General features: G+C 42.5%; 6 protein-coding genes and 1 long non-coding RNA gene across 11 annotated transcripts in view; 5 read left to right on the forward strand and 2 right to left on the reverse strand.

Annotated features, from left to right (window-relative positions):
- The window catches only part of LOC310682445 (DGAT1/2-independent enzyme synthesizing storage lipids-like), a 14,080-nt gene extending 4,426 nt beyond the window's left edge, over positions 1-9,654 (forward strand). The window contains exons 2-8 of the mRNA XM_083451336.1: positions 2,275-2,427; positions 5,095-5,469; positions 6,565-6,729; positions 7,118-7,308; positions 7,727-7,787; positions 8,249-8,388; positions 9,471-9,654. Of these exons, the coding sequence (XP_083307462.1) occupies positions 5,190-5,469; positions 6,565-6,729; positions 7,118-7,308; positions 7,727-7,787; positions 8,249-8,388; positions 9,471-9,575 (942 nt within the window). The 5' untranslated portion in view covers positions 2,275-2,427; positions 5,095-5,189 and the 3' untranslated portion in view covers positions 9,576-9,654. The remainder of the gene's footprint in view (positions 1-2,274; positions 2,428-5,094; positions 5,470-6,564; positions 6,730-7,117; positions 7,309-7,726; positions 7,788-8,248; positions 8,389-9,470) is intronic.
- An 11,643-nt stretch (positions 9,655-21,297) lies between these two features.
- On the reverse strand, positions 21,298-72,308 carry LOC310682544. The gene is made up of 2 exons (XR_014513971.1): positions 72,197-72,308; positions 21,298-21,569 (listed from the first exon to the last, which is right to left on the reverse strand). It is a non-coding gene; the product is annotated as an uncharacterized lncRNA (long non-coding RNA).
- LOC310682452 (DGAT1/2-independent enzyme synthesizing storage lipids-like) lies at positions 21,731-33,092 on the forward strand. The gene is made up of 7 exons (XM_083451347.1): positions 21,731-21,883; positions 23,921-24,270; positions 25,457-25,621; positions 28,606-28,796; positions 29,188-29,248; positions 30,152-30,291; positions 32,898-33,092. Exons 2-7 carry the CDS (start codon positions 24,015-24,017, stop codon positions 33,000-33,002), a joined length of 918 nt encoding a protein of 305 aa, XP_083307473.1. The 5' UTR covers positions 21,731-21,883; positions 23,921-24,014; the 3' UTR covers positions 33,003-33,092.
- Positions 43,407-59,862, forward strand: LOC310682442 (DGAT1/2-independent enzyme synthesizing storage lipids-like). Of its 2 annotated transcripts, XM_083451330.1 has the most exons (6): positions 43,407-43,810; positions 45,348-45,512; positions 49,096-49,286; positions 49,750-49,810; positions 54,950-55,089; positions 59,674-59,862. In XM_083451330.1, exons 1-6 carry the CDS (start codon positions 43,531-43,533, stop codon positions 59,776-59,778), a joined length of 942 nt encoding a protein of 313 aa, XP_083307456.1. In that variant the 5' UTR covers positions 43,407-43,530; the 3' UTR covers positions 59,779-59,862. The 2 variants fall into 2 exon arrangements, with proteins under 2 accessions (XP_083307456.1, XP_083307457.1); XM_083451331.1 differs by lacking the exon at positions 45,348-45,512.
- Positions 72,209-93,312, forward strand: LOC310682444 (DGAT1/2-independent enzyme synthesizing storage lipids-like). 3 transcript variants are annotated; one of them, XM_083451333.1, is made up of 7 exons: positions 72,209-72,342; positions 77,906-78,309; positions 80,047-80,211; positions 85,793-85,983; positions 86,438-86,498; positions 89,460-89,599; positions 93,109-93,312. In XM_083451333.1, exons 2-7 carry the CDS (start codon positions 78,030-78,032, stop codon positions 93,211-93,213), a joined length of 942 nt encoding a protein of 313 aa, XP_083307459.1. In that variant the 5' UTR covers positions 72,209-72,342; positions 77,906-78,029; the 3' UTR covers positions 93,214-93,312. The 3 variants fall into 3 exon arrangements, with proteins under 3 accessions (XP_083307459.1, XP_083307461.1, XP_083307460.1); XM_083451334.1 differs by lacking the exon at positions 72,209-72,342 and adding an exon at positions 77,000-77,673; XM_083451335.1 differs by lacking the exon at positions 80,047-80,211.
- A 7,668-nt stretch (positions 93,313-100,980) lies between these two features.
- LOC310682446 (DGAT1/2-independent enzyme synthesizing storage lipids-like) lies at positions 100,981-132,090 on the reverse strand. Of its 2 annotated transcripts, XM_083451337.1 has the most exons (7): positions 131,828-132,016; positions 129,994-130,368; positions 127,997-128,161; positions 127,443-127,633; positions 126,977-127,037; positions 126,355-126,494; positions 125,277-125,761 (listed from the first exon to the last, which is right to left on the reverse strand). In XM_083451337.1, the coding sequence occupies exons 2-7, from the start codon at positions 130,271-130,273 to the stop codon at positions 125,657-125,659; spliced, it is 942 nt and encodes a 313-aa protein (XP_083307463.1). In that variant the 5' UTR covers positions 130,274-130,368; positions 131,828-132,016; the 3' UTR covers positions 125,277-125,656. The 2 variants fall into 2 exon arrangements, 1 of the variants encoding a protein (XP_083307463.1); XR_014513903.1 differs by lacking the exons at positions 125,277-125,761; positions 126,355-126,494; positions 126,977-127,037; ... (1 more) ...; positions 127,997-128,161; positions 129,994-130,368 and adding an exon at positions 100,981-101,183 and having other exon boundaries at positions 131,828-132,090.
- Positions 132,091-138,686: 6,596 nt separating this feature from the next.
- LOC310682447 (DGAT1/2-independent enzyme synthesizing storage lipids-like) overlaps positions 138,687-143,829 on the forward strand; it is a 44,178-nt gene continuing 39,035 nt past the window's right edge. Inside the window, exon 1 of the mRNA XM_083451339.1 lies at positions 138,687-138,851. The gene's annotated coding sequence lies outside the window, so the exon portion shown is untranslated. The remainder of the gene's footprint in view (positions 138,852-143,829) is intronic.

Genomic DNA, 143,829 nt, shown 5'->3' on the forward strand with positions numbered 1-143,829 from the left:
TTTCATAACAGTCCTGAATGGCCTTCTGGTCAGAGAAATTATAGTTCCAGCAGTTTCTCTGACATGCATTGTCCTTAATTCTAGCACTCAAACACTGTGCTGGCATTTGCTACATGCAATAACAGAGTTGCTCAAAAACAGCATAATTTGGGCACGAGCCCTTTCATCCAGCCATTTTTTCTCAGTAGAGTCCCGTCTCAAAACCTCCGTTTCAACACAGTCCCACAGTCCATCTCTCCTTAACAACTGCTGCATTTTTATCAACCAACTCAGCCAGTTGCTCTCTGAGACAAGTTCAAAAGGGATGCCTCCCCCAATATTTACAACTTGGGAAGACTGGAAATCTGCCATCTCTGCTGGTGCTTGGTGAGCCCCTTCTGTGGGGCCTCCAGCAATCTCTTCTGACTCTCTCTTTAAAGTCTGACTAGACGGTCCTGGCTGGCACTCACTGGCTTCAAGCTGCTGCCTCTGTTGACCCTCAGGTCCCGCCTGCCTCTGCAACTGGTGTAGCCGCTCTGTGAGTCACCTACTGTGGTCCTCTAGCAGTTCAAACTGTTCCAGTAGCCGACACTGAGTGCTTTCCTCATCCTCAGATTCTAGCCCCTCCAGCATCGCTGCAGACAGTTACAGCTTGCCACCAACTCCTCCAACACACAGCCACTGGCTCCATACACCACCAGGACTCACCAGCTCCCTGCTCAGATGCTGTCAGTTGTTTTGCACTCTGCACATGCTCAGAAACACTGGGCCCATAACCTGTCAGTGTTTGAAAAAGAAAAGGTTCTGGCCTCCTTTTTACTCCTTTGCCTAGTCCTCAGACCTTAGTTGGCACAAAAGAGTCTTTGAGAAAGAGTATTCTTTCAGAGTATTGCTGCTTTTATTCTTAAAAAGTCTTCTTCTCCAACCACGACTGACAGCTTTTACACACACCAAATGCAACCAGCTTCCAACCAACCCACACCCAACCCTAACATCGACCACTCTATATATACAGGTACAATTTGGTGAAAGGTTGCATGAGTCATTGTAGACCGCTGACTCATGCTGACTTAGTTCTTTTAGCATTAAAGAAACAGCAGCCACTTTTTAGCCATGACAAGCAATAGAAGAAATTCCCCTGAACATATGGGAAAATAATATCTGAGATACAGTGATGTCTTAACATCTCACCAGACAGGAGGGCAATTAAAGGCATAACAAATAGAGACACTTTCCAAGAAATGTGGAGCTCTTTCTTTAACTCTGTTAATGACAAAAATCAAGGCCTGATTATACCAGCTGCTCAATCTTCTCAGAGGAGAGGTTTGAACACTGAATGTGTGAGCTTATGTCTAAAGTCAATGGAAAGAACAAACATTATTAGATGTACTGCTGGATAAGGGTTTAATGGTAATTGTTAATGTATTCGTATTTGTTTAAAAACCAACAAAAATTGTTTGTTTTTTTGTTTTTTAAATTACACAAATTGAGGCGGATGAAGAAATAATTGGTTGGGTCATATTCAACTTATCTTCCCCTCCCTTTCCAAATATCCTGACTGAAATACACTATGGTTGAATGCCCAGCAAGGGAGATTGGAAGACGATGATACAAGGATAACATTGCTAAAACGTCTCTTTTTCCTACACGTTTCATTTGAGGATTCTGGGATAGCTCATTTTCAGTGTGCAAAGCAAGAAGCACTGCCTGTTTACCTTGAGGCTGGGTCAACTGGAAAAGGTATATGCTGCAAACAGAGTAGGGATGGCTGAATCTGTCAATTTTTGGTTTCTCTCTGTTTCTAACCCCACATATTAGGTTCCCTGGACTGCTGTGAGCCATGCTGTAAGATCTAGACTTCCTCCATGCAGGCTGAATTTGTAAATAGGTGAATAAACCAAATTTATTAAAGTACGAGAATCTCCACTGTCTATTCTCCAAAGGGACACAGACCCTGTGTGCATGCCTGGGAATCAATGGGCTCTTGCCAGTCCTCAGCAGACAGAGGGGCAGGCACCCGACATTTGTATCAATGTTGTATTTTTCTTGACGGTGGTTGGTGTAAGTAGCTTGTTCCTTGACTTGTTCATTCTGTTCAAGGCAGAAGGGAGCTATAAGCAAAGGGAGACAACATAGTTGTCAGAATTCCTACCTTTTATCCTTTGCCAAGAACAGGATTTATGTGATTCACCATGCTACTATGCAATGCTTGCTATTACCTCGCGCAGCATGTTTAACTGCATATGGGAATAAAACCTAGTTGTATCGTTTCCAAAAAGCTTGTTTTCTTCATAGGGTGTCACGCCCATCAGAGTCTCTTAAAACATCACAAAGGGATGCATCACATTAGGAGTGAAACAGCCTATGAAAGAAACCACGAGAGAACTTCTGCTGGTCCCATGGAGAGGTAACTGATGTAAAGGGAATTTAGGCTTATCAGGAACGTAAGTAAAAAGTTTGTGTTTCATAGACTTGTAGCGTTGGAAGAAACCCCAAGGAATCAGTACACGGACCCCCGTCAAACTGGAAACCATACCAGACCCTGCTAAGCATTGCAAATGTGCTAGCAGTTGTGTTATTTGTCTGTCCGTGAACAGGGGTCAGCAGAATGTTTGTGTGTGTGTGTGTATAAAAACCAGTTGTATGAAAACTATAGCCTGTTTACAAACTGTCAACTTAAAACACAGCTAGGGTGTTCTTTTTTCAATCAGGGTTTATCTGAAATTGGTTTAAGGGAAAACTAACCAATATACAGTATTTCATAAGAAATAACATGACATTAGCCACATATAGATGGTGGCTAATGTCATGAGTAAACAGATCTCCAAACCAGCAATAGGAGAGCACTGGATGCAGAGCAAACCCAGACTTAAATATATGCAATATAAAACACTTTGTTTTAGTCACAACTGGAATTTATCATTCTTCTAATACCAGTAGAATCATAGAAGGTAAATGGCCCCTGGATGGTTAAGTCCAGTCAAATGTGGTTATGGGGTGCGGCACTCATCTTGCTTCAGGCCGAGGGAGCCGGTGTTTGTTCATAGACAGCTTTCTGGATCATATGGCCAAGCATGACTAAACTGTTTCTGGTGCGATGGAATACTGTGAAGGAAGTCAGAGAACATGGAAACACTGTTTACCTTCCTGCCACAGTGGTAACTATTTATCTACTTGCACTGGTATGCTTTTGAACTGCTACTGTAGGTTGGCAGAAGCTGGGACAGAGCAACAGGAGCTCACCCCATTGCGCGGATTCAAACTGCTGACCTTCCGATCAGCAAACCCAAGAGGCTCAGTGGTTTAGACCACAGCACCACCCATGTCTCTTAGAATCAGAGTTGGAAGGGACCCTGAGGATCATCTGGTATAACCCCCTGCACACTTCTTTCCTTAAGGTCCACAAATTGGGGGGGGGGGGCGCTACATAGGGGAAGCTGTTTGTACACAGATCTGCAGAAGAAATATACAACTCTGCAGTAATATAATGCCACATATTTTTACTCAACTAGCTATTTAGACATAGGGTAATCTGGTCATCAATATATTTGAACCTTAATTGGGCATTCCATTTGAACAGCAAGACTCTAGTGTGAAGGGAGCTGTTTTACTAATGTGCAGGGTTTCCGACACAGAGATAGGAATCCTGATAAATTCAGTGGTGCTCACTTCTGAGTAGATGGGGTTTGTTTTGCAGCCATTAACTTTATCTCTAAGGTGTCACAACACTCATTTTTTTATTTTTGCTGCCAAAATCTAACAGGGCTACCTCCAGACATCTGTGATCACACATAGAAGGCAATTGGTTTTAAATCTTATAATAATGACAAAAAGAGGACAATACATATGTATAAAGCCTCCATAGAAAATAGCAGGACAGAGAGCAATGTACCGGGGAAAAATGGAACAGCAGTTGAATGAAACCAGCTTGCTTTGTGACTAGTGCTCTTTCCCAAAAAAGAACCCAACCATGAAGTTGTTACAGTAAGTCACTGGGCGACTCAGGGCAACCCTGAACAGATGCCAGTTCTCCATGGTTCTTGTTAAGTTGTGGGCGAACATATCAGACGACACAGCGATTCTTCAAACAGCTCTTGTTTATTCAAAGGCCAGAACAGAACTGAACTGAGGAGCTCAGTCAGCCTGCTTATATAGAGCTCCAGAACAACGTAACTGTTGCAACTTTCTAAAACTATCCAATCACTGAACGTCACTTTCGATCCTTCATTTGCATGCAAACTATCCAATCACTGAACGTCACTTTCGATCCTTCATTTGCATAACTATCTACAGTATCCCACTGCTGGCCCAGGGTGAGAACTTCAGTACATAACAGTTCTGGTGCGCCCTCTCCTCCCCTCGTTTTCTTAGATTCAGGCGGATGACGAGAGCAGCTCAGAAGGGCCTTGCATAAACGCACATGAGTGCAATGGTAGAGGCTTCACTGGAATGCTTAAAGCCCACCACCAGTACACGTGAAAAGGATATACGAATTGGCCCCTCCATGTAGCTTGACAAATTGTGGCTAGGAACGGCTAGGAGTGGAGTCATAGATTTAAAAAAGGGGTAGACTTGCACACGCTGGCCAGCTTCTGTTTTGACTCGAATTGTTCGTTTGGGGCTTCTCGGAATTACATAAAGACAAGAAGCAGGTGGAAGGAGCATCAGCTCACAATGGCGCCCACCTGAGAGGTGCCAGAACTACATTCTGACTGAAATGTGATGAATCATACATTACTAATACAGTGGTACCTCCGGTTGCAGATGGGATCCGTTCCGGAGCTCCAGTTAGATCCCAAGGTTTCTGCAACCGGAGATGCGTGCTCTATGCATGCGTGCGGTGCGACAGAGCACTTTTGCGCATGCGTGTGCGGCGAGACCCGGAAATATACTTCTGGGTTTGCTGGGTGCATATCCCGAAGGATACGTAACAAGAGGGGCACGTAAGTAGAGGTACCACTGTATTGTACATCCCAGCAATGAATGTTGAAAAAACAATATGTCTACTTGGCAAGTTATAATGGGAAAACTAGAAAAATAGTAAATAGCATGAGATTTCATGAATGTCTCTGGGGTGGCAATTCAAACTAATGTACTGCATTTTCTGTTTTCCAGGTAAATGGTGGGGGGGAAACCATTACGACTGTGGAAAATTCCACTTGATTTCTTTCTTTCATTGGCATACACTTGATGCTTCAGATCAGGAAACAATGAGCTGCTTTACTCAAATGCTGGAAAACTGGATTAGTTTTCCTTATTTAGAAGACTACCTGACCTCGGTGGTTCACCCTCTGTGGTTTTTTGTGCTTCTGATGTTGTTTTATTCAGAAATATTGGTTTTCTGGTTTTTTTCCTCTTGTGCCTCACTATTGTTATATATTTACAAGAAGATGAATAACCACCAAGAAAATGATTTTTATAGCAAATTTTGGGACAAGCCAAAGCAAGTTATAGCTAACGTTGTAGATACATATGGAAAGATATGGCATGGTGAGTAAAGGTTTCTTTCATACCAATTATTCCATCTTATGAGCCACTATACTTTCATAGTACTGAGCATCAGAATTTCAGGCTTCAAGCACTGGAACAATAGTTGCCACAGTGCATCAGGAGCGTAGCTCTGAACCCACCTTGGGGTCACAATAGCTACAAGTTTGATTTGGCTTCATAAGGCTCAAAACAAAGCCATCAATATTTATTTATGTAATAAGCAATCATAAAGAAATACAAAACTTTTTATGAGGTATGAAATTAAGACATATCACAGAAGAAAGGGTCAATTGGTGACTGCATAAACACCATACATTTAATCACATTTAAAGCATGTCTCGTCTCCAAAAGAAACTTGGGAGAATGTTGCTTACAGCCAGTGCTTTTTTTCTGTCGGTACGCATCATCGGTACGTTGTACTGCCACCTCTTTTTCCCCTGCCACCATCTTGCTGCCACTTGCCCATCCCCCACTCACTCCCCCTGCACCTTTGACGCTTTCTCCTCCAAAATCTCTGCTGCTTCCCTCGGCTGCAGTCATGCCAGAGCCGAGGCACTTTGGCCATTGTAAGAGCCATGCCAAAGCACCTCCAGGAGGATTCCCCTGCAACCATGGGAAGCAGCAGTGATGGAGGAGGAGGAAGAAGCAGCAAAATAGTACCTCGGGTTAAGAACTTTGCTTCAGGATGAGAACAGAAATTGCACGGTGGCAGCGGGAGGCCCCATTAGCTAAAGTGGTACCTCAGGTTAATAACGGTTTCAGGTTAAGAACAGACCTCCGGAACGAATTAAGTTATTAACCTGAGGTACCACTGTAGCTGTCTCAAAGGCTGGGCAAAAAATGATTCCACCTATGCCCAAACGTAAGCAAGGAAAGAACATTTCAGGAGAGTAGGTGTCCCCCTTCTTTAATTCTGCGACCACCAGAGTAAGCTCTGTTTCCTGTGGATGATAGCCTAGCACCCACAATGCTTGAGCTTTTTACCTGACCTTTAGTTTTTCTGAACCACACTGTTTTCCTCCACTAAAAGATGGTGATATCGTATTTAGTTTCATTAAAGCAATATTTATTTGTTAAACTTTGTATTATTTTCAGGTTATGAAGTTATGGACATGGACCGTCTCCCTAAAGGTCCAGGGATTATTATTCTCTACCATCCACCTTTTCCTATCAACTATATATTATTTCTGACTAAACTTTATAAAAAGAGAGGGTTACATTGCCATTCAGTAATTGATCACATGTTGTATTGGACGCCAGGTAAATGATTTAAATTCAAATCATGCCTTTTTAGATAAAAATGTATAAACTATGACATAAAACAAAGTGATTAAATATAAAACAGTGCATCAGGCAAGCAGGTAAAAAGCAACAGAAAATAAAATACCACCGATAGGTGAAATTGCACTCAGTCTCACTCTATTGCTTACCAGAAAAAGATTACTCCAAGAACATGTGAGCAAAAGAGGAACTAGCATAAAGGTCACCTTTCATGAAATCATGGTTGAAGAAGATTTGCAGAGAGCTGTACTTGTGATCCATAATAGTGCAATATCATTTGAATAATGACACTTGTATAGTATTCACACTATTTCCTAAATAAGAGTTATATAAAGTGCATTTTTCTGTTTGGGGTTTATTTTTTTAGGGATGAAGATGATGTCTGATGTTGTCTTCTTGAGAGATTTCACGAATGCTGAATGTGTGGAAATTCTGAAGAAAGGCTATTTATTGGGCATTATACCTGGTGGAGCTAGAGAAGCATACTTTAGTAATGATTACAGCTTAATGTGGGGTAACCGCAGAGGTTTCGCTCGGATAGCTTTGGAGGCGAAAGTGGTGAGTGACCTTTGGGCAATTTACATTGACCTCAAGATATCCTGGAAATGGCGTATGACATAATGTGTTAAAATCCTTGATCTAGCATCCTAAATAGCCAAGAATGGCAGACATCCTGTTTTGGTGTCAAATGATTATCTGGAGAGCCAGAAATCAATGGCATTTAGAAAGAAAAACAGCTTTTCTTTCTTTTTTCTCTTCAATTCCTGAAAATCTGGGGGACAGCTTGTGAAGTTTCTTCATCTGAGATATTTGAACTGAAGCCAATTAAATAATTTATGAGTTGCCTGTCATTATAATACCAAATGTGAAGCATTCTTCCTAGTCTTTAAGAAAAATAAAGGCAGGACGGTTGGGGGGAAGTAGTTTTCCAGTTCTCGCCTTTCTTTTCATTGTTATTCCATCTTTTATCTTTTAGCCCATCATCCCTATATTTACCCAAAACATGTGTGAAGCATACAGGACCATTGGAAAGACAAGTGAGCTAAATTTCCTATGTTCCTTGGTTGACCAAGAGCTCTGATATCAGGGAATAAACATTTTAGTATTTCTTAAAAAAAGAATATCTATTTATTACCTACTAGTAGAGTTTATTCCATGTACACTTATCTGCAAAAAGCTGTGCTGCCTGCCTCAGAACTGAGTCCTTGCTTAGTTTCCCATTAAATTTAAAACAAAGCTACAATAGATAAATGTGGTAGCAACCCTAACATGGAGGGGAACTGAGCAGGAAACAAACCATATTCTGCAGTCTATTGCACAACCTATGACCCTGATTGCAAAGTATGAGAAGAGCTGACTGAATATCTTGCATCTCTTTCCCCAAGCACTTATATTATTTAACTCTTCCACGCTGTGATGTATGGATTGTAACGGCTAAACACTCAGAATGCCAACTAATTTGAAATTCTTTCCTAATCTTCTTCCATTTCATACACAGGTCTGACAAAATGGCTGTATGAGAAAACTCGATGCGTATTCCTTCCCACCCTTGGAGGGTTCCCAGTGAAATTGAGGACATATGTTGGAGAACCCATCCCATATGATCCAAATATAACTGCCACAGAGCTGGCTGAAAAAGTAAGTGAACCCTACACTTGGAAGTAAAGAAGCAGAATATTTTTTACCCTGTTTGTTTCTCTCTCTTTCAGTTCTAAATTGTATTCTGCGTACAGTGGTACCTCAGGTTACAGACGCTTCAGGTTACGTATTTTCCGGTTGTGTACCACACCGAACCTGGAAGTTCGCGCTTTGCACATGCGCAGAAATGCCGAATCGCGACCTGTGCGTGCACAGATGCGGCGCTGCAGATTGCAAATGTTGCGGGTTGTGAATGTGCCTCCCGCACGGATCACGTTCGCAACCCGAGGTTCCACTGTATTCACTTCCTCATTCTATACGACCAGAGATAGGGTTCATTATATACACTTTTGTGCATTATTTTCCTCGCTCAGTTTTTCCTCTTCTTAACTTGTTCAGACTAATTGAATGGGAGAAACTATGCATTTTATCTAGTGCAGCACAGAGAGATCTGCTCACACAATGGAACTTTTTCTCCCCCACTATGGGCCCCAGAACTGGGCTCCAGAGGGTCCCTCTAAGTCACCCCAGTGCCAGTTTTTGAGGGTGGTGAGAGGGCTGAAGAGGAAGACAATTCATTGTACACATGGATGTGTGTTGCATGAGCCAAACTGCACTGTTGGATACAGTTCTCTTTAACAGCCATGATTCCAATCCAATGAGCTACCTACCCTGAATCTCCAACACATTTTTCGTTAGGGCTGTCTAAAAGAATGTCAACAATTTTGGGGCCTTCCTAAATGAGAAAACCAGGGTAAACATGAATACAATGGGCTGGATTCACAGAGATATCAGCGGTTGTAATGTAGAGTTTGCTGGCCCTGGCTCCTCTTGCTCAACCCTCCATGCCTAAAAAGCCGCTCTTGAGTGTTGATACACAAGGCCTCTCACGCAACACATCTCTGAATACAAATGACTGGATTTACATTTGCAGCATCGTCCCTCAAAATAAATTCAGTTGCTTACATTTACATTTTTGCTGGAAAGAAGGAGATTCTGGATGCCAAAGATTCTGATGCCTTTTGCTTTTTCCTCACTGATATTAATAACTGTGAATATCTATTTTGTTTTTCTTTCAACAGGCAAAGACTGCACTTGAAAATCTTCGGGACAGGCACCAAAAAAGGCCAGGAAATATATTAAGAGCACTTTTAGAACGATTTGATAAGCATGACAAAGCCAACTAGTCCATATAAAACAAACCATATGTTTGTAATAGGAAAAATTAATAATTATGTAATTAAAGCTAAGTTAACATGCATAGAATTGTGCTGGATTGTATATGAATTATTTGGAAGGGTCCCCAGCTCAGTAGCTCAGCACCTGCTGTGTGTGCAGAAGGTCCTAGGTTTGGAAGTTACAGGTGCTTTCCTGCCCTATCCTGCAATAAAATATTGTCCTGCTCCGTCTCCACTTTGTGTGTGTGTGTGTGTGAGAGAGAGAGAGAGAGAGTGTGTGTGTGTGTGTGAGAGAGAGAGAGAGTATGCTATGGCAGGCAGAAAGCGGGATTGCCTTCCCTCGCCCAGACATGAGTTTTTCGCTTTTGTGCCACAAAAGGGAGAAATGCTGTAAACTGAGGGGGAAGATTCAAACTGGCTGCCTTATGGGAGAGGTTGGATGGCCACCTATCACAGCTGCTTGAGTTGAGGCTCCTTCTGCAATATACAAAATACTACTTCACAACCCCGCAATCTCACTTGACACAATGAAAAAACAATGGGAACATGACATAGGTTACAAAATAAACTCTACCCCATGGATTACAATTTGGTCCAAACCTCCCCAGCCAAAAGAAGAGAACTCACTTTGAAACTTATCAATAGATGGCATCTGACCCTGAGGAAATTGGTGTTAATACATCCAGGAACCTTATCAAAATGCTGAAGAGGCTGTACCTCTACAGGCACATACCTTCACATGTGGTGGGAATGTTCCCGAATCCAACCCTTTCGGACAGCAGTCCTACAAAAAATATGTAACATAACTAAGGAGGTATTGGAACCCACTCCAGAATTGGCCCTATTTTCCAAAACAATAATGTTTACTTACACCACAAAGAGCTTATAACCCACCTCCTCTCAGCAGCCAGAAACATCTTAGTTACGACACTGAAAAATTAACCGACAAACTAAAACTGACATGAAGACAAAAGAAAGAGGACACCTTCACTCTGGTATGGCTCCCTTTTGTTACACACACAGCTCAAACTGACAACAGTGATAGCAGGGATATACCAACAGCATTCAGCTCAATATGGCTAACTTGACCTAATATTTCACACACACCCTTCTGCAACTTCAAACAAATCTCACTACAGTTCATCAGAGGCAATAAAAGGCAAATAAACACGGCCTGCCCCCAATCTTCTCTCATCATCAATGTAAACCAGTAAATATACAGAAAGAGAACCTACTCAACTGACACTGGCATAAAACTCCATAACTACCATCTATGGACCAGCAGCTTTTACAGCCTCAGAGGTTCCAGAATTATTAAAACAGCAGATCAACTCACATATAACAAACAAAAAACAAACAAACCACTATAACCTTATACAAGTGTTTATTATAAGTATACCAGTTTGATAGGCAAATATTAAGAGAGGAGCAGAATAATGAATTAGGGATGTCAATCTTGGCCAAGCAATGAGAACCTGTGCTAAGTTCTACAACATGGGGGTCTCTGGACCTTAGACTAAGAGTCATACAACAAAAAATATTATTTAGAATTTACTGTACTTGACTACGTTTGTTTAGGAAAGGGCTGTCTATGGCATCTAGCTGCTGGAGATTTAATAGGGGCAATGCTTCAAATTTCTTGACGAGCTGTCTGTAGTAAAATCAGCACAGCATAATTTAATTCCAACTATCAAACGGATGGTATTGGAGATCTCAGATAATGCCTGGAGCACACGTCCATTCACCCCTTTTGGTGTGGCAGCATTGCAGGACGGTAGAGGATCCACTGGGCCCCAAAGAGGGAACCATGCATTCGGTGCCCTTTCTCATAGGTGGTGGGGGCTTATCAGGAGCTGGATCCTGGCATGCACCCTGCTTTGGTGAATGAGGATGCAGGCTGGGACTTGGGCTGTGCCAGGGGGCAGTGCCGATGGAGCAGAAAGGCTTCCTTCAGGTCCACCCCCTGGCCATTTAAGCAGCCCACAGCTGCAAGAATTTATGCTCTTAGTCTTGGCAAGAATTGAGTCCCAAGGGCCCCTGGATGCTTTGCTCATTCTTTTGGGGGAAATGATTTCCAACACATTTTTCGTTAGCTATTGCTTGTGCATCATCAATCTCCTAAATGGGATGCTGTTTCACAGAAGACAATTTTAAACACAGGTGCCATCTTTATGGTAAACTCTGGTATTACATTATAGTGCGACAATAAATCATTTTTAAAGAGTGCTGCTGGTTAGGACTGTCTAAAAGAAGCTCAACAATTTTGGGGCCTTCCTAAATGAGAAAACCAGGGTAAACATGAATAAAATGGGCTGGATTCACAGAGATATCAGCGGTTGTAATGTAGAGTTTGCTGGCCCTGGCTCCTCTTGCTCAACCCTCCATGCCTAAAAAGCCGCTCTTGAGTGTTGATACACAAGGCCTCTCACGCAACACATCTCTGAATACAAATGACTGGATTTACATTTGCAGCATCGTCCCTCAAAATAAATTCAGTTGCTTACATTTACATCTTTGCTGGAAAGAAGGAGATTCTGGATGCCACAGATTCTGATGCCTTTTGCTTTTTCCTCACTGATATTAATAACTGTGAATATCTATTTTGCAACAACATAATGTAGTCCTTTGTTTTTCTTTCAACAGGCAAAGACTGCACTTGAAAATCTCCGGGACAGACACCAAAAAAGGCCAGGAAATATATTAAGAGCACTTTTAGAACGATTTGATAAGCATGACAAAGCCAACTAGTCCATATAAAATAAACCATATGTTTGTAATAGGAAAAATTAATAATTATGTAATTAAAGCTAAGTTAACATGCATAGAATTGTGCTGGATTGTATATGAATTATTTGGAAGGGTCCCCAGCTCAGTAGCTCAGCAGCTGCTGTGTGTGCAGAAGGTCCTAGGTTTGGAAGAGGTCCTGCCCTATCCTGCAATACTCCCAGAATCCCCTTTTTGGGGGAACTTGCATTAGTAGAGGCAGAATCAAAGAGTATAACGGGAAGGCGAGTGTTTAACTGAAACATGAAATAATATTACATGTGAAAGAGTAATGTCTATAAATCACCTGTATTAAAACAGTGGCACTTCTTTCATGTTTATAAAAGGGTGCTCCATGATCTGGCCCTATAAAGCAAGTCTTCATAAACAAATAGCAAGAAAAGTAGAGAACATAAAAATATAGCCAGGCTTGGTGAAAAAAGTGACGGATCTAACAAAAACAGCCAACTCAGCTTTGAATCTGAGTCTCGGCAATCCACGTGCAGTTAAACAGCTAAAGAAAACTGTCCCAGACTTACATCTTAAACCTGAGGATTACTGAAATTGGGATCAGAATCTGAGATGGAGTGGGGTGCTAGAGAAAGAGCAGGGGGCAGACATGGCTGAACAGTTTGTATGTGGGGTAGGTAGGGTTGCGCAATATATCAATAAATCTTTAGAAACCAGTTTGAAGAGCATATCCCGATGACCATTTTGAGCTTGTGACATATCACCAGAAGGAGCCTGAGAAGGTACTCGCCTGCCTGCCTGCAGCTTCCTTCCTTCACAAATGGGCTGCCTCCTCCCTTCCTCCTGATCACTCCTCCTGCCCACACCCTCCCCTCCACAGTCCAGCCACTGCAAGGGGCTAGAGGCAATTGCTGAGGAGGACCTGCTGCCTGTGATTTTAAAGCACATGCTGCTCGCTCCTCTACACAGCCCCCCTGCCTCCTGCAGCCACAGCCGTAAAAAGAATCAACAGTTATTTACTTAAAAGTAGGAAATAAAATATTGTCCTGCTCCGTCTCCACTTTTGTGTGTATGTGTGTGTGTGTGTGTGTGAGAGAGAGAGCGTGCTATGGCAGGCAGAAAGCAGGATTCTGCCTTGCCTTCCCTCTCCCAGATATGAGTCTCTCGCTTTTGTGCCACAAAAGGGAGAAATGGGGTAAACTGAGGGGGGAAGATTCAAACTGGCTGCCTTATGGGAGAGGTTGGATGGCCACCTATCACAGCTGCTTGAGTTGAAGGGGGATTCACACTATCCATGCTTAACCCCATCCCCACTAATCCCCTTGTCTCACTATCCATTATCAGTCATGCAGCCCAAACCTTTCACATAGAAACATGGCAAACCAAAGGCCTATACTGTCTTGCAGACTTCTACAAAAGCAATAAACCCATATCAACACAGGAATTACAGGATAAAATAGGAGGCATTTAAGTATCCTGGCTAACGCACCATCAACTGCACACATTCCTAAACAACAACAAAGCCTTCTTTTGTCAGCAGAGGGACATGGTAGGGGGGTGGTATGTGCAATATACAAAATACTACTTCACAACCCCGCAATTTCACTTGACACAATTAAAAAACAATGGGAACATGACATAGGTTACAAAATAAACTCTACCCAATGGACTACAATTTGGTCCAAACCTCCCTTTAAATCCATCTCAGCCAAAAGAAGAGAACTCACTTTGAAACTTATCAATAGATGGCATCTGACCCTGAGGAAATTGGTGTTAATACATCCAGGAACCTTATCAAAATGCTGAAGAGGCTGTACCTCTACAGGCACGTACCTTCACATGTGGTGGAAATGTTCCCGAATCCAACCCTTTCGGACAGCAGTCCTACAAAAAATATGTAACATAACTAAGGAGGTATTGGAACCCACCCCAGAATTGGCCCTATTTTCCAAAACAATAATGTTTACTTACACCACAAAGAGCTTATAACCCACCTCCTCTCAGCAGCCAGAAACATCATAGTTACGACACTGAAAAATTAACCGACAAACTAAAACTGACATGAAGACCAAAAAAAGAGGACACCTTCACTCTGGTATGGCTCCCTTTTGTTACACACACAGCTCAAACTGACGACAGTGATAGCAGGGATATACCAACAGCATTCAGCTCAATATGGCTAACTTGACCTAATATTTCACACACACCCTTCCGCAACTTCAAACAAATCTCACTACAGTTCATCAGAGACAATAAAAGGCAAATAAACACGGCCTGCCCCCAATCTTCTCTCATCATTAATGTAAACCAGTAAATATACAGAAAGAGAACCTACTCAACTGACACTGGCATAAAACTCCATAGCTACCATCTATGGACCAGCAGCTTTTACAGCCTCAGAGGTTCCAGAATTATTAAAACAGCTGATCAACTCACATATAACAAACAAAAAACAAACAAACAAACCACTATAACCTTATACAAGTGTTTATTATAAGCATACCAGTTTGATAGGCAAATATTAAGAGAGGAGCAGAATAATGAATTAGGGATGTCAATCTTGGCCAAGCAATGAGAACCTGTGCTAAGTTCTACAACATGGGGCTCTCTGGACCTTAGACTAAGAGTCATACAACAAAAAATATTATTTAGAATTTACTGTACTCGACTACGTTTGTTTAGGAAAGGGCTGTCTATGGCATCTAGCTGCTGGAGATTTAATAGGGGCAATGCTTCAAATTTCTTGACGAGCTGTCTGTAGTAAAATCAGCACAGCATAATTTAATTCCAACTATCAAACGGATGGTATTGGAGATCTCAGATAATGCCTGGAGCACACGTCCATTCACCCCTTTTGGTGTGGCAGCATTGCAGGACGGTAGAGGATCCACTGGGGCCCCAAAGAGGGAACCATGCATTCAGTGCCCTTTCTGATAGGTGGTGGGGGCTTATCAGGAGCCGGATCCTGGCATGCACCCTGCTTTGGTGAATGAGGATGCAGGCTGGGACTTGGGCTGTGCCAGGGGGCAGTGCCGATGGAGCAGAAAGGCTTCCTTCAGGTCCACCCCCTGGCCATTTAAGCAGCCCACACCTGCAAGAATTTATGCTCTTGGTCTTGGCAAGAATTGAGTCCCAAGGGCCCCTGGATGCTTTGCTCATTCATTTGGGGGAAATGATTTGAGCCAACAGAAGGTATTGATCTAACATGGGTTATAATCGAGGACTTGCAGACATTGCATAACCTGTACCACCCCAAGATCACATTCTCAGATGAGACCCTGTTTAGGCTGGATGGCACGCATCTTTCCTTATCAGGAAACAATATTTGGTTGCCAGATATAATTGAAGGTATTAGGGCGTGGATGTAGATGTAAGTGTTTTTCGGCAAGCTGTCTGCTCGGTTGGGCATTGGGGCAATCCGTTGTCTTCGCCTGCCCCTCCAAAGACTGGTGTATCCCATTAATGGGATCTGGGAAGCTATCACATTATTTCTCCCCTGTTGACAAATCACACTTAATGCAGGAAAGTACTACTTCTCTGTTACAAGGAATATCTCTCCTCTCGAAAAGAGAGTAAAACAGACCATCATATGTGTATTCAAACATTGCTCTGACAACTGACAAATGCATGCTGGATGTGCTGGTCCTGGGGGGGGGGTTACCGTGAGGCGTGGTCAGAGTACGGTCCTGGGCCGAGGGTCTGGAGACTGTCCACCATGGGCGAAGCGGGGTCCAAAGCAAGAAGCCGGGCGAGGTCGGGAACTCTGGAAAAACAGGTCTGGGTGCTGGCAGAAACAGGTTTCCAACGTCGTTGCTCCCGCAACCTGGGACTGGGCTGACTGGCCTTTATCTTCTCTGAGGCCAGGGGCGGTCCCGGCCCACAGGTGACCCGCCTCTCCTGGGCATTGGGGCAATCCGTTGTCTTCGCCTGCCCCTCCAAACACTGGTGTATCCCATTAATAAGGTCTGGGGGGAGTGGTTATATCTGCGTCCCCAGGCGGGGCCAGGACTGAAGGCACTCCCCCAGACAGCAGTCCCTGTGGGGCTCACCCTATTTGATGTAACTCTTAGGAACCCCCATCTGGATTGACCTATGCGTCACTTCTGGTGGGTGGGCTGGAAATATTTCGATTGCCCCATGCCCAAGCCAAATCTCTTTCATCTGTATTCAATAAAGTTGTGACCTGTTTTGATCCAAACCAATTTTACTGGTCTCTTATTTATCTGGGTTGGGGACTAGGGAGCACAACCCCTGGTCCAGCAAGTGGTTGGTCAAGTTTATTGGAGCAGGATAAGTAGGAAAAGGAGAAAGCTGCTTTTCAAAAGAATGTGTTATAGTTCTAAGCTTTCAGTTTATTGGAGTAGGATAGATTACTGAGGATGATTACTTGAGATTCAGTATTCAAACACAGAAGGTGTTGATCAAATCCACATATGCAGGCTGCTGTAGAATTAAAGAGACAAGTGCCAATGGAAGAGCTTTTACTTAGGCACTAGGATTCAATATTGTAAATCCGGCACTGCTTGTACCTTACTTGAAGGGGGAGAACCTACCAGGAAAGGGAGGTGACACACTTGTCACAAATCCTACCTTTAAAAAAAAAACATTGGAATTTTATTTACAACATAACATAAACCCCCCACCCCACAATACACAATCCACCCTCACTAAATGTGAACATAACATACAGTAAGCATAACATACAACAATATAAACAACGAAACAAAAGACTTCCTTTATCCTGTATCTGGCCTCCTTATTTACTTCTTATAAACTGTTTCCTTTATGAATAATTATTAAGATTTTTCTAATTATAACTTAAATATCCACAAAGTCTCCTGCAGACTTTAATCGAAACAAGTCCAGGTATGTATTTTAGGGCACTGTTTTGTGAAGTATTCTCTGCATTTCCCCCATGCTTTTTGAAACTCTTTTCTAGTGTGATCTTTAATTGCCTCTGTTAATCTAGCCCGTTCAATATACTCTAACAGTTTGTCTTGCCATTCTTTTTTGTGTATTTTTTTCCAGTTTTTAGCAATTAGGATCCTTGCTGCTCCTGTGGAATAGAGGAATAGTTTCTGATCTTTTCTTGCTATACCTGTGTCCATTATCCCTAGTAGAAAGCTTCTGTATTTTTCATAAAGTTATACTTAAACATTTTTTTAAGCTCGTCATATATTGTGTTCCAGAAGCTTTTGATTTTTTCACAGGTCCACTAAACATGTATGTGTCCCCTCTGATTTACCACACCTCCAGCACAGTTTTGTTTTTGTCTTATACATTTTAGCTATTTTGGTAGGTGTTAAAGTACCATCTATAAAACATCTTGATTAGGTTTCCCCTCAATACTTCACAGGCTGTAAATTTCCAATTCTTTCTCCATAGTTTTCCCCATGCTGTTAAGTTAATGGTTTTCCCAATATCTAAAGCACACTTGATCATTACCTGTTCATCTTTGACCTCCAACTTCAATAATGTATCATACATTTTTGATATTACCTTGGTTTTGTTTTATAATAACACTTTTTCTAATAATGAAGATTCGTTTGAGAAACCATTTTTCTTATCTGTCCTGAACACTTCATGCAATTGATGGTATTGGATCCAACCCGTAAGGTATTGGTTAATTTCCTCATAATCTTTAATTACCAATTTATTGTCTTTTTCATAATCAGATTTTTATATGTGGCCCATTCTAATTCCTTATCTTTCTTTTTAATTGTAATTGCTTCTCCCTTTAATTCTTAGACAATAACTGGAGTTATGTTACACAATATGTTATTCTGAAATATGAATGCTAATACAGGTGTGACTCCATACATTATGTCACTAAGCACTCTGTCTTTTTCACAATGCTTGGTTTCTTCATACAGATGAAGAAACCATAAAACCTGTAGGTCCTGGGTCAGCTCAGACTTCATGGCCTCTGTGGCAACCATGAGACCATCTCAGTAAATTAAAGGCCCAATATGAGATGGAACATACCCTAGTTCAGGTCTCTCCAAGGGAGTGGGAAGATAGAGATTCTTTTTTTTAAAGAATAATTTTTTATTAACCGACCAATCACATCAAATCAAACCAAATTACATAAATTCTAAATTACACAGCCAAATTTTAAATTTTTGTTGGGGGTACCCATATTTCAAATTCCGAAGGAGATCCAATCAACTTCTTGCTTCTTACTGCTGTTTTAATGTCCACAAATCTAACCTTATGATGTTCACAGTACTATCCAGTACTGGCCGGGCTCAAGGTAAAGAGGGAGAAGTGCCAGATCACTGTTCCACAGGTAGAGTTCCTGGGCTATCTTATCGACGCCTCCGGCCTTCACCCGACCACATCCGAGATCCGCGCTATCCAGCAGGCCCCATCCCAAAGAACAAGACGGAGTTGCAGGCGTTCCTGGGGCTGCTGAACTTTTATAACATGTTCCTGCTCCGCAAAGCCACAGTGGCTGAGCCTCTTCACCGACTCCTCAGCACAAAGACGCCTTGGTCCTGGGGTCATCAGGAGACGGCGGCCTTCAATGCGGTCAAGGCTCTCCTTTCATAGGACAGTGTGCTGGTACAGTACAGTGAATCCAGGCCGCTGGTCCTTGCCTGCGACGCCTCAGCTTTTGGCATCGGCGCTGTCCTTAGTCACCATTTTCCAGACGGAAGAGAAGTACCGCTCACCTACTTTTCCAGGACGCTATCTCCGACGGAACGGAATTACAGCCAGCTCGACAAGGAGGCACTGGCACTTGTGGCTGGAGTGAAGAGGTTCCATGAATACCTCTATGGCAGGACCTTTGACCTCATCACTGACCACAAGCCGCTCCTGGGCCTCCTCGCCAGTGATCGACCAACTCCACCGGTCCTCTCACCGCGCATGCTGCGACGGACTGTTTTCCTGGCTGCCTACCACTACCGGCTCGTCCATCGCCCGGGGAAATCGATGGGCCATGCCAACGCCCTCAGCCGTTGCCCTCTTCCAGTGTTTGTGGAAGACCTGGCTCCTGCTTCATCGCTCCTCCTGATTGAGGATCTTCCGGCAGCGCCTGTATCGGCTGCCACTGTGGCCTCCGCATCTGCCCAGGATCGCAGCATCAGCCGTGTGCTCAACTGGGTGTGGAGGGGGTGGCCACAAGGGCCTTTTGCATCGGAGTTCCAGCCCTTCGCAACCAGACAACATGAACTCTCGGCTCATCACGGCTGTCTGCTGTGGGGAGACCGCGTCGTGATTCCCCAAAGACTCCGTCAACGTGTCCTGGAGGCTCTACACGTTGGCCACCCGGGAATTGTCAAAATGAAGGTGTTGGCTCGGTGTTACGTCTGGTGGCCTAACATGGACGATGCCATCACTGCCTGGGTGCCCGCCTGTCAAGGGTGCCAAGAATCGAGGCCTGCGCCACCGGCAGCTAAGGGACACACCAGGGAGACGCCAAAGACACCTTGGTCGAGGGTGCACATCGATCTGGCCGGCCCCTTTCACGGCCAGACCTTTATGGTAGTGGTGGACGTCTATTCCAAAGGGCTGGAGGTGGCCCTGATGCCCTCCACCACTACTGAGGCCGTCATCCAGGTGCTGCGAGGCCTCTTTGCGGCGCAAGGGTGTCCTGATGTCCTTGTATCCGACAACGGACCGCAGTTCACGTCAGGCACTTTTGAGCGGTATCTTTTGGGACTGGGCATCAGCCATGCCCTAACGGCACCGTTTCATCCATCCAGCAACGGGCAAGCGGAGAGAATGGTGCGCTCGGCAAAAGAGGCACAGCAGCGGATCCAGGGGATTTGGTTTCAACGCCACCTAGGGTCGCGCCACAGCCTCAGCAAGAATTGTGTGGCCCCCCGGACTTGGCTACCAGTCCCCGGCGGTCTGGCAGAGTTTCCAAGCGCCCAACTTATTTAAAGGACTATATTGTTGGACATGTATCACGCCTTATCTCGATGGGGAGGGGTGTTATGTACTGAAGTTCTTACCCTGGGTCAGGAGGGGGATACTGTAGATAGTTATGCAAATGAAGAATCGAAAAGTGATGTTCAGTGATTGGATAGTTTTGTATGCAAATGAAGGATTGAAAAGTGACGTTCAGTGATTGGATAGTTTTAGAAAATGGCAAAAGTTACATTGTTCTGGAGCTCTATATAAGCAGGCTGACTGAGCTCCTCAGCTTAGTTCTGTTCCAGCTTACAAAATAAAGAGCTGCTTTGGAGAAATGGCTGTGCTGTCTGCTATGTCAACCCACAACTTAACAATTTCTCTCTGGAAAGCCTGTGGTTTTTATCTGCCTTTTAGTAGGTTTTAAGTGATTTTAATGAGTTTTAATTGGTTTTAACTCTTCTTCAAGGGATTCATGAAGTGACTAGGGAAGATTGTTCCAGTTCTATTTGCCTTTTACATCCCATGGATATTTGTTTTTAATGTGTTCGTGACTGAATCGCAGACAAAGTACTGCATGACACAGCATTTTTTGCAGATAAGGAAGATGAGATGCTTTATTATTGCTCAGAAATCTTGAAAAGCTGGTGATAAAGGATTGTAAGGGGGGGGAGTGAATAATAATAATAATCATTAGAAGATTGCAAAAGAGAAAGTTAGAATAAACTAATCATGTCAAACAAATTAAACAAGGCAAGCTATCACATTATTTCTCCCCTGTTGACAAATCACACTTAATGCAGGAAAATACTCCTTCTCTGTTTCAAGGAATACCTCTCTTCTGTAAAAAGAGAGTAAAACAGACCATCATGTGTGTATGCAAACATTGCTGACAATTGACAAATGCATGCTGGACTTCCTTCGCCTCCACCTGACAATACTGAACATGTACCGAATACCAGAGACCCTTTGATGTCAAAGCATGTCAGCCTGGAACTTTTTTGCTCCTGATCAAGCAATGCTTTACTGCAGGGGCAACTCCTGAAGAAGCTTTTCAACCAGCTGCCTGCAGTAAAATCAGCATGGCAGGATTTAATTTCAGTGATCAAACAGATGGTATTGGAGAAAATGCCTGGAGCACAAGTGACTGGTCAAGTTTATTGGAGTAGACTTGATTTCTGAGGGTGATTACTTGAGATTTGGTATTCAAACCCAGTAGTGTTAACGAAATCCTCATTTGCTGTAGAATTAAAGAGTCACATGCCAATGAAAGAGCTTTCACTTATGCACTAGGATTCAATATTGCAACAGAACATGTTGTTCAGGTTGTGTATTACACAACATACATATTGTACCTGACTGGAAGGGAGAGACTACCATGAAAGGGAGAGAACACACTTGTCACAATTCCTTCCTTTACTCTGTGACACAGTATGTTATTGTGCCATATGAATGCTATTGTAGGTGTGACTCCCTATTTCATGTTTGATTACAAATGGCCACAACCTCCAAGCAGCCAGCCCCCTAAGCCTTGCCTCATTTTCACAATGCTTCATCTCTTCATACAAATGGCACCACCCATCACAGTCTCTTCAAGCCACAACAGAAACGGACGTGCCTCATTACGCCTGGAAATTAGCTTATGAAAAAGTGCACCTGACAGGACTTCTGGTGCTTCTACAGAATGGTGACTGAAGCCAAGGCAATTTAGACTTACCAGGAATGTAAGTAAAAAAAAAAAAAAAAAAAAAAGTTCATAGATTCATAGAAATGTAGAGTTGGAAGGGGCTCCAAGAAGAATCTAGTCAATGCCCTGCAATGCAGGAATCTCAACCAACCAGTCTCTTCTTACCTTAGCAAATGTGCTATTAGTTGTGTTAATTCTCAGTTCCTGTAAGGTGAAATTTGGTTTTTCATAGCTGCTCAAAGAGAGGAGCTTGAGCTCTTATGGTTTTTGAATTTTATAACACTGAGAAGCAGAAATTTACGTAATAATGCAGAGTCTTCTTCAGTAAAAGAATAAAAGCTTTACTGAGTTAAAATAAACTTATTTGCAAATAACAGCATAATGAACAGAAGATTAAACTAGCTTCAGAGCATACACAGAGTTTCCATTGAGCACAGGCTTGGCAGAGCACAGGATCCACCACACACACTGACACACACACTGACACACACACTGACACACACACACACACACACACATACACACACACAAACACACACACAGACAGACAGACACACTGAGTCTGCCTGCAAGCAGATACAATATTTATGCAGAGAATGAGTCATCCTCAAGATAAGTCACAGTGATTCAGCATGCTAAATGATTCTGCAGCTTTCCAGCATTTCACAACATTTCTAGACTCCTTATCTTCTTCCTTTACGGCTTCTGCTCTCAAATACCTTTGTCACATGACACAGCCTCCCCCCTTTGCCAATTTTATCATACTATTTAGTTGTAAGATGAAGTGAAAATAGGGGGGAATCAGAAATATGCAATTCAGCTACAGTGGTACCTCTGGATGCGAACGGGATCCGTTCCGGAGCCCCGTTCGCATCCTGAGCAGAACGCAACCCGCGTCTCCACAGGCTGTGATTTGCCGCTTCTGCGCGTGCGTGTGACGTCATTTCGAGCGTCTGCGCATGCGCGAGCGGCGAAACCCGGAAGTAACCCGTTCCGTTACTTCCAGGTCACCGCGGAACACAACCTGAAAACGCTCAACTTGAAGCGACTTTAACACAAGTTATGACTGTATGTGACACTAACAGGTTTTCAGGTGATTTATTAATATACGGTGAATGAGTATTGTGGCATGGTCCCCCATTACCCATGTGGAAAGAAGTTGTAGAGGCAGTGTTATTAGGTAGGGTTTGGTTTCAAGAGGTAGAATCCAACAGCATTGGCTCTCACCTGGCAATCCCACATCACATCCCCAGAAAGAGGCACTTTGTACTGTATCCCAAAATGCTTCCAAACTTCAGCTCCCCATTCTCCCCACCCTCCTTGTTGGGTGTTGTGTTTGCGCTGCAGAAGTTCAGTCAAGTGGTTAGGCTCAGTATAGGAAACAACTGTGTAGCAGAGAGAGCTCTTACTTCGGGGGCAAAAAGACACACACTATATATACACACATTCTTTGCAGTTGTTACAAGAAGTTTTCACTCTCTGAAGACAAGAGAGCGTTTTGGCTTATAAAGTACAGTGGTACCTCAGGTTAAGAACTTAATTTGTTCTGGAGGTCCGTTCTTAACCTGAAACTGTTCTTAACCTGAAGCAGCACTTTAGCTAATGGGGCCTCCTGCTGCCGCCACGCCGCCGTTGTGCGATTTTTGTTCTCATCCTGAAGCAAAGTTCTTAACCCGAGGTACTATTTCTGGGTTAGCAGAGTGTAACCTGAAGCGTCTGTAACCTGAAGTGTCTGTAACCTGAAGTGCCACTTTTACTTGCTGAGGCAAACTCCACACAGCAAGTGCAAATTCCAGTGGCTAACAAAGTCCTGCAAGTGCCAGAGCTCTCAGTCTAGAAGACCTTAACACTTCAGCTGTGAAATGAAACCAGCCTGCTTTAGAAACAAATAAATGATGATCATACATTACTAATTTTGTGCACCCCCACGATGAATGTTGGAAAAACAATATGTCTACTTGGCTAGTTACTGTGGGGAAAACTAAGAAAATATTAAATAGCATGTGATTTCATGTAACTATGAATGCTCTGGGGTGACAGTTCAAACTGATGTACTGCATTTTCTGTTTTCCAGGTAAACAGTGGGGGGAAAGCATCAAAACTGAGGAAAAACTCACTTGATTCATTTGTTTCATTGGCATACGCTTCGTGCTTCAGATCAGGAAACCATGAGCTGGATTAGTTTTACTTCTTTGGAAGAATACCTGAGCTTTGTGGTTCACCCTCTGTGGTTATTCCTGCTTCCGATTTTGATTTATTCATATTGGTTATATTTTTATTTTGTTGGCTGTGTTATCTCATTTTTGTTCAATGCTTACAAGAAGATGAATAACCACCCAGGAAATGATATGTATAGCAAATTTTGGGACAAGCCAAGGCATGCTTTGGCTCGATTTGTAGAGCTAGTTGGAAAGATATGGCATGGTGAGTACATGTTCCTTTCATTCCAATTTATGAGCCAGTATAATTTCATATGACTGAGCATCAGAATTTCAGGTTTGAAGCACTGGAACAATAGTTGCCATAAGGATCAAAACACAGGCATGGGTATTTATATATGTAATAAACAATGATAAAGGAAAAAAAACTTTTTATGAGGTATGAAATCAAGACATATTACAGAAGGGTCAGTTGGTGGCTGCATAAACACCATACATTTAATCACATTTAAAGCATGCCTCCTCTCCAAAAGAAACCTGGAAAATGTTGTTTACACCTCACAGAGACACAATTAGCAAAGCCCTTTAAAAATAGTTTCATGGATTGTGGAAAGGGAGAGGGATTGGCTTTAAGTGTGCAGTGGGTACACAGCCAATGTGATTAATATAACATTGTATAGTGGGACTTTATGGGTGCGATTTTCCTGAGCATGATAAACCACAAGGTAGCTCTGAAACATAAACGTTGGAATTTGCCAGCACAGGATGTGGTGATGTGGTGATGGCTACTCTTTAGAGGGACACTGCCTTTGGCCTGATCAGCAGGACTCTTCCTTTATTCTGAATGCTTCCTAGAAGACTTTTATTTCTTTAGGAGTTGATGTACAAATCCAGAATACACTACTAAAACCAAGTCTGGGCCATAAGCTTGAGACCCTGTAACTACTTATGGCATGATTAGGGGTGCATCTGTCATGGAAGCAGCTTGGTAAGTGATTCAGAAAATGGTCTGAAGATGCCTGAAGTTGGAGAGGGGATAAATGTACTCCAGGCCTTGGATAGCTCTTTCCCAAAGCAATCCTGTGCAGAAGGGTAATACTGCCCTTAAAATAAAATTTAAAAATCTCCAAAACATTTATCATAATAATGCATAAAGATAAAAGTAGATTAAAACAGAAAACAGCTCAATCAAAGACTGCGCCTGGAAGAAAGCATGGAAGGAACATTCCATGAGAGGAGAAATTCCCCTTCCCGCCATTAATTCTGGGATGACCACAGAGAAAGTCCTGTTACGTGTGGATGACAGCCTAGTATCTAGAAAGCTGAAGGATAGCAGAGCTTTTTACCTAAATTTCAGTTTTTTGAACCACATTGATTTTCTCCAGTAATTTTTTTTGATATTTTATTTACTTTTCAACAAAGTAATATTATTTGTTTCATTTTATTTTCAGGTTATGAAATTTATGGCCTGGAACATCTCCCTAAAGGACCAGGGATTGTTATTTTTCATCACTCAATTGTTCTTGTCGGCTATACCTTATTTGTGACAAAAGTTTTTACAGAGAAAGGGAGACTGTGCCATTCAGTAATTGATCATGCCCTGTATGGGATCCCAGGTAATTTATTTATATTTAAATTATGTATTTTTACATTAAACACGTGTTAAATCTGACATAAAACAATGCTCTAGTATATAAAACAGTGTATCAGGCAAGCCGGAAAAAACCACAGATAAATAAAATAGCAGCAGCAGGTGAAAAAGTAAGTTAGTGGAGGGGAAGGTTATTTCTCACCAAGCCCCTGAAATTAAACAGATTGAATGAAGGATGAATAGTTATTTCCAATTCATTTCTTTCTTCAGGGAATTTTTTTAACAGAAAACACACCATAAGGAAGACTCAGGGCACAGTATTATGAAGAAAATGTCATATTTATTAAGTATAACGTTCTAAAGGATCTTTAAATCAAATTAAACTAGCCAAATCAAAATTCTGTTAGGCAGGAGAAAACAGATCACTCCCCTTTCCTGGCCATGTTTACAGGCAACATTGCCTCAGAGTAAAGGACTGGAAGGAATATGTCCTCCTTGTTCCTAGAATCGTGGGCACGTGACTTGACGAGCACAAACCTATGTGAATGTCAAGCCAAATGACCCAATGCAAATGACCCGGTAGTACCTCGGGTTAAGAACTTTGCTTCAGGATGAGAACAGAAATCATGCAGTGGCGGCACAGGGGCAGCAGGAGGCCCCATTAGCTAAAGTGGTGCTTCAGATTAAGAACAGTTTCAGGTTAAGAACAGACCTCCAGAACGAATTAAGTTCTTAACCTGAGGTACCACTTTACCTTGGTGCGCCAAGCTCCAACTGACGCCCGGCAACGGACCCATCACGATGCCCATGGCACGGGCAAGACCTCCTGCCCACCCGTCGGCCTCTCTGTCCACGGCTGCACCGGGTTTACCTCAGCTGCGGGTGGCAAGGCTTCAAATTGGCTGCAGGAACTTCCAGCAGCCAATCCAAAGCCGTACCAGCATCGCCACCCGCCCAGAAGCCATGACAGCACCATGGAAGCCAGCCCCCATGCGGCGAGGCATTCGTAGTGTGCGGGGACTGACCAAGCAGGTGGCAGGGTCCGTGGGCCGGATTTACGAGCCTGGGGGCCGCATCTGGGCACCGGGCCTTAGTTTGCCAATCCCTGCAGTAAGGCATGTAGATCCTGGTCTTTTAGCCCTTGATCACAGATTGCAGGTGAACTTTTTAATTTTTTAAAAATAAATCTTTATTAATATCCCACATATACATATATACATAGATAACAATCATACAAAGCAAAAGCAATACAAGTAAAGAAAAGAGTAAAAAAAGGAAAAAAGAAAGAAATGAAAAATACAATATATTACAATTAAATAACAAATTAAAATGTAAAACTACCAATCATTCTCATTATATTGCTTATATTGTCTATATTTTCTTGCCCAGATTTATATTATGTTATTATGTTATTAGAAGCCTAACTCTTTGTTGGTGGTATATTGCTTCAATTCCATTTCTAAATTTTACTCAAAGTCCCTTTATTTCTGTCTGTTTTTTCATAAAATACCAGGAAACATTGTCAAAGGCCTTCTCCGCATCAAGTAATAACAAGGCTGCCTTTTTATCACTTTTAGTTTCTAGATATTCCAAAATATCGACAATGTTTCTGGTATTTCCCGAAATTTGTCTTCCTGGGAGAAACCCTGTCTGGTTTGGATGAATGATTTCTCTGATGGCTTCTTTAAGCCTGCTTGCCAATATATTGGCAAAGAGTTTGTAATCACAGTTTAATAGTGATATTGGCCTAAACTGTGATTGCAGGTGAACATTAACTGACCTCAAAACGTCTACAAGAATGCCATTTTTTACTCCAGTAATCTCAAGGCTACCATAAAGAAATTTCATGCTTTCTTGTACAATTGTCTACATTCTTCCTCAGGGATGAAAAAATGGGGGGAATCTGCATAATGTGTCATTAGATTTCTCCACTACGTCTACAGGTTCTCATATAATAATTGCTGCTGCCTTTAATGCCAGAATAGAACAAGGTGTAAAAAACCCTGGGTCCCCAACTTGATGATCCCCTCAATCAATCACTAATAAATATGGATGTCTTACTGGGAAGAACAATGCAAAGAATGGAATCCTGTTTGGGAGCCTGTTCACTAGTAAACCACCTGCGAAAAAGTTCGCTGTATTCATACACCACTTGGGATGGGGTGGGAGCTACAGCTAAGGAAAAGAGCAGAAGCCCACATACATGCCCATGGCTCTCATAGCAACCCCAACCCCTTAAAAAATGGTCAATCAAGCTCTCCCACGCACAGCTTTTATGCCCCCATGTGACACTGCAAGCAAACACATGTGGCATCCTTGCTACACAGTGTTCATGGTCCTCCACTGCCCCCCCCCCAATCATCAAACAGCAGCCACCCCAGGAAACATAGGTCAATTTTAAAAATAAAGCAAAAGAAGTGAGGTCAGAGCCCAAACAGGCCCAGTAGCACAGAAAGCTCTGTTGGGGGGCATTCCACTGGGTAAATTAATGGAGCATCTAACCCCCTGTCTGGGTGACAAGATGGGCTTCTGCTGGTGGAGGCAGGTTTCCACCAGCAGCTTCGTCTCTGTTCTCTCTCTCTCTCTCTCTCTCTCTCTCTCTCTCTCTCTCTGTCTCTGTGTGAATGTCCACTGTATCCAAAACCCATGCAGCCTATAGGGATTGAAGACTTGTATTATCCAGCAAGGCACTATGGGCTGTATTTTTATCATGATGCAAACTAGAATATCAATCTGTTGTACTACAGACTTAACTTGAGGAACACTTGCCCAAAATGTGCTCACCTCAGCACGCAGCCTCACTCTGTGTGCTTTCCAAAAAAAAAAAAGGCTATTGCCAGAACACGTGAAGATAAGGAAAACTAGCATAAAGTCCCCCTTCCATGAAATCCTAGCTGATCCATAATAGAGCGATATCTTTGGAATAACGACACATGTATAGTATCCACACTATTTCCTCAATAAGAGTTATGTAAAATGCATTTTTCTGTTTGGGGCTTACTTTTTTAGGGCTGAAGACGTTTTATGATGTTATCTTATTGAGAGATTTCACAAATGCTGAATGTTTGGAAATTCTGAAGAAAGGCCATTTACTGGGCATTGCACCTGGTGGAGCTAGAGAAGCAAGCTTTAGTACTGACTACAACTTAATGTGGGGTAACCGCACAGGTTTCGCTCGGCTAGCTTTGGAGGCAAAAGTGGTGAGTGATCTTTGGGCAATTTGCATTGTCCTCACAATTATCCTGGATATGACGTACTGTGTTGACAGCCTTGATCTAGCATCCTCCATAGCTGCTTTTTAAAAAAGCTACTGAAATCAATAACGTATAATAAGAAAAATGGCCTTTGCCCCCTTTTTTTCTCTTCAGTTCCTGAAAATCTGGGCAACAACTTGTGAAGTTTCTTCATCTGAGATATTTGAATAGATATTTTGAAGCCTATTGCATAATTTATGACTTTCTTCTCCTAATAATCCCAGATGTGAAGCATTCTTCTTTGTCCTTAACAAAAATAAAGGTGGGGTGGTCAGGACGAAGTAATTATCCAGTTCTCACCTTTCTTTCATTTTTGTTTCATCTTTCATTCTTCTAGCCCATCATCCCAATATTTACACAAAACAGTTGTGAAGCATACAGGAGCTTCGGAAAGACAAGTGAGTTAAATATCTTACGTTTCTTGGTTGAGCAAGAGATCCAGTTTCAGGCAATATACGTTTTAATAATAGACTATGCTTTTTTGAAAAACCAATTATCTGTTTCCTACTTACTAGCAGAGTTTATTCCATGGACACTTATCTGTGCTGCCTGCCTCAGTATTGAGTAAATATGCCTTTGTTTAGTTTTCTATTAGATTTAAAACAAAGCTATAATCTATAAGAGAGGTAGGAAGCCCAACATAGACAGGAACAGATCAGGAAACAAACCATATTGTAGTGGTTCTAGGGGTTGCTCGTGTGTTAGCCGGTGCAAACACCTGGCTGGATTGCCTGAGTGAACCTTTTCTGTCCGGACAGCCACTCACCTGTGGCTGTCTCAATCGCTGGCAGAATCCGTCAGTGGGCGTTTCCCAAACCTCTTCCAGCAAAGAAACTCCTTGACGCCCAGTCTTCTCCTACTCTCTCTGCGCAAAAGCCCTCTGCGCAAGGAGGGCGTAGGCACTGGAGGACCCCTACTCTCCCCGCTGGTCCCTGGCAAGGAGTCATGGGACCGCCACGCCGCTTCCCCCATCTGCCCCCCTTCTCCACTGGTGCTACGCTGATTCTCTTCCCCAGAAGATGGGCTGCCTCCCCCAATTCCGGGACGCTCTCTGGAATCCCTCTGGATTTTGCTCTCTCCCTCCGGCACCGATGGCAGTTCCCTGACACATATTTTGCAGTCTATTGTACAACTTATGATCCCAATTGCCAAGAGTTGAGAAGAGCTGATTGAATATGTTGCATATCTTTCCCCAAGTACTCATATTATTTAACTTTTCCTCCTTGGGATGGATTGATTGCAATTGCTTAACAGAATGCTAACTAAGGTCCGATTTGATATGCGGTCACTTTCTTTTACAGGGCTGACAAAATGGCTGTATGACAAAACTCGACGTGTACTCCTTCCCACTTATGGAGGACTTCCAGTGAAACTGAGGACATATGTTGGAGAACCCATCCCATATGATCCAAATATAACTGCCACAGAGCTGGCTGAAAAAGTAAGTGAACTCTATACTTGGAAATACAAAAACATAAGAAAATTTTCCTAATGTTTTTCTCCTCTTACAGTTCTAAATTGTATCCTGCACACTGACTTCCTCAATCTATACAGCCAGAGCTAGGCTTCATTATATATACTTTTGTGCATTATGTTCATCACTCAGCATTCCCTTTCCTTAACTTATTGATTCTTAAACTTGTTGAGGCCGAGTTTCAATATGTGTGCAACCATGCATTGCACCAAACCCAGAAATGACCCCAAAATGTCACATTTTTGGAGTGGGTGCGGAAGGGGGAGTGTGGCAATCGTACAGAGCCCCCGGTCATTTCACGGACTATTGACCTGTACATCACTGCTTTATTCTTCCGCTGCCACCAACCAGGTATTTCTGGTGAAATACTGAGTCTCAGTCAGGTTGTAAAGTCAACAACAAAGATTAAAATTTATTGAAGAACAAACAAGTTTTAAATATATTCAGAACTGTTTCTCAAATGCGCACCCTTAACTAGATGTGGCACCATCTCACACTGTCACACTCTTCTCTCTCACTTCTATCCGTGTCTTTCACTCCGTCCAACCACTGTGTTCTACTTTTTCTGCCTCTGTCTGACCCTCACTCCTTTATCTCCCCATGGTAAACCCCTGGCCTGAGCCTCAAAACTGGGTAGGCTCCGCCTCTGAGCTTTCACATTAGTCAGTCTACATTAGCCATTTCCATCCCTCCTGTACAAACATAATCACAAGGAATGGGCAAATGCCACAGGGAGTTTGCAGGCTCTTTTAGTGGTGTTTCGATTATACAGTGGTACCTCTACCTATGTGCCCCTCTTATTACGTATCCTTCGGGATACACACATGGCAAACCCGGAAGGATATTTCCTGGTTTTCGCACCATGCGCATGCACAGAAACACTCTATCACGTGTGCGCAGAACAGGCACCTCCGGTTGTGGAAACCCAAGCAGAGCTCCGGAACTGATCCCATCTGCAAACGGAGGTACCACTGTACATGATTTCACTTAAATGTGTGGTTCCTCAGAATGCAACCCCCATGTAAATGGGGAGTAGCCTGCACTATATCTCTCCTTTTTAAATATTTGTTAATCTGCTCTAAGAAGGCATCATCCAAGTCTTCAGTCTGTCTTGGTGGCCTATAGCAGACACCCACAGTAAGGGTTACTGTAGTTCTGTCTCCTTCAATTTTTACCCATACACTCTCAATCTGCTTTCCATGCTACAGATCATGGATTTTTGCAAAAGTTTACACATCCATTCAATATAAGCCCTTCCTGTTTAGTTCATTCCTTTTGAATAGGTGCATCTATATAGTTACTGCTTGTGCACCATCAACCTCTTAAATGAGATGCAGTTTTACAGAAAACATTTCAAACACAGATGCCATTTCTAGGGTACTCTAGGGTATTATATTGTGTGACAATATCTTAGGTGTTCCTGCAGGGGTGTCACACTTCCCCCCTTTCTCAAGGAAGTCTTGGGAAGTGGACTTCCAAAGGAAGGGGGTTAAGGGTAGGAGCATGTGGGGGTCTGATGGCTAAAGGGAAGGAGTTTTGGAACATGGTATTTTATGCCTGGTTCTCCCCAAGCGCTTTATGCTTTCCTTCTTGCTGAACCCCCTCCCTCCCCACATCTAGTTTCAGCTTTTGGTTGCCTGTTTGAAGGAGCAGTAGTTTACTTTGGTGGGTGTGCAGGGGTCAGTGGCGTAGCGTGGGGGGTGCAGGGGGGCCGGCCGCACCGGGCGCAACATCGGGGGGGGGGTGCACTCGCACTCGCAGCTCTCTGCCCCTACTTGGCTCACTCACTCTCTCTCACTGCAGTGCTGGCTGTGCGAATCCGATCCGAGCCGCCGGGTCGCCGCCCACTGTGGAGGGGAGGGTGCCAGGCGTGCGGTGCGGTGCGGAGAGAGAGCGAGGGACTATCTGGGGGAGGGACAGTGCAGCGGGGGGGGGGGGGGCAAATTACTTGCCTTGCCCCGGGTGCTGACAACCCATGCTACGCCACTGGCAGGGGTTGACCCTTTGGTTATCCTGTGGTTCCCTTCTTTATTTCACATTGCTAAGATGCATTACATTGTCATTGGACAGTGGTGTGGTTTGTTTGCTCCTACCACATTGAGTCTGTACAGGTGAGAAAGTTGTGGAGAGAAAAATTAGCTTTACTGAGGCATTATTGTGTTAAGGGTGCCCTTTAGGGACCTGCCAAGACAGTATGCCTGGTAGGACTTGCATAGGTCCTCTTAGGCCTGGTACATGCATTTTGGCTGAACACTGCAGAGCAGGGTCTGGGTGAGCATTCTGGGTTTCATACTCAAGGTTCAATTTGCAAGGAGACAGTAATTTTCTCCCTATCCTTTGCTGGGGAGCCAGTTGCATATGCCTTAGGATCTGGAGATATGGTTTCCTACCACAATTAGCTAAAAATCCTTATCTGCCCTTACTTCTGATCCCAGAAAGAAATTCCATATTGTGCTTCTTTAGCTGGAAAAAATGGGATTTTTAAAAAATTCTACTGGTTCTGACTCCTTTAGCTTTTTCCTGTTCCTTTAGCTATAACATAATGTATTCCTTTGTTTTTGTTTTTTCAACAGACCAAGACTGCATTTGAAAATCTTCGGGATAGACACCAAAAAATTCCAGGAAGTATGTTAAGAGCTCTTTCAGAACGATTTGATAAGCATGACAAAGCTAACTAGTACATATAAAACAGTTGTAGCATTTTGACTATGTGTCCACAATAGAAAACTAATAATTATGCAATTAAAGCTAAGGTAATGTACATACAATTGTGCTGGATTGTGTATGAATTATTCGGAAGGGTGGCTAGTTCAGCACCTGCTTTGCATGCAGAAGGTCCTAGTTTTGAAAGACATACAAGTGCTGTCTTGACCTATCCTGCAAGACTCCCAGAATGCCACTTTTTGGGAATTACACTGGTAAAGCCAGAATCAAAGAGTATAATGGGAGGATGGGTGTTTAATTGAAACCCAAAATAATGTTACACCTGAAAGAGTAATGCCTAAAAATCTGCTGTATTAAAACAGTGACATTTATTTTATGTTTGCAAAAGGCATGTTCTGCTTCTTATCTGTTCTTATTTCCAAGCATGACTTTATACTAGGTTATTTAGTCCCATGGGGGAGTGAATCCAGCAATGGAGTCTGGATTTCTGTCACCCTATAATTTCCCTGTGGCTGAGTGCAGTTCTCATGTTTCTCCAGGGGAGAGGCACTTCTCAAAATCACTATTCTGTCAGCAGCTTCTGGGGAAAAAAATAGTCCTGTAGGTGAAAACATTGTATTAAGGAAAATCACGTATATGAAGTGACTCCAAAACTCTGCAACTCCTGTAAAGTAAATTCATTAGAGGAAAGGAGAAAAAACAGTCTGCAAATAAGTGATGAAGAGTAAGTCTCACTGTCTGAAGTAGAATCAGACCTGTATGCTATGTCTTAATTTTATAAACTACCATAGGGTACTGGAACTGAAAAGTAGCAAGTTCTGCTGTCAGTAGATTCAAACCAGCACTGCCCTTAGCGGCATGGCGCAGATCTGTCACAGGAGACTGTGTGTTAAAAGCAACTGTGTTAGAAGAGATAGCTATTGCTTCTAATTTAGCTTCAGTAAAATCCTGACAATCAGCTGGCACAACAGTCTTTATTCTCCCATTTAGACTCAGGCTGGAAGGCCACCTGTCCTGGCATTGCTTGTCTTTAGCAGGATGCATTGAAGGAGACAAAGCTGCTGCTAAGAGGGCAGATTTGTGAATCTCAGTGTCAATATTCTGGCAAGGCTTACTCATTTGAGCAATCTCTATTTCTGGTATATCGCTTTAAGAGCAGTCTTGCAATCAGCATTTTCATAAGCCGATTGTTTCATTGAAACTTCAGAGGCTTCAAGGTTTGGGATCAAAGTACTGGCTGCTCTTAGCCAATCAGGAATACCATGCAAGCCATTTTCTGTCACACTTCGCTTCAATTGTTTAACAACTGTGAAGGGCAATGATTCATGGGCTCTCTGTTCCTGTGCATTCTGAACAACAGGACAGACTGCTACTAATGGTAAGGTGTCAGCTGTTTTTTCTTCACTGCTTCCTTCTGCCATATTTGGAATAGTCAATTTTTGCACTGTGGTCTGAGCCCCTTGCGGGCTTTGGTCCACCGAGGGTGGCATGGTATATCGCTTTAAGAGCAGTCTTGCAATCAGCATTTTCATAAGCCGATTGTTTCATTGAAACTTCAGAGGCTTCAAGGTTTGGGATCAAAGTACTGGCTGCTCTTAGCCAATCTCAGTGTCAATATTCTGGCAAGGCTTACTCATTTGAGCAATCTCTATTTCTGTCTTCTGGTATATCGCTTTAAGAGCAGTCTTGCAATCAGCATTTTCATAAGCCGATTGTTTCATTGAAACTTCAGAGGCTTCAAGGTTTGGGATCAAAGTACTGGCTGCTCTTAGCCAATCAGGAATACCATGCAAGCCATTTTCTGTCACACTTCGCTTCAATTGTTTAACAACTGTGAAGGGCAATGATTCATGGGCTCTCTGTTCCTGTGCATTCTGAACAACAGGACAGACTGCTACTAATGGTAAGGTGTCAGCTGTTTTTTCTTCACTGCTTCCTTCTGCCATATTTGGAATAGTCAATTTTTGCACTGTGGTCTGAGCCCCTTGCGGGCTTTGGACCACCGAGGGTGGCATGGAATTTACATTCGACCCAGGCAAAACTTTGGCAAAGGAAGGTGCCAATGGAATTACTTTTGGCATTACCTCAGAGTCCTCAGAGAGAGGCTGGAAATCTAGAGGCTGAGATGGAGGAAACAATATTATGGCATTTTTAAAATCAGCTAGGGGTTGCAACAGTATGGGAACATTCATAGAGACAGCTGGTGGTTGGAGCAAAGGGTTAGAAAGCTTTCCAACTGCGTCTCTACACAAATGCCAGGTGTGCAAAACTTGTAGAGATGCCTCAGGATGTCTATGGAGTGCATCTCCCAGCTCATTCCATTTCTTAATGTCATAAGTACCCCCCTCTGGAAACCAGGGGCACAGTCTAGAAATCTCTAACAACAATTTTTCTACTAAGGGTGCTAGATGCTTATCATGCCCTGCCTGAGCTAGCAGAAATAACAAATTATTCCTATGCTTTTCCTGCACTTGTGAAAGCTTGCTTCCCATGATCTTACCTGAAGGGGTATAGATGCACGTCTTTGGGTCTCGTTCCGAGCGAATGAGATCCTAAGTCAGGGAATCGTTTTGCAGGAGATGATCCACCGCGACCGAGGGATAGCAGGTTGCTAGCTCCGAGGGGAGTTCAATCCTGGGGGTTTCCTTTTGCTGAGGTTTCCTTTTGCTTTGCCTCAAACGCTGAGGTTTTTTACAAGCCTCAAACAGTTCTTTTTAGCTTAGCCTCACATGGGGCACCACTATGTTGCGTTTGCAAAGTAAAGGAAGGATTGGACCCTGATTAAAAATCAAGACACGAGGCTTTGACCAGCAAGGCTCTCAGAGAAAAGTGCATAAACCACACCCCTCACCAGGCCATTTTATTAGCAAAAGAATATTTTACACAGTGCTCGTAAGAACCAATCATATTTCCTCTGAGCATTTCATCAAACCCCACGTGGGGAAAAAGTTACACTACAACACTAATTAGCATGCATATATTTGGGGGTAAATATGTTGAGAACTACAAAGGGGTAGTAAATAAGTTGAGAACTACAAAGGAGTGGTAAATAAGTTGAGAACTACAAAGGGGTGCATCTGGCAACCCCAGAGGTGAGAAATAAACATGGTAAGAAGGATGGCCAGAAAGACCAGATCACTAACCACCTTCATGTGAGATCTGTTTCCTGGCTCCAAGATTAACATTTTAAGATTATATATAAGAAAACTATATCAAAGTAACTTGCCTACTATCTTTATGGCCCAGGAAGCCTGCCTGGTGAAGCAACTGCTGTGTACGCTTTGTTTACTTGAAGTGAGGAGAGAGAAATGGGCAGTAGGGTCAAAAGGGCCAGAGATGCAGAGGTGTAGATTGATGAAAAATCATATCAAAATAGTTTAAACCCAGTCAACGCAATGATTTCATTGCTGACACAGATGGCTTACTCTATATTTGTTATAATTCCTCATAGCAATCCCACCTGATCACTACATCTCTGGATATTTGCACTCCTACAGTTTGCACCACTGGGAAGACCCAGTTTTCTGAGTGCATGTTCTGGAAGTTGGGCAATAGGGGCAGTACAGGATTCCTGTTGATGTATTGACCTCCCCACTGCACCAAGGATTCCCTGCCCGAGCTGCTTCAGGTTGTGGTGGATATGCTCCTGGAGACACTTAGTTTGGTTGTCCTGGGGGATTTTAACATCCATGCCGACACGACCTTACAAAGGGCTGCTTGAGACTTCGTGGAAAGCATGGCCTCTATGGGGCTGTCCCTGAATAAGTTTGGCCCAACTCATAGCCGCGGACACGTCTTAGACTTGGTGTTTACCTTTACGTATGTTGGTGATCTGACACTAACTAAAAGCAAAACAAAAGAAGTGCCATGGTCAGATCACTTCCTGGTGCAACTGGACTTCTCAGCGACCCCCTCTGCAGGGAGGTGGGACCGATTTGGATGGTCCGTCCCTGCTACTTAATGGATCCAATTGGCTTCCAGAGAGTGGTAGGGGATGTTTTATCCCAAGTTGATGGCCTTTCAGCCTGGTGGCCTGCTGGAATGCGGAGTTAACCAGGGCTGTTGACTGTCTGGCTCCGAAGCGTCCTCTCCGATTGCATGGAGCCCAGACAGCCCCGTGGTTTTCCCCGGAGCTGAGGGCAATGAAACAATAGTTGAGATGGCTAGAGCGCCGGTGGCGGATAACTCATTCTGAATCAGACCGGACATGGGCTAGAGCTCAACGTCGAGCCTACCAAGTGGCAATGGCGACGGCGAAGAGGGCCTTCGTTGGCGCCTCTATTACATCTGCAGAAAACAGCAGCAGGAGACTTTTTCAGGTGGTTCACAATCTATCGGAACCACCTGCACCACTGGGGCCTGGTAGGGACCCCAAGATCTCCTGCAATGATTGTTCAAAGTTTTTGCAGATAAAGTCGCTCAGATTCAGAGGGACGTAGACTTCACCATGGGAGCAGGGCCAGGGCGGGAGAGTGCTAGAGTTTGGTCTAGTCTTGTTACATGGGATCAATTCCAATCTGTTACCTTTAAGGATGTGGACAGGCTGCTTGGACAAGTGAAACTGACCACCTGTCTCCTTGATCCTTGTCCATCCTGGCTAATAAAAGCGAGCCAGGAGGGACTGGGCGATGGGCTCTGTGGGGTGGTGAATGCTTCCCTCTGTGAGGGAGCCTGCCCAGACACGCTGAAAGGGGCGGTTATTAAACCGCTTCTTAAAAAACATTAGACCCAGCCAACATGGCCAACTATCGCCCAGTCTCAAATATACCATTCTTAGGCAAGGTGATTGAGCGGGTAGTTGCTGAACAACTCCAAGCACGCCTGGAGAATGCGGACCATTTGGATCCCTTCCAATCAGGATTCAGGCCTCATCATGGGACTGAAACTGCCTTGGTCGCGCTGGTTGATGATCTCCGGTGGGCTAGGGACAAAGGTGAGAGCTGTTTCCTAGTTCTGCTGGATCTCTCAGTGGCTTTTGACACCATCGACCATAACATCCTTCTGGACCGTCTAGAGGGGCTGGGAGCTGGGGGCACTGTTATACGGTGGTTCCGCTCCTTTCTCCTGGGCTGTGTCCAGAAAGTGGTGTTGGGGGATGAGTATTCAGACCCCAGGGCTCTCACTTGTGGGGTGCTTCAGGGTTCCGCCCTCTCCCCCATGCTTTTTAATATCTATATGAAGCTACTGGGAGAGATCATCAGTGGGTTTGGGCTGGGTGTTCATCAGTATGCAGATGACACCGAGCTCTACCTCTCCCTTAAATCAGAACCAGTGAAGGCGGTGAAGGTCCTGTATGAGTGCCTGGAGGCGGTTGGAGGATGGATGGCGGATAACAGATTGAGGTTGAATCCTGACAAGTCAGAAGTACTGTTTTAGGGGGACAGGAGGCGGGCGGGTGTGGGGGATTCCCTGGTCCTGCATGGGGTAACTGTGCCCCTGAAGGATCAGGTGTGCAGCCTGGGAGTCATTTTGGACTCACAGCTGTCCATGGAGGCGCAGGTTAATTCTGTGTTCAGGGCGGCTGTCTACCAGCTCCACCTTGTACGCAGACTAAGACCCTACCTGTCCGCAGACTGTCTCACCAGAGTGGTGCATGCTCTCGCTATCTCCCGCTTGGGCTACTGCAATGCACTCTACGTGGGACTACCTTTGAAGGTGACCTTTGAAAAACTGAAGAAGGCGTTCGCCTCGGAAGAGCAGCTCCTGCACATGGATCCGGAGAAGCCCATGAGACTGGAGACGGACGCGTCCGACTGCGCGATCGGAGCGGTCCTTTTGCAGCCCGGGGCCAAGCAGAACTAGATGCCGTGTGCCTTTTTCTCTAGGAAGCTGAGCAAGTCGGAGCAAAACTACACGGTGTATGACCGTGAACTGCTTGCGATCTATACGGCATTTCGGCAATGGAGACATCTATTGATAGGGGCGCGGCACAAGATCCAGGTCCAAACTGACCACAAGAACTTGGAATACTGGCGGACCGCGCGAGTGCTCAAACAGAGACAGATCAGATGGTCTCAGGAGTTCGCCAAGTTTTCCTTCGCGATCAGATACGTGCCGGGAGAGGAAAACGTAAGGGCAGATGCTCTCTCCCAGAAACCGGAGTACATTGAAGGAGAGGGGCCACCAGAGACCAGGCACGTGTTCCCCGAGGACCAGTGTGTGCGTGTGGGAGCGTTGGTTGGGAAACGAGAACTGGCAGGGCTCACTAGAGACAATGAGTCTGCTCAGACAAAAATCAGGGAACTCAGGGACGGAAAGGAAGTCAATGGAGGGTTTGAGGAAAAGGAAGGACTACTGTACTATACTGTACTACTGGCACTGTATGTACCAGGGGAGACTTTGAGGGGGAAGGTACTTAGACAACTCCATGACAACCCAACAGCTGGGCACTTTGGACAGCACAAGACCATGCTACTTGTCACCAGGCAGTTCTGGTGGCCAAAGGTGAGGGAAGACGTGAGAGAATATGTACGAGGGTGCGACTGATGCCAGAGGGCAAAGGGGGAAAGGGCTGCCCCCGCGGGGCTACTGGAACCCTTACCTACACCGGAAAGGCCCTGGGAGGTGGTGTCCATTGATTTTATGACAGATCTGCCCAAGTCAAGGGGAAAAACAGCGGTCATGGTAGTGGTCGATCTAATGACTAAAATGTGCCATTTCGTAGCTTGCTCACATGCAGCAACGGCAGAGGAGACAGCCAAGCTGTTTGTGGGTTACATTTTTAGACTGCATGGGGATCCATTCAGGGTAATCTCAGATCGTGGGAAACAATTTACTTCCCGGTTCTGGCGGAGACTCATGAGCTTGCTACAGGTCGAGGTGAGCTTCTCGACGGCGAGGCATCCAGAAACCAATGGACAAGCCGAAAGAGCGAATGGCATACTCCAGCAGTATCTATGCTGCTATGTCAGTGAGAGGCAGAACGATTGGGTAGAGAAATTAGCTTTGGCTGAATTTGCGTACAATAACGCGGAACACGTGTCCACAGGAATGAGCCCGTTCATGGCCAATTACGGGTGTCACCCTAGGGCCGTCCCGGGGAGGGGGAGGAAGGATGGAGTGTACCTGCGGCTGAGCAATTTGTGGAGGAAATGGAGGCCTTACACCAGCAACTCAGGCTGAACTTGGAGCGGGCCAAGGAAGTCTACAAGAGGAAGGCAGACAGGCACCGTCGGGAGGGGGAGGCCATACGGGTGAGGGACAGGGTGTGGTTGTCGTCCCAAGGGTTGCCCCTAAAGGGAGGGTGCAAGAGATTGCAGCCTAGGCGGCTGGGGCCGTTTGAGGTAATACAGCAGGTTAACCCCGTGGCATCTAAACTCAAGTTGCCTGACAGCATGAAGATACATCCGGTGTTCCATAGGTCCCTACTTTATCCTTACAGGGAGGGGCAGGAATTCCCGGGACGGGAGGGAGGGGTTGCCACCCACCCGCGGGTAGAGGAGAGGGAACACTGTAATGAAGCCACGGAAATACTTGATTCAAGGTGGCGAGGTCGCCAGGTAGAGTACTTGGTAGCCTGGGAGGGTGAACCTAGGTCTGAAAACACTTGGGTCCTGGCTGAATCAATCACTGACGGGTATCTGGTGGAAGAATTCCACGGTTTGTTCCTGGAAAAGCCCAAACCATTAGCTAGATTCTGGGAGGAAGAATTTGGACCCACAGACGATGAAGGGGACTTTGTGGGTTTCCCTGCCTCCGAAGAGGAGGGAGGGGAGGTGTCCGAGGGAAAAGGATCAGACTGGGAGGTTCAACCAGTGGGGAGAAGTCCGAGCAGATGGGAGGCTGGTTTTGAATCCTCAGAAGATGATGACAGTTCCTTCAGGGGATTCCCCACATCGTCGACCGAGGAGAGAGAGGAGGTTGTACCGGAAAATCATGCCAGGGGTGGGGGTGGGGTCCTGAGGAGGAGGTGGATGTCAGGGAACTGCCATCAGTGCCGGAGGGAGAGAGCAAAATCCAGAGGGATTCTGGAGAGCGTCCTGGGATTGGGAGAGGCAGCCTATCTTCTGGGGAAGAGTTGTTGAAATGCATGGGGGAGAGGACAGAACCCTGAGGCACCCCACAAGTGAGAGCCCAGGGGTCTGAACACTCATCCCCCAACATCATTCACTGAACACGGCCCAGGAGGAAGGAGCGAAACCACTGTATAACAGTGCCCCCCAGCTCCCAGCCCCTCTAGACGGTCCAGAAGGATGTGATGGTTGATGGTGTCAAAAGCCGCTGAGAGATCCAGTAGAACTAGGAAACAGCTCTCACCTTTGTCCCTAGCCTGCCAGAAATCAGCGACCAGTGCAACCAAGGCAGTTTCAGTCCCATGATGAGGCCTGAATCCCGACTGGAAGGGATCCAAATGGTCCACTTCTTCCAGGCGTGCCTGGAGTTGTTCAGCAACCACTCGCTCAATAACCTTGCCCAAGAATGGAAGATTTGAGACTGGGCGATAGTTGGCCATATTGGCAGCATCTAAAGATTTTTTTTTTATGAAGCGGTTTGATACCCGCCCCTTTCAGCGGGTCTGGGAAGGCTCCCTCAGAGAGAGAAGCATTCACCACCCCGCGAAGCCCATCGCCCAGCCCTTCCCAACTAGCTTTTATAAGCCAGGATGGGCAATGTCAGGGAACTGCCATCAGTGCCGGAGGGAGAGAGCAAAATCCAGAGGGATTCCGGAGAGCGTCCTGGGATTGGGAGAGGCAGCCAATCTTCTGGGGAAGGGAATCAGCGTAGCACCAGTGGAGAAGGGGGGCAGATGGGGGAAGCGGCGAGGCGGTCCCATGACTCCTTGCTGGGGACCAGCGGGGAGAGTAGAGGTCCTCCGCTGCCTACGCCCTCCTTGCGCAGAAGGCTTTCGCGCAGAGAGAGTAGGAGAAGACTAGGCGTCAAAGAGCTTCTTTGCTAGAAGAAGTTTAAGAAACGCCCACTGACGGATTCTGCCAGTGATTGAGACAGCCACGGGTGAGTGGCTGTCCGGACACAGAAGGTTCATTCAGGCAATCCAGCCAGGTGTTTGCACCGGCTTACGCACGAGCAACCCCTAGAACCACTACAGGCAAGGATCAAGGAGACAGGTGGTTGGTTTCACTCTTCCAAGCAGCCTGTCCACATCCTCGGAGGTAACAGATTGGAATTGATCCCACGTAACTTGACTAGACAGGACTCTAGCACTCTCCCGCCCCAGCCCTGCTCCCATGGTGGAGTCTACCTCTTCCCGAATCTGAGTGACTTTATCTGCAAAAAACTTTGCAAAATCATTGCAGGAGATCATGTGGCCTGTACTGGGCCCCGATGTAGCAGGTGGTTCCGCTAAATTGCGAACCACCTGAAAAAGTCTCCTGCTGCTGTTTTCTGCAGATGCAATAGAGGCAGTGAAGAAAGTCTTCTTCGCCGTCGCTACCACCACTTGGTAGGCTCGACATTGAGCTCTAGCCCGTGTCCGGTCAGCATCAGAATGAGTTATCCGCCACTGGTGCTCTAGCCGTCTCAATGGAAAACCACGGGCCTGTCTGGGCTCCATGCAATCGGAGAGGGCACTTCAGAGCCAAACAGTCAATAGCCCTGGTTAACTCTGCATTCCAGCGGGCCACCAGGGAATCAGCTGAAAGGCCATCAACATGGGATAAAGCATTCCCTACCACTCTCTGGAAACCACCTGAATCCATTAAGTCTTGTTAGTTCAATTATTGGGCAATAAAGCTCCCGAGTTAATACCTAATCCGCTCTATCAGCACAGCATTGCCCAAGGATGACTTTGGAAAACACAACCACACGCAAAATATCTTCCCATATGGAGAACAGAACAGGACACAGGAAACCGATTATCCAGTCCTTCTGGCCACACTCACAAGTCTGGTTTGTGATTAAAATCTTATTTCCTTTGGCACCCAAGTTTTTGAAAGCGCCTATTTGATAGTACGAGGTTGCTATTTCTTTCTTTCTGTCTTGTTTAATCGGTTTTAATTTGTATACTTGGCAGTACATTTAGATCCACTGTGTATCAGAGAGAGCTTTTACTTCAGGGGCAAAAAGCACACACTATACATACACGTTCTTTGCAATTGTTAGAAGAAGTCTTCACTCTCTGAAGACAAGAGGGCATTTCAGATTATAAAGTAAGTGCTCCACACAGCAAGTGCAAAGTCTAGTGGCTAACGAAGTCCTGCAACTGCCATTTCTGCTGACTCATGGAAAAGTAACTCCTTTTCCACTTTCCTTAACACTTCAGCCGTGAAATGAAACCAGCTTGCTTTACAACAAAGAACATGATGATCGTACATTACTAATTTGTAGATCTCCACAATGAATGCTGGGGGGGGGGGGAATGACTGCTTGGCTAGTTACAGTGAGGAAAACTAGATTTCATGTAATCATGAATGCTCTGGGTTGACAGTTCAAACTGATGTACTGCATTTTCTGTTTTACAGGTAAACAGTGGGGGGAAACATACCATCACAACTGAGGCAAATTTCACTTGATATATTTATTTCATTGGCATACACTTCAGCTCTTCTCATCTCTTGGCATACACTTGCTTTAGATCAGGAAACAATGAGCTGGATTACTCAAATGCCAGAAAACTGGATTAGTGTTACTTATTTGGAAGAATACCTGAACTCTGTGGTTCACCCTCTGTGGTTATTTATGATTCCCATTTTGCTTTATTCTTTCTGGTTATTTTTATATATATTTTGCTGTGCTGTCTCATTTCTGTTATATATCTACAAGAAGATGAATAACCAGCAAGAAAATGATATTTATAGCAAATTTTGGGACAAGGCAAAGCACATTATGTATCGCTGTTTCGATATGTATGGAAAGATATGGCATGGTGAGTAAAGGTTTCTTTCATACCAATAATTCAGTCTTATCAGCTCCTATACATTCATAGGACTGAGCATCAGAATTTCAGACTTGAAACACTGGAACAATAGTTGCCACAGTGCATCAGGAGAGTAGCTCTGAACCCACCTCAGTGTCATAAGAGCTACAAGTTTTGGTTGGCTTTGTCAGGATCAAAACAAAGGCATGGATATTTATATATGTAATAAGCCATCCTAAGGAAAAACAAAATATTTTATGAGGTACGTATAAAATCAAGACGTATTACAGAAGAAAGGGTGAGTTGAGAAGAAAGGGTGAGTTGGTGGCTGCATAAACACCATACATTTTAATCATATTTAACCCCCCCCCCCCGAAACCTGGAGAATGTTGCTTACACTTCACTGAGCTACAATTAGCAAAGCCCTTTACAAATAGCTTCATGGATTGTCGCAAGAGAAATGTGTTGTGGGTACACAGCCAATGTGATTAATATAACATTGTATAGTGAGACCTTGAGCGTGCAATTTTCCTGAGCATGATAAACCACAAGGTAGCTCTGAAACATAAACTATGGTATTTGCCAGCACAGGTTGTGTTAATGGCTACTTTAGATAGACACTGCGGGAAACAGGACAGTGGGCTATAGAGGCCTTTGGCCTCATCAACAGGATTCTTCTTATATCCTCCCAGAAGACTGCTAAAAACCCTCCAAGTATTCCTGTTCTCCAGGGAGAGTCCCGGATTTACAGACGCCATCCTGGCAGGGTTTCTGATATGATCCTGGGATGCCCTGCTTTTCCTCAGGATGTTTCTATTTTCATCAGAGAAATGTCAGAGGATAGGGAGTTAGGCAGCCAAGTATACAAAAGTTTTTTAAGGTTTAATATTTTTATATATGTTGTAAGCCACCCAGAGTGGCTGAGGCAACCCAGTCTGATGGGTGGGGTATAAAGAATACAATTATTATTGTTATATTATTATTATTATTATTAATTGATGTGCTTATTTTCATTTGAGAAATGTTGGAGGGTATTTTGATGTTGCTTCAGGAGTTGAAGCATAAATCAGAAATACACTACTAAAACTAAGCCTGGGCCTAGCTCTTCCCCAAAGTAGCGCTCTGTACAGAAGGATAATACTGCCCTTCAAATAAATAAATAAAAGTCTCCAAAACATTTAGTTTGATATCATGTTAAACCATCTCAAAGGGTCAAACACACATAAGTAGATTAAAAATGCAAAATAACTCAAAGACTGGGCAAAAATGTTTCCATCTGCGTCCAAAAGGAAGCAAGGAATGAATATTCCAGGAAGTCCCCTCCTGCCCCCTTTAGTTCTGCGACCACCACAGAGAAAGTCCTGTTCCTCTTGGATGCTCTCCTGGTATCCAGAATGCTGGAATACACAGCAGAGCTTTGTACCTGATCTTAAATTTCATTTCCCCCCTTCCAAAACACACTGTTTTCTTCCAATAAAATATTGTGATATTTTATTTACCTTTCAACAACATAATATTTATTTGTTGCCATTTCTATTCTTTTCAGGTTATGAAGTTATTGGCTTGGAACATCTCCCTCAAGGACCAGGGATTGTTATTTTTCATCACTCAATTTCCCTTCTCGGCTATTCTTTCTTTGTGGGCAAAGCTTATAAAGAGAAAGGAAGACTGTGCCATACAGTAGTTCATCACTTCTTGTATAATATTCCAGGTAAATTATTTAAATTAAAATTGTGCTTTTTTGCTTAAAACATGTGCCAAATATGACATGAAACAATGCTATTAAATATAAAACAATGCTGTAGAATACAAAAACAGTGTATCTGACAAAAAACCACAGGTAAATAAAATAGCAGCAACAGGTGAAACAGTAAAATAGTGGATAGGTTCTTTCTCACCAAGTCCCTGCAAGTAAGACAGAATGTAGGATGAATAATTATTTCCAATTCATTTCTTTCTTTCTTAAATTTGTATACTGTCCTTCATTCAAAGATCCCAGGGTGTTTCCCAACACAAACTACACCTTAAGGAAGACTCAGGGCATAGTATTGAAATGAAAATGAAATGAAATATTGTGGACAAAAGGTTATATTTTTAAAAATATAGCAGCCTAAAGGATCTGTAAATTAAATTAAACTAGCCAAATCAATATACATAGTCAGGAGGAAACAGGTCACTCCACTTTTATGGTCATGTTTACAGACAACATTCCCTCAGAGTAAAGGACTGGAAGAAATATTTCCTCCTTGTTCCTAGAATCGTGGGCACATGACTTGACGAGCACAAACCAGTACGTTAGATATAGCACTTTGCTTAAAAGTGAATATAAAGTTTGAATGCATCAGATTGCCATCTTCCAATGTCCCAGATCTGGTGGGATGCCCATGAGAGCCGCAGCTGTGGCTGTACCTATGCAAAAGGAATGCAAACCAAACTGAACTGGATCACAAGCTATGGCTAATTGGCAGAGAACTGTCCAAACTTCAAATTGATCCTGGGAGAGGAAAAGGTGACCCACACACAGGCCGAGTGGCCAGATAGGCTGCAAGTACTGTCACAGGGCATAAGGGTACATCATGGCAACTCTTGTTCATGACCTTGGAGCCAAAGCCTTCTGGCCCATCTTGGACTGCCTTAGGAGAATGCGTATGAGCCCATCTGCGAACTGGACATTCTGGAACAACAAGGCCTGCCCTAGACATAGAAAATAACTCGTAGGCCCAAAGCCCCAAGAAAGGAAACCAATGAAAAAGCAGGAAACAGCAGTTCTTCCAAAGTGAAAGAACACAGGGACAGCAGCAACAATAGAGCATCTGGTATTATGGGGTTACATTTATCTGGTCTGTTCTGCTCTTGGTCCTAAAGTGGATGGGCCATAGAAGTGGTCCTGATGTCCCTGAACTCCTGGCTGCCTGGTACAGGGGGCCAGAGTGGAAGAAATGTCCAGTTGAGGTATCAATTGCCAAGGTTTGCTCAGCATCCTCATCAGGTTGTGCACAACACCCAGTGCCAGCTTGCGTGGCGATTCCCGCCCCCCACCAGTTGGAATAAAATAAAGACACAGGACACCAGAATTTAAGGTTAATGGGCAACAAATGGCCACAACTTTATTGGTTACAGGTAAGAGCCATTACCTGGTAAGAGCTTTAGCCATTGGACCTATCAGGCTATCCGGGATAAAACCGGAAGGGACTGAACACCAACAGGATGCACATCCCTAGGCACTCCCCGAGGGGTCACCGCTCGGCAACGCGCTTTAGGCCCTAGCCTCCATAGGTTTCGGACGAGGCAACGCCCCCCCCCCGGAATCCTTTAACGAACTACCCTTCATCATTTGGGGGAGGTGATGACGCTCCCCCCCCCAACTCATCAACATAATAATACCCCTACCAAGTACAATGCTTTGCATACAATTTGACCCTGGATATCACTCCCAAACCACTGCCATCCTCAGCATCATATTCAACTCGAGTTCGGTTCCAACAGCAACTCCTGATGCCAGAATTCGAAGAAAGTGGGACAAGGGGCATGTGACCTTGTTCTTTTTTCGTGATCTCTTGTAGGCATTTGATGCCATTGATTATGGCATTGTCCTGGACTGTCTCTAAGGAATGGGAATTGGGGGCACTGTATTACCGTGGTTCCAATCCTATCTTTAGGCCCAATTCCAGGGAGGAGCACTATGCTATCGGATGCTACAGGGAGTAGGCAATAGAAGTTTTGGGGAGAGGTACCATCAGTATGCTGATGACACTCAGCTCTCTTTCTCCATCACATCTGAATCAGGAGAGCCTGTGCATTCCGTGGGCCATTGCCTGGATGCAGTGGTGAAATGGATGCGGAAAAACAAGTTGAGCTTGGATCTTGCAATGTCCGACAAATTGGTCAGTTGCTTGTTCTGGATAGGTTTGCACTCCCCTTGAAGGAGTGGGTTTGCCGTTTGAGGAGCTTCTGGATCCAACTTTGTTCTGGAAGGCTTAGTTGAGGACCCTCTGTCTTTTCTAGGCCTAAGTACCATAATTTCAGGGTAATCAGGAGACGAAAAGACAGCTACAGGAAACAACAAGAAATTTACACTGATCAGTGCCCAGAGCTCCAGCAGTAGATCAGCTAGGTCATGGGCTGTTAGGGCAGACCCAGTCTGGTCCTGTTGGGCCCAAAAATCAGTCATTAATAAAGATGGATGTGTCTTACTGGGAAGAACAATGGAAAGTATGGGAAATTACATGAGAGTATATTCACTAGCAAGCTTCCTGTGAACAATTCACTGTATTCAAACACACTTCGTGGCAACTGGGATGGGGTAGGGGCTACAGCGAAGGAAAAGGTCAGAAGCACACATACATGCCCATGGCTTTCATAGCAACTCCAACCTATTAAGCAATGTGCAGTGATCCCAGGAATCATGGATCCCCCAAACACATGGTCAATCAAGCACTCTCACACACCGTTTTTATGCCGCCATGTGACACTGCAAGCAAACACTTGTGGCATCCTTGCTACACAGTGTTCATGGAACCTCCACTGCCAAACCCCCCACATCATCTTCGCCTGCATGCAAGCAGCAGCCACACTAGGAAACTATGACACCACACATAGGTCAATTTTAAAAATAAAGCAAAAGAAGTGAGGTGAGAGCCCAAACAGGCCCAGTAGCACAGAGAGTTATGTTGGGGGGCATTCCACTGGGTAAATTAATGGAGCATCTAACCCCCTGTCTGGGTGAAAAGATGGGCTTCTGCTGGTGGAGGCAGGTTTCCACCAGCCTGGGTTCCTCCCTGTTCTCTCTCTCTCTCTCTCTCTCTCTCTCTCCCTCTCTGTCTATGTGTGAATGCCCACTGTATCCAAATCCCAAGCAGCAAATAGGGATTGAAGATTGTCCGGCAAGGCACTATGGGGTGTATCAGGCACCCCCAAACTCGGCCCTCCAGCTGTTTTGGGACTACAACGCCCATCATCCCTGACCACTGGGAGTTGTAGTCCCAAAACCGCTGGAGGGCCGAGTTTGGTGATGCCTGGGCTGTATTTTTATCATGATGCAAACTTGAATATCAATCTATTGTACTAGAGACTTGACTTGAGGAACACTTCTCCAAAAGGTGGTCACCTCAGCACTCAGCCTCACTCTATGAGCCAGAACATGTGAGAAAAAGGGGAACTAGCATAAAGTCCCCCTTCCATGAAATCCTAGTTGATCAGTAATCTTTGGAATGAAGACACTTGTATAGTATTCACACTATTTCCTTAATGAGAACTATATAAAATGCATTTTTCTATTTGGGGCTTTCTTTTAGGGATAAAGATCCTTTGTGATGTGCTCTTATTGAGAGATTTCAAGAAAGCTGAATGTTTGGAAATTCTGAAGAAAGGCCATTTACTGGGCATTGCACCTGGTGGAACTAGAGAAGCAAATTTTAGTACTGACTACGGCTTAATATGGGGTAACCACACAGGTTTCGCTCGGCTAGCTTTGGAGGCAAAAGTGGTGAGTGATCTTTGGGCAATTTGCATTGTCCTCACAGTTATCCTGTATATGACATACTGTGTTGACATCCTTGATCTAGCATCCTCCATAGCTGAGGATGGCAAATATTGTGGAAAGCCATTGATATCTGGAAAATGATATCTGGAAAGCCATTGATTCCCCACCCCTGCTTTTTAAAAAAGCTACTGAAATCAATAACGTTTAATAAGAAAAACAACTTTTTTCTTCTTACTCTCTTCAATTCCTCAAAATCTGGGGGACAGCTTGTGAATTTTCTTCATCTGAGATATTTGAATAGATCTGTCAGGAATTCTGAAGCCAATCACGTCTGGCTTGTCATTAATGCCAGGTGTGAATCATTCCTTCTAGTCTTTAACAAAAATTAAGGTGGAATGGTTGGGGTGAAGTAATTAACTAGTTCTCACCTTTCTGTTATTGTTTTTTTCCTATTTTATTCTTTTAGCCCATCATCCCTATATTTGCACAAAATGATTCTGAAGCATTCAGGACCTTTGGAAAGATAAGTGAGTTAAATTTATTATGTTCCTTGGTTGATCAAGATATCTAATTTCAGGCAAAATACATTTTAATAATATACAATGGTGTTTTTTTAAAAAAATGAATATCTATTTCCTACTTACTCTCAAAATGCCAACTAATTTCAAATTTGATATGGGGTCGCATTCTTTCGGAATATTTTTATAGAAATTCCCCCTCCAAAAAAAAACCAAAAAAAAAAACAACCACATTTATAAATACATAGTTAACAAATAAATGAAAAATAAAAAAATTCCTTCCAGTAGCACCTTAGAGACCACCTAAGTTAATTATTGGTATGAGCTTTCGTGTGCATGCACACTTCTTCAGACAGCTGTTTCGACTACAGCAGATCAACACGGCTACCTACCTGTAACTATAGTTAACAAATAAATACTTTAATAACCTGTCTGGAAAAAAAAAGAAAAAAGAAAAGGGAAAAAGGAGAAAGCATACATATCAACGTACATAGAATAGAAAAGGATATATAAAAAAAGGAAAAATAAACGAACAAAAATTAAGCAAGTTTAACTCTGTCGAAATAATAAATTAGACTGCCTTAAGACCTCTTTCCTAAAAAAATTCTATTTGATGTGATTCAACCCTATAATAGTATTTCTTATATATAGTGATCTTCAGTATGGGTTGAATCTCTTTACTTATTTGTAACTGATGTTGGCTTCCTTCTGCCTCATTATGATTTCAATTCGAATTAGCTTACTTCCCCCCTTGTATTTAATATTTTATCCTCATCTTGGTATGAGGAAACAGTATGTCACTATTGGCGGAGTTATTCAAGACACAACCAAGTCTCAGTAGTATAACCTTGTTTCATTAAATAATTGTTGAAACATTCCCATTCTTTTTTGACTTTGTCTGCTGATTTGTTTCTTATTGATTCTGTAATTTTTGTGAGTTCCAAGTACTCGCAGAGTTTTAACTGCCATTCCTCTCTCAATGGGATAAATTCACTCTTCCAATACTTAGCTACTAGCAGTCTAGATGCAGTCACTGTGTAGAGGAATTTTCTCTTGCTTTCTTTTGGAATGTTATTTGTTAAGATCCCTGGTAAGATTGCTTCCGGGGGTTTTTGTAATATAAATTTTAATATTCTTGTTAATTCCTCGTAGGTCGTGTCCCAGATTTTTTGATTCCTGGACACATATGGAAAAAGGTTCCCTCATATAATTTGCATCTTCAACATTTATTATCATAATTTTTAGTCATATTGGCTAATTTTGAAGGGGTTAAATACCATCTAAATTGCATTTTCATAAACTTTTCTTTAATTAAGTAACACACTGTGAATCTTAGATTCTTTCCCCACAGCTCTTCCCATTTTTGTAATTCTATAGGATAACCCAGATCTTGCACCCACTTTAGTATCACTTCTTTTACTTCTGGAACTGCAAATCCACCTCTGTCTCTAATCTCTGTTAGTAATTTTATTCCAGGTTTTTTACCCTGCCAAATGAATTTTGCCAGATCTTTTTACCAATCTTTAAAACATTTAACCCCACTGATTATTGGTAATGTTTGGAATAGGAATAACATCTTTGGTAGCACTGTCATTTTAATTATTGACATCCGGCCCCACAGTGACAGATTTAACCTCCCCCAAATCTCCAAATCTTTTTTTATTTCTTTCCATTTTTTTACAAAATTGTAATTGAAAAGGTTTATATTTTTTGTTGTGATCCAGATGCCTAGGTATTTCACCTTATTTGTTATTTTTAATCCTGTTTTAGTTTGCAATCCTCTTTTCACGAATAATTTTGTTTTGTCTTTGTTTAGTTTAAAGCTGAGACTTTCCTGAATTCATCCATTTTTGTCAGTGTTTCTAATATGCTCTCTATTGGGTTCTTGGTGGTTATGATGATGTAATCTGCAAAGTCTTTGAGTTTATAATATCTGTTGCCCAAATAAATACCTTTTATTTTTGGTTCTTTCCTTATAGCTGTTACTAATGTTTCTAATATGGTGATAAATAAAAGTGGCGAGAATGGACAGCCTTGTCTTTTTTTTTTTTATAAAAAAAATATTTATTAAAAGTTTAAAGATTACAAAAAGAAGTGAGAAAAAGAAAAAAGGATAAAGAATATAAATCAATGCATTACAATACATAGAAAAAAAGAAAAACAAAAGGCACAATACATCAAAACAAAAGCAAAAACAATTAAAAACACGTCCAATATTTATCATTATCTTTCATTAACTTATTTCCTCGACCTCCTCACACCTCTCTTTTTTGTATTCTAGTTATTAATTATTTCAGCAAATCCTTTCCACCTTTCACTGTTTTCTTTCATTTAATTATCTTAATTTATTTTAACCTTATCTTACCATTAAAACCCTAAAACTTATTTGTACTTAACTCCTTATAATGTTTCTACTAAAGCCATGTAATTTCATTCCAACATTTTCCTAACATTCATTAATTTTACAATAGTTCTCTAAATAAATTTTTAAAACTTTTTTGCAATCTTCTTCCACTGTCTCTTCTCCCTGGTCCCGGATTCTGTCAGTCCTTTCTATCAGTTCCATATAGTCCATCAACCTGGTGATCTTCTGTCCGAGGCTGTTAACTCTTTTCCATGTCCCTTCTGCAGATCTTCTTCAAATTTATGCATACACTTTACTTTATCTTCTGCTGAACTTGTTCTTAATTTCCTTCCTTTAACGCTGAGGAGTAGATCTCGGGGAAATTCCAACTTAACAATGCCTTTGTTCCTTCTCGACAGGTCAGCCCATTCTCCATAGTCAAAACTAAAGTCCAAAAGATATTTCAGAGCATGTTTCAAAGTCCCTTGGAGGCTAAAGGCCTCCACAACTGCAATCTCCCCCTGGCCCAAATCCAAATCCCACAGGCCAGAACATCCCTGCATAAGGGGATATGTCCAACTTTCCTTCTCCAATCCAAGCGGGACTCCATTCCTCCAAATCTGACTTTCACTAAATTCATTCATAAAAGGCACCGACTTATATTCATCAAATTGCCTCTGTGACGAGGCTCTCTCCACTTCTATTACTTGAGGTTCAACAACAGCTTTTGCCTCGTCTTCTCTGCAGCTTGCCATGTCAAAGTAGATTCCTGAATCAAATCCTGAATAGTTTCTGTATAAATATTCACTTTTTGTCCAAAATCAGTCGTTTTTTGTCCCAAATTATCAATTTTAATAATCATCACATCCGTCTTCTCATGAAGCTGTTCCAATAAAGCACTTATCTTGCAAAATGCATTCACTAAGGCTTCTTCTGTTGACATTCTTGTCCAAGGTCAATCTCAAATTCTCACGGTCTTTAATCTCTGCAGCTGGAAAAATCCCCAGCTCCACTCCTGCAACAGTTTCAAAAGCTCCCTCTAGAGGAAACAATTTCTATTTGTATCCGTCCTTTTAAACGCAGATCCAGCAACAAAGTTAATTTTCAATTTTCAGCTACTTTTCCTTTTAAGTGCAGAGGAAAACAATGGAAACAATATATTTCTCTTATTTAACTATCTGTCAACATACGTTTTATTCACAGTCAATGAACTTTCCCAAAACGTCAATCTTACTGGCAGCCCGTTCCCAGGTTCAAAACGGTGGTAATTTATTTCTCTTCACTCTCCCTCCTGCAGGCTTAAACGATCCAAAATTTCCCCCCTCTTCTCCTGATTCCAAGGGGGGTTTAGTAATTTTAACTGATGAAGATTTAATCCTTTACAAAAGGCTTTTCCAAGACTTTAGCTTGCAGCGTCTTTGCTTTAATATATTTACAAAAGAGGAAGGCGGACTTCCTGTTTGAACCTTCCCGTTTTGGTTCCAAATTAAGATATTTAAAGATCCAATTTTCCGTTCTACTCATGAGTAGTTGTTTAAAGTCCAATTGTCCACAGGAAAAAGTCAGCGCTCTCCGGCAACAGGAATGCGGCTTCACTCCGTGAAATAAGCAGTCAATTCTAAGCACCGCGCCGCTCACCCCACTTCGCTCCGGATCCCAAAACCGGTTTTCTCCACCAGTAGGGGAGGCACAAAAGGTGCCAGCCGAATCCCACGTCCACAGGCTTCTCCCGCCTGTGGTTTTTAATGGGTCTTCGCCGTGGCGACCAGACCCTGATTTCCACGGAGCGGATTCCTCCCGATCAGAGGAAATCCGCCATTGCCGGAGGCGCTAACCCGGAAGTGAGAATGGACAGCCTTGTCTAGTCCCTTATTCAATGTTAAATGTTTTCGTTAGTTCATTATTTATGATTAATTTTGCTTTCTGGTTATTATATATTGCCTTGATTCTGCGATATATTTTATTTCCTAATTTCATTGCATCAATGGTGTTCAACAAGAAATCCAATGATACATGATCAAATGCATTTTCAGTGTCCACTAACATCATTGCTGATCTTTTATTCCCACCTACCCCCAAATATTCTAATAAATTGATAATTGTTCTTGTATTGTTATATATTTGTCTTACCAGGAGGAAGCCAGCCCGGTCTTCATTAATTATTTTATTTAATATATTTTTTAATCTGTTTGCAAGTATTCCTGTAAAAATTTTGTAATCCAAATTTAGTAATGAAATTGGTCTATAGTTTTTGGTATTCATCAGATCTGCTCCTTGTTTTGGGATCAAAGTTATTAAGGCTTCTTTCCATGACTCCGGTGTCTTCCCATTCTCTAATATAGTGCTCATAATCTTTTTCAGGGTTGGAAGTATGGCCTCTTCAAGTTTTTTTTATAGTAACCAATTGAAATTCCATCTGGGCCCGGAGATTCCCCAACTTTTGTTTGTTTTTCATTACTTGTAGTATTTCTTCTATTTTGATAGTTGAATTTAAATATCTATGTTCCTCTTCTAATATTACCAGTAATTTGTTTCGTTGTAGATAATCATTTATTTTATTCTCATTTTTATCTTCTGATTTGTACAGTTTTTTATAATAATTTACAAAGCACTGTTTTGTTTTTTCTGGGTCTACTATCTCTTCCCTTTGAGCTATTATTTTACCTATAATTTTATCTTTTTGCCTTTTCTTTATTAACCAGGTTAACAGCCTGCCAAGTTTGTTGGCCAATTCAAAGCTTCTTTGTCTCATCCATTTGATATGGGGTCGCATTCTTTCAGAATCTTTTCCCTTTCATACACAGGGTTGGCAAGATGGGTATATGAGAAAACTCGATGTTTAGTCCTTCCTGTATATGGAGGGTTTCCAGTGAAATTGAGGACATATATTGGAGAACCCATCCCATATGATCCAATTATAACTGCCACAGAGCTGGCTGAAAAAGTAAGTACCAGGAAATATAAAACAGAATAATCTTTCCTATTGTTTTTTCACTTTCTCAATTCTAAATTGTATTCTGCATACTGGCTTCTCATTCTGTATGACCCAGAGCTAGGCTTTATTATATATATTTTTGTGCATTATATTGATCACTCAGCTTTTCCTCTGCTTAACTTGCTGAGACTAATTAAATGCCCTCTGAGCTATCAACTTTGAACTTTGAACCCCCAACACATTTTTAGATATAGAATCATAGAATCTTAGAGTTGAAAGGGACCCAAGGGTCATCTAGTCTACTCCTCTGCAATGAAGGAATATCAGCTAAAGCATCCATGACAGATGGCCATCCAGCCTCTGCTTAACCTCGTACAGACGGGACCGCCTCTCTTGAGAGAGCCAGTGTGGTGTAGTGGTTAAGAGCGGTAGTCTCGTAATCTGGGGAACCGGGTTTGCGTCTCTGCTCCTCCATATGCAGCTGCTGGGTGACCTTGGGCTAGTCACACTTCTTTGAAGTCTCTCAGCCCCACTCACCTCACAGAGTGTTTGTTTTTGGGGAGGAAGGGAAAGGAGAATGTTAGCCGCTTTGAGACTCCTTAAAGGGAGTGAAAGGCGGGATATCAAATCCAAACTCTTCTTCTTCTTCTTGGTATGCCCCACGGAGGACCTTGCGGTCTGCAAATAACAACATCCTAAAGATCCTGGGCGCCAGGGAGATCAGACTGGCCTCGACCAGAGCCAGGGCGTTTTTGGCTGTGGCTCCAGCCTGGTGGAAAGCTCTCTCACAAGTGAGTAGGGCCCTGCGGGATTTGACATCTTTCCGCAGGGACTGCAAGACAGAGCTGTTCTGCCAGGCCTTTGGTCAGGGTTCCGTCTGACTCATTTTCTCCTTGTATAAGAACAAGCATGAAAAATAAAGAAAAAGAGATAAAGGGAATTACATTAGGCAAGGATATTTTCAAAATTAGAGCTTTTGCGGATGATATTATATTAACAACTGAGGAGTCAGAAAGCATTTTAATGAAAGCATTGAGGATAATGAATGAGTTCGGGGAAGTAGCAGGCTTCAAAATAAATATGTCAAAAACAAAACTTACGGAAAAACATACAGGAATTAGAAAAGAACAAATTACAGAAGAAATTAGGTTTGGAAATTGTTACAAAGCAAAAGCAAAACATTTAGGTATAGAATTGACGATGAAAAATATTAATCTATTTGGAAACAATTATGAAAAAGCCTGGAAGGAAATTAGAAGAGATCTAGAAACCTGGAGTAGATTAAAGCTGACATTAATGGGGAGTATATCTATAATTAAGATGAATGATTTACCCAAAATGATATATATGTTCCAAACAATACCAATAATAATTAAAGAAAATTGTTTTGATGAATGGAGAAAATATCTAACAAAATTCATATGGCAAACCGAAATACCACGCATAAAGTATAAACTATTAACAGATAAAAGGGAGAGAGGAGGACTGGCATTACCGAATTTAAAATTATACTATGAAGCAGAATGTCTGGCATGGCTAAAAGAATGGATTATATTGGAAAACACTAGTATTTTAAATCTAGAAGGTTTTGACAATAGGTATGGATGGCACGCCTACCTAGCGTACAAGAAGGTTAAGGTACATAATGGCTTCAAAAATCATATACTCAGAAATTTATTGTTGAAAGTTTGGAATAAATATAATCAGCTATTAGAGCCACACGTCCCTTTATGGATCTCTCCATTAGAAGCCCATGCAGTTAAAAAACTCAATATGAATCCGAACTGGGCAACATATAGGCAAATACTGGAAGAAGACCAAGGAAAGTTAAAATTAAAAACATATGAAGAATTAAAACAATATGGGATGGATAATTGGCAATACAGTGGTGCCTCGCAAGACAAAATTAATTCGTTCCGTGAGTCTCTTCGTCTAGCGTTTTTTTCGTCTTGCGAAGCAACCCTATTAGCGGCTTAGCGGATTAGTGCTATTAGCGGTTTAGCGGCTATTAGCGGCTATTAAAGGCTTAAGGGGTTAGCGGATTAGCTGCTAAAAGGCTATTAGCGGTTTAGCGGCTTAGAAAAAGGGGTTGGGGAGCGGAAAAAAAAATCTCAAGACTCGCAAGACATTTTCGTCTTGTGAAGCAAGCCCATAGGGAAATTCGTCCTGTGAAGCGCATTGCAAAATGGAAAACCCTTTCGTCTAGCGGGTTTTCCGTCTTGCGAGGCATTCGTCTTGCGGGGCACTACTGTATATACAATTAAAAAGTGTGTTTAAGGCAGATCAAAGAAAAGGTTTCGCCAAAGAACAATAAATTGCTATTTAGCACCATTATATTACAAAACAATAGGAAATTATTATTGAAAATTTACACTCTATTATTGGACTATGATTTGATGGATGAAGAGGTAAAAGAAACAATGGCCAAATGGGCAAAAGATATCGGCCACACTATATATTTAGAACAATGGGAGAAACTCTGGTGCGAGAATATCCGCTTTACCACCTGCTATACGATAAAGGAAAATTTTGTTTAAATGTTTTACAGGTGGTATTTAATTTATAATTAAAATCCAACCTTTGTTGGAAATGTAACAAAGAACCTGGAACGATAATTCATATGTGGTGAGGTTGCAAGAAAATAAAGAAGTTTTGGGGAATAATACATGAGGAACTTTAGAAAATGCTTAAAAAACCCTTGATAAAAAAATCCTGAAGCTTATCTGTTAGGGTTGGTGGGCAAAGACATACCACATATGAAAAAATAAAAAATTCTATGCAGCAACAGCTGCCAGGCTAGTGATTGCCACTAAAAGGAAATCTCAGGACACACCAACAAAGGAAGAGTGCATTTATAAATTAAGTGAGTATATGGAATTGGCAAAATTAACTTCAATTATAAGATATCATTCAAATCAAAAGTTAAGAATGGAGTGGAAGTATTTTGAAGATTATATGTCAAAATATTGTTCTAAAAATGACATGCTAATAGGCTTAGAATAAAAAATGTAAGCAATAACAAAACCAATAAAGAAAGAAGGAAAAATCAGAATTTAACAAAAATAATTTATTATACAATGCAAGGGGGAAGAAGGTAGAAACAAATATAAAGAAGTGGAATTGCTGTGGAGGGAAGTAGAGGGTGGGTGGTGGGTTTTTATAATTAATTGTATAATTATGCAGCTGTTGTAATTTAGATATTATATTTTATGTGAGGGAATCATTGGGAATTTTGGTTATTATGTGTATATGTTAAGTTTCAATAAAGATCTTTGGGGGAAAAAGCATGAAGGAGGTTCCCAGCCCACTCAAAGGTGCTTATAATATCACTGGAAGCAGTTGGTAACCGCTTTCAAGATTTCCACTTGTCCAGTTTTAATTTAAATTTGTTTGAATTAAATGTGGGATGTATCTTAATTTATTGATCGCTTGGTTTTATGCATATTGTTTTATATGATGTGAGCTGCTCTGAGCCCAGCTTTGGCCAGGGATGGCAGGATACAAATAAATTATTATTATTATTATTATTATTATTATTATTATTATTATTATTAAACAGCTTCACAACCTCTCAGGGGAGACTGTTGAACTGTCAAAACAGCTCTCACTGTCAGAAAGCTCTTCCTGATGTTGAGTAGGAATTTCCTTACTTGCAACTTGAAGAGTGGCTATGGAAACCCTGTCAGATTGGTGGAGTATAAATATAAAAAATGATGATGATAATGATGATTATAAGGCATTCGTTTGCGTCCTACCCTGCAGAGCAGGAAAAAATAAGCTTACTCCATCTTCCATGTGACAACCCTTAAGATATTTGAAATGGCTGTCATAACTCTTCTCAGTCCCTTCTTTTTCAGGCTGAAAATACCCAGCTTCTTTCACTGTGGCTCATAAGGTTTCCTTTCCAGACCCTTAATATTCTTGGTTGCTCTCGTCTCCCCCAAGAACTTTCTGCTTTCATTCTTGCTTCACTCTCTCCCTCCCCACATTTAGTTCCGGCTTTTGGTTGCTTGTTTGAAGGGGCGGAGAAGTAATTTATTTTTGCAGGTGTGTGTGGGGGGGGGGGGGGGGTTGATTCCTTGGTTGTCCTGTGGTTCCTTCCTTTTATTTTACATTGTTGGGATGCAGTCATTGTCAATTGACAGTGGTGTGGTTTGTTTGCTCCTACCGCGTTAAATCTGTACAGATGAGAAAGTTGTGGAGAGAAAGATTAGCTTTACTGAGGCATTATTGTGTTAAGGGTGCCCTTTAGGGACCTGCCAAGGCAGTATGCCTAGTAGGACTTGCATAGTTCCTCTTAGGCCTGGTACATGCATTTTGGCTGAACACTGCAGAGCGGGGTCTGGGTGAGCATTCTGGGTTCCTGCTCAAGGTTCAATTTGCAAGGAGACAGTAATTTTCTCCCTATCCTTTGCTGGGGAGCCAGTTGCATATGCCTTCGGATCTGGAGAGGTGGTTTCCTACTACAATTAGCTAAAAATCCTTATCTGCCTTTACTTCTGATCCCAGAAAGAAATTCCATATTGTGCTTCTTTAGCTGGAAAAAGTGGGATTTTTTAAATGCTACTTCCTTTGTTTTTGTTTTTCCAACAGACCAAGACTGCACTTGAAAATCTTCGGGATAGACACCAAAAAATGCCAGGAAATATATTAAGAGCTCTTTCAGAACGATTTGATAAGGGTGACAAAGCTAACTAGTCCATATAAAACAAACCATAGTTCTGTAATTGGAAAATTTAATAATTATGTAATTAAAACCAAATAAACAGACAGAGAATTGTACTGGATTGTATATGACTTATTTGGAAAGATTGCTAGCTCAGTAGCTCAGCACCTCCTGTCTATGCAGAAGTTTTCGAAGAGGTGCAAGTCCTTTCTTGCCCTATCCTGCAAGACTCCCAGAATGCCCCTTTTTGAGGACTTACACTGCTAGAGTCAGAATCAAAGTGTGTAATGGGAGGGTGGGTGTTTAACTGAAACATGAAATAATGTTACACTTGAAAGAGTAATCCCTATAAATCAGCTGCATTAAAACAGCTGACAATTCTTTTATATTTGGAAAAGGCATTTTCTGCTAGTTATCCATTTTTATTTCCAAAAAGGACTTTTTGCCAGGTTGCTAATTCCATGAGTGAGTGAATTCAGCAATGGAGTCTGGATTCCAACCATCCCCCAAGTTTCCCCATGGCCATATACTCTCAATTTTATACTGTTTTCTCCTTCAGTTTTTTTACTAGAGAGAGAGAGAACAAACTGACACCCGCCCCCCCCCCCCCACTAGGGCAAGATTAGAAACCCAGATATAAAAACTCAGAGCTAAATGGGACCTTAAACATGTGGTTGTGTTAACAGAAAAATCCAAGGGCTCCCTTGGACAAAAACAAAGACACCAACCAGGATAACTTGGAGCAAAACAGCAGCCTGTAGGCTTGGCTTTTATTGAACTGTTGCAACAGGGTGCTCCCCTCACTTGCAGGAGAGAGGAAGGACCCAGAAAAATGGTGTGCAAGGTCTTATAAAGACTTTTGAAATTGCCACCCTGTAGATCAAGACCACCCCCAGAAATATCATACATACATCACAGAAAGGAGGGGTTGAGGGAGGGGTTGTGGTGGTAACCTGAGTGTCCTGTCACCTGGCTGGTTCCCCCTTTCCCCCTCCCCATGAGTACTTTCCAGGTGACAGAGGGGAGTTTGCAGTTTCCTGCCCCCAGAGGGAAGAGCTGATTATTGTCCTTTGTTCCAGTCTGTGCTGAATCCACTCCCATATGCAAGTTCTTTGTGATCTTGATGGTCTTCTGTCTAGGACCACCAGGGTTGGCATAGCAACTGGGCAGGGCTCCTGTGTATGTGCTGGTATGCTCAAGGGATTATGGTGGCCTGTATCAAACCTTCCCCATTTTGTAGTCCTTCCTTCATGGAGTAAAATAAAAGTGGAACAGTGCAAATCCGATGTATGGTTGCTTTTCTATGAATTTATAACAGAAGCATAGCGTATGTAGTGTGTGAGTGTGTGTGTGTGTGTGGAGTTTGTACAAACTGAATGATTGAGGGGGGGGGAGGGTGTTCCTGCAACAGTTGCCACTACACTATGTCTCTTAGTTTTTCTGGGACATCTTCAAGTCACACAAGGGTGCCATGGCCTTACACATTCACAGTGCTGACTTCTGCTATTTACTCACATGTAGGCCTAGGCAATGTACCAATACATCGCCCGGGTCCGGTATGAGGGGCAGACTAGCGGTATATTGCTGGTGAAACCGCCACATTCTGAGTCCCTCTGCTACCAGCGCCAAGGGAGAAACAAGCTGCAGCCGGGTGCTGGAGGCAGAGGGACTCAGAAGGATGAGTGAAACCTCATTGTCTGCTCTCATACTGGCCAAGGGAGAAACAAGCTGCATAGGTGAAACAGTTGCTCCTTCCTCTGCCTCTTTAAACTGCTTGGCTGAGACTGTTGCCCTCACCTCACCCAAGCAGTTTTACACAGCCCCCAACCCACCACTGATTGCAGGAGCTGAGCCAGCAGAGGGGTGGGGGCTCCATTAAGGTGCTCCCCCTTCCCAGCTGAGATTGTGTCAAAGTGGGTTTATCACCAAACCTCGATGTTCAAAACCCAACACCACCCAGCCCTACTCAGGAGCAAGTCCTCCTGTGCAAAAGGAAGCTTACTCCCAGGTAAATGTGTAGGAGGTTTAAAAGCCTCATTTTTTCTTGAGGGCACAGAAATTAATAGCTTGGTTTGTATCTCACATTAAACCATAAAAACAAATTATAGGGCAATAGCATGCAGCAGGTATTGAAAGTCCAATTTGTCATGTTATCTGAACCTGGGCTAGCGGTTTCTTTCATGCCAATAGTTTGGCATGAATGTTTATGCACATTGGGCCAATGTAAGTCACTTAGGCTTGCTTTGGGCAAGATAAAGCAACTAACAAATCTAACAAACAAACAAACAAACAAACAAATGTAAATAAACGCTAATAAATAAATAAATAAATGGTACTTACTAAGGGAGAGATTTGGATCACAAATGAACCCGCCCTGCCCGTTCTTGGGGCTGGAGTATCTGCTGGAGGGGGCATTTCCTAGTTGCAGATATCCACCTTATGTTCCTTCAAGATCCTCAGAGTATTAGCACCATTATACAGATGGTTGACAAGGCCAGGAGTGTCCTATCTTGACCGCTTGGTTACATTCATGCCAATGAGGCCAGCAGCACCCAAGCAGCAAAGAGCTTACTTTTCTATGGGTGGGCCAAGTGCCTCTGGTTCCTCAGCACCACCCAGCAGAAGTCCCCCCAATGGGGTATTCCGGGGCAGGCCTGAAGTGGAGGCTCTTCACAATAGGAAAAGCACTGCTATGGAGGAGTAGCACTGGTGTTAAAAGGAGCTTCATAGTCTTTCGGATGAGTCTGCGGTCACAGGTAAGGCTGCCTCAAGCTGTTTGCACCTACATACTTAAGCATACATTAGAACATTTAAGCATACTTAAGAACATTAGAACATTAAGAACATTAGAACTTTTACAAAATTTTTTTTTTTTATATAATATTTTATTTTCCACATTCAATAAACAAAAAAAAGAACAAATCGACAAACACATCAAAAGGAAAAAAGCAAAAGAAAAACAATACATACATTATACAAAAACATGAAGAAAAATGAAAACGGTAAGAATAAAAGAGTTAAAAACAAATATTGTATCATTATATTCTTCAGCATTAACTTAGGTCTGCGACTTCCCCATGCCTTCCCACTCTGTATTCTAGGTCTTATATTCTGGTAGTAAACTCTTTCCCTCTGGCGTATCTTTGGTTCAGATTAATATTATTGTCTTATTTATCCTTACATTTCCCTATGTCTTATTAAATATACTTTCTTTAACATTGTCATTTTTATAATAACATTCTTTTACATTCAATCTGATAACCTCAAACGTTCGTAATTTTATAATGCTTCTGTAAATAGTCTTTAAATTTCCTCCAGTCTTCCTTCACCATCTCTTCTCCCTGGTCTCTGATTCTGCCGGTCATTTCTGCAAGTTCCATATAGTCGATGAGCTTCATTTGCCATTCTTCCAGCGTGGGTAGATCTTGCGTCTTCCAATATTGCGCGATGAGTATTCTTGCTGCTGTTGTAGCGTACATAAAAAAAGTTCTATCCTTCACTTGAACCTGTTGGTTTACCATACCCAGGAGAAAGGCTTCTGGGGTCTTTCTAAATGTGTATTTAAATATTTTTTTCAATTCATTATAAATCATTTCCCAGAAAACCTTAATCCTTGGGCACGTCCACCAAAGGTGAAAAAAGGTACCTTCTGCTTCTTTACATTTCCAGCATTTGTTATCAGGCATATGATACATTTTTGCAAGCTTGACTGGTGTCATGTACCACCTATATATCATTTTCATTATGTTCTCTCTTAAGGCATTACATGCCGTAAACTTTATTCCAGTGGTCCACAACCTTTCCCAGTCAGCAAACATTATGTTATGGCCAACGTCTTGAGCCCATTTAATCATAGCCGATTTCACTTCCTCATCCTGTGTGTTCCATTTCAGCAGCAAATTATACATTCTAGACAATATTTTTGTTTTAGGTTCTAATAGTTCTGTTTCCAATTTTGATTTTTCCACCTGGAAGCCAATTTTTCTGTCCATTTTAAATACCTCCATTATTTGATAATAATGAAGCCAATCTCGGACTTTACTTTTTAGTTTATCAAAACTCTGCAGTTTCAGTTTGTCACCATCCTGTTCTAAAATCTCCCAATACTTCGGCCAATTTGCCTCCATATTGAGTCTCTTTACTGCCTTAGCTTCCATTGAAGACAACCACCTTGGAGTTTTGTTTTCCAAAAGATCTTTATATCTAATCCAGACATTGAACAGTGCTTTTCTGACAATGTGAATTTTGAACATTCTATGCACTTTAACTTTGTCATACCATAGATATGCATGCCAGCCAAATGCATTATTGAACCCTTCTAAATCCAATATATCTGTGTTTTCAAGAAGTAGCCATTCCTTCAACCAGCAGAAAGCTGCTGCTTCATAATAGAGTTTTAAGTCTGGCAGGGCAAAGCCCCCTCTTTCTTTAACGTCTGTTAATATTTTAAATTTTATCCTTGGCTTTTTGCCCTGCCAGACAAATTTAGATAGATCTTTTTGCCACTTCTTGAAACAGTCAGTTTTATCAATAATCTGCAGTGTCTGAAACAAAAACAGCATTCTTGGCAATACATTCATCTTAATTACAGCAATGCGCCCCAGTAGTGAGAGTTTCAAGCTAGACCACGTATCTAGATCCTTATTCCCAAATATTTAACTTTCTTCACTACTGTTAAACCTGTTTCTTTCTGAAACCTTTCATTTTCAATTTCTGTCAGATTTTTTGTCAAAACCTTAGTTTTTGTTTTATTTAATTTAAAGCCTGCCAATTGGCCAAATTCTTGAATCAGTTCTAAAACTTTTTTTCCACTAGATTCTGGCTCCTGCAACGTCAAAACCAGGTCATCTGCAAAAGCTCTTAATTTATATTGTTTAGCTCCGACCTATATCCCTTTGACCAATTGGTCCTTTCTGATCGTATTCAGCAACACCTCCAGGACCGATATAAAAAGTAGTGGGGAAATTGGGCACCCTTGTCGTGTTCCTTTTTCTATTCTGAACTCTTCTGTCAAAACATTATTTACTATTAATTTAGCTTTTTGTTCAGAATAGATTGCCCCTATACCATTTTCAAATTCTTGGCCTACCCCCATGCCTTGGAGATTCTTCTTCATAAAACTCCAAGAGATATTGTCAAAGGCTTTCTCCGCATCCACAAATATCAGCGCCGCTTTTGTATTTATATTTTCCTGTAAAAGTTCCAAAATATCAATTATATTTCTTACGTTCTCTGATAGATGTCTTCCTGGGAGAAAGCCTGCTTGATCTTTATGAATCTCCTCTGTTAGTACCTTCTTCTCGCCAAGATATCCGCAAATATTTTGTAATCCACATTTAACAATGATATAGGCCGGTAATTCCTAAGTTGATGTTTTTCAACGTCTGTCTTTGGTATAAGAGTCACAAAAGCTTCTTTCCACGATTCTGGAGCCTTTTTCCCCTGAAGTATTTCATTACATATTTCTTTTAAGGGTTGAGTTAGCCAGTCTTTCAATGATTTATAATATCTTGCAGTCAGCCCATCAGGTCCCGGAGCTTTGCCTAGTTGCATATTTTGGATGGCACTCTCTATCTCTTGTTCTGTTATCCTACTGCTCAGTTTAAGTTTGTTTTCTTGCGATATTTTTGGTAGCCCATTCACTTTCAAAAATTCTTCTATCTCTGTTTCTTTCTGTGGTTGTTGAGAGTAGAGCTTTTTAAAATATTTTTGAAAAGCACTCCTGATCTCGTTGGGATATTGCAACATTCTTCCTTCAACCTCCACACTTGTAATAGTGTTCATTTTTTGTCTCTTCTTTATTTGCCATGCCAATAACTTTCCACACTTATTTGCCGAATCAAATGTTCTTTGTCTCATCTGTTTGATTTTCCATTCAATCTCTTGGTTTATTAGTTGCATGTATTGTACTTGATACAACTTTATCTCTCTTAATATTTCCTGTGATTTTGGGTTTGTTCTCAATCTCTTTTCACCTTCCTTGATCTTATCCAAAATCTTTTCTCTTTTTTCCTGTTGTAATCTTCTCTTGAGTGCATTTTGTTGGATCAAAAAACCTCTCATAACAGCCTTACTTGCGTCCCATATAATTCTTTTCTCCACCGTAGTGTTCAAATTTATTTCAAAATAATCTTTCAGAGTTTTCTGGGCTTTCTTCACAAATTCCGCATCTCTAAAAAGAGAGTCATTCATCCTCCATCTGAAGGATCCAGTTGGTTGTAAGTTCATTACCATCTTAATAGCGTTATGGTCGGAGCAAGTCTTTGGGCAGATTTCCACCTTATAGAACTTTTACAAAATTAACCAGGGATGTTTGTTGAGATCCCTGCATTGCAAGGGGTTAACTAGGGTCCCCTCTGAACTCTAAACTTTAGGATTCTATGAACAAAAGTTTTTACTTACATTCCTGGTAAACCTAAATTGCCTTTAATCCAGACACCTCTCTGGAGAAGCACCTGAAATCCTGTCTGCTGCACTTTTTCGATGTCTAATTTCCAGCCGTATTGAAACATGTCTCTTTATGTGGTGATGTCAAGAAACTGTGAAAGGTGTGCCATCTGTATGAAGAAACTAAGAAGTTCAGCATGCATTTGTCAGTTGTCAGAGCAATGTTTGCATACACATATGATGGTCTGTTTTACTCTCTTTTCAAGAGGAGAGGCATTCCTTGTAACAGAGAAGTAGTATTTTTCCTGCATTAAGCATGATTTTCAACAGGGGAGAAATAATGTGATGCAGTCACGGACACATCAAAAAGAAATATCCATGCAAAAAGGCAAACAGAACCAAAAAACAAAAAACCCCACACGTTTCTGATCTTCTCTAAAGGATTTCTGCCTTCCCACTCCCTTGCAGAGACATGAACAAGGCATGTTCTGTCTCTTGTGTTGGGCCTGTCTGGTGTTCTGGTGTACTTTTTTGTAGACTAATTTCCAGCTGTATTGAGAAACATCTCTTCACATGGTGGTTTCAAGAAACTGTGATAGGTGTGCCATCTGTATGAAGAGACCAAGCACTGTGAAAAAGAGAGAAGGTTTAGGGAGCCAGCTGCTTGGAAGTTGTGGTCATTTGTAATCAAGCATGAAATATGGAGTCACACCTACAATAGCATTCCTATGGCACAATGATATATTGGGACACAGAGTAAAGATAGAAATTGTGACAAGTGCATTTGCTCCCTTTGATGGTAGCTTATCTCCAAGCCAGGTAAAATATGTATGTTGTGTAATACATAACCTTCATAACATGTTCTGTTACAATATTGAATCCTAGTGCATAAGTAAAAGCTCTTCCATTGGCACTTGTCTCTTTAATTCTACAGCAAATGAGGATTTCATTAACACCTTCTGGGTTTGAATACCAAATCTTAAGTAATCATCCTCAGAAATCAAGCCTACTCCAATAAACTTGACCAGTCACTTGTTCTCCAGGCATTTTCTGGGATCTCCAATACCATCTTTTTGATCACTGAAATTAAATTCTGCCATGCTGATTTTACTGCAGGCAGCTGGTTGCTTGATCAGGAGCAAAAAAGTTCCTGGTTGACATGCTTTGACATCAAAGGGTCACAGAGACATTAAAAACAAATATCCATGGGAAGTAAAAGGCAAATAGAACCAAAAAACAAGAAACCATAGGTTTCTGATCTTCCCTAGTCATTTCATGAATCACTTGAAGAAGAGTTAAAACCAATTAAAACTCATTGAAACCGCTTAAAATCTACTAAAAGGCAGATAAAAACCACAGGCCTTCGAGAGAGATCTTGCCTTGCAAGCTGCTGAGTCCCTTCCAGACACTTCATCGCCTGACACTCTTGAGAATATGAGGGAGCCCTGTTTGCTTCAGGGTTGAGGATGACACTTAAGAGCCAACCTGTCAAGTGCCTACCTTAATTCCCAATTCTATATCAAGACTTTGACAGAAGTGGTGAGCGTGCCAACTTGAAAATTCCTGAGAGTATTCAGGAATCTATCAGATACCATAAGTCTCTGGGAACTGACCGCCTTAATGGATCCCCCAGCCTTATAGAGGGGCACTGCATCATCACTTCAAATTTCACCATTGTATTATCCATCTCAGACAATGGGCTCAGCACAAACCTCCCTACCAATGAATTTCTGTCTTCCCACTCCCTTGGAAAGACCTGAACTAGGGTATGTTCTGTCTCTTCTGTTGGGCCTTTAATTTACTGAGATGGTCTCATGGTTGCCACAGAGGCCATGAAGTCTGAGCTGACCCAGGACCTACAGGTTACCTCCCTCCCTTTAGACAGTGAATTCTCAAACTTATTGTGAAAGTGAGCTGAAAGAAAGAGATTCCTTGCCAGTGATGGGAGACTGAGGATTGGAGTGATTGTTCTGTGGTATTATGGCAGTGTACAATGTTGTAGTGTAATTTTTAATTGTGTTTGAAATGTATCGTTGTAATTTGTTTTAATATTAAATAAATGTGCAAAAAATGAATAAATCCCTCTTCACAGGGATCTCTGGGAAGTGTAGCTCTGTGGGGAAAATAGGGGGTCTCCTAACAACTCTCAGCACCCTTATACCACAGCGTCCAGAATTCTCTGGAAGAAGCAATGGCAGCTTAAAGTAATATTGTATTGTTGGAAAAATATGGGCTATATTTAATACGGCATCCTGGCTTATGAAAGCTAGCCGGGATGGGATGAATGAGTGCTCCAGAGGTAAGGTAAATGGGTCTTTGCATTATGTAGTGCTGGATGCTGCCCTTAAAGAGGCAGCAGTGTGTTGACTCCTCAAGAAGCCCTCTCTAGACCTAACAGAGAGCAACAACGATAGACTATAGTCTATCTCTCCTTTTTAAATATTTGTTAATCTGCTCTAAGAAGGCATCATCCACGTCTTCAGTCTGTCTTGGTGGCCTATAACAGACACCCACAGTAAGGGTTACTGTAGTTCTGTCTCCTTCAATTTTTACCCATATACTCTCAATCTGCTTTCCATGCTACAGATCATGGATTTTTGTACAAGTTTACACATCCATTCAATATAAGCCCTTCCTGTTTAGTTCATTCCTTTTGAATAGGTTATACCCCTAAATTCCTACATTCCAGTCATGAGACTCATCACACAAGGCTTCATTAATGCCTACCAGGTCATATTTGCCATCCTGTAGTAAAACTATGTGTCCACAATAGAAAACTAATAATTATGCAATTAAAGCTAAGGTAATGTACATACAATTGTGCTGGATTGTGTATGAATTATTCAGAAGGGTGGCTAGTTCAGCACCTGCTTTGCATGCAGAAGGTCCTAGTTTTGAAAGACATACAAGTGCTGTCTTGACCTATCCTGCAAGACTCCCAGAATGCCCCTTTTTGGGAATTACACTGGTAGAGCCAGAATCAAAGAGTATAATGGGAGGATGGGTGTTTAACTGAAACCCAAAATAATGTTACACCTGAAAGAGTAATGCCTATAAATCTGCTGTATTAAAACAGTGACATTTAATTTCTGGGTTTGCAAAAGGCATGTTCTGCTTCTTATCTGTTCTTATTTCCAAACAGGACTTTATACTAGGTTATTAAGTCCCATGGGCGAGTGAATCCAGCAATGGAGTCTGGATTTCGGTCACCCTCTAATTTCTCTGTGGCTGGGTGCAGTTCTCATGTTTCTCCATGGGAGAGGCACTTCTCAAAAGAGGAATTTAATGTTTGAACTTCCAGTTTTGATTACCATTAATGTTTGTTTGGACCACATTGTTTACTACCTTTCTAGTGTCTGAAGTGACTGGACCTGATGTCTTCTAGTCTTCATCCTCAAGCCCTTCCACCTCCACAAATAAGTCCCAACTGCTTTCTTTTTAGTAGTTAAAAAAAGGTAAAGGTAAAGGACCCCTAACAGTCCAGTCGCGAACGACTCTGGGGTTGCGGTGTTCATCTTACTTTACTGGCCGAGGGAGCTGATGTTTGTTCACAGACAGTTTTTCCGGGTCTTGTGGCCAGCATCATTAAGCCGCTTCTGGTGTAACCAGAGCAGCACACGGAAACACCGTTTACCTTCCTGCCAGAGCGGTTCCTATTTATCTACTTGCACTTTGACGTGCTTTCGATCTGCTAGGTTGGCAGGAGCTGGGACCAAGCAACAGGAGCTCACCCCATCGTGGGGATTCGAACCATGACCTTCTGATCAGCAAGCCCTAGGCTCAGTGGTTTAGACCACAGTGTCCCTTTTAGTAGTTACAGAATTGCAGGGGGAGGCTGTATTGTTAAGTGAAAGACATCCGCTGTTACAACCATATATTTCATTCTCTATGTAACTGAGAAGAATTGTCAAATCAGTTAGAAACTGGTAAGTGAAAGAATCTTGGGGGAAATGTACAGAAAAATCAGATTAAAATACATAGGATTCACCTCTACCACTGCTGCTCTTGAGTGGTAAAACATAATCCAGCCTGATCTGTCAGGATATTTCCAACAATCCAAGTGTGCCACTAAGACGGGCTTTTTGGTTTGTTTTTAAACCTATTGTATACTGTAGGCTGTGTCGTCCTTGAGTTTTTCATTGGAGAAGTGAGATTAAAGGACATCATACATGCTCAAATGGTGGCTGCCACCACAGCAATTTAGTGGCAAGATCAGAAATGTAGATATAAAAGCTCAGATCAGAGTCAAATGGCACCTTAAACCTATGTTATGGTCACCCCAATGATATGTTTGGCACATTTTAAAAAACCCTAAGATTGTAAAGCAAATGAAGCCAAGATGGGAGATCTAGCTGAAGATGGAATGAATGCTGTCTACAAACGACAAATTATTTTAAAACACAGAAGGAATCAAGTGGAAAAGCAGTCTGGAAGAGATGTGACTGCAGTTTCATTCTAGCAAAAGTAAAAACTAAAACTCTTTTACTTAGAGGGAGTAGTTTGTCAATACCTGTATCTTTATAAATGTGTGAACAACTTAGCGTAGAGAATTTATTTGGCTCCTTTTGCAATTTGTGGTATTTTGAGGGTTGTAAAAAAGAAAAGAAGGTAATGATCCCTGGGCAGTTAAGTCCAGTCAAAGGCGACTATGGGGTTGTGGCTCTCATCTCGTTTTTCAGGTCAAGGGAGCTGGCATTTGTCCACAGAGCTTTCCAGGTCATGTGGCCAGCAAGATTAAACCAGTTTTGGCGCAATGGAACACCGTGACAGAAACCAGAGTGCATGGAAATGCCATTTACCTTCCCACCACAGTGGTACCTATTTATCTACTTGCACTAGTATGCTTTCAAAGTGCTAGGTTGGCAGAAGCTGTGTTTTTTGGTTCTGTTTACCTTTTCTCATGGATATTTGTTTTTAATGTGTCCGTGACTGCATCACTTTATTTCTCCCCCGTATGTATTACACAACATACATATTTTACCTGGCTTGGAGATAAGCTACCATCAAAGAGAGAGAACACACTTTGCCTTTACTCTGTGACCCAATATATTATTGTGCCATAGGAATGCTATTGTAGGTGTGACTCCATATTTCATGCTTGATTACAAATGACCACAACTTCCAAGCAGCTGGCTCCCTAAACCTTCTCTCTTTTTCACAGTGCTTGGTCTCTTCATACAGATGGCACACCTATCACAGTTTCTTGAAACCACCATGTAAAGAGATGTTTATCAATACAGCTCAAATTTAGCCTACGAAAAAGTACACCAGACAGGCCCAACACAAGAGACAGAACATGCCTTGTTCATGTCTCTGCAAGGGAGTGGGAAGGCAGAAATCCTTTAGGGAAGATCAGAAACGTGTGGGGTTTTTTGTTTTTTGGTTCTGTTTGCCTTTTCGCATGGATATTTCTTTTTGATGTGTCCGTGACTGCATCACATTATTTCTCCCCTGTTGAAAATCATGCTTAATGCAGGAAAAATACTACTTCTCTGTTACAAGGAATATCTCTCCTCTTGAAAAGAGAGTAAAACAGACCATCATATGTGTATGCAAACATTGCTCTGACAACTGACAAATGCATGCTGAACTTCTTTCGCCTCCACCTGACAATACTGAACATGTACAGAATACCAGAGACTCTTTGATGTCAAAGCATGTCAACCTGGAACTTTTTTGCTCCTTATCAAGCAATGCATACTGCAGGGGCAACTCGTGAAGAAGCTTTTCAACCAGCTGCCTGCAGTAAAATCAGCATGGCAGGATTTAATTTCAGTGATCAAACAGATGGTATTGGAGATCACAGAAAATGCCTGGAGCACAAGTGACTGGCCAGGTTTATTGGAGAAGAACTGATTACTGAGGATGATTACTTGAGGTTCAGTATTCAAACCCAGTAGCGTTAATGAAATCCTCATTTGCTGTTGAATTAAAGAGTCACGCGCCAATCCTATTGTAGGTGACTCCATATTTCATGTTTGATTACAAATGGCCACAACTTCCAAGCAGCCGGCGCCCGAAGCCTTTTTCACAATGCTTAGTTTCTTCATACAGATGGCACACCTTTCACAGTTTCTTGACACCACTATATAAAGAGACGTGTTTCAATACAGCTGGAAATTAGACATCGAAAAAGTGCAGCAGACAGGATTTCAGGTGCTTCTCCAGAGAGGTGTCTGGATTAAAGACAATTTAGGCTTTCCAGGAATGTAAGTAAAAACTTTTGTTCTTAGAATCCTAAAGTGAAGAGTTCAGAGGGGACCCAGGGGTCGTCTAGTTAACCCCTTGCAATGCAGGAATCTCAACAAACGATCCCTGCTTACTTTTGCAAATGTGCTAGTACTTGTGTTATTTGTCAGTTTCTGTGATAGCATCTCTCCCTTTGTGCGAGTTTGTGCATTCATGCATAAAAACCATGTATGATCTTTTTTAAAAATAATAATAATTGCATTTTCAAAAACAGGTACAGAGAGCATGTTTAACCCGCCCCCCCCCGTTACAACTACGTACCAAATACAGCCTGTATACATATACCATATGACTTCCCTCCACACTTTTCTTGGTTCGTTTGCTTTTCTACTACTCCATGTAACCCACATCTTTTTAAGCATGCAATTTGTTATCAATTAAATACTCTATTTCAAATCTGCTGGATTTACTCAGGACCTGCTAAAATCCTTAGCCACTCACTTTTGTAAATATGTGGGAATAAGGTTTACCATCTCCCCCTCCTCATATTTAGAATAATAATAATAATAATAATTTATTATTTATACCCCACCCATCTGGCTGAGTTTCCCCAGCCATTCTGGGCGGCTCCCAATCAAGTGTTAAAACAGTACAGCGTTAAATATTAAAAATTTCCCTGAACAGGGCTGCCTTCACATGTCTTTTAAAGATAAGGTAGATGCTTATTTCCTTCACATCTGAAGGGAGGATTTTCCACAGGGTGGGCGCCACTATCAAGAAGGCCCTCTGCCTGGTTCCCTGTAACTTGGCTTCTCGCAGTGAGGGAACCGCCAGAAGGCCCTCGGCGCTGGACCTCAGTGTCTGGGCAGAACGATGGAGGTGGAGATGCTCCTTCAGATATACTGGACCGAGGCCGTTTAGGGCTTTAAAGGTCAGCACCAACACTTTGTATTGTGCTCGGAAACGTACTGGGAGCCAGTGCAGGTCTTTCAAGACCGGTGTTATATGGTCTCGGCAGCCGCTCCCAGTCACCAGTCTAGTTGCCACATTCTGGATTAATTGTAGCTTCCAGGTTACCTTCAAAGGAAGCCCCATATAGAGCACATTGCAGTAGTCTAAGCGAGAGATAACCAGAGTATGCACCACTCTGGCGAGACAGTCTACGGGCAGGTAGGGTCTCAGCCTGCCCTGGACACCAAATTGACCTGTGCCTCCATGGACAGCTGTGAGTCCAGAATGACTCCCAAGTGTGCGCACCTGGTCCTTCATGGGCACAGTTACCCCATGCAGGACCAGGGAGTCTTTCACACCTGCCGGCCTCCTGTCCCCCCAAAACAGTACTTCTGTCTTGTCAGGATTCAACCTCAATCTGTTAGCAGCCATCCATTCTCCAACCGCCTCCAGAGGTAGAGCTGGGTATAAACCGCATACTGATGAATACCCAGCCCAAACCCCCTGATGATCTCTCCCAGTGGCTGCATGTAGTTGTTGAAATGCATGGGGGAGAGGACAGAACCCTGAGGCACCCCACAAGTGAGAGCCCAGGGGTCTGAACACTCATCCACCAACACCACTTTCTGAACACGGCCCAGGAGGAAGGAGCGAAACCACTGTATAACAGTGCCCCCCAGCTCCCAGCCCCTCTAGACGGTCCAGAACGATGTTATAGTTGATGGTGTCAAAAGCCGCTGAGAGATCCAGTAGAACTAGGAAACAGCTCTCACCTTTGTCCCTAGCCCGCCAGAAATCATCGACCAGTGCAACCAAGGCAGTTTCAGTCCCATGATGAGGCCTGAATCCCGACTGGAAGGGATGCAAATGGTCCACTTCTTCCAGGCGTGCCTGGAGTTGTTCAGCAACCACTCGCTCAATAACCTTGCCCAAGAATGGAAGATTTGAGACTGGGCGATAGTTGGCCATATTGGGAGCATCTAAAGATGTTTTTTTAAGAAGCGGTTTGATAACCACCTCTTTCAGCGGGTCTGGGAAGGCTCCCTCACAGAGAGAAGCATTCACCACCCCGCGAAGCCCATTGCCCAGCCCTTCCCAACTAGCTTTTATAAGCCAGGATGGGCAATGTCAGGGAACTGCCATCAGTGCCGAAGGGAGAGAGCAAAATCCAGAGGGATTCCGGAGAGCGTCCCGGGATTGGGAGAGGCAGCCAATCTTCTGGGGAAGAGAATCAGCGTAGCACCAGTGGAGAAGGGGGGCAGATGGGGGAAGCGGCGAGGCGGTCCCATGACTCCTTGCCGGGGTCCAGCGGGGAGAGTAGGGGTCCTCCGCTGCCTACGCCCTCCTTGCGCAGAAGGCTTTCGCGCAGAGAGAGTAGGACGAGACTAGGCATCAAAGAGCTTCTTTGCTGGAAGAAGTTTCAGAAACGCCGACTGACGGATTCTGCCAGCGATTGAGACAGCCACAGGTGAGTGGCTGTCCGGACAGAGAAGGTTCACTCAGGCAATCCAGCCAGGTGTTTGCACCGGCTTACGCACGAGCAACCCCTAGAACCACTACAGGCAAGGATCAAGGAGACAGGTGGTTGGTTTCACTCTTCCAAGCAGCCTGTCCACATCCTCGGAGGTAACAGATTGGAATTGATCCCACGTAACTTGACTAGACAGGACTCTAGCACTCTCCCGCCCCAGCCCTGCTCCCACGGTGGAGTCTACCTCTTCCCGAATCTGAGTGACTTTATCTGCAAAAAAGTTTGCAAAATCATTGCAGGAGATCATGTGGCCTGTACTGGGCCCCGATGTAGCAGGTGGTTTCGCTAAATTGCGAACCACCTGAAAAAGTCTCCTGCTGCTGTTTTCTGCAGATGCAATAGAGGCAGTGAAGAAAGTCTTCTTCGCCGTCGCTACCACCACTTGGTAGGCTCGACATTGAGCTCTAGCCCGTGTCCGGTCAGCATCAGAATGAGTTATCCGCCACTGGTGCTCTAGACTTCTCAATGGAAAACCACGGGCCTGTCTGGGCTCCATGCAATCGGAGAGGGCACTTCAGAGCCAAATAGTCAATAGCCCTGGTTAACTCTGCATTCCAGCGGGCCACCAGGGAATCAGCTGAAAGGCCATCAACATGGGATAAAGCATTCCCTACCACTCTCTGGAAACCACCTGAATCCATTAAGTCTTGTTAGTTCAATTATTGGGCAACAAAGCTCCCGAGTTAATCCCTAAACCACTCTATCAGCACAGCATTGCCCAAGGACGACTTTGGAAAACACAACCACACACAAAATATCTTCCCATATGGAGAAACAGAACAGGACACAGGAAACAGATTAGCCAGTCCTGCTGGCCACACTCACAAGTCTGGTTTGTGATTAAAATCTTATTTCCTTTGGCACCCAAGTTTTCGAAAGCCCCTATTTGATAGTACGAGGTTGCTATTTCTTTCTTTCTGTCTTGTTTAATCGGTTTTAATTTGTATACTTTGGCAGTACATTTAGATCCACTGTTATCTTTCACTTGGAGGTTGGGTTTCAAATACAGTGGTACCTCAGGTTAAGTACTTAATTCGTTCTGGAGGTCCGTTCTTAACCTGAAACTGTTCTTAACCTGAAGCACCACTTTAGCTAATGGGGCCTCCTGCTGTTGCTGTGCCGCCGCCACACGATTTCTGTTCTCATCCTGAAGCAAAGTTCTTAACCCGAGGTACTATTTCTGGGTTAGCGGAGTATGTAACCTGAAGCGTATGTAACCCGAGGTACCACTGTACTAAAAGGGGAGTATCATTGTTTACATTCCACAATTGTAATTTGAGTTGTTTAAACTGTACCCATTTAATTGTACCCATTTCTTTGCAGTCCAATTTTTCTCACCAGATTTTGCCAGATCTGGAGTGGACTCCCTTTTTTCACTCCCAGACTCTTTCCCAAAGATTCCCCACTAATTCTTTGAATTCTATCTTCTTATTTGGATTTAATTTGGGAAGTTTTGTCACTCCGGTGAGATTCTTAGAGGCTGTGTGGCAATGAGCTGATCTCTCCCTCTAGTGCCATGGCCCATTATCCAAATTGTGACAGCCCAAACTCTTCAGAGCTCACACTGCCCCAAAGTGGAGCTTGTATAAGGCACCGCTGGAGATTCAACAAGCTTTCCTGGCCTCACCACAGGATTTTAGGAAGTCACATTTTAGGAGTAGTATGAAAATTTCAACCAGGGTTGAGACTGGTTTAGGAGAAAACTAATCAACACAGTATTTCAGAAGACAGAACAGGATAGAGATGGATGGTGGCTAATGCCATATGTACACTGCTCTCCAAAAAAAGCAGTGGGAGAGCATTGGATGTAGCCTCAAATACACACAAGATAAAAACCGTTTGCTTTAGTCACAACAGTACCCCATCTGCAATTTATCATTCTTCTAATACCAGGTATGAGGTCTTCCTAATTCCTGGCAAGGGCATGTGGAAAGGATCCAGTCTGACGTAAGACTCACCAAAATCTTGGTGGAAGTAGTGAGATATCTAAGATAAACCCCAACAGTGACACTTACCTTTGCATAGCTATGTGGGAAGAGGAAATTAATCACTTACAGCTTTTTCAGATATTACAACTCTGAGAAACAGAAATTTAATTATTCCGTATCATGTGGCTATTATAGGCACAAAAGTCTTATTGGAATCAAAACAGCTGTTATTTCAGGTCTCCCTCTCCCAAAAAAACCACCCAAATTATTTGGGTCTATTCTATATACTATTTAATTGCAAGATGTAGTGAAAATAGAGTAGAATCAGAAATATGCAATTCAGCTATGTAAAGCTAATGGGTCTTCAGATGACTTAGTGATTTGAAGACAAAAATGTGATGGCTGGGTGCATATCTGTCAACTTTTCCCTTTTCTTGCGAGGAATCCTATTTGGAATACCAGAATTTCCCTTAAAAATGGGGAAACGTTGACAGCTATGGCTGGGTGTTGTGGCATGGTTCCCAATAACCGAAGTGGAAAGAATGTCTAGAGGCAGTGATAACAGAGTTTGGCCTTCAGCATCTGCTATTACCTGGCAGCAGAGCTGCAATACCACTTTGCAGTGTATCCCAAAATGCTTCCAAACTTCAGCTCCCCATTCTCCCCACCCTCCTTGTTGGGTGTTGTGTTCGTGCTGCAGAAGTTCAGTCAAGCGGTTAGGTTCAATGTAGGAAACAACCGTGTATCAGAGAGAGCTTTTACTTCAGGGGCAAAAAGACACACACTATATATACACGTTCTTTGCAATTGTTAGAAGAAGTCTTCACTCTCTGAAGACAAGAGGGCATTTCAGATTATAAAGTAAGTGCTCCACACAGCAAGTGCAAAGTCTAGTGGCTAACAAAGTCCTGCAACTGCCATTTCTGCTGACTCATGGAAAAGTAACTCCCTTTCCACTTTCCTTAACACTTCAGCCGTGAAATGAAACCACCTTGCTTTACAACAAAGAACATGATGATCGTACATTACTAATTTTGTAGATCTCCACAATGAATGCTGGGGGGGGGGGGATGACTGCTTGGCTACTTACAGTGAGGAAAACTAGATTTCATGTAATCATGAATGCTCTGGGTTGACAGTTCAAACTGATGTACTGCATTTTCTGTTTTACAGGTAAACAGTGGGGGGAAAGATACCATCACAACTGAGGCGAATTTCACTTGATATATTTATTTCATTGGCATATGCTTCAGCTCTTCTCATCTCTTGGCATACACTTGCTTTAGATCAGGAAACAATGAGCTGGATTACTCAAATGCTGGAAAACTGGATTAGTGTTACTTATTTGGAAGAATACCTGAACTCTGTGGTTCACCCACTGTGGTTATTTATGATTCCCATTTTGCTTTATTCTTTCTGGTTATTTTTATATATATTTTGCTGTGCTGTCTCATTTCTGTTATATATCTACAAGAAGATGAATAACCAGCAAGAAAATGATATTTATAGCAAATTTTGGGACAAGGCAAGGCACATTATGTATCGCTGTTTCGATATATATGGAAAGATATGGCATGGTGAGTAAAGGTTTCTTTCATACCAATAATTCAGTCTTATCAGCTCCTATACTTTCATAGGACTGAGCATCAGAATTTCAGACTTGAAACACTGGAACAATAGTTGCCACAGTGCATCAGGAGTGTAGCTCTGAACCCACCTCAGTGTCATAAGAGCTACAAGTTTGGGTTGGCTTTGTCAGGATCAAAACAAAGGCATGGATATTTATATATGTAATAAGCCATCCTAAGGAAAAACAAAATATTTTATGAGGTACGTACAAAATCAAGACGTATTACAGAAGAAAGGGTGAGTTGGTGGCTGCATAAACACCATACATTTTAATCATATTTAAACCCCCCCCCCCCGAAACCTGGAGAATGTTGCTTGCACTTCACAGAGCTGCAATTAGCAAAGCCCTTCAAAAATAGCTTCATGGATTGTCGCAAGAGAAAGGGATTGTCTTTAAATGTGTTGTGGGTACACAGCCAATGTAATTAATATAACATTGTATAGTGAGACCTTGAGCGTGCAATTTTCCTGAGCATGATAAACCACAAGGCAGCTCTGAAACATAAACTATGGTATTTGCCAGCACAAGTTGTGTTGATGGCTACTACTTTAGATGGACACTGTGGGAAACAGGACAGTGGGCTATAGAGGCCTTTGGCCTCATCAACAGGATTCTTCTTATATCCTCCCAGAAGACTGCTAAAAACTCTCCAAGTATTCCTGTTCTCCAGGGAGAGTCCCGGATTTACAGACGCCATCCTGGCAGGGTTTCTGATATGATCCTGGAATGCCCTGCTTTCCCCCAGGATGTTTCTATTTTTATCAGAGACATGTCAGAGGATAGGGAGTTAGGCGACACATGAGCAAAGGCAGCCAAGTATACAAAAGTTTTTTAACATTTAATGTTTTATATATGTTGTAAGCCACCCAGAGTGGCTGAGGCAACCCAGTCTGATGGGTGGGGTATAAAGAATACAATTATTGTTATATTATTATTATTATTATTATTATTATTATTATTATTATTATTTGATGTGCTTATTTTCATTTGAGAAATGTTGAAGGGTATGTTGATGTTGCTTTAGGAGTTGAAGCATAAATCAGAAATACACTACTAAAACTAAGCCTGGGCCTCAATGATGAAACCCTGTAGCTACTTATAACATGGTCAATGGTGCATCTGTCTGGAAAACAGCTTTCTTACTTGGTATATAGTAATTCAGAAGATGGTCTAAAGATGCCTGATATTGGCGCTCCTAGGGATGCAGAAGAAATGTGCTCCTGGTCCTGGATAGCTCTTCCCCAAAGAAGTGCTCTGTATAGAAGGGTAATACTGCCCTTCACATAAATAAATAAAAGTCTCCAAAACATTTAGTTTGATATCATGTTAAATCATCTCAAAGGGTCAAACACACATAAAGTAGATTAAAAGAGCAAAATAACTCAAAGACAGGGCAAAATGTTTCCATCTGCGTCCAAAAGGAAGCAAGGAATGAATATTCCAGGAGAGGAGAAGTCCCCTCCTGCCCCCTTTAGTTCTGCGACCACCACAGAGAAAGTCCTGTTCCTCTTGGATGCTCTCCTGGCATCCAGAATGCTGGAATACACAGCAGAGCTTTGTACCTGATCTTAATTTCATTTCCCCCCTTCCGAAACACACTGTTTTCTTCCAATAAAATATTGTGATATTTTATTTACCTTTCAACAACATAATATTTATTTGTTGCCATTTCTATTCTTTTCAGGTTATGAAGTTATTGGCTTGGATCAGCTCCCTCAAGGACCAGGGATTGTTATTTTTCATCACCCAATTTGGCTTCGCGGCTATTGCTTCTTTGTGTGCAAAGCTTATGAAGAGAAAGGGAGACTGTGCCATTCAGTAATTCATCACTCATTGTATAAACTTCCAGGTAAATTATTTAAATCAAAATTGTGCTTTTTTGCATAAAAGCCAAATATGACATGAAACAATGCTATTAAATATAAAACAATGTTGTAGAATACAAAACAGTGTATCTGGCAAAAAACCACAGGTAAATAAAATAGCAGCAACAGGTGAAACAGTAAATTAGTGGATAGGTTCTTTCTCACCAAGTCCCTGCAAGTAAGACAATGTAGGATGAATAATTATTTCCAATTCATTTCTGTCTTTCTTAAATTTGTATACTGTCCTTCATCCGAAGATCCTAGGGTGTTTCCCAACACAAACTACACCTTAAGGAAGACTCAGGGCATAGTATTGAAGTGAAAATGAAATGAAATATTGTGGACAAAAGGTTATATAACAGCCTAAAGGATCTGTAAATTAAATTAAACTAGCCAAATCAATATACAGTTAGACAGGAGGAAACAGGTTACTCCACTTTCTTGGCCATGTTTACAGGCAACATTCCCTCAGAGTAAAGGACTGGAAGAAATATGTCCTCCTTGTTCCTAGAATTGTGGGCACATGACTTGATGAGCACAAACCAATGTGAATGTCCACCAGGTCAGTGTTCAGCCCAATGTGCATGCAAAGCCCAAATGCCATCCCCAATGACCCAACACAAGACAATGTAAGGTGATCAAAGAGTGCCCCTCACTAAATACCACCGTAATTATTTACTCCACTCTCTCTTGTATTATGTTTCCTGCCTGAACTAACAGCCACTGGAAGAGATCAATGCCAGGTAGTTCACCTCCTCCTAAGAACAAAAAAAAAAAAGAGCTCAAGTAGAGCTCATTGCAGGCCAGCAAAGAAAAGATTTCAGGCTTCCTCTGAAGGGTGGACCCCATTGTACTGATAGAGGAAGATCTTGATGGATGTGACCATGGGGAATGTAAGCAACCCAGTGGTGATCTTTCGGCACCCATTTCTATCCAGTTGGGGGAATCCTCTGAAAGCAAGCCTCTCTTCATTTCCCAGTGACAATTTGCCCTGCCAGATTCTCAGCTGGGTCAAACAATGGATGAAGTAGCACACGGATGAGCCCAGAATGAAATGGACTGGCCACTCAGTATGACTCTGACAGCTCCTGGCAACTGGCCAGATCCATCAAAAGGGGGGGGGGAGTACGTTAGATATAGCACTTTGCTTAAAAGTGAATATAAAGTTTGAATGCATCAGATTGCCATCTTCCAATGTCCCAGATCTGGTGGGATGCCCATGAGAGCTGCAGCTATGGCTGTACCTATGCGAAAGGAATGCAAACCAAACTGAACTGGATCACAAGCTGTGGCCAATTGGGCAGAGAACTGTCCAAACTTCAAATTGATCCTGGGAGAGGAAAAGGTGACCCACACACAGGCCGAGTGGCCACCTTTGCTGTCAAAGGTACATCATGGCAACTCTCATTCATGACCTTGGAGCCAAAGCCTTCTGGCCCATCTTGGACTGCCTTAGGAGAATGCGTACCAACCCATCTGCGAACTGGACATCCTCGAACAACAAGGCCTGCCCTAGACATAGAAAGTAACTCGTAGGCCCAAAGCCCCACGAAAGGCAACCAATGAAACAGCAGGAAACAGCTGAGTTTCCAAAGTGAAAGAACACAGGGACAGCAGCAACAATAGAGCATCTGGTATTATGAGCTTACATTTATCTGGTCTGATCTGCTCTTGGTCCTAAAGTGGATGGGCCATAGAGCTGGTCCTGATGTCCCTGAACTCCTGGTGATTAGGCAAATATGGCTGCCTGGTACAGGGGGCCAGAGTAGAAGAAATGTCCAGTTGAGGTATCAATTGCCAAGGTTTGCTTGGCATCCTCATCAGGTTGTGCACAACACCCAGTGCCAGCTTGCGGAACCACCTCTTCTGGACCCGACAGACAGCATCAGCTATCCAGTTATTCTATGAATAGGATGCTGAAGTCCAAGCAGTGCAAAACAAATGTATGCACCAAGGCGAACCGGAGGGCTGTAAGTTGATAATGCAAAGCACTGCCAGGTTGTCACAACAGAATCTCACCATTTTGTTCCTAAACTCCTCAGCCCACAGGGCTACAGCTACCAACATGGGAGAAAATACATGGAACATAACATCGGCTGTACAATGCTTTGCATACAATTTGACCCTGGATATCGCTCCCAAACCACTGCCATCCTCAGCATCATATTCAACTCGAGTTTGGTTCCAACAGCAACTCCTGATGCCAGAATTCGAAGAAAGTGGGACAAGGGGCATGTGACCTTGTTCTTTTTTCGTGATCTCTTGTAGGCATTTGATGCCATTGATTATGGCATTGTCCTGGACTGTCTCTAAGGAATGGGAATTGGGGGCACTGTATTACCATGGTTCCAATCCTATCTTTAGGACCGATTCCAGGGAGTAGCACTATGCTATCGGATGCTGCAGGGAGTAGGCAATAGAAGTTTTGGGGAAAGGTACCATCAGTATGCTGATGACACTCAGCTCTCTTTCTCCATCACATCTGAATCAGGAGAGCCTGTGCATTCCGTGGGCCATTGCCTGGACGCAGTGGTGAAATGGATGAGGAAAAACAAGTTGAGCTTGGATCTTGCAATGTCCAACAAATTTGTCAGTTGCTTGTTCTGGATAGGTTTGCACTCCCCTTGAAGGAGCGGGTTTGCCGTTTGAAGGGCTTCTGGATCCAACTTTGTTCTGGAAGGCTCAGTTGAGGACCCTCTGTCTTTTCTAGGCCTAAGTAATTTCAGGGTAACCTGGAGACGAAAAGACAGCTACAGGAAACAACAAGAAAGCCCAGAATAACTAAGGAGATAGTACAAGAATACTTGGCTAGTTTAGATGTATTCAAGTCTCCAGGGCCAGATGAACTGCATCCAAGAGTATTAAAAGAACTGGCAGATGTGATCTCAGAACCACTGGCAACCATCTTTGAGAATTCCTGGAGAACAGGCGAAGTCCCAGCAGACTGGAGGAGGGCAAATGTTGTCCCTATTTTCAAAAAGGGGGAAAGAGAGGACCCAAATAATTACCGCCCAGTCAGTCTGACATCAATACCAGGGAAGATTCTGGAGCAGATCATTAAGCAAACAATCTGTGAGCACCTAGAAAGGAATGCTGTGATCACCAATAGTCAGCATGGATTTCTGAAAAATAAGTCATGTCAGACGAACCTGATCTCATTTTTTGACAGAATTACAAGCCTGGTAGATGAAGGGAACGCAGTGGATGTAGCCTACCTTGATTTCAGCAAGGCATTTGACAAGGTGCCCCATGATATTCTTGTAAAGAAGCTGGTAAAATGCGGTCTTGACTATGCTACCACTCAGTGGATTTGTAACTGGCTGACTGACCGGACCCAAAGGGTGCTCATCAATGGTTCCTCTTCATCCTGGAGAAGAGTGACTAGTGGGGTGCCACAGGGTTCTGTCTTGGGCCCGGTCTTATTCAACATCTTTATCAACGACTTGGATGATGGACTCAAGGGCATCCTGATCAAATTTGCAGATGACACCAAACTGGGAGGGGTGGCTAACACCCCAGAGGACAGGATCACACTTCAAAACGACCTTGACAGATTAGAGAACTGGGCCAAAACAAACAAGATGAATTTTAACAGGGAGAAATGTAAAGTATTGCACTTGGGCAAAAAAAATGAGAGGCACAAATACAAGATGGGTGACACCTGGCTTGAGAGCAGTACATGTGAAAAGGATCTAGGAGTCTTGGTTGACCACAAACTTGACATGAGCCAACAGTGTGACGCGGCAGCTAAAAAAGCCAATGCAATTCTGGGCTGCATCAATAGGAGTATAGCATCTAGATCAAGGGAAGTTATAGTGCCACTGTATTCTGCTCTGGTCAGACCTCACCTGGAGTACTGTGTCCAGTTCTGGGCACCACAGTTCAAGAAGGACACTGACAAACTGGAACGGGTCCAGAGGAGGGCAACCAAAATGGTCAAAGGCCTGGAAACGATGCCTTATGAGGAACGGCTAAGGGAGCTGGGCATGTTTAGCCTGGAAAAGAGGAGGTTAAGGGGGGATATGATAGCCATGTTCAAATATATAAAAGGATGTCACATAGAGGAGGGAGAAAGGTTGTTTTCTGCTGCTCCAGAGAAGCGGACACGGAGCAATGGATCCAAACTACAAGAGAGAAGATTCCACCTAAACATTAGGAAGAACTTCCTGACAGTAAGAGCTGTTCGACAGTGGAATTTGCTGCCAAGGAGTGTGGTGGAGTCTCCTTCTTTGGAGGTCTTTAAGCAGAGGCTTGACAACCATATGTCAGGAGTGCTCTGATGGTGTTTCCTGCTTGGCAGGGGGTTGGACTCGATGGCCCTTGTGGTCTCTTCCAACTCTATGATTCTATGATTCTATGATTCTATGAAATTTACACTGATCAGTGCCCAGAGCTCCAGCAGTAGGTCAGCTAGGTCATGGGCTGTTAGGGCAGACCCAGTCTGGTCCTGTTGGGCTCAAAAATCAGTCATTAATAAAGATGGATGTATCTTACTGGGAAGAACAATGCAAAGTATGGGAAACTCTTGAGAGTATGTTCACTAGCAAGCTTCCTGTGAACAATTCACTGCATTCAAACACACTTCGTGGCAACTGGGATGGGGTGGGAGCTACAGATAAGGAAAAGGTCAGAAGCACGCATACATGCCCATGGCTTTCATAGCAACTCCAACCTATTAAGCAATGTGCAGTGATCCCAGGAATCATGGATCCCTCAAATACATGGTCAATCAAGCACTTTCACAGACAGTTTTTATGCCCCCACGTGACACTGCAAGCAAACACTTGCGGCATCCTTGCTACACAGTGTTCATGGAACCTCGACTGCAACTCCCCCCACATCATCTTCCTCTGCATGCATACAGTAGCCACAGCAGGAAACTATGACACCACACATAGGTCAATTTTAAAAATAAAGCAAAAGAAGTGAGGTGAGAGCCCAAACAGGCCCAGTAGCACAGAGAGGGGCATTCCATTGGGTAAATTAATGGAGCATCTAACCTCCTGTCTGGGTGAAAAGATGGGCTTCTGCTGGTGGAGGAAGGTTTCCACCAGCATGGGTTCCTCTCTGTTCTCTCTCTCTCTGTATCTGTCTATGTGCGAATGTCCACTGTATCCAAAACCCAAGCAGCATATAGAGATTGAAGATTGTCCGGCAAGGCACTATGGGCTGTATCAGGCACCCCCAAACTCGGCCCTCCAGCAGTTTTGGGACTACAACTCCCATCAGAACTGACCACTGGGAGTTGTTTTCCCAAAACTGTTGGAGGGCTGAGTTTGGTGATGCCTGGGCTGTATTTTTATCATGATGCAAACTTGAATATCAATCTATTGTACAAGAGACTTGACTTGAGGAACACTTCTCCAAAAGGTGGTCACCTCAGCACTCAGCCTCACTCTATGAGCCAGAACATGTGAGAAAAAGGGGAACTAGCATAAAGTCCCCCTTCCATGAAATCCTAGTTGATCAGTAATCTTTGGAATGAAGACACTTGTATAGTATTTACACTATTTCCTAAATGAGAGCTATATAAAATGCATTTTTCTATTTGGGGCTTTCTTTTAGGGACAAAGATGTTTTATGATGTGCTCTTATTGAGAGATTTCAAGAAAGCTGAATGTGTGGAAATTCTGAAGAAAGGCCATTTACTGGGCGTTGCCCCTGGTGGAGGTAGAGAAGCAAATTTTAGTACTGACTACAGCTTAATATGGGGTAACCACACAGGTTTCGCTCGGCTAGCTTTGGAGGCAAAAGTGGTGAGTGATCTTTGGGCAATTTGCATTGTCCTCACAGTTATCCTGTATATGACATACTGTGTTGACATCCTTGATCTAGCATCCTCCATAGCTGAGGATGGCAAATATCGTGTTTCAGGGTCAAATGATATCTGGAAAGCCATTGATTCCCCGCCCCTGCTTTTTAAAAAAGCTACTGAAATCAATAACGTTTAATAAGAAAAACAACTTTTTTCTTCTTACTCTCTTCAATTCCTCAAAATCTGGGGGACAGCTTGTGAATTTTCTTCATCTGAGATATTTGAATAGATCTGTCAGGAATTCTGAAGCCAATCACGTCTGGCTTGTCATTAATGCCAGGTGTGAATCATTCCTTCTAGTCTTTAACAAAAATTAAGGTGGAATGGTTGGGGTGAAGTAATTAACTAGTTCTCACCTTTCTGTTATTGTTTTTTTTCCTATTTTATTCTTTTAGCCCATCATCCCTATATTTCAACAAAATGATTCTGAAGCATACAGGACCTTTGGAAAGATAAGTGAGTTAAATTTATTATGTTCCTTGGTTGATCAAGATATCTAATTTCAGGCAAAATACATTTTAATAATATACAATGGTGTTTTTTAAAAAATGAATATCTATTTCCTACCTACTCTCAAAATGCCAACTAATTTCAAATTTGATATGGGGTTGCATTCTTTCAGAATATTTTTATAGAAATCCCCCCCCCCAAAAAAAACATTTATAAATACATTGTTAACAAATACAAAAAAAATAAAAAATTCCTTCCAGTAGCACCTTAGAGACCAACTAAGTTAATTATTGGTATGAGCTTTCGTGTGCATACACACTTCTTCAGACAGCTGTTTCGACTACAGCAGAGCAACACGGCTACCTACCTGTAACTATAGTTAACAAATAAATCCTTTAATAACCTGCCTGGGGAAAAAAGAAAAAAGAAAAGGGGAAAAGGGGAAAGCATACATACCAACGTACACAGAATAGAAAAGGATATATATATAAAAAGAAAAATAAATGAACAAAAATTAAGCAAAGTTTAACTATCGAAATAATAACTTAGACTGCCTTAAGACCTCTTTCCTAAAAAAATTCTATTTGCTATAATTCAACCCTATAATAGTATTTCTTATATATAGTGATCTTCAGTATGGGTTGAATCTCTTTACTTATTTGTTACTGATGTTGGCTTCCTTCTGCCTCATTATGATTTCAATTCGAATTAGCTTACTTCCCCCCTTGTATTTAATATTTTATCCTCATCTTGGTATGAGGAAACAGTATGTCACTATTGGCGGAGTTATTCAAGACACAACCAAGTCTCAGTAGTATAACCTTGTTTCATTAAATAATTGTTGAAACATTCCCATTCTTTTTTGACTTTGTCTGCTGATTTGTTTCTTATTGATTCTGTAATTTTTGTGAGTTCCAAGTACTCGCAGAGTTTTAACTGCCATTCCTCTCTCGATGGGATAAATTCACTCTTCCAATACTTAGCTACTAGCAGTCTAGATGCAGTCACTGTGTAGAGTAATTTTCTCTTGCTTTCTTTTGGAATGTTATTTGTTAAGATCCCTGGTAAGATTGCTTCCGGGGGTTTTTGTAATATAAATTTTAATATTTTTGTTAATTCCTCGTAGGTCGTGTCCCAGATTTTTTGATTCCTGGACACATATGGAAAAAGGTTCCCTCATATAATTTGCATCTTCAACATTTATTATCATAATTTTTAGTCATATTGGCTAATTTTGAAGGGGTTAAATACCATCTAAATTGCATTTTCATAAACTTTTCTTTAATTAAGTAACACACTGTGAATCTTAGATTCTTTCCCCACAGCTCTTCCCATTTTTGTAATTCTATAGGATAACCCAGATCTTGCACCCACTTTAGTATCACTTCTTTTACTTCTGGAACTGCAAATCCACCTCTGTCTCTAATCTCTGTTAGTAATTTTATTCCAGGTTTTTTACCCTGCCAAATGAATTTTGCCAGATCTTTTTACCAATCTTTAAAACATTTAACCCCACTGATTATTGGTAATGTTTGGAATAGGAATAACATCTTTGGTAGCACTGTCGTTTTAATTATTGATATCCAGCCCCACAGTGACAGATTTAACCTCCCCCAAATCTCCAAATGTTTTTTTTTTTATTTCTTTCCATTTTTTTTACAAAATTGTAATTGTAGAGGTTTATATTTTTTGTTGTGATCCAGATGCCTAGGTATTTCACCTTATTTGTTATTTTTAATCCTGTTTTAGTTTACAATCCTCTTTTTTCTTCTTCACACAGGTTTTTCACGAATAATTTTGTTTTGTCTTTGTTTAGTTTAAAGCTGAGACTTTCCTGAATTCATCCATTTTTGTCAGTGTTTCTAATATGCTCTCTATTGGGTTCTTGGTGGTTATGATGATGTAATCTGCAAAGGCTTTGCGTTTATAATATCTGTTGCCCAAATAAATACATTTTATTTTTGGTTCTTTCCTTATAGCTGTTACTAATGTTTCTAATATGGTGATAAATAAAGGTGGCGAGAATGGACAGCCTTGTCTAGTCCCTTATTCAATATTAAATGTTTTCGTTAGTTCATTATTTATGATTAATTTTGCTTTCTGGTTATTATATATTGCCTTGATTCTGCCTTGATCAATGGTGTTCAACAAGAAATCCAATGATACATGATCAAATGCATTTTCAGCGTCCACTAACATCATTGCTGATCTTTTATTCCCACCTACCCCCAAATATTCTAATAAACTGATAATTGTTCTTGTATTATTACGGTATATATTTGTCTTCCTGGGAGGAAGCCACCCCGGTCTTCGTTAATTAGTCTATTTAATATCTTTTTTAATCTGTTTGCAAGTATTCCTGTAAAAAAATTGTAATCTAAATTTAGTAATGAAATTGGTCTATAGTTTTTGGTATTCATCAGATCTGCTCCTTGTTTCGGGATCAAGGTTTTTAAGGCTTCTTTCCATGACTCCGGTGTCTTCCTATTCTCTAATATATTGCTCATAATCTTTTTCAGGGTTGGAAGTATGGCCTCTTCTAGTTTTTTAAATAGTAACTAATTGAAATTCCATCTGGGCCCGGAGATTCCCCAACTTTTGTTTGTTTTTCATTACTTGTAGTACTGTATTTCTTCTATTTTGATAGTTGAATTTAAATATCTATGTTCCTCTTCTAATATTACCAGTAATTTGTTTTGTTATAGATAATCATTTATTTTATTCTCATCTTTATCTTCTGATTTGTACAGTTTTTTATAATAATTTACAAAGCACTGTTTTATTTTTTCTGGGTCTACTATCTCTTCCCCTTGATCTATTATTTTACCTATTATTTTATCTTTTTGCCTTTGCTTTATTAACCAGGTTAACATCCTGCTAAGTTTGTTGGCCATTTCAAAGCTTTTTTGTCTCATCCATTTGATATGGGGTCGCATTCTTTCAGAATCTTTTCCCTTTCATACACAGGGTTGGCAAGATGGGTATATGACAAAGTTCTATGTTTTCTTCTTCCTGTATATGGAGGGTTTCCAGTGAAATTGAGGACATATATTGGAGAACCCATCCCATATGATCCAAATATAACTGCCACAGAGCTGGCTGAAAAAGTAAGTACCAGGAAATATAAAACAGAATAATCTTTCCTATTGTTTTTTCACTTTCTCAGTTCTAAATTGTATTCTGCATACTGGCTTCTCATTCTGTATGACCCAGAGCTAGGCTTTATTATATATATTTTTGTGCATTATATTGATCACTCAGCTTTTCCTCTGCTTAACTTGTTGAGACTAATTAAATGCCCTCTGAGCTACCAACTTTGAACTTTGAACCCCCAACACATTTTTAGATATAGAATCATAGAATCTTAGAGTTGAAAGGGACCCAAGGGTCATCTAATCTACTCCTCTGCAATGAAGGAATATCAACTAAAGCATCCATGACAGATGGCCATCCAGCCTCTGCTTAACCCTGTACCTACGGGACCGCCTCTCTTGGTATGCCCCACGGAGGACCTTGCGGTCTGCAAATAACAACATCCTAAAGATTCCGGGCCCCAGGGAGATCAGACTGGCCTTGACCAGAGCCAGGGCCTTTTCGGTTGTGGCTCTGGCCTGGTGGAAAGCTCTCTCACTAGAGACTAGGGCCCTGTGGGATTTGACATCTTTCTGCAGGGCCTGCAAGACGGAGCTGTTCTGCCAGGCCTTTGGTCAGGGTTCTGTCTGACTCATTTTCTCCTTGTATAAGAACAAACATGAAATATAAGAAAAAGAGATAAAGGGAATTACATTAGGCAAGGATGTTTTCAAAATTAAAGCTTTTGCGGACGATATTATATTAACAACCGAGGAGTCAGAAAGCAGTTTAATGAAAGCATTGAGAATAATTAGTGAGTTCGGGAAAGTAGCAGGCTTCAAAATAAATATGTCAAAAACAAAACTTATGGAAAAAACATACAGGAATTAGAAAAGAACGAATTACAGGAGAAATAAGGTTTGGAAATTGTTACAAAACAAAAGCAAAACATTTAGGTATAGAATTGACGATGAAAAATATTAATCTATTTGGAAACAATTATGACATAGCCTGGAAGGAAATTAGAAGAGATCTAGAAACCTGGAATAGATTAAAGCTGACATTAATGGGGAGAATATCTATAATTAAGATGAATGTTTTACCCAAAATGATATATTTGTTCCAAACAATACCAATAATAATTAAAGAAAATTGTTTTGACGAATGGAGAAAATATCTAACAAAATTCATATGGCAAACCAAAAAACCATGCATAAAGTATAAACTATTAACAGATAAAAGGGAGAGAGGAGGACTGGCATTACCAAATTTAAAATTATACTATGAAGCAGAATGTCTGGCATGGCTAAAAGAATGGATTATATTGGAAAACACTAGTATTTTAAATCTAGAAGGTTTTGACAATAGGTATGGATGGCACGCCTACCTAGCGTACAAGAAGGTTAAGGTACATAATGGCTTCAAAAATCATATACTCAGAAATTTATTGTTGAAAGTTTGGAATAAATATAAACCGCTATAAGAGCAACAAGTTCCTAAATTGATCTCTCCATTGGAAGCCCATGCAGTTAAAAAACTCAATATGAATCCGAACTGGGCAACATATAGACAAATACTGGAGGAAGACCAAGGGAAGTTAAAATTAAAAACATATGAAGAATTAAAACAATATGGTATGGATAATTGGCAATATATACAATTTAAAAGTGTGTTTAAGGCAGATCAAAGAAAAGGTTTCGCCAAAGAACAATTGCTATTTAGCACCATTATATTACAAAACAATAGGAAATTATTATCGAAAATTTACACTCTATTATTGGACTATGATTTGATGGGTAAAGAGGTAAAAGAAGCAATGGGCAAATGGGCAAAAGATATCGGCCACACTGTATATTTAGAACAATGGGAGAAACTCTGGCGCGAGAATATCCGCTTTACCACTTGCTATACGATAAAGGAAAATTTTGTTTAAATGTTTTACAGGTGGTATTTAACACCAGTTAAACTCGCCAAAATTTATAATTAAAATCCAACCTTTGTTGGAAATGTAACAAAGAACCTGGAACGATAATTCATATGTGGTGAGGTTGCAAGAAAATAAAGAAGTTTTGGGGAATAATACATGAGGAACTTTAGAAAATGCTTAAAAAACCCTTGATAAAAAAATCCTGAAGCTTATCTGTTAGGGTTGGTGGGCAAAGACATACCACATATGAAAAAAATAATAATATGCAACAACAGCTGCCAGGGTAGTGATTGCCACTAAATGGAAATCTCAGGACACACCAACAAAGGAAGAGTGCATTTGTAAATTAAGTGAGTATATAGAATTGGCAAAATTAACTTCAGTTATAAGATATCATTCAAATCAAAAGTTAAGAATGGAGTGGAAGTATTTTGAAGATTATATGTCAAAATATTGTTCTAAAAATGACATGCTAATAGGCTTAGAATAAAAAATGTAAGCAATAACAAAACCAATAAGGAAAGAAGGAAAAATCAGAATTTAACAAAAATAATTTATTATACAATGCAAGGGAAAAAAAGTAGAAAGAAATATAAAGAAGTGGAATTGCTGTGGAGGGAAGTAGAGGGTGGGTGGTGGGTTTTTATAATTAATTGTATAATTATGCAGCTGTTGTAATTTAGATATTATATTTTATTTGAGGGAATCATTGGGAATTTTGGTTATTATGTGTATATGTTAAGTTTCAATAAAGATCTTTGGGGGGAAAAGCATGAAGGAGGTTCCCAGCCCACTCAAAGGTGCTTATAATATCAGTGGAAGCAGTTGGTAACCGCTTTCAAGATTTCCACTTGTCCAGTTTTAATTTAAATTTGTTTGAATTAAATGTGGGATGTATCTTAATTTATTGATCGCTTGGTTTTATGCATATTGTTTTATATGATGTGAGCCGCTTTGAGCCCAGCTTTGGCCAGGGATGGCAGGATACAAATAAATTATTATTATTGTTAGTATTATTATTATTAAACAGCTTCACAACCTCTCAGGGGAGACTGTTGAACTGTCAAAACAGCTCTCACTGTCAGAAAGCTCTTCCTGATGTTGAGTAGGAATTTCCTTACTTGCAACTTGAAGAGGGGCTATGGAAACCCTGTATAGATGAGAAAGTTGTGGAGAGAAAGATTAGTTTTACTGAGGCATTATTGTGTTAAGGGTGCCCTTTAGGGACCTGCCAGGCATTATGCCTAGTCGGACTTGCATAGTTCCTCTTAGGCCTGGTTCATGCATTTTGGCTGAACACTGCAGAGCACGGTCTGAGTGAGCATTATGGGTTCATGCTCAAGGTTCAATATGCAAGGAGACAGTAATTTCCTCCCTATCCTTTGCTGGGGAGCCAGTTGCATATGCCTTCGGATCTGGAGAGATGGTTTCCTGCCACAATTAGCTAAAAATCCTTATCTGCCCTTACTTCTGATCCCAGAAAGAAATTCCATATTGTGCTTCTTTAGCTGTAAAAAATGGGATTTTTTAAATGCTACTGGGTCTGACTCCTTTAGCTTTGTCCTATTCCTTTAGCTATAACATAATGTATTCCTTTGTTTTTGTTTTTTTCAACAGGCCAAGACTGCACTTGAAAATCTTCGGGATAGACACCAAAAAATGCCAGGAAGTATATTAAGAGCTCTTTCAGAACGATTTCATAAGGGTGACAAAGCTAACTAGTCCATATAAAACAAACCATAATTCTGTAATAGGAAAATTTAATAATTATGTAATTAAAACCAAATAAACATACAGTGGTACCTTGGTTCTCAAACTTAATCCGTTTCAGAAGTCTGTTCCAAAACCAAAGCGTTCCAAAACTAAGGTGTGGTTTCCCAGAAAAGGTAATGCAAAATGGATTAATCCATTCCAGACAATTAAAAACAACCCCAAAAATAGCAATTTAACACAAATCTTACTAGCTAACGAGGCCACTAATCCATGAAATGAAAGTAATAGACCAGGCTGCAATCTACTACCAACAATAAAAAACTGGCAGTGATCTACCCATTGGCATTGGAGGGAGCAGCACAAGGGGTGCGTGAAGAGGGAGTTCAAGTGGGGGGGGGGAGGAGGAAAGGAAGGCAAAAGTTCTCTCTCTGAGGAGCCAGTCGGCTTCTCTCCTCCCGCCCCCAGGCCAGCATTTCTGGATCCCTTCCCTCCACCCATACACCCAGCGCTCCTACATCACCTTCTTCAGGACTGGCACAAGCAGCCACTGCCAATTGTGTGCGTTCTCGTCACTGAAGAACTCTTACTTTATCAGCAGCTCCAGCATCCTCCCCACGCCGTCCAGCGCCCTGTGAGGGGATGCCGTGGCAGTCACTTCTGGGGCAGAGCCGCTTGGAGTTGCTCTGGGGCCCAGAGCGGTGGCCGCAGGTGACACCCAGTACTGGAGGAGGGGTGGTTGCTGTGGCAGCAGGGCGTTCCCTCACTCAGTGGGGGCCATGGCAGGACACCTGGAAGCAGAGAAGGGGGTCTACTGCATCAGACCAACACAGCTACCTGCCAGAATCCAGAATGACTGTAAAATTATTGAAGTGTATAAACCTGGAAATCATAAATATATATATATTTTAAGAGCCATGTGTTGCTTCTCTCCCTTTGGGAAAGTGAATTCTCACACTTATTGTTAAATTGAGCAGAGGGAGAGAGACAGCGAGAGAGCGAGAGAGCGAGAGCGAGAGAGAGAGAGAGAGAGAGAGAGAGAGAGAGAGATTCCTTGCCAGTGATGGGAGATTGAGAATTGGAGTAATTGTTCTGCGGTATTATAGCAGTGGACAATGTTGTAGTGCAACTTTTGATTTTGTTTGTAATGTATCGTTATTACTTGTTTTATTATTAAATAAATGTGCAAAAATTTAGGGAAGATCAGAAACCTATGGTTTTTTGTTTTTCGGTTCTATTTGCCTTTTACTTCCCATGTTTTAATATTAAATAAATGTGCAAAAAATGAATAAATCCCTCTTCACAGGGATCTCATGTTTTGAAGTTCTCACCCTGGCCACCAGGGGGTATACACAATACCAGGGTTTTTTTTTATCTGCCTGTGGTTTTTATCTGCATTTTAGTAGCTTTTAAGTGGTTTTAATGGCTTTTAATGGGCTTTAACTCTTCTTCAAGTGATTCATTAAGCGGCTAGTGAACATAAGTTACATGTGCTTTTTATGTTTTCTGGTTCTGTTTGGCTTTTACAAGCCATGGATATTTGTTCTAATGACTGAATCATAGACAGAGTACTTCCAGTACTATTCCTACCTTTACTCCTTACTCAAGAACTGGTTTTCTGTGACTGAATATGTTATTGTGCAATATGAATGTTCTTGTAGGTGTGACTCCATATTTTATGTTTGATTACAAATGGCCACAACTTTCCAGAAGCAGCCTCCCCAAGCCTTCTCTCTTTTTCACAATGCTTGGTTTCTTCATACAGATGGCACACCCATCACAGTCTCTTTAAACCTCCACATAAAGGGACGTGTCTCTATACTGGTGGAAATTAGCCTACAAAAAAGTGCACCAGACAAGACTTCTGCTGCTCCCACAGAGAGGTGACTGAAATAACGGCAATTTAGGCTTACCAGGAATGTAAGTAAAAGGTTTTGTTCATAGAATCATAAAATGTAGAGTTGGAAGGGGCCCAAAGGGTCATCTAGTCAACCCCCTGCAAGCTCAACAAACAATCCTTGCTTAGTTTTGCAAATGTCAGTTCCTGTGCATGGGTCAGCAGAGAAAGAGAGAGAAATGCTGTCTTGTCTGTGTGCATGTGTAAAAATTAGTTGTATGAACATCTTAGCCCAGGGGTCCTCAGGCTGGTTCACTGTCCCTCAGACACTGTTGGGGGCTGGACTATAGTTTGAAAAAAATATGTTCCTATCCACACTGCACATATTTTATTTGTAGTGCACAAAAAACGGGGGAAATACAATATTTAAGATGAAGAATGATTTTAATCAACATAAACTTATAAGTATTTCAATGGGAAGTATGGGCCTGCTTTTGGTTAATGAGGTGGTCAATATTGCTAATGCTCGTCCCTACAACCCAGCCTACACATGGATCACCCTCACCCCCATGGCCCAGCCTACATGCAGGCCTTCCATGACCCCATCCCCACAATCCAGCCTATACATGTGTCTGCCTGCACACACCCATCCCCACAACCCAGCTTACACACGTCTCCCTAACCCCCTTCCACATGACCCAGCCTATGCATCTGCTTCCCTAACCCAGATCCCCACAACCCAGCCCGCACCCATGTCTCCTTAAGCCCCATCCTCACGAACCAACTTGCCTGCGTGTCTCCCTAACCGCCACCCCTCCCAGCTGGCACTCCTGTCCTCCAACCCCAAATCCCCACACGCCAGCCTGCCCACATGTCTCCCTACACCCGATCCCCACAGCGTGGCCTGCTCGAGTGTCACCTGTCCCCATGACTCCCGACTCACTGCGGGGGCTGGAGTGGCCCATGTTGACGTTCATAGTGCCCGGCGACGAGTTGCGCCCGATCACCACCGTCGCCTGGTGCATCACAAACTCCATGTTGTAGCCCTGCAGGCACACCAGATCAGGGGATCAGAGCTGGCACCAGGCCCTGGGGAGGTGAGGCAGGCACCCCGGAAGGTGGCGCATCACGCTGCAGCACCAGCAAGGCCCTCGCGTCAGCCCTGTCCTTGCCAGTGGCTGCAGCCATCTCAGTGCAGCGGGGGGGGGGGGGCGGTGGAGGCCGAGGCAGGCAGGCAGGCAGACAGGGACAGCCGGTGACTACGCACTGCCGGCCTCCGGGGCGGGAAGATGGGTGGATGGGCAGGGAGAGGCCTGGGATGCCCCGGCGGCACGCTCACAGGCGGGCAAGGAGGCTACAAGTGGGAGATGGGGCGCATGGGGTCAAGGGCATGTGGGGCACCTCTCTCCTCCGCAATCCCCTCCCGACCCCGGGCGAGCCAGGTTTAGGGCTCTGGCAGGCTGGATCCGGCCCGCAGATGTAGTTTGAGGACCCCTGTCTTAGCCTGTTTCTACACTTTCGACTTAAAACACAGTTGGATATTTGTTTCTTTCAGTCAGGGTTGATTTGAAGCTGGTTTATGGGGAAACAAATCAACACACAGTATTTCATAAGAAGGAATGGGATAGATAAGGATGGTAGCTAATGTCAAGTGTACACTACTGTCCAAAGTAGTTAACTCTACACCTGGAAGTATAAAAGCAGAATATTGTTTTCCTTTTGGTTTCCCTCTCTTTCAGTTCTAAATTGTATTCTGCCTACTGACTTGCTCATTCTATAGGACCAGAGATAGGGTTCATTATATAGTCTTTTGTGCATTATGTTCATCACTCAGCTTTCCCTCTCCGTAACTTGTTGACACCACAAAAAACCTATGCATTTTATGTAGTGCTGCACAAAGTTCTGCTCATGCAATAGGACTTCATCTCCCCACCAGGTGCCCCAGAATCTGCCCTGGAGGGTTCCTCCAACCCCCTCCCCCAGTGGAAGACCCAATAAGCACTGTACGCTCTTAAGCTTCAGTAAAACTATTACTGAAGAACTTCTGATGTTGTGTGATTTATTGCAACTCTGCACGTGAATGCGACTCCATCCTACTCTGCTATTTTTACCCATGCCCTGCTGTGCTGTTTTCAGGCATGGAACAGGCTGTTTTTTGTCACTAGCCCTGTGAGCCCTTGCCATTCTAAGAGAACGAGGGAGATGTTCATAGTGAGTTCAGGCACCTCCTTTTCTGGAAAAATAGCACTGAGCATAGTGAAATATAACTCAATAGCATTTCTGCAGTTTTCCTCACATAGCTGGAGGTAACAACCGTGCAGGAAAACTAATACGTACCAAGGACCTAGACAGCATAATGATGATACTAAAACACTCACTTGCTGGATCATCACCTTGTCGTGGTGAGTAGGGTTGCACATTTCTAGGACCCTCCAAATATCAATGAGGCTTAAATTGTCTGCTATGTGAAAAAAGGCATTGGGTATCGCTTTTTCTTATAGTCATACCCCATTCCAGGGAAGCTACACTATTCATATGTCCCATCAGTATGATATTTCAATTCATATTTTCCAATAGAATTTCTTCAAGGCCAATTTTTTCTCATTTGGTGCATATACACCTACTGTATTAGCAATATTTTTTGAGTTATCAATATTCTTCCTTGTTCCTCTTTGGATCCAGTTCAGGTTTTATATACATTACCATGCCTCTCTTCTTTGTTGCATCAAAGGCTACAAAGTCCTTTCCCAATATTTTTATTAATCAAAATCCTTCTATGTTTCTTCACAATGTGTGTTTCTTGAAATCAAATCACATCCAAATTTAACTTTTTAACCACATGTTCAATCTTGTTTCTTTCAGTTTTATTATTAAGTCCATTTACAGTCATTTTGTTCTTTGTTTATTTGTCTCTTGTCTCAACCTCTGTTGGTTCTTCTTCCTGTCCTGCTTCCAAACCAAATGCCCTTTCTCCTGCTAATTCTTTTTCATATTTTCTCCAGAATTAGTCTGCTTCAGTGGGATCCCAACACCTTTGTTTTCTTCCTTTATGTGTAAAAGATTGTGCATCAGGCTATACCCAACAATAAGGGATTTTGTTATATTTCAGTGTATCTGCCAAATATTTGAAATTTACTCTTTTCTTTAACAACCTCATCAGGATTTATTTCAAGATTATTATTTTCTGCTTGATGATCTGGAGATTTTTCTGGTAGTGAATCTGTATTACTCTGTTCTGAATTCTCTTTGCTAAAAAAAACCAAACAGTCACTCAGCAGTTTTTTGGTTTTTTTTTGCTTTAGCCTATCTAGATTTCTCATGAAATATTTTGTCCACTGCCACACTAACCGTTTCTTCTTCCAATTCAATCATGTTAGCAATTTTATTATTTTTTCACTTAATTCCACTATCACATCTTCTGAAACACCTCTGAGACAAAGAATCAGATCTTTTTGATTTAATTCCAAAGCAGAGGTCTGAGTTTGTGTCACTTGAGAGTGGGGAGAGTTGAGCACAACCTCTCAGACACCTTTCAGTTCTAAGCAACTGGATAAAATCAGAGGGCAATGGAAGGGCAAGAGGGGAAATGTGGGAGTTTGGCATCCTTCCTGCTATGGGAGGGGCAAAACTTGTATTGGCCATGATTTTTTCAGCAAAGGGAAAAAAAAGGAAAGGAAAAAAATCTCTTTCCCCCTCCTTCCTCCCCTCTCTCCCTTCTTCCTTCCTCCCCTTCCCCTCCTCCTTTTAAAGGTTCAAAAAATAATAATTCCAGTTATTATTTAAAATAACTAAATCATTTTAAATAATTACACTGATATTTTAAACTTTAATTCTCAATTTCTATATGAAAAGAAAGAGGGGGGAAGAAAAATAAGTAAAGTAAGAAAAGAAAAACTTACTTTTTCAATACTTGTAATTTTATCATAATGTCCTTTCTTTTGGTAAAATGTTCCTTTAAAAAATGAAAAACAAAGTAGAAAAACCTGTTATCATTTTTCCAGCCACACTGCGCTACTATGTTTCCGTCTTACTCTGCTTTCCCACATTGTGCTTCCCCCTTATCTGTTATTTTGATTTCTTATTTTCTGTTTTCCCTCGTTCACTACAAATTATTCACAAGATTTCACAGGATATAAGAAAAGAAAAAAATTAATTAAACAAAATAAGAAAAGCCTTTAATGCCAACTTTTTTCTTTTTTAACTCAAACAAAGGTCTCCTTTTCCATTCCCAAAAACCATATCACTTAACAGTGTGTCTTTCTTCAGCCTCTTCAAAATGCCCTTGTATTATCCACTTGTATATAGTCATAAAAAATAAAACACACACACACACAGTTTAGAGTCTTTCAAACCAAGTCTCCTTTCCCCCTTTGTATTGTTCAAAGAGTCCACCCATTGATTCATATAAAAAAAGAAAAGAAAATTACATTGCCTCCAGACTATGTTTAGTGTCCGTCAGACCCAAATAATATAAAAATAAAGAAAATAACCATCCATTTTGATGTTTTTGAGCCTTTCCAGATCTTATTTTAACTTTTTAAAACCAAATTAAATCCACAGTGTCTGTCTCCTTTAGTTCATAAAAAGGAATAAAGGAAATAAAAAACAATCCTTAAGATATTAAAAACAGCAACCCACAAAGTCCACGTTGCAATTTCTTCTCTTTCCCTCCCCAATATTTCAAGTTCTTTGCAGTTTGGCTCGCTTGCTGGAAAATATTTATAAAGCATAAAAGTTATGCATCCAGTACTTAGGCAAATCATAGTTTTAGCTCAGTTCATAGACTGGAATGCTTCTAAAAATAACTATTAGCAGTATTTTTTTCCCGTTCTTGTTTCAGTCCCTGCAGGTATTTTTCCAATACCTGCGTTTGGAGAGAGGGGTGGATAGATCTCCTCTTTACCACCCTAGTGTGGATCCAATTATTTTATTTTTGATAATTTAAATGTCTTTACATTTTTGATAATTTAAATGTCTTTACATTGTAAAATTTCTTTTATTTTGAAGAAGCTGTTGCTTCAATGGCGGCTCTTGAGGCAGTTTGCTGTGGATCTTGATGGTGCTGTGTGTCTGTGCTCAATCTCGGAGCTCCCATGGCTCCCTGCAAAGCTTTCCTTTGACACTGCTGGATCCTTCGGAACCCAAACTTTTCCTTCAGACTTTTTTTTGAGTAGGTGCTTTACCCGTGCTCCCTTCCTATCTCCTCGCAGCAAGCGGGCTGTTCAGGACGAGTGGTCTCCATCGTCCGCCATTATCCGCAGTCGACCTGGAAGTCACTAGTTATTAGTCACTACTAGCCATCAAAAGTTTTCTCTGCTCATTTCAGGAAGCAATCTTCAATAGTCATGAAAAAGCATCTTCTATTATTAAACTATGAAGCAGAGGGAGATTGAAAGTTTCTTTTCTTTCGAAGCCTCTAAAGAGTGTAAGAAGAGCTTGTTGGATCAGGCCAATGCTTCAGGAAGCATTGTCTAGTCTTCAGTATTCATGAAAAAGCATCTTCTATTATTAAACCAAGGAGCAGAGGCCTCTTAAGAGCATAAGAAGAAGTTGCTGTATCCAGCCAGTGATCCCATCTAGTCCAGCATGCTGTTCTCACAGTGGCCGTTTAAAAACATTTTTAAACTGCATTAGGCTATTGTCATAAAAGTCTCCAAGAGTCTCCTGAAAGAGAAAAGCAAGGACCCCTGCCAAATCTCTGCTGAAAAGGTGTTCCACAGTATGGGAGCGGTGACACTAAATACCCAACATCCGGCTGAGGCAGAAGACACCATTGATGGAATCTTTTGAGGAGCTGGAGCTGGTGTTTATAAGTGGTTCATGTTTCACAAGCATACAGTAAGGTTGTTAGTACAATAGCTTTGTAAACAAGCATTTTGGTTTCCCTGCGAAGGTCCTCAAAGACTCAAAAGCAAAATCAGAAGCATACTCAACCTCAAAGCAAAATCAGAAGCATACTCAACCACCGAGAGTAAGTCCTTGAGCTCAGGTATTCTTCCATGGAAGGAAAACTAATCCAGTTTCCCAGCATTTGAGTAAAGCAGCTCATGGTTTCCTGATATGAAGTCCCACGTGTATGCCAAGGAAGGAACCCAATCCAGTTAAACCTTCTTTGGTTTTGATGGTATTTCCCCCCACTGTTTACCTGGAAAACAGAAAATGCAGTATATCAGTTTGAACTGCCATTCCAGAAGCGTTCATGATTACATGAAATCTCCTGCTATTTAATATTTCCCTAGTTTTCCCCACTGTAACTTGCCAAGTAGATACAAGTAGATACAAAATGACAAGTGTATGACTCCATTTATTTCTTGAAAAGCAAGCTGGTTTCAGTCCACTGCTGAAGTATTAAGGAAAGTGAGAAAGGGTCACTTCTCTTTGAGTCAGCAGAAATGGTTCCCCGCCTCCTAAAAGTGCAGCTGCATGCATCTTGTGACTGTCTTCTTTGTGTTGCTGGGCAAACTAACACATATCCCAGGATAGATAAAGAACTCAAGTTACATCATTCACTGTTTTGGGGCATTGGAGACATGGATACTGTTGGAATGATCTGGGGAAAATGTGTCAGATTTGTGAAGAGCTTATCTGATGGAAGTTAGACACATTGCAAGATGTCTACACAGAGGGAACTCTGGTAGTTGCAGGACTTTTTTGAGCATGTGGACTTTGCACTTGCTGTGTTCGCTTTTCCTCAGCAAAAACTTTATACGTCGAAACGCTCTCTGGGCTCAGAGAGTGAAGACTTCTTGTAGCAGAGAGAGTGTGTGTCTTTGTGCCTCCAAAGTAAAAGTGATCTCTGCTACACAGTTGTTTCTTGTAGTGAGGCTATCCACTTGACTCAAATTATATGGAGCGAACACAACACCGAACAAGAGGGAGGGTGGGGGAAATAGTGAGCTGATGGGTGGCAGCATTTTGGAATTCACTGCAAAGTGCCTCTTTCTGGGGATGTGAAGTGGAATAGCAGCATTGCTGCCAGAGAAGAACAGATGCCGATGGCCAAACCCTGTTATCACTGCCTCTAGATCTTCTTTCAAGTTGGTTTATTGGGGACCATGCCACAGTACACAGCCATTGCATTTTTATCTACAAATTACTAAGTCATCTGAAAACCCATTACCTTTACATAGTTGAATTGCATATTTTTTATTTTACTCTACCTTCACTACATCTTTCAACAAAAAAGTATGGGAAAAGAGACAAAATTGATAAGGGGGGGGGGCTTTAAAACACAGCTGTTTTGATTCCATTAATAGATGTGTTATAGGGAGGAATTAAATTTCTGCTTCTTAGTATTATAATACAGTGGTAACTCGGGTTACATACGCTTCAGGTTACACACTCCGCTAAACCAGAAATAGTGCTTCAGGTTAAGAAATTTGCTTCAGGATAAGAACACGGCGGCACAGCAACAGCAGGAGGCCCCATTAGCTAAAGTGGTGCTTCAGGTTAAGAACAGTTTCAGTTTAAGAACGGACCTTCGGAACGAATTACGTACTTAACCCGAGATACCACTGTTTCTGAAAAGCTGTAAGTGCTTAATTTCATCTCCGCAAATAGTGAACATCCTAGCTGTGTTTTAAGTTGACAATGTGGAAACAGGCTAAGATTTTCATACAACTGGTTTTTACACACAGATACAGACAAGACAGCATTTCTCTCTCTCTCTCGTCTCTTTATGTGGAGGTTTAAAGAGAATGATGTGGGTGTGCCATCTGTATGAACAAACCAAGCATTATGAAAAAGAGAGAAGACTTGGGGAGGCTGCTTCTTCGAAGTCGTGGCCATTTGTAATCAAACATAAAATATGGAGTCACACCTACAAGAATATTCATAATGCACAATAACATATTGCATCACACGAAACCAGTTCTTGACTAAGGAATAAAGATAGGAATTGTACTCGCAACACTCTGTTTGTGATTCAGTCATAGACTCATTAAGAACAAATATCCATGGCTTGTAAAAGCCAAACACAACCAGAAAACATAAAAAGCTCATGTATCTTATCTTCACTAGTCACTTCATGAATCACTTGAAGAGTTAAAGCTGATTAAAACCTCATTAAAATCACTTTGTTGTTTAGTCGTGTCTGACTCTTTGTGACCCCATGGACCACAGGAAGCCAGACACTCCTGTCTTCTAAAAGGCAGATAAAAACCACAGGCTTTCCAGAGAGAGATGTTGCCCTGCAAGCTGTTGAGTCCCTTCCAGGCACTGCTCTGCTTCATTGCCTGACACTCCTGAGAATATGAGGGAGCCCTGTTTGCTTTAGTGTTGAGGATGACACTTAAAAGCCAACCTGTCAAGTGCATACCTTATTTCACGATTCTATAGCAAGACTTTGACAGAAGTGGTGAGCATGCCAACTTGAAAATTCCTGAGTATTCAGGAATCCACCAGATACCATAAGTCTCTGGGAACAGACCACCTTAATGGATCCCACAGCCTTATAGAAGGGCACTGCATCATCACTTTGAATTTCACTATCGAATTATCCATCTCAGACAATGGGCTCGGCACAAACTTCCCTACGAATGGATCTCTGCCTTCCCACTCCCTTGGAGAGACCTGAACTAGGGTATGTTCTGTCTTATGTGTTGGGCCTTTAATTTACTGAGATGGTCTCATGGTTGCCATGGAGACCAGGACCCAGAGGTTTTATAGTCAAGAGCCATGTGTTGCAGCATTTCTGGTCTGTGAACAGATAATGGAGAAGGATAGAGACTGCTCTATAAAAAGAGGAGATAAAGAAGAAAATACAGTTATAAAAGGGGAAATCAGTGAAATTTATAAAATATTTCACTAAGGAACACGGGTGGCGCTGTGGGTTAAACCACATAGCCTAGGACTTGCTGATCAGAAGGTCGGTGGTTCGAATCCCCGCAATGTGGGTGAGCTCCTGTTGCTCGGTCCCTGCTCCTGCCAACCTAGCAGTTCGAAAGCACGTCAAAGTGCAAGTAGATAAATAGGTACTGCTCTGGAGGGAAGGTAAATGGCATTTCTGTGCGCTGCTCTGGTTCTCCAGAAGTGGCTTAGTCATGCTGGCCACATGACCCGAAGCTGTACGCTGGCTCCCTCGGCCAATAAAGCGAGATGAACGCCGCAACCCCAGAGTTGGTCACGACTGGACCTAATGGTCAGGGGTCCCTTTACCTTTACCTTTATAACATTTTAGTAGAAATGGAGGATAAAGAATGTAAGGCTTGGGTCTCCCCCCCCCACAAGACGACTCCAGCAGTTAATTATTTAAGATTTATTGGTTAAACAAAAGCCCTGGTTGGAGCTCCGCTAATTTCAGTCTTCCTTTTTAGACAAGGTGCTTTGCCCAAGCTCCCTTCCTGCCTATTTGGAGCAATCGGGTCACTCAGGGCGAGCAATCCCCATGGTCCACCATAGCCTGCAGCAGTCCACAACAATACATTTCATTTTTTAATATAATATTTTTTAATTAATTTGTCATTAATAACAATCCAATATAGACCACATTAATACAACACCAAATCATAATCCAATTTAAAAAGCCAATTGGCAGATTTCAAATTATACATTTTGGTTGACTTCCCATGTTCTGATTTTAGGAGATTTTTAGGAGATGTTGATTCCTTTTTGCTGCTCCAGTCCAATTTAGCCCAAATAATACAGTTCCTATGTTGATCCTTTTAACAGCCACTGATGTATTGACTTTCATTCGTATTTAACTGTTCTATATCCTTTAATTTGCAAGAGGAGTTTATATCAGATAACTTTCTGGGTGGAATGTTTTTTTTTTTAAAAAAAAAGTTCAACCTTCCTTTCTTGTTGCAATCAATCCTTTCCAGCATTTCCCCCCTGCTCCAAGGACTCAATTTTACTGCATAGTGACCTTTCACCACCTTGCTTTTCTCAGAACTGAAAGTGGTATGGCATCTGGCCATTAATGTGGGCAGACCTCCAGCATTTTCTTTCAATACTTTCCCATCTGATAACAAGCTGATATCTCATCAACACCATAATTAATCAAAGTTAGAATCCTCTGTGGGAGGGTATTGCCACAGAACATCCCAATATGTTCCACACAGTTCCATTCTTTGAATTAATCCATAAGCATTATAAAGTTCTTGTTGATTCCCTCTTGCAGTCCATTTATAATTGCAATCCATTAGTAACTAATTTTTTGGTTTGGTGAAGAGATGCCACATTATAAAACAGCATGGTGAATATATAAAGAGAAAACGAAGGCCTCTCTCCACCACATACCAATCCAATTATGATTAAAATCTTCTCCAGTTCGAGACCTTGGCACTCGATGGCTGATTCATTCAGCAGCAGGTTAACTTGTCTCCTTCTTCCAGAACTTGCCTGTTTCTTAATCCAGAATTCGTATACAGTATATCTTAAAAAACAGAAGAATCTCTGTGATGGGTGAACCACGTTGGAGAGTTTCCAATGCACACAGTGCATTCCGTAGGAGCAGGAGGCAGCTGCTGGGTGATCGGCAAGTGAGGGCGCTCCCCCCACAACTCAAATTATCCTTAATTGGTCCGCTATGGTGAGAACCATTGTTCACCATGGCGGCAAAAAACGGAGGTCTACAATCTATTCATAACAATACATTTCAAACAAAATCCAAAGTTACACTACACCTTTATCCTCTGCCAAAATACCACAGAACAATCCCTCCAATTCTCAGTCTCCCATCGCTGTCAAGAAATCTCTCCCTCTCTGCTCACTTTCACAATCAGTTTGAGAATTCACTGTCCCAAGGGAGGGAAGTACCGTATTTTTCGCACTATAGGACACACTTTCCCCCCTCCAAAAATGAAGGGGAAATTTGTGTGCGTCCTATGGAGTGAATGCAGGATTTCACTGAAGCCTGGAGAGCGAGAGGGGTCGGTGCACACCGACCCCTCTTGCTCTCCAGGCTTCAGGCAGCTATCCGCAAGCCTTCGGAGCACTCCGAAGGCTTGCAGATGGCAGCTTGCCGCCTGAACTGCCGCCAACTGCCGCTGCGCTCCCGGGCTTCAGGCAGCTATCCGCAAGCCTTCAGAGCTCGGAAGCGGCGGAGAGGTTGCATGCAATCTCACCGCCTCTCCTGGACCTGTTCTGGGGGCTGGGGTCAGTGGAAGCTCGGGCTTCCCTCGCCCCAGCCCCGTGGCTAATAACGAAGCCGCTCGCAACCTCTCCCTGGAGAGATTGCGCATGGCTAAAGAGGAAGCCAAGACAGCCAGCGAGAATTTTCCCCCCCTTTATTTCCGCCCCTAAAAACTAGGTGCGCCCTATAGAGCGAAAAATATGGTAACTCATGGCTCTTGATCATAAAACCTATAGGTCCTGGGGCAGCTCAGGAATCATGGCTTCTGTGGCAACCATGAGACTGTCTCAGTAAATAAGGCATACCCTGGTTCAGGTTTCTGCAAGGGAGTGGGAAGGCAGAAATCCATCGATAGTGGGTTTGTGCTGAGCCCATTATCTGAGAAAAATCATTCGCTGGTGACATTTGGAGTGATGATGCAGCGCCCCTTTATAAATCCTCATAAAACTTGAGAAGTTCAGATCAGAAGAATCTTTATTTGCCTCAGCCACTAGCCATTGGAATACAATAAAATGTACTGAAGATAGAGGTAAAAACCTAACTATACAAAATACATTTTGGAGGTTCACATCAGTAATCAAATAATCAAATAATAGATCTTATTCTAATTGCCCCCACTAAAAACCTTGCAGATTTTGCTGCCACCTGGTCATCTTGATCCGCTGGAAGAAAGGACACAGTAGCAATGGTTGAGCAACCCAGCATGGACAATAGTAGAGGGGTAATACCCTCACTCCTCAAATCTTTATAAAGAGTGCAACCAGACGCTCATGAGCCACTGACTCAATAGTGCCATCTCCACATGGACATCATTGTTTTTCCAGTGGAATTTTCTGAAATTGACCCTCAAGTACAGCTGAAGGCAGTTTATTCAAGCCTGCGAAAGTGAAAGCACGTCTGTATTTTGGAATTGTTAAATTTTGCAAATAGGGTGCCCAAGTGTCAAAATGACTAGGTAGAAAATAATCATACCATGGACAAAATTGCCTTATTGTGGCCAAATTATTCTGTCGTTCAATTAGGTGCTGTCTAATTTAATTATTTACTTTACTGAATCCCAGTGTTAATAACTGTTGTGATGATAAACCAGTTGACAATTTTAGTCCAAGCATTCTGATGACCATCTTGCAATACTAAGGGTAGTAGACCAGTGGGGTTTAAATTTAAGCAAAGCCAATAATTAAATGTCCTACACCAAATCTGTAATTCAACTGAGGGGAGACTAGCACAATGAAGCATTTGGTACACAGGATGGAACAGAAACAAATTGCCTTAGGAACTTAGGTTGAACAGCTTCTGTAGATCCAAGGTGAGGCCCTGTCCAAATCTGAGCCCATATAATAACTGTGCCAGGGGTTTAGCTTTAAACACGTCTGATGGTATACGATTGCCACCTTTGTATGTAAAAAGCCTGTCAGAATTTTGGCGCTTTGAGTTTTGGTGGTAGAATTGTTAAATACTGGGCCTACTTGTACCGTTGTTAGAGGTAAATGACCACTTTCCATATTATGGCCCAACTCAAACTCCATGGCAAGCTTATATGCAAAATATGCAAAACACTGCCTCCATATATGTAAAGTGGGTATATTCCCTGGGCCAATCTCCCTCTATCATTTCATTTAATATTAGCAAGCCCCTCTGCTTTACAAATTGAGCTAAACAAAGCCCTGAATTATTAAATCTATGATCTTTAGACAGATGGGAGGTACCTCCAGCTAAGTACTGTATATATCTGGTTTGAGAATCTGATTGTAACGGGTGTACAAATTTACATCATTGACTTCTGTAGGTGCGCTAAAATCCCCTTCAATGATAAACCCTGCAGTAGGAAAGAATGGGGCGTTCTTTCAACATAGTCTCTTTGGCAACAGCAATTTCCCTTCTCTTTCAGTTTGTTTAAAATATGGGGGTCAAAGGAATTTTAAAGGCTTTTAGGAGATTAAAAGGTTTTGAAATTAAATAAGCTTTAAAAATGTGAAGATATAGCTGACAGGAAAAAAGGAGTTGAAACTAATTTACGATGCTAACTTCTATAGTGCAAATTCCTGGGGTTGCCGGAACACGTAAATAAAACAACCTTGCCTTCGATAAGAGGAATTTTAAGAAGAGCAAAAGGGGGGGGGGGAGAGAGAAGCCAGCAAAGCAAACCTCCATCATGTAATTGAAAGGGAATATGTGGAGCTCTGATAAACACGTCTTGCCACGTCTTTATTGTTGTGTAGTCTAAACTACTGAACCTCTTGGGCTTGCTGATCTGAAGGTCAGTGGTTCGAATCCACACAACGGGGTGAGCTGCCATTGCTCTGTCCCAGCTTCTACCAACACACCAGTTCGAAAACACACCAGTGCAAGTAGATAAATACTACCACTGTGGCAGGAAGTTAAGCAGCGCTTCCATGCACTCTGGCACTCATCACGGCGTCCCGTTGCACCAGATGCGGTTGTAGCGTTCCCAAAGCAAAGGAAAGATTGGACTCTGATTAACAGAATACAGTGGTGCCCCGCAAGACGAATGCCTCGCAAGACGGAAAACCCGCAAGACGAAAGGGTTTTCTGTTTTCAGAGGCGCTTCGCAAGACGAATTTCCCTATGGGCTTGCTTCGCAAGACGAAAATTGACGAAAATTTTTGAGGTTTTTTTCCGCTCCCCAACCCCTTTTTCTGAAGCGCTAAGCTGCTAAAAGCCTTTTAGCAGCTAAACCGCTAATCCCTTAAGCCTTTAATAGGCGTTAATAGCTCTTAAACTGCCAATAGCGCTAATAGCGCTAATCCACTAATGGGCTTGCTTCGCAAGACGAAAAAACCGCAAGACGAAAAGACTCGCGGAACGGATTCTTTTCGTCTTGCGAGGCACCACTGTACACATAAGACTTGACCAGCAAGACTCTGGGAGGGGTGTGTATAATAATTCCTGTCCACTCCTCGGCCCAGGTTGTCTTATTCACAAAAGAACTTTTTACACAGTGTTTGAAAGAACCAATCAGATTTCCTCTGAGCATTTCAAAAAACCCCACATGGGACAAAGTCAGATCAGAAGAAATCCTGTTAACTACAAACATTACTCTGAGAGTATTATAAAACAGGACTACTATTTCTGAGAGTAAATAAAACAGGACTAGAGGAATGCTTTTAGGAAACTCCAGAGGTCATAAACAGCAATAAAGAGGAGAGGAAGGATGAGTAGTATTTACCATCTCCTGGAAGGATGGCAGTATTTGCCATCTTGTGAACCCTCTTCCTGGCCGTTAAGATCTAAAGATTAAACTACAAAAAGTAACCTATTCTTTATGTACTGAGGATGCCTGGTGCAGCAACTGGCCTGTGTTTTAGAATGCTTATACGTGCCTGTCAGGTGTAGAGAAAGCAGAGATGCAGAGGCTTGTCGGATTTGATCAGAAATTATTGTCAATGAATTAAACCAAGTCAATGCAATGCTTTCATCGCGGACACAATGGCTTGCTCCATATTTCATAATTCCTCATAGCAATCCCACCTGACCCCCACACTCTGGATATTTGCACCCCTACAGCGGTTTAGTCATGCTGGCCACATGACCAGGAAAGCTGTTTGTGGACAAACGCCAGCTCCCTTGGCCTGAAAAGCGAGATGAGCGCTGCAACCCCAGCCTTTGACTGGACTTAACCATCCAGAGGTCCTTTACCTTTTGTGCAATATGAATGCTTTTGTAGGTCTGTGTCCATACTTTCTGTTAGATTACTGATGGCCACAACTTCGAGCAGCGGGCTCCCTAGGCCTTCTCTCTTTTTCACATTGCTTGGTTTCTTCATACAGATGGCACACCTGTCAGAGTCTCTTTCAACCACAGAAGAAAGGGACGTGTCTCCATAGAGGTGGAAAGTCTCTCAAATGCTGGGAAACTGGATTCCTTTCCTTATTTGGAATTATTATTTATTTATTTAATTTCTATACCTCTTTATATTTTAAGAAAAATCTCAAAGTGGTTTAAAGCACATTAAAACATCAATAAAACAATCTGAAGAAAGTCAAATGTAGAGTATACAGTCAAAGCAACATAATTAACTAAGATAATAAAAAAACTAAATTATCCCATAGATTTCAAAAGAAAAAATTACAAAGGAGGTCAATTACAGAATACACACTCCACAAACAAAGGTAACAAAAAAAACCCACTTAAACATTTTTTTAAAAACCAGTGCTAAGTGAAGTCAAATATAAAATGCACATTTAAAACAGCATAACTAACAAGAGAATAAAACATTATCATAAGCATGACACAGCTGCTTGGCAGGCACAAAAAGATGGGGCAAAATAATCCAATAGTTAGGGTTTGTTGTCAGGCAATATCCCTCTGGTGTCACCAGGCACCTGGTGAAACCATACTGGACCCTGCATTCGCTCCATAGGATGCACACAAATTTCACCTTCATTTTTGGAGGGGAAAAATTGCGTCCTATAGAGCGAAAAATACGGTAGTTTCATGGATTGTGGCAAGAGAAGGGGGTTGGGTTTAAACGTGTAGTGAGTACACAGCTAATGTAATGAATATATCATCGTGCAGTGAGACTTTGATGGTGCCATTTTCCAGAGCATGGTAAACCACTAGGTAACTCTGAAACATAAACTCTGGACACAAACCATGGAATCTGCCAGCGCAGGATGTGGTGATGGCTGCTAATTTGGATGGACACTGTGAGAAACCGGATGATGGAATACAGAGAGCTTTTGCTTGATCAACAGGATCCATCTTATGTTCTCATTGCTTCCCAGAGTGTGATGTTGCTTTAGATGTTGAAGCATAAATCAGAAATACATTACTAAAACCAAGTTTGAGTCATAAGGATGAAACCCTGTGGCTATTTAGGACATGGTCAAGGGTGCATCTGTCTGGGAAACTCTTTTCTCACTTTGTATAAAGTGATTCAGAGAATGGTCTGAAGATATGAGAATTATAACTCATATAAATGCTTAAAGGAGATTGAAAGAGTGTCACAGTTTTAGCTTACTCAAAGACTAGGCAAAAATGTTTTCACCTGCACCCAAAAGTAAGCAAGGAAAGAATATTCCAGCAGAGGAGAATACCATTTGTTCTGGGATCACAACAGAGAAAGTCTTGATCTGAGTGGATGACAACCTAGCATCCAGAACGCTGCAATATATAGCAGCCATTAGCAGGCTTTCTCCCAATACGATGTCTGTGGAGGAAGGCATGAGGCGCATCTGCTCTCAAAAAGGAGTGATTCGGCTTCAAGCGGGTTGGCATAGATGACCCTTGCGGTTCACTCCAACTCTATTATTCTATGATTCCTATGAGGCACCCCAAAACAAATCTATATGAATGTTTACTACATTGGGAACAATTCCATATTTAAAAATGTGATTATACACACCCACCCACCCTCAGATGAACAGCAACACATGACACATTGTTGTTGTTTAGTCGTTCAGTCGTGTCCGACTCTTCGTGACCCCATGGACCAGAGCACGCCAGGCACTCCTGTCTTCCACTGCCACCTGCAGTTTGGTCAGACTCATGTTTGTAGCTTAGAGAACACTGTCTAACCATCTTGTCCTCTGTCGTCCCCTTCTCCTTGTGTCCTCCATCTTTCCCAGCATCAGGGTCTTTTCCAGGGAGTCTTCTCTTCTCATGAGGTGGCCAAAGTATTGGAGTCTCAGCTTCACAATCTGTCCTTCCAGTGAGCACTCAGGGCTGATTTCCTTAAGAATGGATGCGTTTGATCTTCTTGCAGTCCATGGGACTCTCAAGAGTCTCCTCCAGCACCATAATTCAAAAGCGTCAATTCTTCGGCGATCAGCCTTCTTTATGGTCCAGCTCTCACTTCCATACATCACTACTGGGAAAACCATAGCTTTTACTATACGGACCTTTGTTGGCAAGGTGATGTCTCTACTTTTTAAAATGCTGTCTAGGTTTGTCATTGCTTTCCTCCCAAGAAGCAGGCATCTCTTAATTTCGTGGCTGCTGTCACCATCTGCAGTGATCATGGAGCCCAAGAAAGTAAAATCTCTCACTGCCTCCATTTCTTCCCCTTCTATTTGCCAGGAGGTGATGGGACCAGTGGCCATGATCTTCGTTTTTTTGATGTTGAGCTTCATACCATATTTTGCACTCTCCTCTTTCACCCTCAATAAATAAGCAGGGAGACAATATACAGCCTTGTCGTACTCCTTTCCCAATTTTGAACCAATCAGTTGTTCCACATCCAGTTCTAACTGTAGCTTCTTGTCCCACATAGAGATTTCTCAGGAGACAGATGAGGTGATCCGGCCCATTTCTTTAAGAACTTGCCATAGTTTGCTGCGGTCGACACAGTCAAAGGCTTTTGCATAGTCAGTGAAGCAGAAGTAGATGTCTTTCTGAAACTCTCTAGCTTTCTCGATAATCCAGCGCATGTTTGCAATTTGGTCTCTTGTTCCTCTGCCTCTTCTAAATCCAGCTTGCACTTCTGGGAGTTCTCGGTCCACATACTGCTTGAGCCTTCCTTGTAGAATTTTAAGCATAACCTTGCTAGTGTGTGAAATGAGTGCAATTGTGCGGTAGTTGGAGCATTCTTTAGCACTGCCCTTCTTTGGGATTGGGATGTAGACTGACCTTCTCCAATCTTCTGGCCACTGCTGAGTTTTCCAAACTTGCTGGTATATTGAGTGTAGCACCTTAACAGCATCATCTTTTAAAATTTTAAATAGTTCAGCTGGAATACCATCACTTCCACTGGCCTTGTTATTTGCAATGCTTTCTAAGGCCCATTTGACTTCACTCTCCAGGATGTCTGGCTCAGGGTCAGCAACCACACTACCTGGGGTGTACGAGACATCCATATCTTTCTGGTATAATTCCTCTGTGTATTCTTGCCACCTCTTCTTGATGTCTTCTGCTTCTGTTAGGTCCTTACCACTTTTGTCCTTTATTATGGTAATCTTTGAACGAAATGTTCCTTTCATATCTCCAATTTTCTTGAACAGATCTCTGGTTCTTCCCATTCTGTTGTTTTCCTCTATTTCTTTGCATTGCTCGTTTAAGAAGGCCTTCTTGTCTCTCCTTGCTATTTTTTGGAATTCTGCATTCAATTTCCTGTATCTTTCTCTATCTCCCTCGCATTTTGCTTGCCTTCTCTCCCCCCGCTATTTGTAAGGCCTCATTGGACAGCCACTTTGCTTTCTTGCATTTCCTTTTCATTGGGATGGTTTTCGTTGCTGCCTCCTGTATAATGTTGCGAGCCCCCATCCATAGTTCTTCAGGCACTCTGTCCAGCAAATCTAAATCCTTAAACCTGTTCCTCACTTCCACTGTGTATTCATAAGGGATTTGATTTAGATTGTATCTTACTGGCCCAGTGGTATTTCCTACTTTCTTCAGTTTAAGCTTGAATTTTGCTATAAGAAGCTGATGATCTGAGCCACAGTCAGCTCCAGGTCTTGTTTTTGCTGACTGTATAGAGCTTCTCCATCTTTGGCTGCAGGAAATATAATCAATCTGATTTCGATGCTGCCCATCTGGTGATGTCCATGTGTAGAGTCGTCTCTTGTGTTGTTGGAAAAGAGTGTTTGTGATGACCAGCTTGTTCTCTTGACAGAACTCTATTAGCCTTTGCCCTGCTTCGTTTTGAATTCCAAGGCCAAATTTGCCAGTTGTTCCTTTTATCTCTTGATTCCCTACTTTAGCATTCCAATCCCCTATAATGAGAAGAACATCCTTCTTTGGTGTCACTTCTATAAGGTGTTGTAAGTCTTCATAGAATTGGTCAATTTCAGTTTCTTCAGCACCAGTAGTTGGTGCATAAACTTGGATTACTGTTATGTTAAAAGGTCTGCCTTGGATTCGTATCGAGATCATTCTATCATTTTTGAGATTGCATCCCAGTACAGCTTTCGCCACTCTTTTGTTGACTATGAGGGCCACTCCATTTCTTTTGCGGGTTTCTTGCCCACAGTAGTAGATATGATGGTCGTCCGAACTGAATTCACCCATTCTCGTCCATTTTAGTTCACTGATGTCCAGGATGTCAATATTTATTCTTGCCATCTCATTTTTGACCACATCCAACTTACCCAGGTTCATGGTTCTTACATTCCAGGTTCCTATGCAATATTTTTCTTTACAGCATTGGACTTTCCTTTCGCTTCCAGGCATATCCGCAACTGAGCTTCCTTTCGGCTTTGGCCCAGCCGCTTCATCAGCTCTGGATCTACTTGTACTTGTCCTCCGCTCTTCCCCAGTAGCATGTTGGACGCCTTCCGACCTGAGGGGCTCATCTTCCAGCGTCATAACTTTTATATGCCTGTTGTCTTTGTCCATGGAGTTTTCTTGGCAGGGATACTGGAGTGGCTTGCCGGTTCCTGCTCCAGGTGGATCACGTTTGGTCAAAACTCTCCACTATGACCTGTTCATCTTGGGTGCCCTGCTCAGCATAGTTCATAGCTTCTCTGAGTTATTCAAGCCCCTTCGCCACGGCAAGGCAGTGATCCATGAAGGGGTATGACACATTACACCGTGCCATTTACTAACAGAAATAAAGACAATATGGAAAAGCCATGTGTGAAAAACTAAGTACATCTTATTATTAAATAGCTTTTAATAATAAGAACCACATTTAGCAACAATAAGAAGCTATCATTTTCTGTAGGACTTTATCAGTCTCACATCACTTCAGTTCATTGAAGTTTGCTGGTGTTATGTACTGAAGTTCTCACCGTGGGCCAGCAGGGAGATACTGTAGATAGTTATGCAAATGAAGGATTGAAAGTGACGTTCAGTGATTGGATAGTTTGTATGCAAATGAAGGATCGAAAGTGACGTTCAGTGATTGGATAGTTTTAGAAAGTTGCAACAGTTACTTTGTTCTGGAGCTCTATATAAGCAGGCTGACTGAGCTCCTCAGTTCAGTTCTGTTCCAGCTTACAAATAAAGAGCTGCTTTGGAAGAATCACTGTGTTGTCTGATATGTTCACCCACAACTTAACACTGGCGACAAAGGTGGGATCGATGGACATCAGAGCACAGCCAGATGCGGCCATCCTCTGAATTGAGCTGAATCACTGAGCGAAATCACTGAGCGAAATCACTGAACAGAACCAATTCAGAGCTGACTGTTCTGGCTAGAGCACTGTATTCCATCCATCGCCCTTCACGCCGGCATCTGAATCATGGCTTCACTTGTGCCTCTGCCACCGTTTGCGCCAGCCTCTGAATCAAGGGACTCCTACTTCGCTCGGTTCGACTGCTACCTCCAAGCCAACGAGCTGACAGCTGTATCAAAAGAACGGAAGCGGGGACTATTCCTCAGCCTCTGTGGGCCTGAGGTGTTTGAGTTGGCCAAGCATTGGTTGCGCCTGAAGCAGTCCAGGCAACACCATGGGACACGATCCAAGAGAAGCTCATCAACCACTACGTGCCAAAGCCATCCAAGATTGCTGATCGCCATGCGTTTTACCACCGGAACCAGACAGAGGGGGAATCAATCAACAACTACACCACCGCCCTCCAACAGGCTGCAATGCACTGCGAGTTCCAAGACTTAGATGATGCCCTGATGGATCGAATTGTCTGCGAGGTCCAGGACATCCATCTGCATGGCGTCTCCTCACCAAGCCAGACCTCACGCTGCAGAAAGACATTGAGGAGGCTGTGGCCTCGGAAGCTGCTGAACCGCAGACCGCGTCTTGCTAGGAAGCCAGTTCCAGTGCATCACGAAGAGGCCAGCAGTGATGAGGCATCCTCCAGTGAAGACGATGACGTGCACCAGACAAAGCGGGAGTGCAGTTCCAACAGAAGTCCAAAGGCCAACCAGAATGTGCTGGCTGCGGAGGCAACCATTCTCGTGCCAAGTGTCGATTCAGAGACGCCATCTGTCGGACGTGTTCCAGAAGGGGCCACATCGCTAAGGTCTGCCGATCGGCTCCGTCTGACACCCCCCTTCACCGACTCGCAAGTCCAAGCCTTCACTCCAGTCTGCAAAGGAAAGCTGTTTCGCTCTCACCAACTGCTGCTGCCCGTCTGGAACCACGATTGGCCAAACCAACTCGCCTATGCGACACAAGCTGAACGTCACGGTGCTCATTGAAGGAGCTCCATGTGACATGGAGATCGACACTGGGTCTGCCCTGTCCATCGTGTCTTGGAGCACCATCAAAAGACTGGTACCCAGAGTGTCCAAAAGGCAACTCGACTCTCACTGCGTACACCTGAGAGACTACCAGGGAAACAACATTCCCATGGTAGGTGTTGGCCAGTTCCGGATCGCCTTCAAGGATTTTTCGGGCCTGCTCCGACTGTTGGTGGTCGAAGGTCAGCGGCCAAGCCTCCTAGGGCTAGACTGGTTTGATGCCCTTGGCCTGGAAGTCACTGGCATCAACTGCATCTCTAACGCAGAGACTGAGGGTCTGGTCAAAGACTTTGCCGAGGTTTTTGACGGCACTTTGGGGCAATATACAGGTACGCCCATCTCCTTTAGCCTTGATCTACAAGTCGCCCCCATCAAGCTAAAGCCACGCCGGGTTCCCTTTGCTCTCAAGGCTAAGGTGGACGAACAACTGGACAAGGTGATTGCCCAAGGAGTTTTGGAGCCAGTTGACCACGCCAAGTGGGAAACCCCCATCGTCACACCTGTCAAGACAGACGGGTTGGTGAGAATCTGCGCTGACTACAAGTGCACGATCAACAAGGCACTTCAGCAGCACGCTTACCCGGTTCCTGTTGTTCAACACCTGCTGCATTCCTTGGGTGAGGGTAAGGTCTTTGCTAAGCTGGACCTTGCCCAAGCCTATCAACAACTGCCCGTCAATGATGCCACAGACAATCGTCACCCACCGAGGGGCATTCCGTTGCCGCCGTTTGCAGTTCAGGGTGAGTGTGGCTCCTGGCATCTTCCAAAGCCTTATGGAGCGTCTCCTGCAAGGGCTTCCGGGCGTGGTACCGTATTTTGTTGACGTCTTGTTGTCCGCAGATTCAAACCAGCAGCTGTTCGAGCGCCTCCGCGCCATGCTGACCAGGTTCCAGGAGGCCGGGCTCAAGGTAAATAGGGACAAGTGCCAGATCGCCGTTTCACAGGTGGAGTTCCTGGGCTATCCTATCGATGCCTCCAGCCTTCACCCGACCACATCCAAAATCCACGCTATCCAGCAGGCCCCCATCCCAAACAACAAGACGGAGTTGCAGGCGTTCCTGGGACTGCTGAACTTTTATAACATGTTCCTGCCCCACAAAGCCACGGTGGCTGAGCCTCTTCACTGACTCCTCAGCACAAAGACAGCTTGGTCCTGGGGTCATCAGGAGATGGCCGCCTTCAACACGGTCAAGGCTCTCCTTTCATCGGACAGTGTGCTGGTAAAGTACAGTGAAACCAGGCCGCTAGTCCTTGCCTGTGACGCCTCACCTTTTGGCATCGGTGCTGTCCTTAGTCACCGTTTTCCAGACGTAAGAGAAGCACCGCTCGCCTACTTTTCCAGGACGCTATCTCCAATGGAACGGAATTACAGCCAGCTTGACAAGGAGGCACTGGCACTTGTGGCTGGAGTGAAGAGGTTCCATGAATACCTCTACGGCAGGACTTTTGACCTCATCACTGACCACAAGCCGCTCCTGGGCCTCCTGGCTAGTGATCGACCAACTCCACCGGTCCTCTCGCCGTGCATGCTGCAATGGACTGTTTTCCTGGCTGCCTACCACTACCGGCTCGTCCATCACCCGGGGAAATCGATGGGCCATGCCGACGCCCTCAGCCGTTGCCCTCTTCCAGCGTTTGTGGAAGACCTGGCTCCTGCTTCATCGCTCTTCCTGATTGAGAATCTTCCGACAGTGCCTGTATTGGCTGCCACTGTGGCCTCCGCATCTGCCCAGGATCGCAGCATCAGCCGTGTGCTCAACTGGGTGTGGAGGGGGTGGCCACAAGGGCCTTTTGCATCGGAGTTCCAGCCCTTCGCAACCAGACAACATGAACTCTTGGCTCATCGCAGATGTCTGCTGTGGGGAGACCGCGTCGTGATTCCCCAAAGACTCCGTCAACGTGTCCTGGAGGCTCTGCACGTTGGCCACCTGGGAATCGTCAAAATGAAGGCGTTGGCTCGGTGTTATGTCTGGTGGCCTAACATGGATGATGCCATCACTGCCTGGGTTTCCCCTGTCAAGCGTGCGAAGAATCGAGGCCTGCGCCACCGGCAGCTAAGGGACACACCTGGGAGACGCCCAAGACACCCTGGTTGAGGGTGCACATTGATCTGGCCGACCCCTTTCACAGCCGGACCTTTATGGTAGTGGTAGACGCCTATTCCATATGGCTGGAGGTGGCCCTGATGCCCTCCACCACTACCGAGGCCTTCATCCGGGTGCTGCGAGGCCTCTTTGCGGTGCAAGGGTGTCCTGATGTCTTTGTCTCTGACAACGGACCACAGTTCACGTCAGGCACTTTTGAGCGGTACCTTTTGGGACTGGGCATCTGCCATGCTCTAACGGGACCATTTCATCCATCCAGCAATGGGCAAGCAGAGAGAATGGTGCGCTCGGCAAAAGAGGCACTGGCGCGCCTGGACCGGGGAGACTGGCACGAGCGGGTCGCCGAATACTTGTTTGTACAACACATCACCCCTCATGTGGCCACAGGGCGAAGTTCTGCTGAACTGCTTCTGGGCTGCCACCTCAGGTCCCTGCTCGACCGGCTGCACCCAGACTTTGCTATGGCCGAACCCCCAGGCTGTGCCATCGCGCCACGGTCATTTGTTCCCGGAAACCAGGTCTTTGCCCAGAGTCACTGGACCTCGCTCGTACCAGGTGGCACTCGAAGATGGACGCTTGTGGCGCCGGCACATAGACCAGCTTAGGCGCAGGGTTGAGGACTTGGACACTACCGTGGTGCCCCCAACTGTGCTCATGGCTCCAGAACAGACACTTACAGATGGTGAGGCTGCACCTACACCTCTCTCGCAATCTGCCGGCATGGAGCCAAACCAAGCTGCATCAGAGGGTCTGCCAGACATACCACAGATTCAGACCACTACCGTGCCTGACATCCCGCCAACTCCACTTGTGGAGGTTCCACCTACAGCAGCGGATCCAGGGGATTTGGTTTCAATGCCAACTAGGGTTGTACCACAGCCTCAGCAAGAATTGTGTGGCTCCCTGGACTTGGCTACCAGTCCCCGGCGGTCTGGCAGAGTTTCCAAGCACCCAACTTATTTAAAGGACTATGTTGTTGGACATGTATCACTGTTGGTCTAAGGATGTGAAATGTAACCGATATGCTTTTGTGCCTAATTGAACCATTACGTGTAGTGCTGTATATAAGGAAACCATTACGATTGTAACTAACACCTTATCGGTGGGGAGGGGTGTTATGTACTGAAGTTCTCACCCTGGGTCAGCAGGGGGATACTGTAGATAGTTATGCAAATGAAGGATTGAAAGTGACGTTCAGTGATTGGATAGTTTGTATGCAAATGAAGGATCGAAAGTGACGTTCAGTGATTGGATAGTTTTAGAAAGTTGCAACAGTTACGTTGTTCTGGAGCTCTATATAAGCAGGCTGACTGAGCTCCTCAATTCAGTTCTGTTCCAGCTTACAAATAAAGAGCTGCTTTGGAAGAATCGCTGTGTCGTCTCATATGTTCGCCCCCAACTTAACAGCTGGCATCTGCTTATACACATCTATCTCAAGGTCTTGTGCAGCATTTCAATTGGGCTGAGGTCTGGACTTTGACTAGGTCATTGATTCTGTACTTTTCCAGCCATTCTGTGATAGATTTCCTGGTATGCTTGGGATCCTTGTCCTGTTAACAGCATGACCCAATTTTGGCCAAGCTATAGCTGTCAGCAAATTGCCTCACATTTGACTCTAGAATACTTTGGTATACAGTATATAAAAGGGATTGAAACAATATATTCAAAACAAAACGCTAAAATTATAATAAATGGCAATTTATCACAGGAGTGTGAAATCAGTAAAGGCGTCAGACAAGGTTGCCCACTATCCCCCTTAATTTTCATACTAACATTGGAAGTTTTATGTAAACGAATTAGGGAGGAAAAAGAAATAAAAGGGATTATGCTGGGAAATAGAAGTTACAAAATGAGGGCATTTGCTGACGATCTAATTATAACTACGGAGCAACCAAAACAGAGTTTAACAAAGGCATTGGAAATAATATATGCCTACGGTAAAGTTGCGGGGTTTAAACTGAATTTAAACAAGACAAAACTATTAGTTAAAAATTTGTCTCCGGATGAAAAAGCAGAATTAGAAAAAATAATACAAATTAAAATCTACCCCAAAATCAAGTATTTAGGATTATGGATAACACCAAAGAATATTAACTTGTATGAAGATAATTATATTATATTAATATAAGGTGTGGGAAAAATACAAAAGATATTTGGAACTGAAAACCCCAAGATAGAACTCTCCATTAGAAGCAATTGCTGTTAAAAAACCCCAACAACATCAAAGAGAACTGGATAATGTATAACACAATATTAAGGGAGGTGGAGGGTCAACTAATATTGATAAGTTATGAGAAAATAAAAGATCACTTTTCTAGTTGGCTAGATTACTTCCAGGTGAATGAAATGTTCAGACAGGATAAGCAGATAGGTTTTGAAAAGGAGCCTTCAAGATTTGAAAGAGAATTACTGAATAGTAAAACTAAAATAATTGCAAAAATGTATAGACTTCTTTTAGACTACGAAGTAATGGATGAGGAGGTTAAGGCTTCAATGATAAACTGGGCCGAAGATGTGGGCCGTCCAATTATGCTAAAAGATTGGGAAAACTTATGGAAGGTAAATTTGAAATTTACAGCCAGCTATAATAGAAGAGAGAATATGATGAAAATGGCTCATAGGTGGTACCTCACTCCTTCCAGATTATCAAGAATGTATAATAATTTGGCGAATGCTTGTTGGAGATGTGGAGGAAATAACGGTGACATGATCCACATGTGGTGGACGTGTGGAAAGATTAAGATTTTTGGGGAAAATATATATGATGAATTAAAAAAGATGATGGGGATAACTTTTACCCCAAAACCGGAGGCATTTCTATTAAGTATTTTAGATAAAGAGATCCCAAAAAATCTAAGAGAGGTATTTTTGTAAGCAACCGCAGCGGCGCATATACTTGTAGCCAAGGGATGGAAAGATCACGAGGCTCCAAAAATAACAGATTGGCAAATCAAATTACAGGAATTGGTGGAGACGGCTCAACTGACTAGTAAACTCAGAGGAAACTCAAAGCAAAAATTAGCGAAAAAGTGGGATGTTTATAAAAAATATGTTCAAAAATACAATAATAGTATTGACTCCGTGCTAGCATTCGAGTGATAAAGGAAATAAAAGGAAGTGGACTACAATTAAGGATTTATTATGTTTTCAGAATGTATTGGAAAAATTATATAAAAAGGTTTGTTGTTTTGTGTACATTCAAATGTAAGACAAAACATATGCAAAGGGACTTGACAGGAAGTCAAAGTTGAAGAAAAGATTTTGGAAGATAAAAGGGGAAAAAATATTTACTTTCATTATTATCATTTTCTGTGCGGGTGTGGGTGTCTGCACATATGTGTTGTTGTTGTATGCAATGTTTGGGAGGAAATAAGACGGCAAATAACAAATAACAAACTAAATATCGATGTATGTAATTTTTATTTCCTAATTATATTTTGCGGTAGTATGGCTGTATTGTTTTTTGAAACATAAAATCATTCAATAAAAATTATTTTAAAAAAAGAAAAAGAAAAAATGATTAAATGATTTTTTTAAAAAAAAGAGTACTTTGGAAGCAATCCCACTTAATGGGATCTTGAAGGGCTTCAGTGTTTATTTTGCGCCTTGGTTTCCTTCCTGGAAGCCTGCGTTGAGGTATAATCTTGATAGCCATTGCGGACCGTCTTAATCAGTGATCTGTCCAGCAGTCGTCGGCACTCATCATAGCTCTGGTAAGGAGCACATCATGGCAATCTTCAGCTTGGACAATTGCATTGTCTAAGAGGTGCCAGTGGTTCGACTGAGGGTGCCTCCATGATTTAAATTTACAGTCATATCTTGGAAGTTGAATGGAATCTGTTCCGGATGTCCGTTCAACTTCCCAAAATGTTTGAAAACCAAATTGTGGCTTCTGATTGGCTGCAAGAAGCTACTGCTGCCAATCAGAAGCCATGGAAGCCCCGTCAAACGTTTGGGTTCCAAAAGAACGTTCACAAACCTTAACAATCACTTTCGGGTTTGCGTCATTGTTGGAGCCAAAATGTCCGAGTTCCAGGGCATTCGAAATCCAAGGTACGACTGTGTATGTATATGTGTGTATATATATATATATATATATATATATATATATATATATATATGTGTGTGTGTGTGTGTGTGTGTGTGTGTGTGTGTATATGTGTGTGTGTGTGTGTGTGTGTGTATATATATATATATATGTGTGTATATATATATATATATATGCAGGTTTTGGTGTCCTCGGGTGTCTTCCCGTGTAAAAGTTGGGGTGTCTAGGCGACGTTTCGACGAGGTCTCACTCGTCATCTTCAGGCTGGTGCTTTCGGCTTCTTGTTACTGGAACAGAGCAGGATCTCAGTGTTTGAGTTCCTATAAATACTGTTGAGGAGGTGTGGTGTATAGCCTCCAATGTTCTGGGCAGAGAGGAGGTTCCCAGGCTAGTGTGCCTTTTCTTCTTTTGTTCCTTAATTACTTGAGGGATATCTTGAGTGATTTCTTGAGTGATTTCCTGAATCCCACTTAGGTGGGTCATTAGGTGTGGATTAGTTGCTAAAGCCTTCGTGTCTTGAACTCTTGAACTTTGTGAAGAGTTTTTCTGAGAAGATGGCTGTACTGCACTTGGTTGTGCTCTGGCTTGGCTTCGTGTATAGGGGCGAGCTGTGGTTTTGTGGCCTGTGCCAGCCAGATCTGTGTAGGGATTGCAGGGGGGTGCAGCATCCGGAGGTGCCACCCTGGTTTGGCTACTGGATGGTGTCTGTAATTTATCTGTGGAGAGGGTCTGGGTTTGGGTCTGGTGTGGTTGATTGGTGATGGCGTTCTGTGTGCACAGGCCACAAAACCACAGCTCGCCCCTATAATTACTTGTTCCAAGTAATTAAGGAACAAAAGAAGAAAAGGCACACTAGCCTGGGAACCTCCTCTCTGCCCAGAACATTGGAGGCTATACACCACACCTCCTCAACAGTATTTATAGGAACTCAAACACTGAGATCCTGCTCTGTTCCAGTAACAAGAAGCCGAAAGCACCAGCCTGAAGATGACGAGTGAGACCTCGTCGAAACGTCGCCTAGACACCCCAACTTTTACACGGGAAGACACCCGAGGACACCAAAACCTGCATTCCTGTACCCGTGAAAATCTACGAAAGCATATATATATATATATATATGTATATATGTATATATATATGTGTGTGTGTGTGTGTGTGTGTGTGTGTATATATATTTGTCGAAAGTGTGTGTTGGTAATAACAAGGTTGTGCACTACACATATAGTCAAAAGAAAGATTCTGTTCTGGTTGCTGTTGCCAATTCCTTCTTTCCCAATAGTCCCAGGCCACAGATCGAAATCTTGCCCATGTCTTGCATTAAAATCACCCAGGAAGATAATATTATGCTCCTTAAAGGATAAAGAGGACCCCTGACCATTAGGTCCAGTCGTGACCGACTCTGGGGTTGCAGCGCTCATCTTGCTTTATTGGCCGAGGGAGCCGGCGACAGCTTCCGGGTCATATGGCCAGCATGACTAAGCCGCTTCTGGCGAACCAGAGCAGCGCACGGAAACGCTGTTTACCTTCCCGCCGAAAGTGATACTTGCACTTTGACGTGCTTTCGAACTGCTAGGTTGGCACGAGCAGGGACCAAGCAACGGGAGCTCACCCCGTCGCAGGTATTCGACCCGCCGATGTTCTGATCAGCAAGTCCTAGGCTCTGTGGTTTAACCCACAGCACCACCCGCGTCCCATTATCCTCCTTAGGTATCTTTGATAGGATGATATCCAGCACATAGTAAAATTTATCTTTAATGTCTTCATCAACATCCCGTGTTGGCGCATAAGCACTTAGAATAGTAGCCTGTTGGTTTTTGGTGAGTTTTATTCAAAGAGTTGAAAGTCGTTCATTAATGTCGGTAGGGACTTTTGACAAGAGCTTCACAAGATCGTTTTTGATAGCAAAGCCTACTCCATGTATTCAATGTTCTTGTTCAGCAAGTGAGTGTTTTAGTATCATCATTATGCTGTCTGGAAACTCAATGAGCATACACAAGAGCTTTTGCAGAAAGATTTGTGTTGTGATTTGAGGACCCGATTCCCGCTTAGGTAATGAAGACACGTGGAGACAGTATATTAGGTTAAGAAAGGGCCACAACTTTATTGATTACAGCACGTGAGAAGGTATTGGCTTAGGCATTGGACCACAGCAAATTTGACTCCACCCACTCGGAGAGGGGTGAGTCTGATGAGGGGTTAACCACCAGTAGGGGGAGCCTGTTGATGCAAATACAACTATAAGCTCTCCCCTGATGTCACCGAGGGTCATGCCATGGCCCCCCGCCACACAGGGCATCGGACAGGATCCACGACCGCCGGATTCCTTTAATGGAATACTCATAAGCGAAGGGGTAGGCGATGGCCACACCTTGCCCTTCCATACACCAACAACACATTCCAATGCCTAACCGCCACCCGAGCCCAAGAGGCTCGCCGGATTGGTGAGGAGCTTGGGAGAACAGTGCTGTCGGCAGTGCTGCAGGGACCCGCAGCCACCTGAGACCTCACTCTAACTAAAGCAAAACAACAGCCAGGAACCCTCCAGATGCCCCAGAAAAATTACTAAGGCGAAATAAGAGTACAAATGCAGGTAAAATCACTGGACCCCTTCCTCCAAACCTCACAACTCCAGAATCGGAACAGGAACTTCTGAATTTGTAACTCTTCCACGTGCTTGGCTCAAACAAGATCATGATGAGCAGGAACACTTGACTCGTGGAAAATCTGAAGCGCAATGGTGGGGAGAGCTGGCACGGCCACATTTGAGCAGCTAAACCATGCCCCCGCGGTGGCCCCTGATTGGGTGCCCAACTGGGAGGCGTGGCGCGCCAGCGATGATGAGAGTGACACGGGAATCGTCTCCCGCTCACAACCCCTCCCCTCCGGAAGGAAGAGAGGCTTTACAGGGCTCAGATCTTGGAACAGCCTTTAATAAACATAAAAGAAGTGTCACTGTTTTGATACAGAAGATTTGTAGACATTACTCTTTCAGATATAGCATTATTTCAAGGTTCAATTAAACACTCGCCTTCCCGTTACACTCTTTGATTCTGGTGCTACCAGTGTAAGTCTCCAAAAGGGGAATTCTGGGAGTTTTGCAGGATAGGACAAGAAGGCACTTAGGCCCTTCAGCATGTACACCAGGGGCTGAGCTAATGAGCTAATGACCCTTCACAATAATTAATATACAATCCAGCACAATTCTGTGTATCTTAGCTTTAATTACATTATAATTAAAGTTTTCTATTACAAATGCATGATCATAAACATTACAACTGCTTTATATGGACTAGTCAGCTTTGTAATGCTCATCAAATCGTTCTGAAATAGCTCTTAATATATTTCCTGGCCTCTTTTGGTGTTTATCCCGAAGATTTTCAATTGCAGTCTTTGTCTGTTGAAAGAAGAACAAAGGAATATTGTATTATATCAATATATTGCAAAATGGATATTCACAGTTATTCATATCTGTGAGGAAATGCTAAAGGAATCAGAACCATTAGAATAAAGAATCCCATTTTTTTCAGTTACAGATTTTTTTTTACCAAGAGCACTGTATGAGAATGGCAGAGATACAACCAAACATAAGTGCCTTGGGCTGCTTGGTACGTATTGGTTTTCCTGCATGGTTGTTCCCCCCAGCTATGTGAGGAAAATGGCAAAAATGCTATTGAGTTATATTTCACTATGCTGAGTGCTATTTTTCCAGAAAAAGAGGTGCCTGAACTCACTATGAACACCTCCCTCGTTCTCTTAGAATGGCAATGGCGGATGGGGCTAGTGAGAAAAAACAGTCACCTCCTGGTTCGTTGCCTGAAAACAGCACAGCAGGGCATGGGTAAAAATAGCAGAGTAGAATGGAGTCTATCTCTCTGGTCATATAGAATGAGCAGGTCAGTAGGCAGAAATCATTTTATAGAACTGAAAAAGAGAAACCAACTGGGGGGAAATCCTGCTTTTTTACTTCCAGGTGTAGAGTTAGCTTACTTTTTCAGCCAGCTCTGCAGCTGTTATATTTGGATCATATGGGATGGGTTCTCCAATATATGTCCTTAGTTTCACTGGAAATCCTCCATAAACGGGAAGGTAGATACGCCGTGTTTTCTCATATAACCATCTTGTCAGCCCTATGTATGAAAGGGAAGAGAGTCTGTAAGAAAGCGATCCCATATCAATTTTGAAATTAGTTGGCATTCTGAGTTTTTAGCAATTCCAGTCAATCTATCCCAGAGAGGAAGCGTTAAATAGTATGAGTCCTTTGGAAAAGAAAAAGCAGCATATTCTGCCAGCTCTTCTCTGCTCTTTAAAAATCAAGGTCATAAGTTGTAGAATAGACTGCAGAATATGGTTTTTTTTTGTGCTCAGTTCCCCTCCATCTTGGGATTCCTACCACTTTTATAGATTATAGCTATCTTTTAAATCTAAGAAAAAACTTAGCAACGACATGCAGCAAAACTGAGACAGGCAGCAAAACTTTTGCAGATCAGTGTACACTGAATAAACTCTACTAGAAAGTAGTAAAAAGATATTCTGTTTCTAAAAAAAATGTATATTATTATAAAATGTTTATTGCCTGAAAGCAGATTTCTTGATCAACCAAAGTACTCACTTGACTTTCCAATGTTCCTGTATGCTTCACAAATGTTTTGTGTAAATATAGGGATAATGGGCTAAAAGAATAAAATCAAAAATCAAAATCAAAAGGTAGCTGAGAACTGGAGAGTGACTTCACCCCACCCGCTCCACCTTTATTTTGGTTAAGGACTAGGAATAATGCTCCGCATCTGTTATTGCAACGACAAGCCTGATGTAATTGACTTCAAATTGCACATGCTGTCCCCCAGATTTTCAAGAATTGAAGAGGAAAAAAAGCTATTTTTCTTTTTAAATGTAATTTATTTTAATAGCTTTAAAACAAAAAAAAAGCAGTGGTGGGAAATACAGATATCATTTGACCCCCAAACAGGGGATTTGCCATCCTCAACTACTTAGGATGCTACATCAAGGATATCAACACATTATATCTTATCTAGGATAATCCTGAAGGCAATTCAAATTGCACAAAGATCACTCACCACTTTTGCCTCCAAAGCTATCTGAGCGAAACCTGTGCGGTTACCCCACATTATGTTGTAGTCAGTACTGAAGTTTCCTTCTCTAGCTCCGCCAGGGGCAATGCCCAGTGAATGGCCTTTCTTCAAAATTTCCACACATTCAGCTTTATTGAAATCTTTCACCCCGGCCGCATCTAAAGCCGTCTTCCACCCTGACAAAATAAGACCGAAATAGAAGAAGAGTGTGGATACAATACAAGTGTCATTGTTCCAAAGATATTGCACTATTATGGATCACAAGCATAGCTCTGCCAATCCATTTCAATTAGGATTTCATGGAGGGGGGCTTTCTGCTAATTCCTCTTTTGCTCAGATGTTCTAACAGTAGGCTTTTTTTGGAAAGCACATTGAGTGGGGTTGAGTGCTGAGGTGGCCACCCTTTTGGAAATGGGTTCCTCAAGTAAAGTTTGTAGTACATTTAGGTTTGCATTTTGATAAAAATACAGTCCATAGTGCTTGCTGCACCACCCAAATCCTTTTAGACTGCAGAGCATGATTTAAATTTAATAACTTACCTAGAAACTCATATATGTTATGATCACATATTGAAAAGCACTCTCTCCCTGTCTCCTTGAAAAGTCTAGTGATAAGCAAGAAATAGTCAATAGTACAAACTGCGTGATAATAGATAATAAGCACTGGTCCTTTAGGGAGATGTTCCATGCCAAAAACTTCATAACCTGGAAATAATATAAAATGCAATAAATAAATGTTATTTTGTTGAAAAATAAATGGAATATTGTAATCTTTTATTGAAAGAAAACACTGTGGTTCAGAAAACTGAAATTTAAGATCAGTTAAAAAGCTTTCCTATATGTTGCAGCATTCTGGATACTAGGTTGTCATCCACATGGGCCAGAACTTTCTCTGTTGTGCTCACATAATAAATGATATTTCTCCTCTGCTGGAATCTTCGTTCCTTGCTTAATTTTGGGCGCAGGTGGGAAAATATTTGAGTGAGCTAAAACTGTGACTTCTTGTTTCAATCTCCTTTAAACTTTCATCAGGGCCATCTTAAGCATATGCGGTGTCGGGGTGCAAAGATCCACCAGGCACCCCTAGGTTGCCCAGAGTTGTCAAGCGTTTCTTAACAGGGGACCCCAAAGTTGTTGACTTTTCTTATGGAGATAGTTGTTTATCTTTAGAATGGTTGCAGACGCAGTGACTCACAGCGCCAACTAATGGGGGTTCCAGTGCCAAACGCACAGGGGCGCATGAAGGTGGGTGCGGGTTCCATGCTAGGGGGGAACAAAATATCAGGCGGCACAGTTGCCACGCTGTCTGCCTGCTGCCTCCACACCGCCCACTGCATGGCAGCTAACTGGGATCCATTCGCTCCTATTCGTCGGATTTGTTGCTGCCATCGGCACTGTTGGCACGCGGCGGATCCTGTCCAGAGATGTTTCCTCTGCTGCCACTTGCATTCCCCATTGTTCTGCGCTGGGATGTCATGTTGGGCGGTGCTGGGAGCGTGAGACGACAGCGGAAAAGCCAGCAAAGGAACCCACAGCTCGGCACATGCAACAGGATGCATTGTGCAGTGCCCACAACGTTACATGGTGCTCTGGGCATGGCACTGAAACAGTTAGCTGCCATGCAGGTGGGGCAAGAGTCGACAGGCGCTTCTGCTGCGGGCAGGTTGGTGCGAGTTTGGGAGCGAGCGTTGGAGTCCGAGGAAGAGCCGCCTGCAGAAGAAGAACTCCGACGGGCTCTGCTCCGCTCGGCTGTCGGCAGCTCTTCCCTAGACTCCAACGCTCGGCCCTGGACTCTCAGCCTGGCACCCCTGTGAGCCCGGCACCCGGGTGCCGTGCACCCCTAGCGCCAATGGTTAAGATGCCCCTGACTTTCATATGGGTTATAATACTATATTTTCCTGAGCCTTTTTTATTTGAAGAACAGTATTACCCTTCCGTACAGAGTGTTGCACATTCTTTCCCCATCCCTAAGAGCTCTAATTTCAGGCATCTTCAGGCCATTCCCTGAATCACTTTTTACAATGTGAGAGAAAAGTTTCCCAGACAGATGCACCCTTGACCATGTCCTAAGTAGCCAGAGGGTTTCATCCTTATGACCCAAGCTTGGTTTTAGTAATGCGCTTCTGATTTATGCTTCAACATCTAAAGCAACATTACACTCTGGGATGCAATGAGAACATAAGATGGATCCTCTTGATCAAGCCAAAGCTCTCTGTATTCCATCATCCGGTTTCTCACAGTGTCCATCCAAATTAGCAGCCATCGCCACATCATCACATCCTGTGCTGACAAATTCCATGATTTGTGTCCAGAGTTTATGCTTCAGGGTTACCTAGTGATTTACCATGCTCAAGAAAATTGCACCCTCAAAGTCTCACTACACGATGATATACTCATTAAATTCGCTGTGTACCCACCACATGGTAAACACCAGTAGTGGTAACTATTGTTCCAGGGCCTCAAGTCTGAAATTCTGATGCTCAGTCCTATGAAAGTATAGTAACTGAATTATTGGTATGAAAGAAACATTTTCTCACCATGCCATATCTTTCCAAATGTATCTAAAACTTGAAACGTAATTTGCCTTGGCTTTTTCCAAAATTTGGTATCAAAATCAGTTTCTTGCTGGTTATTCCTCTTCTTGTAGACATATAGCAAAAATGAGATTGCACAGACAAACAAATACGTCATTATAATGATTGAACAAGGCAAAATCAGAAGCATACTCAACCACCAAGAGTAAGTCCTTGAGCTCAGGTATTCTTCCAAGTAAGGAAAACTAATCCAGTTTCCCAGCATTTGAGTAAAGAAGCTCATGGTTTCCTGATATGAAGCCCCACGTGTATGCCAAGGAAGGAAGCCAATCCAGTTAAACCTTCTTTGGTTTTGATGGTATTTCCCCCACTGTTTACCTGGAAAACAGAAAATGCAGTATATCAGTTTGAACTGCCATTCCAGAAGCGTTCATGATTACATGAAATCTCCTGCTATTTAATATTTTCCTAGTTTTCCCCACTGTAACTTGCCAAGTAGATACAAGTAGATACAAAATGACAAGTGTATGACTCCATTTCTTTCTTGTAAATCAAGCTGGTTTCAGTCCACTGCTGAAGTATTAAGGAAAGTGAGAAAGGGTCACTTCTCTTTGAGTCAGCAGAAAGGGTTCCCCGCCTCCTAAAAGTGCAGCTGCGTGCATCTTGTGACTGTCTTCTTTGTGTTGCTGGGCAAACTAACACATATCCCAGGATAGATAAGGAACTCAAGTTACATCATTCACTGTTGTGGGGCATTGGAGACATGGATACTGTTGGAATGATCTGGGGGAAATGTGTCAGATTTGTGAAGAGCTTATCTGATGGAAGTTAGACACATTGCAAGACGTCTACACAGAGGGAACTCTGGCACTTGCAGGACTTTTTTGAGCATGTGGACTTTGCACTTTCTGTGTGCACTTTTCCTCAGCAAAAACTTTATACTTCGAAACGCTCTCTGGGCTCAGAGAGTGAAGACTTCTTGTAGCAGAGAGAGTGTGTGTCTTTGTGCCTCCAAAGTAAAAGTGATCTCTGCTACACAGTTGTTTCTTGTACTGAGGCTATCCACTCGCCTTAAATTATGTGGAGCGAACACAACACCAAACAAGAGGGAGGGTGGGGGAAATAGTGAGCTGATGGGTGGCAGCATTTTGGAATTCACTGCAAAGTGCCTCTTTCTGGGGATGTGAAGTGGAATAGCAACATTGCTGCCAGAGAAGAACAGATGCCAATGGCCAAACCCTGTTATCACTGCCTCTAGAACTTCTTTCTAGTTGGGTTATTGGGGACCATGCCACAATACACAACCATTGCATTTTTATCTACAAATTACTAAGTCATCTAAAAACAGACCTTTACATAGTTAAATTGCATATTTTTTACTTTACTCTATCTCCACTACATCTTTCAAGAAAAAAGTATGGGAAAAGAGACAAAATTGATAAGGGTTTGCAGGCTTTATAGCACAGCTGTTTTGATTCCAATAATAGCTGTGTTATAGGGAGGAATTTAATTTCTGCTTCTCAGTGTTATAATATCTGAAAAGCTGTAGGTGCTTAATTTCATCTCCACAAGTAGCGAACATCCTAGTTGTGTTTTAAGTTGACAATGTGGAAACAGGCTAAGATTTTCATACAACTGGTTTTTACACACGCACATAGACAAGACAGCATTTCTCTCTCTCTCTCTCTGCTGATCCCTGCACAGGAACTGACAAATAACACAATTACTAGCACATTTGCAAAACTAAGCAAGAATCATTTGTTGAGATTGCAGGGGGTTGATTAGGCCCCTCCCAACTCTACATTTTATGTTTCTATGAACAAAAACTTTTACTTACATTCCTGGTAAGCCTAAATTGCCTTGACTTTGGTCACCTCTCTCTGAGAGCAGCAAAAGTCTTGTCTGGTGCTCTACTTTTCCGTAGGCTAATTTCCACCACTATGGAGACATGTCCCTTTATGTGGAGGTTTAAAGAGACTGTGGTGGGTGTGCCATCTGTATGAACAAACCAAGCATTGTGAAAAAGAGAGAAGACATGGGGAGACTGCTTCCTGGGAAGTTGTGGCCATTTGTAATCAAACATAAAGTATGGAGTCACACCTACAATAATTTTTATAATGTACAATTACATATTGGGTCACAGAAAACCAGTTCTTGACTAAGGAGTAAAGGTAGGAATTGTACTCGCAACACTCTGTCTGCGATTCAGTCATAGACTCATTAAGAACAAATATCCATGGCTTCTAAAAGCCAAACATAACCAGAAAACATAAAAAGCACATGTATCTTATCTTCACTAGCCACTTCATGATTCACTTGAAGAAGAGTTAAAGCTAATTAAAACTCATTAAAACCACTTTGTTGTTTAGTCGTGTCCGACTCTTTGTGACCCCATGGACCACAGGAAGCCAGGGACTCCTGTCTTCTAAAAGGCAGATAAAACCACAGTCTTTCCAGAGAGAGATGTTGCCTTGCAAGCTGCTGAGTCCCTTCCAGGCACTGCTCTGCTTCATCGCCTGACACTCCTGAGAATATGAGGGAGCCCTGTTTGCTTTAGTGTTGAGGAAGGCACTTGAGAGTGTTGAGGATGACACTTGAGAGCCAACCTGTCAAGTGCCTACCTTAATTCCCAATTCTATAGCAAGACTTTGAGAGAAGTGGTGAGCATGCCAACTTGAAAATACCTGAGAGTATTCAGGAACCCACCAGATACCATAAGTCTCTGGGAACAGACCACCTTAATGGATCCCCCAGCCTTATAGAAGGGCACTGCATCATCACTTTGAATTTCACCATCGAATTATCCATCTCAGACAATGGGCTCAGCACAAACTTCCCTACGAATGGATTTCTGCCTTCCCACTCCCTTGGAGAGACCTGAACTAGGATATCTTCTGTCTTATGTGTTTGGCCTTTAATTTACTGAGATGGTCTGGTTGGAGCTCCACTAATTTCAGTCTATGTTGAAAAGGCTGTCCATAAGAATAAAATAAAATTATTATAAATTTTTTAGAGATGGTATTTAACACCAGTCAGATTAAATCAAATAAACAAGGAATATTCGGTGTTATGTTGGAGGGGATGCCAGGAAGCGGAATTATGTTCAAATGGGGTGGGGGTGTAAATATGTGCAATTTTTTTTGGCAAAGTATGTTTAAAGAGATCACAGAAATCACTGGGTTAAAGCTGATCAAAAGTTCAGAGGTAGCATTATTATCAATTTACAATGGGGTGGAAGGGGTATGTCATTTATTCTTCTCTTAGTCCCTCCAGATTTTATGCCATGACGGAGGGGGGCGGCTTCTCTTTACCTCCGTGGTGTGGATCCTATATATATATATATATATATATATGTGTGTGTGTGTGTGTGTGTGTGTGTATGTATGTGTGTATATATATATATATATATATATATATGTTTGTCCAAATATTATATATATATAAAATTGCCCAAATTGGTCTGATTTCTTTTTACTTTATAGAGAAGTTGCTGCTTTAATGGTAGCACTTGAGGTGTTTTGCTGAGAGGTCTTGATTGCACAGTGTCTCTGCGTTCAATATTGGAGCTTCCGTGGCTCCCTTCGGAGCTTTGGAGACTCCTAGGGAGCGTTCTCCGACACCACTGGACCCTTCGGAACCAGAATTTTCCTTATGGGCTTTTTTAGAGAAGGTGCTTTGCCCAAGCTCCCTTCCTGCCTATTTGCAGCAATCGGGTCACTCAGGGCGAGCAATCCCCATCATCCACCATAGCCTGCAGCAGTCCACAATAATACATTGCATTTTAAATATAATAATTTTTAATAATTTTTCATTAATAACAATCCAATATAGACCACATTAATACAATACCAAATCATAATCCAATTTTAAAAGCCAATTGTCAGATTTCAAATTAAACATTTTGGTTGAGTTCCCATGTTCTGATTTTAGGAGATTTTTTAGGAGATGTTGATTCCTTTTTGCTGCTTCAATCCAATCTAACCCAAATAATACAGTTCCTATGTTGATCCTTTATTTTATCAGCCACTGATGTGTTGACTTTCATTCATATTTAACTGTTCCATATCCTTTAATTTGCAAGAGGAGTTTATATCTGGTAACTTTCTGTGTTGAATGTTTTTTTTTTTTTAAAATGTTCAACCTTCCTTTCTTGTTGCAATCAATCATTTCCTGCATTTCCCCCCTGCTCCAAGGACTCAGTTTTACTGCGTAGTGACCTTTCACCACCTTGCTTTTCTCAAAACCGAAAGTGGTCTGGCATCTGGCCATTAATCTGGGCAGACTTCCAATATTTTCTTTCAATACTTTCCCATCTGATAACAAGCTGATATCTCATCAACACCATAATAAATCAAAGTTATAATCCTCCGTGGGAGGGTATTGCCACAGAACATCCCAATATGTTCCATGCAGTTTCATTCTTTGAATTAATCCATAAGCATTATAAAGTTCTGATTGATTCCCTCTTGCAATCCATTAATAATTGCAATCCATTAGTAACTAATGTTTTGCTTCGGTGAAGAGATGCCATATTATAAAAAAGCATGGTGAATGTATAAAGAGAAAACAAAGGCTTCTCTCTACCACATACCAATCCAATTACGATTAAAATCTTATCCAGATGGAGACCTTGGCACTCAGTGGCTGATTCATTCAGCAGCAGGTTAACTTGTCTCCTTCTTCCAGAACATGCCTGCTTCTCAAGTCTGAATTAGGATATAGCTTAAAAAACAGAAGAATCTCTGTGCATGGTGACCACGTTGGAGAGTTTCCAATGCATGCAGGGCATTCCGTAGGAGCGGGAGGCAGCTACTGGGCAATCTGTGAGTGAGAGCGCTCCCCCCGACCTGGGGTGGGGGGTTTGCAATGAAATTACTCTCAAATTATCCTTAATTGGCTGCATGCTCTGGTGAGAACCATTGTTCACCATGGTGGCAAAAAACGGAAGTCTATTCATAACAATACATTTCAAACAAAATCAAGTTACACTACACCTTTATCCGCTGCCGTAATACCACAGAACAATCCCTCCAATTCTCAGTCTCCTATCAATGCCAAGAAATCTCTCCCTCTCTGCTCACTTTCACAAAAAGTTTTGAGAATTCACTGTCCCAAGGGAGGGAAGTAACTCATGGCTCTTGATCATAAAACCTATAGGTCCTGGGGCAGCTCAGGATTCATGGCTTCTGTGGCAACCATGAGACTGTCTCAGTAAATTAGAGGCCCATTAGGCAGGGTATGGATGCGGGTGGCACTGTGGGTTAAACCACAGAGCCTAGGACTTGCCGATCAGAAAGTTGGTGGTTTGAATCCCCGCGACGGGGTGAGCTCCCGTTGCCTGGTCCCTGCTCCTGCCAACCCAGGAGTTCGAAAGCACTTCATAGTCCAAGTAGATAAATAGGTACTGCCCCGGCGGGAAGGTAAACGGTGTTTCCGTGTGCTGCTCTGGTTCACCAGAAGCAGCTTAGTCATGCTGACCAGCCGGCTCCCTTGGCCAATAAAGCAAGATGAGTGCCACAACCCCAGAGTCGGCCACGACTGGACCTAATGTTCAGGGGTCCCTTTACCTTTACCTAGGCAGGGCATACCCTGGTTCAGGTTTCTGCAAGGGAGTGGCAAGGCAGAAATCCATCGATAGTGGGGTTTGTTCTGAGCCCATTGTCAGATAGATCATTTTCTGGTGACATTTGGAGTAATGATGCAGAACCCCTTTAAAAATCCTCATAAAACCTGAGAAGTTCAGATCAGAAGAATCTTTATTTGCATCAGCCACTAGCCATAGGAATAAAAGAAAAGAAAAGAAAATGTACTGAAGATAGAGGTAAAAACTTAACTATACAAAATACATTTTGGAGGTTTAGATCAATAATCAAATAATAGATCTTATTCTAATTGACCCCACTAAAAACCTTGCAGATTTTGCTGCCACCTGGTCATCCTGATCCGCTGGAAGAAAGGACACAGTAGCAATGGTTGAGCAGCCCAGCATGGACAATAGTAGAGGGGTAATACCCTCACTCCTCAAATCTTTATAAAGAGTGCAACCAGAAACTCATGAGCCACTGACTCAATAGTGCCATCTCCACATGGACATCATTGTTTTTCCAGTGGAATTTTCTGAAATTGACCCTCAAGTACAGCTGAAGGCAGTTTATTCAAGCTTGCGAAAGTGAAAGCATGTCGTATTTCGGAATTGTTAAATTTTGCAAATAGGGTGCCCAACTCTCAAAATGACTAGGTAGAAAATAATCATACCATGGACAAAATTGCCTTAATGTGGCCAAATTATTCTGTCGCTCAATTAGGTGCTGTCTAATATAATTATTTACTTTACTGAATCCCAGTGTTAATAACTGTTGTGATGATAAACCAGAAAAGTAAAAATTTTGGTTGACAATTTTAGTCCAAGCACTCTGATGACCATCTTGCAATACTAAGGGTAGTAGATCAGTGGGGTTTAAATTTAGGCAAAGCCAATAATTAAACGTCCTACACCAAATCTGTAATTCAACTGAGGGGAGACTAGCACAATTAAGCATTTGGTACACAGGACGGAACAGAAAAAAATTGCCTTAGGAACTTAGGTTGAACAGCTTCTGTAGATCCAAGGTGAGGCCCTGTCCAAATCTGAGCCCATATAATAACTTTGCCAGGGGTTTAGCTTTAAACAGGTCTGATGGTATACGATTGCCACCTTTGTATGTAAAAAGCCTGTCAGAATTTTGGCGCTTTGAGATGCTTTTTCCTTTGCATATTTCTGGTGTGCTCTCCACGACCCTGCTGACTGAAAAATAGGGCAAAGGTATTTAAAGACTTTAACTTGTTCGATCAACAGATTATTCACATACCGCCAATGGGTCCTATAATTTCTTGAAAATTTAGTTTTCTTTAGTTTGACTTTAGTTTTCTTGTAGTTCACAGCCAGGTGTTCTCTTTGGCAGTATCCTGAGAACGCCCTCATAAACCTTTTTAGGCCCACTTTTGTTTGCGATAGAAGTACCATTTATTTAATTATTAGATTATCTAATTATTTATTTCATTTCTATACCGTTTTATATTTTAAGAAAAATCAAAAAGCGGTTTATAGCACATTAAAACATCAATAAGACAATCTGAAGAAAGTCAAATATAGAGTATACAGTCAAAGCAGCATAATTAACTAAAAAAAACAACAAACTAAATTATCCCAAAGATTTCAAAATAAAACATTAGAAAGGAGGTAAACTACGGAATACACACTCCACAAACTAAGTTAACAACATTTTTTTAAAAAAACCCCCACTGCTAAGTGAGGTCAAATATAAAATGCACATTTAAAACAGCATAACTAACTAACAAAAGAATAAAACATTATCATAAGCATGTCTCAGCTGTTTGGCAGGCACTAAAAGATGGGGCAAAATAATCCAATAGTTAGGGTTTGTTGTCAGGCAATGTCCCTCTGGTCTCACCAGGCACCGCTTTAGTAGAGCTGGTCAGTCTGGGCCCCAGGCCCTAGGCCAGGTGGAAAGCGCCTTGCAGGGAGCGGCCTTCATGACTCACAGCAATACCTGAGCTCAGTGGATCACCCAGGGTGGTTAGTTATGCTTCTGATTTGCTTTATCCATTATTGAGAGTAGTGTATTTGGTTCTCTGTGCTTCCTCATTTTTGCTCTGTTTTTACAAGAAGATGAATAACCAGCAAAAAACTGAGGCTGATAGCAAATTTTGGGGCATTCCAAGGCAAGTTACAGATATGTTTAGAAAGATATGCCCTGGTGAGGAGACAGAGCCAGAGCAGCCAGCTGAGATGTTATCACTGGAGAGTATTTCTGACCCCCCTTCTCCCAGAACCCGGCGTTCATTGAGAGTGCAAGAGCAAAGGACTCAGAGACAATTAGCCCCCGGTGGCCACTGTAAGGAAAAGTGCTGCTGGTAGGAAGGGAGTGGAGAGGATCTTAGTTGGAGAAATGCCATTGTCTCTCGCTGTGATGACTGAATAAACTCATTAGTAATAACTCTTCTTGTTTTTCTCTGCTTCTTGCTGCCACTGGGGGAGGGGGGGGGATAAAATCCCCCAAAGCCTGACAATAGATATAGATGTAGACGTAGATGTAGATGTAGATAGATATGATCATCATCATATTGTAAACCGCTTGATGAATTTCAGTTTTTAATGAGTCTGTGACTGAATTGCAGGCACTACATGACAGAGTAAAATGGACCAACGTATATGTATGCGATTACTGCTCTGACTTAACTGACAAATGTATGCTGGACTTGAATCCTTCACCTCCACCTGACAGTATTGAACATGTGCCAGATGCCAGAGACCCTTTGATATCAGAGCATGTCAACCTGGAATTTCTGGGGCTCCAAAGCAAGCAATACATGCTGCATAATTAATGCAGCATGGTGCCAATGGAAGAGCTTTTACTGGAGCAGCACTAGGATTCAATATTGTAAACCGAACATGTTATTAAGGTTTGTGTATTACATCATGCTCCTATCTCATACACGTCTTATACTGGGAGAAGCCACCAGCAAATGGAGGTAACATACTTATCACAATACCTACCTTTACCCCTTAGTCAACGACTGGTGTTCTTTGACCCAGTATGTTGGGTGCTATTGGCTGCTATTGTAGGTGTGACTTCATAATCTTTAATTATAAATGGGCACGACCTCTTAGTAATCTTTTTCACAATGCTTGGTTTCTTCATACAAATGGCACACTCATCAGAGTCTCATTAAAGCACCACAGAAAGGGACGTTTCTCCATAGGGGTGGAAATTAGCCTACAAAAAAGTGCACCAGCCAGGACTTCTGCTGCATCCACAGAGAGGTGACTGAAGCAAAGGCGATTTAGACTTACCAGGAATGCAAGTAAAAAAATTGTTCATAGAATCATAAAGTGTAGAACTGGAAGGGATTCCAAGGGTCATCTAGTCAACCCTCTTCAATGCAGGAATCTCATCAAAGTCTCTCATTCAGTTTGAAACCATAGTAGACCCTGCTTCGTTTGCAAATGTCCTGTTGTTGTTTTTAGTCATTTAGCCATGTCCAACTCTTCGTGAGCAAATTGACCAGAGCACACCAGGCACTCCTGTCTTCCATTGGCTCCCGCAGTTTGTTCAAATTCATGCTGGTAGCTTCGAGAACACTGTCCAACTATCTTGTCTTCTGTCTTCCCCTTCTCCTTGTGCCCTCAATTTTCCCCTCCCTTTTCCAGGGAGTCTTCTCTTCTCATGAGGTGGCCAAAGTATTGGAGCCTCAGCTTCACGATCTGTCCTTCCAGTGAGCACTCAGGGCTGATTTCCTTCATAATGGATAGGTCTGATCTTCTTGCAGTCCATGGGACTCTCAAGAGGCTCCTCCAGCACCATAATTCAAAAGCATCAATTCTTCGGTGATCAGCCTTCTTTATGGTCCAACTCTCACTTCCATACATCACTACTGGGAAAACCATAGCTTTAACTATATGGACCTTTGTTGGCAAGGTGATGCCTCTGCTTTTTAGGATGTCCTAGTAGTTGTATTATTTGTTACTTCCTGTGCAGGAGTCAGCAGAGAGAGAGGGAGAGAGAGAGATGTGCTCTCTCTCTCTCTCTCTCTCTCTCTGTGTGTGTTTGTGTGTGTGTGTAAAAACTAGTTGTATGAACATCTTAGCCTGTTTCCACACTGTCAACTTAAAACACAGCTAGGATGTTCATTTCTTTTAGTCAGGGTTGATTTGAAGCTGGGATAGATATGGATGGTAGCTAATGTCAAGTGTACACTACTGTCCACGCCAACAGGGGGAAAGCATTGCATGCAGACTCAGATATATGTGAGATAAAAACATGTTGTTTTAGCTGAAACAGTGCACCTCTGGAATTCATCATTCCTCAAATACCAGTTATGAGGGCTCCCCTATTCCTAGCAAGGGTGGGTGGAAAGGTTTTTTTTAAATAATAATAATAATAATAATAATAATAATAATAATAATTTTTATAAATTTCCCATTAAGAACATCCAATTAATAACAAATCAAATCATAATCCAATTCAAAAACAAAACAAAACAAAAAACTAAATTACAATCTGAATTATTTATTATTACTGTATTTTTCACCCTATAGGATGCACTTTTTCCCCTCCAAAAATTAGGGGGGAATGTGTGTGTCCTATGGAACGAATGCAGGCTCCTTGGCTTCAGCGATAGCAACGCGAAGGCTCCGAAGCGCAGAGGGAGCCCTCTCGCTCTCCACGTTTCAGGGATAGCCGTCTGAAGCCTTTGGAGCACAGCACGAGTTCCCACTGCACTCTGCAGGATTCAGGTTCCTTTCACTGCAGCCAGGAAGCTCTCCCAGCTTCAGCAGAGTGCTGAGCAGCGACCCTTAAGCCAAGCGGGAGGAGAGGGGTTGCTGAGCAGAGAGGGTGAGAATTTTTTTTTCGTGTTCTCCCCCTCTAAAACAAGGTGTGTCTAACGGAGCGAAAAATATGGTAGATTTCACATGGACTTCCCATATGCTGGACCTCTGAAGAACTCATCTCACATAATGATATGATGGCTGAGTATTGTGGCATGATCTCCAATAACCCAGAAGCATGGTTCGCCAGCAGGAGCTTAGTTCTGCTGGCCACATGAAGCTGTACCCGGAAGCGAGATGAGCGCCGCAACCTCAGAGTCAGCCATGACTGCACCTAATGGTCAGGGGTCCCTTTACCTTTACCTATGTTTCCAACACAGCATGTCATAGAATCATAGAATCATAGAGTTGGAGGAGACCACAAGGGCCATCGAGTCCAACCCCCTGCCAAGCAGGAAACACCATCAGAGCACTCCTGACATATGGTTGTCAAGCCTCTGCTTAAAGACCTCCAAAGAAGGATACTCCACCACACTCCTTGGCAGCAAATTCCACTGTCAAACAGCTCTTACTGTCAGGAAGTTCTTCCTAATGTTTAGGTGGAATCTTCTTTCTTGTAGTTTGGATCCATTGCTCCATGTCCGCTTCCCTGGAGCAGGAGAAAACAACCTTTCTCCCTCCCCTATATGACATCCTTTTATATATTTGAACATGGCTATCATATCACCCCTTAACCTCCTCTTCTCCAGGCTAAACATGCCCAGCTCCTGTGTCTTTTGGCCCATGATCACAGATTGCAGGAATACCTTATCTGGCCTCATAACAGCTATGAGGTTACTTTCTACATTCTTCCTTAGGGATCTAAAAAATGGCACCAACTGGATAAAGTGACATCTGATTTCTGTGCTGTAACTGCATATGATTGCTTCTGACTTTAATGCCAGAATAGGACAAGGTGTAGGAAACTGGGTCTCCAACTTGATGATTTCTTCAGGTACAAAGATACCAGAAAACAGGGCCCCACCCGAACACATGGCCAATCAAGCACTCCCACACAAAGCTTTTATGCTCCCATGTGACACTGCAATCAAACCCACGTGACTCCCTTGCTGGAGTGTTCATGGCCCTCCACTGCCACTCCCCACACATCATCCTCCTCTGCAGGCACACAGCAGCCACAGTAAGGAACTATGACACCACCAAAGGGTTATTTAAATGAGGAAGGAAGGAAGTACAGAGCCCAAAAATGCCCAGTAGCACAGAGTGCTCTGTTTGGGGGGTGAATTTGTCCATTGGGTGAATTAATGCAGCATATAATCTCCACCCACTTACCTGTGCATGAAAAGATGAACTTATGTTGGTGTAGGCAGGATTCAGCCAGCATGGGCTCATCTGTGCCATGTGTGTATCTGTCTCTCTATGCATGCCGCAAGGCACTGTGGCCTGTATTTTTATCATAATGCAAACTTGAATGTCATTCTGTTGTACTACAGACTTGACTTGTGGAACGCATGTCTAAAAAGGTGGCCACCTCAGCACTTCCACGAAATCCTACTTGAAAAGGATTGGCAGAGAACTATGCTCGTGATCTGTAACAGTGCAATATCTTTGGAATAATGACACTTGTATAGCGTCCACAATATTTCCTAAATAAGCGTTATATAAAATGCATTTTCTTTCTATTTGGGGCTTCTTTTTTCAGGGCTGAAGATACTTTTAAATTCCATCAATTTGAAAGATTTCAATAAAGCTGAATGTGTGGAAATTTTGAAGAAAGGCCATTTACTGGGCATTGCCCCTGGTGGAGGTAGAGAATCACACTTTAGTAATGACTACAACATAATGTGGGGTAACAGCACTGGTTTCGCTTGGGTAGCTTTGGAGGCAAAAGTGGTGAGTGATCTTTGTGCAATTTGCATTGTCTTCACGATTATCCTAGATAAGACTTAATGTGTTGACATCCTTGATCTAGCATCCTAAGCAGTTGAGGACGGCTAACATCCTGTTTAGGGGTCAAATGATATCTGGAGTTCCAAGTATTTCCTACCCCTGCTTTTTTTAAAAAAAAAAAAGCTATTGAGATCACTTACATTTAAAAAGAAAAATAGCTTTTCTCCTCTTCAATTCTTGAAAATCTGGGGGACAGCATGTGCTATTTGAAGTCAGTTGCATCTGGCTTGTCATTGTAATCATTGTAGTGAATCTGTATTACTCTGTCCTGAATTCTCTTTGAATGAAAAAACAACAAACAGTCAATCAGCAGTTTGTTTGCTTGTTTTTGCTTTAGCCTATCTAGATTTCACATGAAAATTTTTGTCCACCGCCACGCTAACCGTTTCTTCTTCCAATTCAATCAGGCTAGTAAGCTATTTTATTATTTTTTCACTTAATTCCACATCACATCTTCTGATATACCTCTCAGACAAAGAATCAGATCTTTTTGATTTAATTCCAAAATGGTCATCTTATCTAGAGCCTCTTTATGAATTTCACCGCTTCAGTATCTTCCTTCATCCTCTCTTGTGTCGGGAACGTGGCCCCCCAGATCCCAGGGGAAGAGTTAGACTCAGAAATTGAACTAAGTGAACAAAGGACAGACTCTGCAGTTGAGAGTTGGCTGACAGACTTGAGAAAGGGCAGTTCGACCCCCATTCCCGGGGAAGACTCTATTAGCTTTCAGCCTACTCTTTGCTTTCTTTGCTTTCAGCCTACTCAGATTAAAGAGCTTTCCATATGTTAGATATATAATTTCTACTCTTGTGGGGAGTTTCCCTTCGACAAAGTGCAGGATCATGGCATTAAATAGAATGAATAGAGTTGGGGCGATAACACAACCCTGTTTAACACCTGAACGCACTGTGAATGGTTCACTGTTATCTGTGATTGTTGCTGTCATATTATCATGGAGGAACCGAATGATGTTATCTGGGCAACTAATTTTCATAAGGATAGTCCAAAGGGAAACACGATTTACAGTGTCGAAGGCCTTAGTCATGTCAATAAACACCATATACAGGTAAGTACCCCATCAGATCCGCTCGCTTTGTTGTTTTTCATTTGGTTAATAGCTGTACACAACTCTCCCCGATTTGGAGATACTGCAAGCTCATCGCTAATTTGTGAGAGGACTTCAGCAGCTACAGAGAGTTGTGGTTAAGGAGATGTTGGTAATGTTCTTTCCATCACAGTGCAATAGCTTTTTTATCTTTTAGAAGTGTGGTACTGTCTGTTGAGCATAGGGGGCATATGCCATGATTTAGTGGCCCATAGATGGTCTTTGTGGATTTAAAGAAACTGTATGCATCATGAGTGTTGGCTAAGTGCTGGATCTCTTGAGCATTTTTTTATCCACCAGGTGTTCATGGGCGGCAACAATGGATGTTTTTATTTTGGTCCAGTGTTCCTCAATGTTATCAGGGAACTCCGAAAGTAGATGGTCCTTAAGAGTAGTTTGGAAGCATGAGCATATCAAAGGTGTAAAACACAACAAAGATAGATACAAAATTTCA

This window comes from Podarcis tiliguerta (assembly GCF_965153285.1).
Source record: "Podarcis tiliguerta genome assembly, chromosome: 7".
NCBI lineage: Eukaryota > Metazoa > Chordata > Lepidosauria > Squamata > Lacertidae > Podarcis > Podarcis tiliguerta.

Coding starts and splice junctions, on each gene's coding strand:
- LOC310682446 (XM_083451337.1), bottom strand. CDS start 130,273: ATGAGCTTCTTTACTCAAATGCTGGGAAACTGGATTAGTTTTCCTTAC. Junction 127,634..127,996: donor TAACATATATGAGTTTCTAG/GTAAGTTATTAA, acceptor TTATTTTGTCAG/GGTGGAAGACGGCTTTAGAT. Junction 125,762..126,354: donor CTGCAGAGCTGGCTGAAAAA/GTAAGCTAACTC, acceptor TTCTTTCAACAG/ACAAAGACTGCAATTGAAAA.
- LOC310682444 (XM_083451333.1), top strand. CDS start 78,030: ATGAGCTGGATTACTCAAATGCTGGAAAACTGGATTAGTGTTACTTAT. Junction 78,310..80,046: donor ATATGGAAAGATATGGCATG/GTGAGTAAAGGT, acceptor TATTCTTTTCAG/GTTATGAAGTTATTGGCTTG. Junction 80,212..85,792: donor CTCATTGTATAAACTTCCAG/GTAAATTATTTA, acceptor GCTTTCTTTTAG/GGACAAAGATGTTTTATGAT.
- LOC310682452 (XM_083451347.1), top strand. CDS start 24,015: ATGAGCTGGATTAGTTTTACTTCTTTGGAAGAATACCTGAGCTTTGTG. Junction 25,622..28,605: donor TGCCCTGTATGGGATCCCAG/GTAATTTATTTA, acceptor TTACTTTTTTAG/GGCTGAAGACGTTTTATGAT. Junction 30,292..32,897: donor CCACAGAGCTGGCTGAAAAA/GTAAGTGAACTC, acceptor TTTTTTCAACAG/ACCAAGACTGCATTTGAAAA.
- LOC310682442 (XM_083451330.1), top strand. CDS start 43,531: ATGAGCTGGATTACTCAAATGCCAGAAAACTGGATTAGTGTTACTTAT. Junction 45,513..49,095: donor CTTCTTGTATAATATTCCAG/GTAAATTATTTA, acceptor GCTTTCTTTTAG/GGATAAAGATCCTTTGTGAT. Junction 49,811..54,949: donor CAGGACCTTTGGAAAGATAA/GTGAGTTAAATT, acceptor TTTCATACACAG/GGTTGGCAAGATGGGTATAT.